Source organism: Haliotis rubra, unplaced genomic scaffold, assembly GCF_003918875.1.
Source record: "Haliotis rubra isolate DU_JTF1 unplaced genomic scaffold, ASM391887v1 Scf8, whole genome shotgun sequence".
Taxonomy (NCBI): Eukaryota; Metazoa; Mollusca; class Gastropoda; order Lepetellida; family Haliotidae; genus Haliotis; species Haliotis rubra.
In genome coordinates this window covers 200975-332280 of record NW_025767523.1, presented here as the reverse complement: position 1 = coordinate 332280, position 131306 = coordinate 200975, and the positions used below count along the sequence as shown (strand labels likewise).

Sequence of the window (131306 nt, the reverse complement as noted above, 5' to 3'; positions counted from 1 at the left end):
TTCATTGCTGTCAGCATTATCCTGTTTGCCAATATTGTATTAAATTATTCTCATGGAAAACATTTGACCTCAAGTTTTGAAAATATTTGCAACTCTTCTGCTTAAAAGTACATGGTTAAATGGTATCGGCACCTGGTAGCTGTTGTTGCAGACCACTAGAAAAAAAACACACGAGCAATATGCATTCTGGAAGAAAGGGGAGATAGGACAAGTGCACCTGCCTCCTCTCCAGGCATACTTAGTATGTCTCAGGTCTCAACTGAAAATTTCTTTGTGTCATAATAGTGTAATCAATTCCAAGAAACCGTTAGACAGGGATTTTCACAATGAACATGACCATGTATGTTTTTATTGATTTATCACTCTTTGAAAAAAAAAAGCCTGTTGACACCTTGATATGTTCACTTAAGGGATGCTGTACAACTCATGTTGTGTCCATGGTTGGGAGGAGTTGTTTTTTGGTTGAAGCTGTATGTATTATATATTCAAATCTGTCTTGTGGATTAGTCTGCATGAGTCATCAGCTGAGCAATATGATTCTGTATTGTTATTTTATTATCTTATTGACAGACTTTGTCCTGCTGTTGCAGTGAATGTTATGTAAAGAATGTTGAAACTACCTTGTGATACAACAGCCAAAATTTTGTGTGAAGAGTTGACCTTGCTGTTTCTAGTCTCTTCAAGTACTGAAGATGGAAAACAGTTCATTTGTGTAACTCTTGAGAGTTGGATTTATATACTACACAAAGAAGTTAAGGAACAACTAATTCATTCACATTACCCTAGTACTAATCCTGGTTTGTAAATTTTTTATTCTACTCAAAGAAATTAAGGAACATCTAATTAATTCACATTACATTAGTACTAACTCTAGATTGTTAGAATGATATACTATTTAAAGGAGGTTAAGAAACACCTAATTCTTCCATGTAACTTGTGAAATGAAGGGATTTGATGTTCTGTAACTTCTGTTGAGTAGTATATATACTCAAACAAGAAGGATAACTGTGATCATATTCTTATGTAATGTTGAGAAGCACAGGAGGCATTATATTTTCCATTTCTTGGTTTGCTCACAAACTGAAAAGCAAGGAATGTGGAGTTCCTGTTTTAAGGTGTTGTTTTAATGAATGCTGTTTATCATGTTAATGTTGAGTCACACACAAAAAACCATGATATCATTAATATGCTTTTGACCTCCAGTGACAATTCAAATTTAACATGTTCAGTACACACATGTATTTTTCTGGTACACTTCTGAATAGAAAATCACTTTAGTACTGTCGGAAATAGAAAAAAACTGTTTTTAGGCTGTTACTCTGTATCCCTAAAATTGACACAATTGCAAATAGCATATGTCGAAATAACCCACTTCGGCCTAACTGGGCGTTCAGTGGGATGCGTAATACGATATCCAGAAAAGCATGTTTACTCGTAAAATTGGGCAAAACTTAGAAAAAATACGAATAGCTGCTGAAAACAATAGATCAGACTATAGATGACAATTAGGTCGCTCAGCCAGGTATGATGACGGACCGTCGACTCACCTGGCATGAAATGAACGTGCTGCCTACAGGCACAAGGGGTCATCTCAAAGATATTTTGTGCTTTTTCATGTGTGTTGACTATGTCTCATCTATTGATTAACATCTTACGTGTCTTTCTTTCATAAAGTTTATGTTGAGATATGTAAGAGAGCATGATACCAGAAAACCATAGAAATACATCGTAGTATATAGGTGGCATGACCACCCGAAGATTGACAGGACTGGATATTATTTGTAAATTGTTATGACGTGCCGTGTACCTCCCCAGTATAATTGCCCTAAAGGATTATCTTATCTTAGCTGATATCTCTATCCCCAAGCCCGACCCCAGGTGTTGCTTTTGAGGCGACCCCTCCTATCTGTTTCTTTTTATAGTGACAGTGAGACTGCATGGTAGCTACATCCTTAATAGTTTTGGCATAAAAGTTATTATTTTTTACGACAGCCATCGTTTATAATGAATCTACATCTAATTTCAAATTGGGCATTTAAAAAGTGTCCTTTGTAATACAATATCGTCGCACACTAATTTGCATTAAGCCATGGTCTGTTCCAAATAAGTCTTTTTGGACTTGGCAAAAAACAGCATTGCTCATTTCTGCACGAATTTCCCCTCAGTAAAGTCCTTTTTCTCCGTTTCCTATCTCTCTACAACTGAGACTGTAGTTAGGCCAAACTTAGTTTAACAGATATTTCACACTTTCACATATCAACTATATAAATTGTAGAGATAAATGAGAAAATACATTTTTTTTCTATTTCCGACAGTACTATAATTGTTTCAATCCCAGAATGAGATCATGCTCATTTAAGGATAATATTTGTTCAAATACTATTCCAGAGCTCCAGATAAGATTTAGCTCATGTGGGTACTGTACCCACTGTATTTTTTTTGGAGTGGGTATTATGAATGTTGAGTGGGTATTTCATTTTCCGTTACCCACTGCTTTCAAATATGTGCGTATTTCAGTCACTTTATTCACCTAAGTATTATGTCATTGAGCAAGTTTACTAAGCAGGTATGTTCTGCCTTATGTCATACCTAATCAAAACCAACTTAAATATTATGTAAATGATTTCATAAAAAATCACTCATCCTATACTGACATTACAACACTTGTCCTATAGCAAGGGAATTTTATAAATATATTCCGTACACATTTGTTTTAAACTTTTTGCGTATCTACCTTTTTAAATGCGTAATTGGTACGCAACAATTATTTTTTCAATGCGTAATTCTATGCGTATTTTACCCGGATACGCAGCTTATATGGGCCTCTGCTATTCAGACTCGCCAGTATTGTTTTTAGAACTCCCTATTCCTTTTGTCTTGAGTTTAGAATAATTGCATCTGTTTCTATTCTATAGGTATATAACAGTATTAGTGAAACAATAGTAGCAGGGAACCTTTATTCAGGAGTTGTCTTTGTCGAAGTTCCTTTTGAATATATCTTAAAATAGTTTGTTTTTTCTTCCTGTGCCAAAGTTGATCTTGGTCCTTAACATCTACTTGTTATAGTCTTTATTGTGTGGGTGTTCATTTCTGTTAAATAAACAGCTTACACTTGATAATTATTTGTTGTTTATAGGGATTTATTTCACCATGTAGATAGATCAAATATTTTGACCATGGCTGTAGTGTGTGACTGAGTGAAAAGAGTTTGGTGATAACAGATTTCAATTGAGTGTTGTTGGTTTAGAGCACTTTTGACTTCTATAGAAACCCAGGAACCTGGTTTTGTGCAGGCTAATTATCCCCGGCAAAGCGTTTTGCGGGGGGTATTAAAATGGACTCTGTGCGTGCGTCCGTCCGTGCACATTTGTCTTTTCTGGAGCATAACTCTAGAACCCTTCAATGTTTCTTCACCAAACTCGGCACATAGATAGATCTGGTGGTGTACTGGTGCCTTTTTGGTAGTTTTGGATTTCTGAATAAAATATTTTTGGCGTTTCCATGGCAACAAGTTCGACTAAGCCTGAAATTGGTGGTTGTGCTCTTTTCCAGAGCTGAACTCTAAAACTGTTCACTATTTCTTCACCAAACTTGGCACATAGATAGATCTGGTAGTGTACTTGTGCCTTTTGGTAGTTTTGGAATTCTGAATAAAATATTTTTGGCGTTTCCATGGCAACAAGTTTGACTTAGCCTGAAATTGGTGATAGTGCTCCTTTCTGGAGCAGAACTTTAAAAACCTTTCAATACTCTCCTTCCACTTTTCTATATACACACCTAAATATTTGACATAATCATAACTCGTAGACATAATCATGAAGAGTATTTTGCCATTGCGGGGGATATTGATGACTTTGTCTTCTTGTTTATAAACTAAATCAAATGTGATCAGTTTTCTAGCAACTGTGTTTGGTGAACAGTTGTACCTTAGATGATGTGTTCATTCTTGCCCCCTGTATTTCAATTGATCACAGTGAGCTGGATGTGGGTTGGTTTGTGTGCTGTGTTAATGCCACAGTGGACTCTCAGGAAGATACCAGACAATACTGACATTAGCATTGTGAGCGATGATACAAATCATCTTGGTACGATGTCATGCAGTCAAGCAAGTCGCTGTGTCTGGCCACCTGATCCATGAAGTTATAAGAATAGTTCGCTTAGGAACACTATTTGAGTCCTGTCACTTTGGGTCAGTTCATAGCGATGCAGTTATTAAGCTTTCTGGTGAAACTCATAAGCATGGGAATGATGTTGACAAGAATCATAATCAAGGCAAATATAAAAATATAATCGATCACCAGCTCCTGGTATGCCAAAAGGATACAACTCTGCACAGCGACTTGTAGCACATTAAAAAACTGGGTCCCATGTATACAAAACCATCGAATATCTCTGACCTGTCAACCCGTCCTGTATCAAAAACACTATAAACAATGTCAACAAGTGAAAGTGAGTACGGGTTTATTTGTTAAACACGTTTAATGCATGAACAATGGACATGTTTAGCTTTTCACACAAGCTGATATGCAATCTGCCGACACATAGCTGAGCAATTTATCCTAGATTAGAACATACTTAAATATATGCAAGTTGTCATAGCCAAGCTTATAATACAACATCGTCAATACATCACAAGTTTGTATAAACTCAGTTCCTCCATCGCTTGTGAATACATACGTCTGACAGGCTAATGTGATGAAGATGTTCGTGTGCTGGGAATTGCAGCAGTGTGAAGATGGGTCTGGCATGCTGCCCTAACTAAATATTACCGCTTCTGTGATGCAATCTCTAAAGTCATTTGAGTCAGACCCTGCTGGAAGAAGGCCTCAGCTTGATGTCCGGCACGTAGCAAGCTAATTCTTTCGTGTAAGCCCAATAGGTTGCAAAGCTTTATACATCTGTATTTAGGTAGTATTGAGGGCCTGTCCAACCTTTACAGCAACAATCATGTGTAAGCCCTGGCATATTGAATAGTGGTAGCTACGCCCCTGGATTTGTTTGTTAAATATAGTAGACATTGCAAATCAGTAATCTGTTCATGGTAGCGATGTAACAACACACTGATACAGTACTGTATTGCAACGCAAAACCCCTGATACATGAATTTACAGTTTCTGTATTGTAAAACATGATTTACAAGTATAGTTAATAATAAGAAACTGTACAATAATCAGCTTCTGCACATTCTCTTGTGTTCTGGCTTGGCTATGAAAAGCATGTAATTTTCTGAGCTATTCGGAGAGAGTGAAGCGTGGGAAGACAGGTGGCGCTGTTTTCCCGCCAAAACCAGAGGGACATAACTCATGGTGAGTGGTGATTTTATGTCTGCTTTTTGGAAAGGGAGCTTCAAAAAGGAGATACAAGTGTTCCACTAACGTTCGGGAAGGGAAGGAGACAAGCAATAATACATGAGTCAGGATAAGGAAAAATATAACTTTTACAGTGTCCTATGTTTTTGCCCTACAATAATTAATCCTCAATCTGAGAAATTTCAAAAACAAATAAATCCGGGTTGTGATTCACTTGTAAAGAATAATAATATTTTCTTATGAAACAGAAGTATTGCATCACTACACCATTGTGATGTTACATCTCTAGTTCACAGAGGGAGAAAAGTGTATTCAAACCTGTGATGTTCTGACGATGATCAAGAACAGATATTAATGACATTCACTAACAGATGGGCCTATTCTGTACGCAGTTGTCATGCTACCACCATGGTTACTGCCATACTTTAACTTAGGCTACCTTCTCTCTGTGGACATCCTCAAACACCCTTCTTTTACTAGGAGCCAATCAGAACAGACCAGTACCCTTTATGTCTGCCCAAGTCACTATGGTAACATATGCCTAATTATTCTAAACATCTGTTATGCATTACACATTTGAACACAAATATCCATATGTTTTTGTGATAAATTCTGTAGACATCTCTTATTTTTCAAATTGTTTTAATATCCCATCAGCACCTAGCTAAAACTGATCAATAAAGTTCAACTGGTCCAATCCATTTAACTGAAATGCTTAAATTCATTTAAATTAGAATTTACATATATGATCCTCTGTTTTAACATAAACAAAACTGTCTTGTCAAACTTGAAGCTGATCCATTCCCAGTAAAATCTCTTACATCATAGTACCAACAGTGTGCGAAATAGCCACTGGTCGATTAGCTTGTGGCTAGCAAATATCCAGTCTGGCCAGTAAAACTCCACAGTCACTGGCCTGACTGGATAGTGAATTTTCATGGGGTCACTTTGTAAATATATCTCTCTCTCCGACTTGTTAAGTTATAATACACTTTTAAATCACGCAAGATTATGACCTGAATGATGAAATCTGTGTCATGCCGACAATATCTTATTCTCATCTATTTTTGTACTCTTTTGCTTAGTTTCTACATTCAAATTTGGGGCTAGTGAATTATTTTGTGGGCTAGTAACTTTAAGGCATAGCTAGCCTGACTAGCTAGCAAAAGTTAGAAACTATTTCGCACACTGACCAAGGTATAGGAAGAAGCCATGTGACAGAGAAGTAACGAGGGTCTTGAAAATATACTTTTGCCTCTTATTTTTTTTCTAACTCTTGTAACACATGCACGACAAAACTTCACAGCAAAACTTCTAATTTGCATATTGTTACGTAATGAAAATGACTGTATGAATGTAAATGATCTCCAAATTATCAGATAAAGTTTTCACACATTTAAAACCTAAAAAAATGTTTAAAGATTGTCTAAGTAGGGGTGAGATTTACAAAATGCACACAGATTACAAGCAGACTAGTTGCCAGTGATGGAGATGCCAGTACATGCTAAACAGATCAGTAAAACTTTGTTGAAATCTATACATTGAATTGTTTTGAATTGTTTACTTCATTGGGAGGAGTACACATTTTTAATTTTAATTTAACATGTTTAAGTTTCAGTACACAAGTTTTAAAAATCCAGAAAAATACATGTGTGCACTGAAACTTAAACATGTTACATTTATATTGTCACTGGAGGTCAAAAACATAATAATGATATCATGTTTTTTTTAACTTCAGTGAGGTAGGGAACACATTTTCAAGTGTACTTTTTTCAGTACATAAGTACTTTTCTGGATTTTAAAAAACATTTTATTGTAAAAGGAGTCCAAAATTATAAAATAAAATGATGTTTGTTTGTAAAGGGCAGGTGCTGAGTGTGAATTGGCCTTTGACAATGATCGTTATTCACATAAGTTGCTCAACAGACATTTACCGGTATATTGAATTTCATATACCAAGTACAAATAAAGACTGAAAAATGTTTCACAGGATCCATCATTCAGTAAGAAAATAAAGTCAGAACATGTGAAATATGTTGTAAACCACAGCGATTTATTGTTATACTCAACAATCCAGAACCACTTAGATGTCCCAGAATCACTAACAGTAATTTTGCAATATTCCTGTTAATTAATAATTGTGTATCTGTTACTTCAATCAAACACAGGCTGGTCATCTGACCAGAAAATCTTGATGTCACTGTGTTTCAACTGACTCAACATTAACATGATTCAAGTTTGTAATCTATAAAACTACAAAACAAATTTCATCACCCTTGAGTTTCCCACCTAACTGTACTAAACAAATTAACATAATAAATGTCCATATCTTATTGAAAAGTGCAATGTGGAATTTGATCCCTAATGCTCATCCCATTCTATTTAGACTGACTGACTGACTGAGTTTGGTTTCATGCCGTTTTTAGCAATATTCCAGCAACATCACGGCGGGGAACACCAGAAATGGGAGTCACACATTGTGCCCATGTGGGGATTCGAACCCGGGTCTTCGGCGTGACGAGCCAACAGTTTAACCACTAGGCTACCCCACCGCCCCCCATTCTATTTAGAGAGAGTGAACTGTGGTTTTCTGCAGCAAAAACAGTATTACAGTTAAACCAGTGTCATTTTCAGTGAGAGACATGCCTGATAACATACAGTCTGTAGGTGTTTACCATTTTGGAGAATCCAAAGCATTGCTATGGCAATAAGAAAAACAAATATCAGAATCAGTGTGAATCTGGAATACCAACCCTGGATTATAGGATCATGGAAACAAGCAGCCAAGGGGAGGTCAGTCCACCATTTTGTCAAGGTTATACGAGAGCTATCACACACCATACCCACCTAGCTTGCTGGAGAGACCATTTAAGGCAGGTGTGTTTCATATTTTTGTTAGTAGATATCCAAAAAGTTTCACAAAACTGGATTCAAAATCTGCATGTATATCTTTCCACTGATTTGTGAGCTAATATCTGTAATGCCAAACTTACTTCAAAGTAGAATCTGGGAAACCCCTTTACTTTTGCTGATAACAATCCAACATTTTCTTACTCCTTACAAATTGTTTAAATAAGACCCAGTGTTCCAAAAAATTTAATTCAACCACTGACTCTGTAATCTGGAGAAGAAAATATATGCAATCAACAGTTATAACAAATTCAAAGGGACCATTAATTTGAGTTTTTCATAACAATAGTTTGTTAATGCATTTTGACTAAACTATACCACAGGTGGTTGGGACCATTGTACAGTGAGCCCCAGGATATCCAGACACTTTCATTTTTGCGTAAATCGTCTGGATAACTGAATATCCGGATATCTGGATTTCTGTCATCCAGGTTTTGGTGTTGAAACGGTAGCGAGCATACACTTCTGGTTTAAAATCACATTTAAAACAGCGTGGTCGTTTTGATTTGCCAATTACACTCTGTGTCACTCTGTGTCTACGAATCACCACCAATACCCTGCTGATTGGTCATTAATCTGGATTAGCAGAACTTGTCTCGTGTCAAGACACGTGGGACATTCGCGCTTCACTTCACACGGTCAGCGGAAGATCAAAGCTTCGAGCGGATAAGTGAGTCCAGGTTTGTGTTGATTTAGGTGGTTGGTTTGTAAAATTTACCGTCCGCAAACGGAAACCGCATATCCGTTATAGACGGTCACTTTTATAACGTCGGAGATTTTTTGTTTTTATGAAAATCGACCTGAAGGCGAGGTTTCCGGATACTTGGGGTCTGGGTATCCAGGGTCTCACTGTATATGTCATTTTGTAATAAAGGCAAGGGTTACTTCCTACTTATCATCTGGTCTTCTTTAATGATGAAGGGGTACAGGCATCCTATTCTGCTGGCAATACCACTATAACAATTAAGCAAGGGAGGTGAACAGAAGACATATTAGTGAAGTGTAAAGAAACTAAAGACTTGTAAAGGAAACAAACAGGACAAATATAGATAAAACAGATTATAATTATTAGTATTGCTGCCACACAGGGACGCTGTTTTGCCCTAACACGTCTTGTTTTGTTTTTCTTATTAGTTACCATAAACAATTAAAAAACAGGAATTTCAAGGATATTCCACACAATGTATAAATACTTCTCATCTGTACACGTAGATTCTATAGTTTAATTCATTAATGTGATCAGCAGATGCACAACTGATGTCATAACAGCTCAATGTGTTTCAAATTATAAAATACAACCATCACCGATTGTGTCAACTGTTCATGGTGCTTTGGATGTGCTTGCTGCCGAGGTGGCGTTCCCTACACTAGCGTTCACACTTGGACTCCCATGTTCTGCGTTCTCCTTCCCTTCGTCATGGTGATCGTCATGCCGATGTCTTGATCTTCGGTTCCGTTTGCTAGGTTTCTGAGGCTCGTTCTGAGGATTAATCTGGTGCTTGTTCTCTTGCGCCTTTTTGGTTGCTCTCTGCTGCCGCGTGTTCTGTGCGACGGCGCTGGCGTGGCCCTAGTATTTCCAATCACTCCCTGTTTCCCTGTAAACTACCTGTGTAGTAATGGCCCATCCAAGGGAGGCTTACCCATAGCTTGATAAGCCCTCATTTCCAATACTCCCTGTTTCCCTGTAAACTACCTGTGTAGTAATAAACATGAGCTTACCCATAGCTTGATAAGCCCTCATTTCCAATACTCCCTGTTTCCCCCTGTAAACTACCTGTGTAGTAATGCAGAGCTTACCCATAGCTTGATAAGCCCTCATTTCCAATACTCCCTGTTTCCCTGTACCTGTGTAACTTACCTGTAAAGCCCTGTAGTAAGTAAACTACCTGTGTAGTAATGCAGAGCTTACCCATAGCTTGGCGATAAGCCCTCATTTCCAATACTCCCCTGTTTCCCTTACCCTGTGTAGTTGAGTTTACCCATAGCTTGATAAGCCCTCATTTCCAATACTCCCTGTTTACCCCTGTAAACTACCTGTGTAGTAATGCAGAGCTTACCCATAGCTTGATAAGCCCTCATTTCCAATACTCCCTGTTTCCCTGTAAACTACCTGTGTAGTAATATGGAGCTTACCCATAGCTTGATAAGCCCTCATTTCCAATACTCCCTGTTTCCCTGTAAACTACCTGTGTAGTAATGGAGCTTACCCATAGCTTGATAAGCCCTCATTTCCAATACTCCCTGTTTCCCTGTAAACTACCTGTGTGTAGTAATAAGCCCTCATTTCCAATACTCCCTGTTTCCCTGAAACTTACCCATAGCTTGATAAGCCCTCATTTCCAATACTCCCTGTTTCCCTGTAAACTACCTGTGTAGTAATGCGGAGCTTACCCATAGCTTGATAAGCCCTCATTTCCAATACTCCCTGTTTCCCTGTAAACTACCTGTGTAGTAATGCGGAGCTTACCCATAGCTTGATAAGCCCTCATTTCCAATACTCCCTGTTTCCCTGTAAACTACCTGTGTAGTAATGCGGAGCTTACCCATAGCTTGATAAGCCCTCATTTCCAATACTCCCTGTTTCCCTGTAAACTACCTGTGTAGTAAATGAGCTTACCCATAGCTTGATAAGCCCTCATTTCCAATACTCCCTGTTTCCCTGTAAACTACCTGTGTAGTAATCACAATAGGAGCTTACCCATAGCTTGATAAGCCCTCATTTCCAATACTCCCTGTTTCCCTGTAAACTACCTGTGTAGTAATGGAGTCTTACCCATAGCTTGATAAGCCCTCATTTGAGAATACTCCTGTTTCCCTGTAAACTACCTGTGTAGTAATGTTGAGATTTTACCCATAGCTTGATAAGCCCTCATTTCCAATACTCCCTGTTTCCCTGTAAACTACCTGTGTAGTAATCCAGAGTTTACCCATAGCTTGATACCAGAACACTTAAAAAACGCTATTTACACTCACAATGTGAATTGACAGTGCATTAGTTCAATTCAAACAATGATTAACTGAATTTCTAAACTGAGTCCCTATAACCAATCCCCTGCAATTTATTCTGGTCTCAAAAGGCGATTGAAAGATGGCTAGACACAGTCACTTGGTTGATTCCCATATAACATAGATTGTTGTTCATAGTATCAATCACTGGATCATAGGTTGCTATCACTTATCAAACATTGTTGAGTATGACTATAAAGAAATTGAAACAAAAAATGAAACATGCTCATAACATCGATCACTGGTTTGTTTTGTTTTGACTTGGATTACGGATGCTGTTGCCAGAGGTTGCTGTCAGACATATATGTACAATGATTGATGTGGCTTTAAAGAAATAAATCCAATGAAACCAAACACGGAACGTTTCCTCACCTTTTTGAGTGCAAATGATGCAGTTTGCCCTCCCCTGACCTCCTTCACCGGCATCCTCTTCCTGTGTATACTCTTGACAACAATAGGCATGAACTGCCCCAGGGCATCAGGCCCCAGGAGTAACGTGTCGTTCAGTCTGATGTAGCCTTGGAGTAACGTCCCTGAAACCACTGTCCCTACACCCTGCAACCAAATTCATAGAGTGATTGATTGATTGATTGATTGATTGAGTAAGTGAGTAAGTGAGTTTAGTTTTACGCCGCACTCAGCAATATTCCAGCTATATGGCGGCGGTCTGTAAATAATTGAGTCTGGACCAGACAATCCAGTGATCAACAGCATGAGCATCAATCTGCACAATTGGGAACCGATGACATGCGTCAACCAAGTCAGCCCCTGCTTCATGGAACCTGATGTTGTTTTGCTGTCAGTATCCAGCATAATTTTCATCCTTTAATAAACAAGCTATTTCCCCATGAGCTACTTACAGGAACTGAGAATGTGTCGTCTATCTGGAACTCAGCTGGCTTCTGCATGTCGCATTTCACTCGTGTTGATAACAAGTTGAGGAACATTTTTAACAAATCTAGATTTTCCCCTGTGACATTGGATACTTGGAAGATTGGGCACATCCTGAAGGAAAGATAAAGCAAAATATAATATGGATCATGAACACAATGAATAGTGGAATCATCAGTTAATCATAGGTCTATACATGTTAAAAATGATAGATAACACAATGCTCGTAGCTAAAATTCTTCTTCTTTATTTCCCATTCTCGCACGTGGTAACACTTCCACGGCGCACTGACCCGAAACATCCAAAATGGCCTCTTCTCGTATATTCTCGTGATCAACAAGATCACGCATACTCTCGTGATCGACGAGACGAGACTATTTACAATCTCAACTATTTTTTTTTTATATAAAAATTTGAAATATATTAAAACTGCTCAAAACACATTTTTGTCATTTTGTTTTGTTTTAAAATACACATTATAAAAGTCCTCATCTTGGTATAGACATCCACAGTCACAGTTCTCATTACATCTGTCTTTTACCATGACAAGATTCTCTTCAGTGATATATATTGTTATTTTACAGTCACTATATCACAACACTGTAGTCTCTTCACTTTCAGTTTCTTCACAGCCTTATGCACTATATTAATATAGCTTTCTTGTAGAGCTTGCAAAAGCCGCACTGGTGAAGCTCCTTTCTTTGTCATGCAGTCAGCCAACTGTTCAGATTGGTTCACCCATTTAATCTGAACCATCCCCTCATCTTGAAGTTCCTTGATGCCAGCTATCTCCACTCTTAACCTCTTCTCGGTCACAGATGTATTGGAATGAACAGCTTCCCATACTGACATACAGTCTGTCAAACACAGAATCGACAACATTTCTGATTGCTCACCTTTTCCGGAAACAATTTCAGCGTACAATGTTGACATATATATTGCTGTATCAATTGCATCTGCCATTGCTAATGTCTCTGCTGCAAGAGTACTGCGCACAACTCGCTTCAGTTTCTTTGAACTCCAGCATACTGGCTTACACCTTTCCTTGTTCATTCATCAAGAAGATCACATATGATCCCTGACTCCCTCCATTTTGTAGATTTCCTAAGGAGGCATCAGAGTATGTCAGCAGTTTCAGTTTTCCATCTAGCTTCCTATATCTCAGAACAACATTCTCACTCTTAATCTGTTTTATGACCTTGTTCACTTCAAGGAGATTGGCCACAACTGCAGATTTTATACAACTTGATAACCGACTTGTTTCGAACAAAATATCTGGACGAAAGTATGATGAGCCAACCAGAGTATTTGCCCTAACCGAGACCTCATTACCTTTCTTTTCTTCTTCTGAGACTGGTTGTTGCTTGTCAGTTGCTCTAGCCTTGTCAATATTGATAAAGGCAAGTTTGTCACTGTATCCACTCTGTTGTAGCAAGACTTGATCCTCATCTGACTCAAGATGCATTCCTAGATATCTGAAAGCTTTTATCTCCTCCTTCCCAACATCAAGAATTGCTCTCATTTGCTGTATAACTTCAACGAATCTGTTGTTTCCACCCCATATGAAGTCATCAACATGTGATGCAAGCACACCTTCAATTCCATCACTGCACCATATGAACACTGCTGGGTCAACCTTTGACACGACTGCACCAAGTTCCTTCATCACTCTCTCTCACACGGAAATACCACTGCAGTGAAGCATCATTTAAACCATATACACACTTGTTGAGTTTCCAGACCTTTCCTCTCATGTTTACTTCTTTCGGAGGTCTAACAAACACATCCCTGTCTATGATTGCCCCATGTAGGAAGGCAGTCTTGATATCCATAGCATGAGGTGTCCACTGCTTGTTGACCATCACAGCAAGTATCATTTTCAAGGCTTCTCCAGCACATGTTGGTGAATCTGACTGCACTACCTTTGAAGCTCCATCTTCAAAACCCCTTGCTACCAGTCTAGCTTTCAGTTTGATTCCATTCTCACTTTCTTTAACTGTCAATACCCATCTCTGTGGTGACACACATTTCTGTCCAGTATCTTCAACTGTTTCATATACTTGATTTCTTTTCCAACTGTCTAACTCTGCCTCTTTTTGCTTCCATCCAAGAAACATCTTCTAACATCATGACAGAATCATCAATTTCATCTTCTGAATTCTGTTCTTGTATTTCATCATTCACCTTCAAGTCTGTGACTCTACTAAGATCTAGAGATTGCTGAACACCTAAATATTGTTTTGGATCAGTATACTCAACATTAAACCAAAATCTATTCTTTCCTGTGGCTTTCCCAGCCTTGTTGATAATTTTAGCTGTCATGACTTCCCTTGTTTCATCATTCTTGTAGCTGATGGACGCTCCCACACTAAAGTTCAGTTTGGTCTTTACTTACACCCTGTTTTGTTTCTCTCTGATCTTTCATTGTCTCGAGATCACCAAGGTCAATTTCTTCCCAACTTGACTGTTCCTTATCATCACAACAAACTTCTTTTCATCACATCTTTCTGGCACATTTTCTTTCATTTTCTCTTCCTCCCCTTTTTAATGTCAAGAGTCTCAACTTCATTGATTTTTTCTCATTCTATTCCTGTGAACTCTGATCACCATCCCACCTTGTCGGAGAAAAACCACAACTCGCCTCTTGACCAATAACTCTGGCTGGTCCCCTCCATTCTTCTTTACCTGGGAACTTGTAGTATACTTTCTCTCCCATGCTGTATATTCCCTCCATGGGCCTCACTTTTGCTTTCAGGGCTCTCCTTATCCTATCGCCACACTCTGCTTCAGTGAAAGCTTTCTTAGCAGAATGCAATACTGGATATGATTCCCAACAATTGTACTGGATGTTATTCCTTCCAATGCTGGGGGATTATTGGTCAAGTTTGATGGAAGGTTTGGATTCCTACCATAGACAAGTTGATATGCACTGAAGCCATGAATGTTGCATAGAGCATTCTTTGCTGATAATGCCCAGCTCAATGCTATTTCCCAGTTACAATTTTCTTGCTTTTTTATCTTGTTCAGTGTAAGTGTCAATGTTTGATTGTGTCTCTCAACTATTCCATTTGACCATGGACTGTAAGCAGGTGTTGTAAGCACTTCCACATTGAAGTTCTGACATAAATCATGCATCTGTTGATTGTTGAACTCTCGCCCATTATCTGTAAGTATCTTCATAGGTGCTCCATGAATGGCAATCCAGTGTTGTAGAAATTTATCCACAATCGCTTGCAGTCTTATTCTTGATTATTGCTGCTGCACTGAATCTTGTAAACATGTCTATCATGTGAATATACCACATGTTTTGGTCAAGTTGATGAAGGTCCATTGCAACCACTTCATTAAAGTCTGATGCCATGGGAAGTCCAGCAACTGGCTTTGCCGGTGTCTTTTATGTTTGTTACATACATCACAACTGGCCACTATCTTCTCAATAATTTCAGTTTTCACTTCAGTACTGTTTCCTGACCGCTGTATTAGCTTCTGTAGATTTTGACCTAAGCATGACCAAATTGTTTATGCAACTTTTGTACAATTGTAAAAATCTCCTTTTCAGAAGCACCATCCTTCAACCACATCACCTCTTCAGACTCATGCTCTATATTCCCTGTCAAGGCAACACAGTAATGTCCCACTGATGTCATTTCTAAATTGACTGCTTCTCCAAACATTATAGCTTTATCATTGTCCATGTCAATAATGGCCTTAGCTTTCTTAAGGGCTGGCTTTCCAAGCAATAATGGAATGTTGGCATCCACAATCTCTGTTTCAATCTGACACTCAGTTGTCCCAATCACTGCTGGTATTACAGCTGTGCATGATGATATATGCCTCTGTCCATCTCCAAACTTGAAGCTTTTAGTAGATTCTTTCTCTTGAACCACAGTTTTCTTTATCCTCATTCAAGGAGTTAACATAATGCTCATACCAGTTCTTACCACAAACTGATCTTGTACATGCAGTGTCAATAAACGCGACAACCCTGTGCTTCAACCATCAAGACACTATCATCTCTTGTGATCAGTGCTATGTTTTCCTCTGATTCAGTGTAGTTCACATTCTCTTTATCCTTATCTGGACAATCTCTAACCCAGTGGAATGTAGAGAAACAGTGTGAACATCTGGTCCTCCTTCCAAATTTGTCAAATGGGTTTGTTCCTCTTTGGCTATAGAACTTTTGCTCAGACCCTGGTTTCTGTTGCTTATTGAAAAATCTGGGACGCTTCTTTATAATTTCTGTCATGATTTGTCCAAAATATACTTTCTTGTTTTATTTCTGTGGATTCCATAATTTCGCTCCAAAAATTCGCTCTCAAGGATGATTTCATTGTTTGAAATCTTTTATCTACTGTGGCCGCCAAAACTAGCTGTTTATCCTTTTGATTCAGATTGACACTATCCAAAAGTTTGAATGCTAGAACTGCATCTGGTAACTGCATGTCAGATTTGACACACTTTTGGTACTTTCTTTCATAGATATTGATGAAATCACTCATAGACTCAGTTTTCCTTGTGAGACTAAAAATTTGAGAAAGCTATATACTGCGCGATCTACACTGTCTATTAGGTACAACTTATCCAACTCTCTCAGACATTTGTCCAATCCATCCTTCTCATTTAATTCATCAACTGGGATTTGTAAGATAGTCTCTTTGCCGTACCTTTCAGCACTTGAACTAGCGCCAGTCCCTTCTTTTCATCCGTAGCTCCGTGAATGGAATCGCCGCCAAACCTCTATTTCATTTTTCCATGTATCATAGATACTATCCTGGTCCAGCGAGGGCGGTAACAACAATTTCTGTGCCATATTTCTCCACACGCCTGCTACCATTGATAGATAACACAATGCTCGTAGCTAAAATTCTTCTTCTTTATTTCCCATTCTCGCACGTGGTAACACTTCCACGGCGCACTGACCCGAAACATCCAAAATGGCCTCTTCTCGTATATTCTCGTGATCAACGAGATCACGCATACTCTCGTGATCGACGAGACGAGACTATTTACAAAAAACACTTTGTTGTTTAGCCTCCTATAAACACAATGCCAATATGCAGGGTAATAGTGAAGCATATGATACATTTGTAGTACAGATTTAGTACTTTACTTCATTGACTTTGGGCCATAAATATCACATATCCTACATTTGACCACTTTCTGAAAGGCATTGTGCTTTCCTAGTCAGGGGCGGATACAGGAGGGGTGCACAGTTCAGAAAGGATGGGGCGTGTGTTTTCATTACAGTTTTAATGGTCATTTAATAACATTTCAGGAGGGGGGGGGGGAAGAGGTGCGCACCCCTTGTCTGGATCCGCCTATGATTTTGCAACAGTGACTCATTTTTTATATTGCCAGGCTTACTTGTTTTTCATGGCTCTCTCAGCAATATTCCCGGTACATTACATACAACTGTAAATAGTTGAGTCTGAATCAATCAATTAGGTGATTGACATAAGGACTGATCTTTGCAATTTGGATCAACTGAGTCAGCAAACCTAACTACCTGATCCGGAAGTATGACTCATTCTGCATGAGAAATAGAACAGTTTGTCCAAAGTAATCTGAAACCCTTGTGATTGAGTTTGTCTCAATGACATTTTAAATAGTATCCCAATTATGCCACAGCATGTCAGCCTCAGACATATACCACTATGGTGAAACGCATAAGCTTTATCATGGAGCTAACAAACTAAGAAACATTATTAGGTTGATCAGGGACTCCCACCCACAAGCATGTTGGAGGAATTCAACTCTGCATAATGAATGGCTGTGCTCTAGATGACTGGGCCATCTTTGCCTCCATCAGTCAGGGCTCTTCATGGCTTTTCAATAATTTCTTTGCTTGTTTAATGCTGCATGTAGCAATATTTCAGGCCTCTGGTGGGTGAATGAAGGCGGGCCTTAGACCAAACTGATTGTTGTAACAATAGTACACTTGACTTAGTAAGGCTTAGTACACAAGTGACGTACCTTTCTGATGTGAAGTTGGTTGCTGAACAAACTACATCATCTTTGTTTTGAACAAGTACAGGTATTTTCCGACAGCCTGGTGATTTCAGTATCCTCTGTAACAACTTGAGTGTGTCTTGTAACACGTTGGGAGGACACATGTCGATCTTAGTGACCACAACAAACACAGGGACGTTAAGAGCAAGAGCCAGACCTAAGTGCTCCTTTGTCATGCCGATCACTCCGGCATTGGAGCCGACCTGTAAATATGATAGACATGTGGTTAACGTAAATATATGGTTCAAATGGTTCATCTAGTTTAAATGATTGTTTCTTGTTTAATGCTGCACTGAGCAATATTCCTGTAATATAAGTCGAGTGGGTGAGTTTGTGTGAGTATTGCAGTCAGCAATATTCCAGCTATATGGTGGTGGTCTGTAAATAATCGAGTCTGGACCAAACAATCCAGTGATCAACAGCATGAGTATCAATCTATGCAATTGGGATATGATGACATGTGTCAACCAAGTCAGCAAGCCTGACCACCCGATCCTGTAAGTAACCTTCAGTCACCTTTTACGACAAGCATGGGTTGCTGAAGATCAGTTCTAACCCTAAATGAGTGAGTCAGAATCTGCATGGATTGGGATCAGCAGCAACCAGCTTCTGACACAACAGTGGAATATAAACACACATTTGTTACTTCTGTAAAATGAACTGCCAGTGCCTACCATCAACATGGCAAAGTCTGGGGCATGTCCAGTCATCCCGAACACTGTTGTCTTCAGGTACTTCTCGTGTCCAGCAAGATCTATGAAGGTGATAACCTGAAAAGAAATTTGGGTGAAATATCAACCAATCAGCAGAAGTGATTGTTTCTTTGTAGTTTAATGCCTATCACAGCAATATTCAAGACATATGATGGCAGCCTGTAAACAATTAAGTCTGAACCAGAACCAATGGTCGATATTGTGAAGTTTACTTAAGAGAAACAGGGACTTTGATTTTCAGTCTGACACATATTGAAACGATTTCTACTCATTTTAATTAGTATTGAAGCAGTTATTTTCAAAAAGATACATACTTTGAAGGTGTACTGACAGCTGTTCTTTTTCATCTTTATATACCACTGTAAATTTTCATTTATTTTTAGACAAACACCCTTTGGTGTACTTGAACAGAGATCCCATTACAATATCACATCTATCATTTATACAGTGTACATACTTTAGCTGCTTCTTCACATATTTTGATCCAGTCAGATGCCCATGGTCGGGTTTGTTGACAACATTTCCTGTTGTGTCGAAGCCCAGAATGTCGTTGCCAACGCTGCTGGTTCTGCCGGACTCCATCTCATGCTTGTGTCGGAATAGCTTCTGTCTGGCCACGCCCCTACCATTGTCCAGCTCCCCGTGAGTCAACACACCCAGAAGGGTACTCTTCCCGGCGTCTACATTCCCCACAACCGCCACTCTGAAAGTGAGTGAGTGTGAGCATGAATTTAGGTCACTTTTAGCAACATTCCCACAATGTCATGGTGGGGACACCAGAAATGGGCTCCACATATTGTAGTCATTGGGAATTGAACATCCTAATCTTCATCTGAAACATCAATTATAAACTCACCTGACTTCCATAAAATCCTCAGAGTCTAATCTTCGTCTGAGAAGGAATTCAGCTGTTTTCCCCTCTGCAGCAGTTCTCTCCCTTAGTGGTACAATTTCCATCTGTAGTGACTCAGCAATGCTCTTCAGTGTGGCTACAGATGCCAGGAAATCAGGGTCATTCAACCCAGGCTTTTCTCCCTCTGTAAATAAAGCTTAGATATTACAGTTCCATAGCTTCAGGTGATGTTTCACATGACTTAAACTGCTGGTTCTACCACAAAATTTTGAGGCCCCCGACGTGTCTTTTATAATACGAGGATGAGAGACTGTTTTTACGCTACCACCTGATGCACCATCAAATATATATTAAAATTTGAGATTACCCTTGGATGATTGCTTGAAATGCTTCACAGTATAATACATTATGACAAGGCCGGACACTTGTGTGGCTTGCTTCAAAGCGGGGTGTGGTCGAAGCAAGCACCTCCGCTTTGCTGCTAAATCTGCGGATATATGAATTCTCAGCCATTTGTGTCAAGATCGATTTTTTAGTTGAGGGTCAAAATCGGGTTTCAATCGACTTGCAGAAATAACAATAAAGAATTGGTAGGTGCCATGAGTGGTGCTCGATAGGCCAATCATCCATGATTATGTTTACATTAAGTTTTAATCGATTGCATGCGATGGTAGCGTAGCAATAGGCAAAGCAGTCGGGTGGGGTACACAGAAGTGTCCAGCCTTGTCATAATGTATTATACTGTGAAGCATTTCGAATCGGGGGTCATCTCAAATTTTTGTATATATTTTATAAAATCTCTAATCCTCACAAAGACACGAGGGCCTGTGGGTTCTACATGATTGTGTTTTACTTCTCAGCATGCTCAGACATATAATGAAACATTTCAGAAGATATGCATTCTGGGAGGTAAAATTAGCATGAAATTAGCATGACTACATGTTTTACATACCTCCAGTTCCAATCTCAAATATCGTCTCTCCCTGTCCATCCTCTGCACGAGATTTGATCTCTTCCAGAAGGGACTCGTACTCTTCATTGGTAGGACTCACAAGGGCATTCTAGACAACAAAAAGTTTTATTTAGAGTGGGAGTAAGTTGGGTTTAACATACTTAATGCAAGTAAATTTGAATGGCATTTTGCTTATATCTTAGTGTGTCAGTTTGATGTTTGAGGAAAGCCTGTCTCCCCAAAAAATATTAATTAAAAAAGTGTCCAACTGAGATATTTTAGATCTAGATTGATTTGACAAGTATTGGGTATTTGAAGTTTATTTTCTAATTTTGTGGATATCTATTTTAAAATGAAATAATGTAACTAAACGTTAGTCTAGTGGGTGGAAAGCTTGAACTTGATGCCAAGCTAAGACCTGAACCACTTTGATCAAATCTACACGGGTATGGAGCTGACAAGCCTAGAAACAATCTGAATGAACCATGAATGAAAGTCATGAATATCGAATTCTACCAAGCCATAAACTTCAAATAAAAAACTAATAAAATGGGGTCCTCCACTTTCTGATTTCTCTGTTAAACAAACTTACAGTTCTGACCAGTTTGCCTGGTATGTGCTATTAAAGCTGTTTCACAAGTCATAAGGCTTTCAGGTCATAAATGCATTAAGTATACAGAGGAAATTATTTATGTCTGCCAATATCTTCCAAGGTGTACTAATCAAAACAGACCAACTTAACAAGACCATGAACATGAAGTCTCATTATCTCATCCCTAAGGCATTAACCCTGAGGACCTAACTGACCATTTGACACATCCATTAAAGTAGGTGAGTGAATGTTGGGTCAAAAGCCGGCCTAATAAAAACACAGGTTCACACTTCAGTGATTGACAAATCAAATGAAATATGGCAGGGATGTGTTTAGACCAGCTTGCACCGAAACCTGTTACAGAGGCCCAGATAAGCTGCGTATCCGTATAAAATACGCATAGAATTACGCACTGAAACATAATTGTTGTGTACCAATTACGCATTTAAAATGTTAGATACGCAGAAAGTTTAAAACAAATGCATACGGAATATATTTATAAAAAATCGCTTGCGTAATGAAAAAGACATCGATTGCTATCAAGTTGTACTGTTAGTATAGGACACGTGTTGTACTCTCAGTATAGGATGAGTGATTATTTATGAAATCATTTCCATTATATTTAAGTTGGTTTTGATTAGGTATGACATAAGGCAGAACATACCTGCTTAGTAAACTTACTCAATAACATAATACTTAGGTGAGTAAAATGACTGAAATACGCACATATTTGAAAGCAGTGGGTAACAGAAAAAGAAATACCCACTCAACATTCATAATACCCACTCCAAAAAAATACAGTGGGTACAGTACCCACATGAGCTAAATCTTATCTGGAGCTCTGCTGTTAGTTCACACCATGAACATGATAACCAGACTCTCTCACATCCGTAACACAGAAAATACTGGCATCTTTTCAGGACACTGGCAGTATTCATGAGCAGCAAATCGTTATTAAAGGAAATAAAATATGAACGTGTATGTTTTACATTTAGAGTATCAAGTTTTTTTCTTCTGACCACCTAATATAATTGCTGATGCTGAGAACAAACAGGGCCCGGAGCTCATTTATACCAGCTAGCATCAGATTTTCTGGGTTTTACATGACGCGTGATTCCTGTGTATTTGACGCAAAAAAATTGTGAACGACTCTCAAAATATTATCATACGAGTCAAGCTTGGCCCTCATAATTCAGTTCAATAAAATCGATTTGATAAGCCAAAAAAGATATTGTTCGATTATAGTTTGACTTTTACAGAGCTGTCAGATTGTTCCAGAGTACTCAGAGGAGACAGTAATCCTGGCTGTTTGAATTGAACAATGCTGTAGTTTCATTTGGTGGTGTGACATACACAGTTACATACTGAGAATCATTAATATAAAGAAATATTAAAATGTTCATGACTCCCAAATATTGAAAATGACACCCCAAAATAAACAGTGTGAGTCGCCATGACTCCATTCTTAAAAGTCTGTGTAAAACCCTGGGTTTTGTTAATAATAATTGTTGAGTTTTTATTTGTTCAAGCCACATTTAACATGTTTAATGTCAATTACATTTGTGTTCATTTATATTTGTACATGTGTTTATCAATACCTTGTGTTGATGTTACCCATATTGATGAAATTTTACTCAGAAAAATAAAATCTTGTCATTTCTCATCTAATCCAGAGGCAGATATCTGGTCACAAGTTTTAAGTACATGTCAAACAATCTTGAATCAGAATTAAAAATGTTTCCAATTCAAGATAATTTAGAAATAACAATTGTTATGACTTTGCAGTGACTGACAAACTTGACAGAGACCACACAATGACCCCAATTCTTTCATGAGCCATAACTAGGAATGCCAGGACTTTTGAAACATTTATGCAAAGTATTGGTCTGGGTGGACCTTGCATACTGCAAAATGACAACAAAATTAGTTTCTGCATAACTGCATTTACCAGTGTTCACGAATAGTGTCTGACCCTCTGACAAATCGGGCAAATTCAGATACGGTCCGATAGAAGTCTACAACCCGCCAGGCCCCAGTGTCTGACTGTATGTTTCACAATGACTTTGACTGAAGTTGTTATATGTCACATGTCACATGTCACATGTGACACTTGTTTGCTGTTTATGAATCTTATGTTTGTTAGTAATTTAAATCTGAAATGTGTGTTTAATTTTATTCTATGGGTCCTGTGAATTTTCAATGGGTCAGACAGACATCTGAAACTTACAGGACCCAATGTCCTGTTACTTTGAAACACCATTCGTGAACACTGATTTACTAATTAGTATTCTTAGTACAGCTCAGTGCCAAAGCGTGTTGACACTGTGGACTGTATTTATGATGTAAGCTATTGTTTAACTAACGTTAAGTTAATGCCTTATCATGCTGATACCACGTATACATTAATCATGCTTAGTGTTTATATCAGCACAATCTATAGTGCTGGAGTGATGACACTGTGGACTGTATTTATGATGTAAGCTATTGTTTAACTAACGTTAAGTTAATGCCTTATCATGCTGATACCATGTATACATTAATCATGCATAGTGTTTATATCAGCACAATCTATAGTGCTGGAGTGATTGATTGAAAAATAGGTCAATCGTTTCATCTCGCTTACATCATTCAATGAGCTCAGGAGACTTATTGTTATTCATACAAAATAATCAAATATAATTTTTGAAAGTATGTTTCTTATAGTTACATTTGTTTAATCAAGTCAACAGTTTCTTGACTCATAAAACTGCAAATTGCAATGTAAACAATATACTTGCATACGTGTCTCAACAGGAAGTATTCTCGATTGACTTCATCATAGTATTAATCTGTGCCTGTTTCGTTTGCACAATGTTATGATAATGTCCCATTACGGCCTGCGATTACAATGGTTCATTGATCAATTACTGACCTCCAGCTATCAATCTGCATACTGTGAGCGACAACCAGCACTAATGATCTGTGTTATAATTGTAATAATAATTACATCAAAATGATAAACATAATAGATAATTCAAAGCTAATTTTGCGAGAGTTAGTGAGTGAGTATGGGCTTATGTCACTTATAGCAATATTCTAGCAATATCATGGTAGAGGACACCAAAAATGGCCTCCACACATTGTACCCATTTGGGGAATCGAACCTAGGACTTCGTCGTGACAAGCAAACCCCTTAGCCGCTAGGCTACCCCCTTGCCCTGGTATAGCTACAGCACTTGTGACTTGAAAGCCCTTGTCTTACTATATTGGAGCACATACTGAAATACTACTGCAATGTTGTTCTTGGCTATCACAAAGCAAGTGTTAATTTCAAACACAATTAATAATTAATACATGGAATTATTATGCTTTGCTTGTTTGTTTACGGTAAACTATGATTGAATTGAACTGATAGGGACCATTACTTTTAGTTCATTACAACTGTAATTCATTCTACGCATTTTGATTAAAAAATATATATAGCAAGTGCTTGTGACTACAAAAATGGTTTGTCATATCATTTTCATAAGCAGCGATTTTGGAAGAGACAAAGGAAAACAGGTAATTTATTTAATCATAACTAAGAAATTTTGATAAGACATTGTTCGACATCAACACCAAAATTGATAAATATCTTTGGGGCATTTTAGGTGACAGTGAGTCTGTATCTTAGAAAATGAACTGATTCAAAACTCTAAGACATTGACAGCAAATAAAACACATTTCATAACCATGGTAAGATTTCAGTAACTTACACTATAAGCTAAACTTCAATATCTAGAGTGGCTGAAAAGTATTAACAATGATTAACTGATGGTAAGATAGGGTGAATTAGGGTTTAACGTCGTGCTTGAGAATATTCCGCTCATATGATGACGTGCATGCGTGTGTATGTGCGGCTGCTTGTACTAGCCCAGGCAGGGACCAACAAGTACCATATTTTAACGTCTTTTGGTATGACGTGATCGGGGATCGCACCCGCAACCTTCCCTCTCCGGGGCAGACACTCTAACCACTACACCACGGAGGCGGTCATTTAGAATAAGTGCTAAACAAACTGAACAAGAAAACAGCATTATCACTATCACCTGCTATGGGTCAGAGACCCAGCTCAATTACCTACTGTCTGCCTACCGGTGTTGGATCAATTGAACGACCATAGGATTTATCATCACCACAATAACTTTAATCATGAATCAGTATTACATCCTGGTGACATAGCAACTACATCATGGTCATACTTCTAAACAATCTAACCAATTAGGGTGACCTCTTACTTATGGGGCTTTACAATTTCCATACGTTTTAGCAGGAATTCAAATTTTATCTTTTCTGCACGTTATCCTTTTTTCAAATCAAAGTGTAAAATCACATAAAGAAAGACATAAATAGTACATTCCTTATGCCCCAAATATCATGTAATTTCATCTACTAACATTGAGTGGACACATACCTTTGATACCAATGGTGCAACCTCCATATCAATATCAACTTCCTCTTCTGGTCCAAACAGATTCTCTCCATTCTCCAAAGATGGAGAGTCACGACCATTGCAATCAACTGCAAACGCCATGATGCTTGTGGCAAACACTAGTGCTTCTCTTTCCACAGAAATGAAAAATCCAGTTGCTTGATCAAAATGTCCTTTTCTTTTTGAGGGCTAAGGTGTGCACTTAATCAGGAAGTGGACTGTACGATTGATGTATTATATAATAGACAAAAATGTTTTTTCATTAACGTAAGTTCAGTTCATATCCTTAAAATCATGTTTATTGGTGATAGGTGTTGAAAAAACACCTGTTAGCAGTCAGACCTGAAGAAAAAATGAAAACACTATTAAGAATTTTCAAAAAGTATGTCAATCAAGAAAACAGGCTAAAATACAGAAACTAAAAATTTCACACAGACACATTATTATGACGTTAGGATAAGCAATTTCATTACATAAGACGACATGGTAGAGTGATTGACAGCATGATTAGTAACACAATTTACAAAACTGAATACTTAATATACATAATAGCTGGAACTAAACAGACTTTGTGAACACGAAAGAACCTACATTTTACATTTGTCATTAGACTCCAAATGCTGCATATATTTCACTTCCAACAGTTCTGAAGTAAGCACAAAAAGCAGGTGATAACGATTTAGAATGATTTAAATTAATCACTCTCTTCTTAACGGTGCATGTACATTGTCACGACAGCTGTTGAACACATGTGGCTCGACTACAACAATTGGTCCACTCACCAGATCCTCACTGACCATCTGTGAACCTGATTATTGGCAGTCAGGTGCAGATCTTTGACTTGAAAGACCGTTCTTCACATTTTAATAACTACACAGCTACATTACACTTTAAGAATTTCACGTCACATGCCCAACAACGTTTGATGCATAAATGTTTTCTGTCCACATCGAATCGAGCAACAAAGTTTCTCTTAACTTATTGCTACGTAAAGCTTCGTACATTAATCTGTCGCCTACAATAAGACGGCCAGACTATATCTGTGAATAGTCTGACGAACTTTGAAGCTGGTGCAATACCCATGAAACCTACCTTGCGTATGGTTGCAACAGAAACATTCAATAACTTAGATCGCTGTCTGCTTTCACCACCATGTCATCACTATTTTACTACCGGAAGTAACAAAAATCGTTCGGCAGCTTTGAATTGTAGGCATTATCGATGTAGCAAAAATATTTCAGATATCCAGAATTGCTCATATGATGTAGTATAATTATAATGTATGTTATAAGAACACTCCCGTCATAACTATTATGGAACGAAAATTCATTTCTATATTCTTTGCGATCCTACAATTGTTACCGCTTCCGGTTTTGTGATTGGATTGGATTTGTTGTGCTCTCATTTTGTGACATTTGAACTGTCAATACGATTATGTACGACCGATTTACGACACATTACATCATACTTGGTAATTATGAAAGCCCCCAACTACCCATTGTTTGTGAACAGCATGATAATGCTGTTTACAAAACAAAAGTTGAAGCATGTGTGATACTGGGGCTATCTCGATAATGAAGTTTGATTTGTGATGAATATTTTAAAAAATCAGGGTTTATCAGATGTATCCTGAATGACTTTACGTTGTGCACATATTATTTAACCCTAACTAATATTATGTTAGGGACTGAAGTACGATTCAAGTGTTCTATCATTCTTTACACGTACAGATGAAAGTTAAGAGAAATACAGAAAGTATGCATTAGTGTCCATAGTGAAGATGTATGTACAGAACTTAAAACCTTCCAAAAAGTGCAGATTCATTTGTTCTTATATATATCAGGATATTTTGTTTATTATAAAATATGAACTTATTCTCCCTTAAGAGGACCATTGCAGATGCTGAAGACAGAAAGATAGTCCATATTACACAATTCATGTTTTAGCAGATTTTGTCTGTTCAAACTCTGGTATGATCTTCAAAATACATCAGTTCATCAACATTATCAGCAAAGTTTTGGGCCTCATTTTTAATTTCATCATGATTATTCATCAATCAGTTTGTTACAATTCATCATTTATCGAATTCAAAGAATTTCAGTATTATGCACTTTAGAATTCCTGCCTTTGTGCTGATTTGGATTTTCTATGTGTTAATTTGTTAACAATGATGCTTTAATTAAAACAGCTAAATCTTTGTATATTGCTTTTATCAGCATGATTACTTATGAATGTCTTTATATGCATTCCTTGACAAAGTTAATGAATGACCAAACATTATAATTCCCTTATAAAGTTATATCAACTGTCCATAACTTGCAAGTATGTTTGAAGTTTAAGAAAGATAGTGGACGAGGTATCATGTATAAATTGTCATACCAACATTTCAAAACATTTTATGCTACTTAAACATTTGACATTTCCAATTGGTATCATGCTTCTTCGAGCTTTAATACTTCTTTGTAATGAAACTTGCCCTTTAATACTTCGGAGGAATGAACAGATCACTTCAGTTTTGACAGATCCTTCTCAGTGAGACTTGAGCATATATTTGAAAATAGGTAATAGAAAAAATAAGTTGAAGCTGAAATTAATATTTATCATTATTTGGGGAATGTAAATGTTTTCTGGTATTGACAGATATCCAGATTATTCAGTGCTCTATTTTGACAGATTCCACAGTCTATTCATTTTCTTACCATGTACATACTTTGTTCTTCCTCTTTTTGGATTTTATTTGTGACAAACTTGGTAATTAGTTAAAAGTTTTCCTGATTGTGTACATGATGTGTGAAGTATATTTATGCAAACATGTTTCTCTATGTTCCAGTGCCATTGTCTTGGAGGTGGTAGATTGAATGTGGGGTACTTGGTATGGGCCTGCATATTGCAAGGTGCGGCACAATGGGGGAGCCAGAGGAAGCTGACACAGGGGTTTACCATGAACGCCAAATAAAGGAACTGTGCGCAATGCATGCCTTGAACAACCTCTTCCAGCAGAAAAATGCTTTCACTAAGAAAGACCTGGATGAAATTTGTACAAGGTAAATATTTACTACCATGTTGATTGTGTTGATGGAAACTGAGGATTTCATAAGATCATGAGTATATCTCTTGATGATAACAAAACTTAAACACCATAAACGTTGAAACTACTGTTAGTACAGACTGTAATCTGTATTGCTTTATGAACATAATGTTGCTCTACCTTAATAATGTCAAAAAAGCAAGTGACAGTATAAAAGATGTAGACTGTCTTATAAACCTCCAGTGACGTCACTCTATTGTCTCGCCAGGTTCTCCTTTTACTGAGACCGCCTCCGTGGTGTAGTGGTTAGAATGTCCGCCCGGAGAGTGGAAGGTCGTGGGTTCGATCCCCGACCGCGTCATACCAAAAGACGTTAAAATATGATACTTGTCGTTCCCTGCCTGGCGCTCGGCATTAATGGGTACAAGAAGGACTGGTCGGCTCGGAGTCAGTATAATGTGTCTGAGTGGGGTATTCATGCTTCACTGCGGGATGGTATCTCAGTGGGCTAGCACTATAAAACCAGCTTCATTCTGGGCTAGTACAAGCAGCCGCACATACACATACACACACATGCACGTCGTCATATGAGCGAAATATTCTCAAGTACGACGTTAAACCCAATTTCACCTCACCTCCTTTTACTGAGTAAACCTCTGCAGGCAGTTTCGCGGGCATTCTCCAAGAAATCCCAGATTTCTACACAATTGCCTGTATCTCAGGGATTTTCTGAGGAATAGCTCTTGACTTTGAATTATTTTGCTTGTTTTGAATATTGCTATAACTTTGTCTTGCTATTGCTGAATACGATCATAAAATATCTCAGTATTGAAAACGTCTAATATAGTGTGCCAATGTCTGGTTTCGAACCTGTAACCCTTCGCTTACTAGCTTGGCGGTTTTATCTACTAGGCTACAAAGGATCTCTGTGAAGAATGAGATTGTTTGTCAGTATGAACCATGTGTTTTTCGCAAGACAGGTAGTGCGGGCAGCGCACTGCATTGCATGTGCAAGGCAAGGTATTAGCTGCCAGTCGCATCCCAGTTGATTTCAACAGTAAATACCAAATATTAAAATTATATGTAAAGTATATCTTCGGTCGGTTCATAAGTTGGATCAAAGCTTCTCCTCGGTTTTGTTTGAACAAGTAAGCCCTTGGCCTCGGGAAATCGGGGCGGGCCTATTGGCCCTCTGCCGCAGGCTTACTTTTTCAAGCAAAACCTCGGAGTCGGTTTTGATCCTTTACATATTGTATAAGGTGACCTGAGAAGATCCTGATTAGAATTGGTTTTCAGCAACCCATGCTTGTTGTAGAAGGCGACTAACAGAATGTCCAGCTTGCAGACTTGGTCCATGCATGCCATTGTATCCTAAATGCGTAGACTGATCCTCTCCATGTCAGTCACTGGATTGTCTGGTCAAGACTTGATTATTTACAGACCGACATATACCTGGAATGTTGCTGAGAGCAGGTTTGAACAAATACAAAAACAAAAGATAATAGCAGTACTGGTACGCTAAACTTACACTGAGGCTGTTTCCATAATTTTACAATCATGTATTTAATTTCAGCTTCCACCCAAGAATCAGTCATGCAAGCTTTGTTTTCATCAGATTAAATATGTCCATCCTGCTCATTCAGGGTTTCCACAGATTTTAAAAGAGCTTGAATTTAACCATGTCAGATGAAAACTGCCATTTTACCATCAAAGAGCTGGAACAGTGCTGTGATATATCGCTGACAGCGGCGTAAAACTTACTCACTTGATAAGTGCTGAAATGTATATATAATATCAGACTAGATGAAACAAAATTGCTTCAGAAAATTATTATTGAAATTATTTCAGTACTTTGTTTACTTCCTCTCACAAAAAAGAAAGAAAGCCTGTCTGCAGTCTATTATGGATTACTTTAGTTCAAATTCCTTGCACATTTTATAAGTTAACATATAACTGAATATAATTTATCATTACGTTAAAATGAATTGTCATTATTTTGTGTTGTTGTTACGATTGTGTTTCTAAAACTCAGTTTCAGATGCTAAAAATAACCTATTTGTGTGCTTTTGTGCATTCAGGTTGTTCCTTGGTATACTTGAATTTAGAATGCTGAGGTCATGAGGTTGGCATGTATTATTCAGTAGTGTGGCCATGAATTTCACATGCATTATTCAGTAGTATGTGGTATGCAGTATAACATTGAATTTTTTAATATTTTTTTTAATTTTTTTTTTTTTTTACAGTGCTTTTATCTACTGGTTCTGCTTATCCTTTAACATTCCATAGCCTAGTTGATCATATGTTGACTTGAGCGTTTATGAAGTTGATAGGAATTTTTGATGCAACCAAAATCCTACTCAAACAAATCTTGTTCTGTTTTAGACAATATGACACCATATAATTAATCAGAATTTATGTGATGTTTGCCAATTGCTGAGCTATTTCTGCCTGTTTTATGTCTTATCATTAGCTGGTACGTGGTGTGAGTTAATCTTTTGTGTGTTTGAAATTTGACAGACCTTCAGTTTAAGATGAAGATACAAGTTCACCCTTACAGCATCAACAACAACCATTATGAGCTGCTGATATTTGGTCATAGTGGTGGAAATAATTTTTTTGTATTTTTTAAATTTGACATCTTTAATCGAGGCTGAAGATTTAGCATGTGACATCCATAGATTATGGATTCTAAAAACAGAACAAAGTTACAAGCATGCAGCTAAAGTTCAACGTCAATTACAGTGAATTCAATCTCCATTCCATTGTGGTAATTGATGTTGATCCTTTTTGTATTGTAGCTTGATAGTTAATACTAAGCTATAATACCTGAATCAAATAGCATGCTGCTAAAAATAGTTGTCCATTCAAAGAGAAAGTGACAACTCCATCATTGTAACTATGGTCTGCTCTGCTTCTGATAGCTAGTTTAAACTGCATGATAAGTAGTGGGTAGCTGAATTAGAGTAGAACTTCAGTGATCGACTGTATTCCCCCCTCTGTTTTAAGTTTGATTTTTCACAGGCTTTCACCGTCAAGTTTCATCAATCCTCATCGAAGTTTGCTCGGACTTGGTAACTATGACGTAAATGTTATCATGGCGGCACTTCAGAGGAAAGGTTATGACACTATCTGGTTTGATAAGAGAAAGTAAGTACTTGCCTTCATTGTATTCCCAACATTTGTCCTAGGGGTGTGCGACCGCCTCTGTGGTGTAGTGGTTAGAGCGTCTGCCCGGAGAGCGTAAGGTCGCAGGGCTCAATCCCCGACCACGTCATACCAAAAGACGTTAAAATATGGTACTTGTTGGTGCCTGCCTGGCGTTCGGCATTAATGGGTACAACAAGGACTGGTCGGCTCGGAGTCAGTATAATGTGTCTGAGTGGGGTATTCATGCTTCATGCATGGTATCTCAATGGGCTAGCACTATAAAACCAGCTTAAGTCTGGGCTAGTACAAGCAGCCGCACATACACACGCATGCACGTCATCATATGAGCAAAATATTCTCAAGCATGACGTTAAACTCAATTTCACTTCACTTCACCTGGTGTTGTGCAGGTTTTACCAGACGCAAATATTGCTTCCTTCATGCATACAACATGAGATTGGATGCAGTCATCTTACAACCCATGAAGATCTATGTGAGAATTGTTCTTCAGTAACCCATGCTTGTCGTAAGAGGCGACTAAAGGGATCGGGTTGCCAGGCTCACTGACTTGGTTGACCTATGAAGATCTGGGTTAGAATTGATCTTCAGTAACCCATACTTGTCTTGAGAGGATTGGGTGGAAAGGTTTGCTGACTTAGTTGACACATGTCATTGTAGCCCAATTGCATAGAACAATGCTCATGATGTTGATCACTGGATTGTCTGGTCCAGACTCGATTATTTATATACTGCTTCCATATAGCTGTAATACTGCTGAGTGCGGCATTAAACAACAAACCAACCACCCAACTCAAGTGAGAGACAAGTCCAGTCTAAGAAAAGTATACTAAACTCACTCTCCCTCACTCACCATCAGCTGAGTACTATAGCTAAAAGCCTATAATGTCTTCATTGCAGGACCATCGACTGCTTGAAAGTAGAGAACATCATGGGCTTCATCCTGAATATTCCTACAGACTATAAGTGGGGCTTTGTGCGGTTGCCCATTCACAGGAAACACTGGATTTCTGTTCGGAAAGTGCAAGATCAATACCTCAACCTGGACTCAAAGCTGGACTGTCCAGAGCTGATTGGCGATGAGTCAGCAGTGAAGGAGTTCCTTCAGGATCAGCTGGAGGATGGAGACAAGGAACTCCTGCTGGTGGTGACAGAGGATGTTGGAGACTCAGGGTCGTGGAAGACGCCCTTATATGACCCTGTTAACAATGTGACAGACAAGTCATATGGTCTGCCAGCGCACACCGTGGTTCGCACAAACGGACCTCTGAACTCTGTCTGCCTGGAGAAGGACAACAGGCGTCAATAGTGTTGTGATCTGATCAGTGTCTGTCTTTCCCATTGCACAAACTAAGAAGCATGTCATTTTGATGAGGGGCTGTCGCAAAATTTCTCAAGCTATTAATTCAAATTGTCTTTTGCAATAAGAGATACAAGATACATGGATCTTGTTACCTTTTTTGTTTTTCAAATATGTTGGTTAATGAGAGTGTTTTAGAATATTGATCCAGTGTTTTTGGATAATGGGACAGTTTGAGATGGTCCCTGATTGTGTTTCATGCTCGACAAGAGTCTTCTATGGGAAGAACGTATTCACAAGCCTCAAGGAGTTCACTGATGCATTCACGTCATGCAGATTTTATTGGAACTGTCAAATATTGTCATGGCTGTACTGTCATGCTGCTGATGTATATCACATCATCTTGACATAGATTTTTATTTTATTTGAAATTTGTAAAGTTTCTCTTTCAAATGTTGTAGGGTATTTATGAATTATTGCATTTTCATTTATGACAGTGGATCAAGTTTCGTTTGGCTTTAGATTGATTTTGAAACTGGAACATGTTCAAGGGTACTGTATGCTGGTATGTGTACTATTGTCATTTTAGCTGAAATAAATGAGAATGTAATAAATCCAGTCTCATTAAAATAACCTTAAACTGTGATAGGGTACCTCTCTGCAGGTCATGGCCACTTCCATTGGAAACAGGGGTGGTAGGGTAGCCTAATGGTTAAAGCGTCCACTCGTCACGCTGAAGACCTGGTGTCGATTCCTTACATGGGTACAATGTGTGAAGCCCATTTCTGGTGTCCCCAGCTGTGATATTGAGGGAATATTGCTAAAAGCGGCACAAAACCATACTCGCTCACTCCATAGGAAACAGTATCAGGTCGGCTTTCTACTCAGCCAATCAGTGTCAAGTCTTCTGAAGTCTTGGTTACAAGGTAACGAAGTATTCAGATGAGCATATCTGATTTCGGTATCTTGATTACTAGTATATTGGATGAAATCTGAATGTGAAAAAGTAATGCCAAGCTGTAATATTGTGGACAGTTAACACATTCTGATGTTAAGTGCCAGGCCATCTATGACCAAAAAGGTTATCATAGAGGATGTATTCTGGGTTTGTTGCAGTTTCCTTTGGCAGCAATCATTTTGGAATTGAAGCAATGAAGAAATGAGACAAGACTTGAAAACTAATGTCTGATTGGCTCAAAAACCCATGTGTTTTAACTGGCTGGTCAAAGTTTGCTCTGGGTTGACCAAATGCAACCTTCTGTGGGATTGCCCTCTGATCTTTTGCAGAATGGTATTGTATCGTTAGAAAAGACCTGATTTTAATGAGATTGTTATATAACTTATAATTCATGATGGGCTCGACACATATATATGTGCACAGTATAACCACTAAATATTCTTGATATTTTTATATTTCATGTTTATGTTTATTTCTTTGTTTATTCTTCTTCTGAGGTTTTCTTTTGTACGACTTCAACATCTTTCAAAGTGTTTTTATCAAAGAAGAAATATAATATGAATATATATACTCTAGGGTTTCAAGCAACGTATACACACAGCCTTAGTCTGTGTTGCCAAGTAATCATACTGATTGTAGAACTTATGTCATTTACACGTGGTAACCATGGTAACTGTAGTACCATACAGTAGAGAACATCACCAAAAAATCATTAATTTCAGGAATTTGAATAAATACCTCAAATTTGCCAGGCTAAGGTAAGAGTGGTGTGTTTGTATTGTGTGGGTTGGTACAGTAATATACACTGTTGTACATAGTGGACATGTATTTATGGATGGGTATATGCAATCATCTACAGGGGTCATGACAGTTGTCATGTTGGCTTGTCATGCTGGCTTGTCTGAGGTAGAAGTATTGTTCTAGTCACACTTGTTGGGATTGTTAGTGAACTCTATGTATGTGGGTATTGTTTCAAGAATACAGTTAGAAATCATTGCATGAGTGAACACGGTCAGTAATGTATCAGTGTTCAATATTAAAGGGATCCTTTGATTTTTAAAGTTTGGCCTATAGTATTTCATTCTCATATCCCCAAATCTTCCTTTAGGCTTGTTGAACATGGATCTTTACGTAAATTAATTTGCTTCATTAGCTTTCAGAATATGGATTTTTGTCCTCATTCCACAACACAAAAATCCACAACTTAAAGAAGGAAATAATTATCATTAATAATATTCTTTTTTACTATTAAGGAAGGATCAAATTGTTGACGGGGACAACACTGGTCAATAGTTTATTGAGAAAGAATACATTACGTCATTGTTTAGAACTTAAAGGATTTCTTCTGAAATTTGAAGCTCATTTATGGTGTTCCCCTTCGTGATATTGCTGGAATATTGCTAAAAGTGGCATAAAACCCTTCTCACTCACTCACTCTAAGTTCAGTTTGAAATGTTTGAAATCAAACACACAATTCATGAAAATATAGTTTTATAATTACATTGTTATTAACCAAATTAATGACTTCATTACAGAATAGGCTTGTATGTAAGTATATACATGTAAACGAATATGTTCGTTACTCCTGGGGCCTGGTTTAGGTCCTCATTATCGTGTGGAAAATCGGATGGAATGATGGAAACCTCAAACAACTGTCTTGTCACCTGTACAAAGTGTATTTTGGCTGTCAATCTTGATGCATGTTAGACCTTAGACAAGTACATTATATGTTAATATCTGTATATTTCTACAAAACACTATTTTGATTAACCATGGTGAAATTATGAAATTTGTTAAAACTGTTATGCTTATATTATTGTCAAAACCAAATGTACAATGCTGTGCTTCAGTACAACAACCAGATGTGTAGATGTGGTAGACAGCTTGTCTGATTACTTTGTTGTCTGTTATGCTTGTGGAGAGTTGTGATGATGGTATTTGGAGGTAACCATGGCAACATTTTTTTTTAAAACCATTACGTTTACTGTTCATCAATTAAATGTCTGTTACTATAAAACTGTTTTATCATATCACAATCTTTGGAGTTATAGTTATTGAATACGGTTTAATTAAATAGCATAATGCCATATTAGTAGCTGTTTTTACATCCAAGATGGCCCTCTCATTTTAATAATATCAGTTTTAGAATGAGCTTATGGTCTGTGCTGGAATGTGTAAGGGAGTTGATATGCATTTTGTAAATATCAATGAACTTGTTGTTATGCAATTCCATACCAACACTTTTGTAAAAATTGTTCAAGTTTTATATGTACTTGTTTTGATTCATTTAATGGAATGATGCAATTAAATACTCATGTTGGAATATGTGATGTGTATTTTCGTTGTTTTGCTTCATTTGTTTTATTTCAATATAGTATTGATTGGTTTGTTGATCGTTTTTATTCATATTTTCATACTGGTGCATAGCTTTGTGTCTGTTCAGTAGGGTGAGACGATACACTGGTGCATGGTGAGTTTTCATGTGATGTTGTAATAATAATAATAATAATAGTGAATTTCTATTGCACTATTTCTAAACATAAGAATGCTCAAAGCGCACAGTCAGGGAAAGCTATTATTACCCCGGGATAACCAAAACTGCCTATGAGGCACTGGAAGGTTAATAGTCATGTGATTTATCCCACCGGGTACCCATTTTCTGCTGGGTGAACAGAGGCAATTTTGAACAAACTCACTTGCCTAAGGTGAGACCACACCTAAGGTGTGCTTTGTTGTAGGGTAGGACAGAAGTCCTAGAATGGGATATGTTTTTTTCTCTGTATCGATACAAGCGATATGCTTGTTAACATACCATGACTTGGTTAATAACACTCTTAACCCTGGCATTTTTTTCAGTCAAATATCACAAAACGAATTGCGATTAGTGTTTTATGTTCACTACTAAAAATAGCATCAACAAGCATGAATCAAGAGTTAATGTTACCTTTGGAATCGGCTCTGAAATGTTTGTGGTTAAGTTTCAACACGATTTGATCTGAACATGTGTATCATAATGTGTATCGTGACATATCATGAGTTGTATTGTTTCGACCTTGCTGTATAGTTTCACCCCTACTATTCAGATATTGATTTGTAGATGATCAACATTCTGTTTAATCCCAAATATGAGTTTTTCTAAAATTCGTGTGAATTGCAACTTTGATATGCTGGTTGAAATATTCATAAAATCCTGCATCCTGAAAATGGGCATACAAAAATGGAGAGTCCATGAGGGTGCAGATAATTTGTATGCATGATTAGTAATGAGTACTTCTATTTCACAGTAGAAAAGTTACTTTGATATGTCATTATTTAAGAAATACTATACAAAGTTGATTGCTTCAAAGTCTAGTGCAAACATTTGCAGATAAGTCAGTGGTAGAGTAGAGTATTCAAGTTAAGAGTATTATCTTAGTACCTTGCACCAATACAGTTAAAGGTTTAGTCCCAGAATAAATTACGAAGTAAATCCCTGCATATGATATAAAAAACGGATAGATAATTTGATATGTTTCAGTGTGGTATTAATAGGAGGCACAAGTAACACAGGCAATGAGGCTTCACTATAACCAGCTCTCCATTGTTATCGCAGGTGACAAATTGATCCAAACAGCTATAGGCATGAAAACAGTAGAAACATTTCCTGATGTATATTGGTGATAGTTACTTGATGATAAGGGTTGTTATTTGGATCAAGTTAAGGAAAATACACCCTCCATTGCTGAGGATGATACCAAGGGCAAACTGAAAGATGGCTTAAGTAGTATACACAATGGGGGTACAAGACCAGGTCCTCCCAAGGGCTGAAGCAAAATTCTAGCAAAAAAACGATGTTCGAAATTCTGAAAAAATTGAGCCCTTGGGAGGACCTGGTCCCGTACCCCCATTGTGTATATTACTGCTTATGATACCTCAAAGGTGTATTCAAAGATATTCAGTATCTAATTATATTGTATTACCATGCCAACTTATTATGTATAGCTGAAAAATATTGTAATCAATGTAATTAGCACCAAGGTCTCCATAATCAATACACGAAAGTATGCACTTACCTCCTTTATCATTTGTCAAAACAACAGTTATCCAGTGTTATTAATACTCATTTTAATACAAGGATTGAAATAGCAAGGACACATGCTCTAAAGTGTCGCATTTTGCTATGCAGAGTTACATCCCGTGCAACGTCTACACAGTATTGTGATGTGTTGTCACTTGACTTTGTTTGAAACCCGTGAAGATCTGGGTTAGAATTGATCTTCAGGAACCCATGCTTGTAAGAGGCGACTAACAGGATCGAGTGGTCAGGCTTCCTGACTTGTATCCCAGTTCCGTAGATTGATGCTCATGCTGGTGATCACTGGATTGTCTGACCAGTGAAGGTCCGGGTTAGAATGAGCCTTCAGTAACCCATGCTTGTCGTAAGAGGCGACTAACGGGATCGGGTGTTCAGGCTCGCTGACTTGGTTGACACATGTCATCGGTTCCCAGTTGCGCAGATCGATGCTCATGCTATTGATCACTGGATTGTCTGGTCCAGACTCGATTATTTTCAGACCGCCGCCATTTAGCTGGAATATTGCTGAGTGCGGCATAAAACTAAACTCACTCACTGGATTGTCTGGTCCAGACTTCGATAATTTACAGACCGCTGCCACATAGTTAGCATACTGCTGAGTGCGGCGTTAAACAACCAAACCAAAACCACCAAATGACTTTATTTTTATACAATTCTGCTGCATTGTGTCATGGGACAGTTCAGTAAAGTTGTCCACATCATAGGTGGCAGGAGTGAAAGTATGTGAGTAATTGCTACGCATGTGCTGGCTGGTACACCTCTGGGCTTTGACTGACTTCCATATACAGGAGGGCACATGTAGCCTACTCATCTGTGGCAAGGGAATTTGATGAGTGGAAACCTTTAGGCATACCAGATATCTGGGCCCCTATTCTTGAAAGGATCCTAGCTGAAAGGATCCTAGCCCTAGGATATCCTAACTTTGATCCTAGGGTCTAGGATAGGTGTCCTACCTTATTCTCGAAAAGTATCCTAGCGCTAGGATATCCTAACTTAGGACAAATACTAGGATAGGTTCTGGCTTGTCCTAAGTATATCTTTGTGGAAGTCAACATAGTGTGGGTCTTGAATGTTCACCAATTGTGACGTTGTCAAACAAAATACCTCGCCTAAATTACATTTGAATTTACAACAGCACACAGTTTTGATGTGTTACAAAGAGTTTTTGAGTTTATGTTATCAATTTATCGGTAATGAATAGACACACTTGTTGCAATGCACATATTCTTTAGAACAACAAAAGAGATTTGTTCAATTCTTACCTATTCTCGGCCTTTTTAATCACAACATGGCTCTTTTCAGTCACATTGCCATGAAATGTCAATGTCAAGGCCAACTTGATAGGGGAAGTAACTCCTGTTTATTTCCTAGGTGAATTTTTCAGTTTGTGAGATGACGCATAATGAGAGTTCAAGTCCTGATTTTCATTAAAAAAAATAATACAATGATATATTTTTTGCACGTTTTTTGGCAGACGTTCAAATTCTGAAGTAAAATTGTCATTGCCTTGTCAAAACATGAATTTTCAAAAACTTCAAAACTACCATAATGTGATGAATATATCAAATAATTTCTTCTAGATCTAATAAGTCCATCAAAAGCTGAATTTCCTTATATTATGTGTTTTTTATGGAATGAATCATGGGTAATATGTAGGGGAATCCCCAACTTAATGAATGTATTTCTATCTCACCTACTGAAGAGCTCTCTATCCTAGCTAGGATCGGTAGCTCAAGTTAGGACAAGGATAGGATCATTTCGAGAATGGGTCTTATCCTAACGGTAGGATGTCCTAACTTCTGTCTTAACTACTTAGGATCTGTCTTAGCTGGGACACTTTCGAGAATAGGGGCCCTGAATCCTGATCCAAACTGATTATGTTTCAAGCTTTGTCAGCATCTTGCCTGTGGTCAAGGGTTTCACCAAAGTTGTAGACATTTTAGACCTACATCACTTTGGATTTGCCTCACACCTAAGGCTGACTTGCCATGATAACACTGATTAAAAAAAAATGTTCAGAGTTTTAGACTCAACTCACCCCCACCGTTGCGGGGTGGTGGGATAGCCTTGTGGCTAAAGTGATGGCTTGGGTTTGATTTGCCACATGGGTACAATGTGTGAAGCCCATTTCTGGTGTCCCCCGCTGTGATATTGCTGGAATATTGCTAAAAGCGTTGCAAAACCACTCACTCACTCTCCATTGCTCACTACATGACAGCATTATGCAGAAATGTACCTGGCTGTCTGAGAACATGGTTTATCTCTTAAATGTGGACGATTCATGTCAGTTTAGCAGGTGTAGTGAACTGGATCGTGAAACAAGTTTCCTCAGATGACAACGACCCCTTTGGCCTTACTTCCACAAACCAAGGTGCCGATTACATTGATTACAGTTGACCCTATTCTCTCCTTCCTCAACCAAGACGCTGGAGAGCCATGGTGTGTATGGGTACTACAATGTATATTTGATAAAAATATTCATATTTCTCTATCCAAGATTTTAGTATTATGTTCTCTATATAATGTCTATATAATATAAGTGAACTTGATGGGTTTTCTTGGAAGAATCATGCACATATGCATGATCTTGATTATATGCATGCTCGTCCTGTTCTTGTAGTACTGTACAAGTGAAAGGTGTGCCTGTGCAATGGTATTTCCAACTTGCTCAAAGTAGAAATTTGAGGGCAGATCTCCAATATTTGGTGCACTTACTAACATAATGTGATGTCCCTTTCTGTTGATCTTGAATGGAAGGTGAAGAGAGTTCATTGATTTTTCTGGGTACAGATCCATTCACCTCCACCTCCTTTGTTTCTTTGAGGGGGTGGTGGGGTAGCCTAATGGTTAAAGCGTTCGCTTGTCACACTGAAGACTTGGGTTTGATTCCCCACATGGGTACAATGTATGAAACCCATTACTGTTGTCCCTTGCTGTGATATTGCAGGAATATTGCTAAAAGTGGCATAAAACCATACTCACTTGTTTCTCTGTTGATGCCAGCAGCTTCAGCTCTCATACCGCTATGTTAGCACAGACATTGCTAGCCTTGACATCCACAACCAATCAAAACGCCTCTTCTCAGTGTCACTTTGGCATTCGAAATTGCTGCTTCTTTGTGAGCTCTCAGTATATTTAATCGAATAAGAAGTCTAAGAAATTCACTTTTAGTTGGATATCAAGCTTTACTTAAATAAGAGAGAAGTCTTCACACAGCAGAATAATATGTTTGTACTTCAGATAGCAAGTAAAATGACTTAAGAGCGAACAAGAAAAATGTAAAGTTTATACACCTATTCTTAAGCAATATCACAATGAGGGACACTAGAAATGAGCTTCACACACAATACCAGCATGGGGAGTCAAACCTGGATCGTTGGCATGACAAGCGACCACATTAACCACTTGGCTCCCCACCATCCCTTGTGTCATTTAAACCAGAATCCATATGAAGATAGGATACTGAACAGATCCATTATATAGACACTTGATAATCAAATATGACACTTTCCAATGTGCATCTATATGTAGTGCATAATATCTCCCGAAGAGAAGGTGCTCATCCGTGTTGCATTGATATGTGTGATTCTGAAAATAGAAAAGGGTTTCATGATCAAAGATGTTGACCTTATTCTATTCATCAGTTCTTTTATGTTTTTAGTTGAGTTTGGGCCATTTTTCTACCTATAGGGCTCGAGTAAATTAATTATTTTATCATCAGTGTATGAAATAAGCCAAAAATCCAGCCAGACATCAGGGCAGGTAACTTCAAAATGTTACCAGCCAAAAATGAATTTAACCAGACTAAATATGGTGAATTTACTCAGATGTATGGAACATCTGAAATTTTTACCAGACCATCGGGCTGGCTAGGTGTAAATTTAGACTTTACGTCAGAAATCTAGACCGTCTCGGGCGGTCGGACGGGCCTTATTTCATACACTGTTATCATCCATATTCTCGATGAAGGGTATAAGTGTTTTTAATATTTTCAATAAAAGCACATCAGGACAAACCTCATCATACTGACTCAGATTACATTGAACTCACATGAATAACAAACAAAATGAAATGGGTTATTTTGGGGAGACATTGGCTGGGTCAGTGATATGATTGTTGTATCAAACTGACAGTGTTTATGCTGAACTTACCAGAATCTGTATTAATTGGGTATAATTCCAATAAGGAAGGCAGCTATTGGTTCAGCCAGTTCTTGCGTAGGTACCGAGTGCCATTGTACAAAACAACCTTATCGCTAAGACTGTTGTAAGTCCAAGTTCAGGTATGGGAGATACGGTTGCCTTGGCGCTAAGATGCCTTTGAACAGTGGCGCCATGATGTCTGTACTTGATGTAGCAGTTAGTGATTGATTTAAACCCATGAAGACTTGATGAAGATATTAAATAAAATTTGCTTAGTAAGATTTGTAAAACTTCTCAAACATTATTTAAATATTGATTTTTCTCCTTATTGGACATTAAAAGTTGTACACACAGCAAAAGCACATATGAAACACCATTTTTTGTAGCAGCTTTTTAATGACAATTGTAATCATAAAAGTCTTTAAATGGCATTTAGAAGTGAGGCACATAAATGGTGAAATTTATGGATGTCAACTTCAGTAAAACGTCCTGTCCTACTACATCTTAAGCATCCATTATTTCACCATTTATGTAATCATAAATATTTGTGTGTATTCACAAACACAGTTCAGTTGGTTCTATATCATGGTTTTAATGTTAGTTGATGTAAAACAGTTCAGCTGGTTTATTCTTCAGATCAGTTTGTCTTGCACAAAACAATTGTCATAAACAGAGCGTTAATGTAAGCGAAGTTTCCGACAGTCATCATTCTATATAAGCCACACAATACTCCCATTGTAGTATTACTTCATTCCCATTAAAATAATTCCTCTTATATGATCTGACAAATTCCATTAGAAGTCACAATCACCATAAAGGGCAATTCTGAAAGGAAAAGGTAGAACAAACATTGTGGAAAATTTATGCACCTGTCATTTCTCAAAGCTGTGGCATCTTTACCTTAGATTCTATTTGTACTCTGTGTTTTCTATTTTGAACAATCACAATATTTGAAACAGGTGGTAAAGCAAGAAGCCATATTTTGGAAATCTGACACAAGAATGATTAGAAGCAACCAGTGCTTCATTTATATAACACAGTCAAAGTTCATAAAGGATCATTTCATATTTTGACACTGATATGATTGGTTAACTGGAGTAAAAGACTTAACAATGTTACTATTATAACTTTTAGGTGTTGATAGAATTCAAACATTTAATTCAGGGTAAGCTGAATGTAATAACGGACTAAAATCATCAGTTTATGTCTTGTACCACTTATTGTCATGGTTCATAAGCAGGTAAATACTAAAAATTAAGTCGGTATATTTTTAGATAAATCTCTTAAAACAGGCCTCTGACAAACTCAATACACATCAAATATAACATACAATTAAAATATAGTTATATAACTAAAAAAATGAGAAAAAGCAGGTAATAAATATAGTTTCTGCTCACGTAACATTTCTTAGTGTGCCTTGTATTATTATTGATTTGTCCAGACAGATTTGGTTGCTTGTGTGGATTTCCTGGTTTATGTCTCAGGTGCAGGAAAGATAAAAAGCCAACAAAAATAGGTTACTTTTCATACAAAATCCCTTTGAACTATACTTCCCATCAAAAGTTTGGACTCACTAGTGTAAATACAGCCACCTACTTCAGGCAACTGTTCTAAACTACATTTTGCAAAATATTCCATTCTGTTAAAAGGTACTGTTGACACATGAACTGATGTATTGTAAAACAAATTCGTAACGTTGCAAAGATTATTGTCATGAGTTCAGTAAATGATAAAGAAATTAGTGAAAATTGGCAGATTCTTAACACAACTTTACACCAAAACAGAGTTGTTCACATGCATGATATTTGCACAGGCTTTTCAGCAATTTGATGCATGATCCTCGTGCAATTCATCTGCATAAAGTTTGCAGTTGGTTCCCCCAAGTTAGTGGAGAAATCAGTCTTCGATGTAACCACATATATATATATACATAACATATAGTGAGTGTTTTAAGTGAGTCTAAACTTTTGATGGGAAGTATATATATTTAAGAAATATACCTCTAAACAGTTACAGAAATATAGATATCAGAGATAAAGATATCAGCGCCTTGAGCATGTACTAGTTGTGTGGATACGTGCACTATATAAATATCCTATAATAATAATAAAAACAATAATAGTATTTACTCTTTTAGTTAATTAAATTCCTTTTTTTCAAAAGTTCAAACTGTCTTCAAAACTGAAAATCAATTTAGCCTTGCTTCAAGATGCAGGTGAAGTTATTTCAATTTTGAACATGCACATTTAAGCTTAGGTGAGGCCATCTATATTATTGTACAAGTTGCCATCTCCATTAGATAGCTTGGTTTAAAGAAAAAATTGTCTCATATTTAAGATATATTTCACAGCTTTAAGTTGTTGGTGATATTAATTTTGCATTTCAGGACACTGACTGTCTTTGGTACAGATTTCATAATGTAAAAGGTAGCAGAATTGGTGTTGAAAGTTATTATGATCGTAAATGTGGAGGGTGCAAAGAAACATACTTCCCTAAATCCTCTTTTCTGTTTCCTTTTTAAATATCCTTACAATATAATACAGAGGGGAGGTTTTATTTTATGAAACAGGAAACCCAGAAATGTTTCCAGAGACAATTTTTCCAAATGGGTGAATGGATGGATGTAAAAGCATATATTTGATGATAAAAAATATAGAGAGCCTTACTGTCCGAAAGTTTCAGAAACTTATTAAACTGTTCCAAAGGTTGTGATTTCTGTGCTTAGTGGAATCGTCATAGTGGTAATAGTAAGATAGTTGTGTGGTAGAGTGTACAAGGAGGTATGATACTATTTTCCAATCACTACTGTTTATACCAATATTGGCATGACCTGCAAGGACAATGTTGAATGTGAGCAAATTTTATGTTTTAAGTAATGTCAAGGAGGAGAGTATGTACTTCTTCAAAGGGACAATTCTTTAATCTAATGTGGAAAAATGATTCTAATAATATATCAAGTGCATATTGAAACATACAACTGATCATGCCTGTCAAAACTTGAGTTGAAAGTTTATTAAAGGATATGGAAAATGATTAAAATGATGTTTTGAAATTCAAGATATGTGGAATGGACCCCATAATTTAAAACAAAAATTGTTTAAGAATTGAGAAATAATCTTTCAATGAGTCATATGACTCCACATGTTCCAAGTATTTCAAAATAACTTGTGCGTGGTTACTAATAGTTCCTGAGTGTAGACTGTAGACAAATGAGAGTAAAAGCACATGAATGTAACATAACATTATTGACAACTTCTTTGTCCTTCTACCGACGTGCGTGTAATATGTCTGTAATTAATTATCTTTGTTGACATCCGTGATGATCTTTGCCTGTGATGTCAAACAAACTGGTTGTGAAACACCCATTGTTGTCTTCACGATCTGCTTCCAGTAATGGTCATAGTCATGGCGGCCAAAATTTCTTTTAAAAATCCCATCAGTCACTTTGTGAAAGGTGGGATTTTCTTACCAATGTCAAATTTTGGGCCGCTACGCCTGTGGCAATAGTTACTTTACAGCTGTGGTTGTATTGCTGTTAGATAGTTTTAGCTAAAGGGGTACTGTCAAACACAGATTGTTAAATGGATTTTTAAGATAATCTTTTTCACAAACACTAATATGTAATGTTTTTGAAAAGTAGATCTGTTTATGGCAGTATCAAACACATAGCATGCTTTAAGTGCTTCTTAATTACTCAACAGAAGTAAAGGGCCACTATTCCTTCACTATTACAATTATTAATCTGTCATGCCATCACAGATAACTATATAGTAATGTGAAAGTATCAATTTGTCCTTAACTTCTTTTGTGTAGAGGGGTGGTGGGGTAGCTTAGTGGTTAAAGCGTTCGCATGTCACACCAAAGACCCGGGTTCGATTCCCCACATGGGTACAATGTGTGAAGCCCATTTCTGGTGTGTCCCCTGCTGTGATATTGCTGGAATATTGCTAAAATCTGCGTAAAACTAAACTCACTCACTTTTGTGTGGAATGTTTCAAATTATTTCTCTGACTGCTCTTGGTTCAGAGATATATGAAGGATAGTGTAATGGATGACTTGTGTGTCTTTTAATCATTCCTGGCCCATTGGCAGTCCCAGGGATCAATATTGATCAATGTACCAGTTATTTAATATTATAAATTACGCTTTTTTTTTCAAAGTAGTCTGAAGGGGAATATTGTCATGTGAGTATTGGTTTTCTAAATGCAATTGTTTTTTGATCTGTTAACAAAGAAATATACTACATATATGTAGTCAGTTTGGTGTATATACAGACATGAGAACGACAAAGCACAAAAAACACTGAAAATTTAGCTGGAGGTCCTTTATTGCAGATTTACATTGATCTCAAAAACATTCAAAATGAAACCAAAATCCCAGAAATCTTCAGATCCAGATGGAAAATTCTCATGTCTATATATTTAACAATACACATATCCCTGTCAGAAATCTAGGAGCATATATCTGTTTTGAGCTATGACTTACTATTAGCATCTTATAAACATCTCAAGGTATTGGTTGAATAGTTTATGTTGACAGTATCCCTTTATTAGCAATGTTGCATCTATGCAGACTATGTATTCTGGCCTCGATTTCTCGAAACAAACCTAAGTCTGAGTTTTTACTTAAGTTAGAGTTTTTACTCAAATTTGAGAAACGCTGGAAAATGCATTGCCCAGAATATACTGAAATAGATATTACAATCAAACATAGTAGACAATTTGAGTTTGGTGGATAGATTACTTAAGTTGTTTGGGCTTTTTTATTTTAAAAATGCAATTGAGTTAAAAATTCAGCTGTTTCAAATTGTCAAACTCAGTTTGAGATTTGAGTAAAAACTTAAGTTTGTTTCGAGAAACCGGGCCTTGGTCTCAAGGGTGTGAGGTTCGTCGGACTTCTTGTAGACATGTTGTATGCTACAAATGCACCTGAACATTGTAGCAAATTAGCATATGTACATGTACAGAATTATTCCAGATCTCTCAGATTGCTGTTATCGTTAGTGTTCTGTTACATATCTCATGAAATTTGTGAAAAATTAAGAATGAACATGATAATTATATTGATTTTTTAGATTATGTCATAGCAACATACATAAAATATATCCTAACATTTTGTCTGTGAATTATTGAAGGTTGTATCGAAATCTAGCAAACATACCTATCTAAATATCAGGTCATACTTAAATAGGGCAGTGAGGCCACAAGAAATTAATTATTTGATTTTCATTTATAGTGTTTAAATGGGTGGGAGAGCAGTTTAGTTGGGTCCTGTATGACAAAGTGATCGTTGCACTAATACAGTCGTAAGTCTGTGTTTAAATATGGGAGTTACGATCTCCTTTGCTACGATTGCTTTGTGATAAAGGCCCTGGTAAAGGTATCTGTGTACATCAAACTGTTGACAGATGCAATTCACCTGAACTGTGACTGTTTGTTATGAGATTATACATTACGGAAAAAAAGATGACACTAGTGGAGATTTCCTTCCCTGTAGGTGCTATGAGGAAAATAAGATATAATCGACGATTGTCAAGTGTTTGGGAAATCCATTCTTTTATCAATACCAAGGACTTCTATACTGGAGCTTAAATGTGGAGAAAATAAGATAGACGATGAAATCCATTCTTTTATCAATACCAAAGGACTTCTATCACCATCACCATAAACCCTTCTCCATCAGACACACGACAAAACCATGGTGATGAAGGGGTCCAGGGTATTGATTATAATAGAATGGAGATATCATACTCTAGGTAAAATTAAGACGGCCAGGATAAAAATCTTACAATTTATATTGGCCAAACAGAAGTGTGTATAGTAGATATACTACTACAAACAAATATATGGCAATGTGACACACAGTACCCTGTGATATATTATATATACCACAGTACGTAATGTAGCATGTGTGTCCAGATGTAATAGGAACTAGGGCAAAATCCTACATATTCCATCCAGAGCGGTATTTTGATGTGGTGTTACTCAGAGCTGGAGGGAGGGACTGTCCATCTACCATTGTACATGTGTTGTTATATGTCCTGTTTGTTTGCCTGCCTGCTAAATGCTGTATGACAGAAACAAATAAAATATGTGTTCCATCTAGCCCTTGGTCTGTTGTGTCAGCCGACCCTCTTGCAACCTGCTTGCTGCATACGCCATGAAGGTATGTTCAAAGCGCATCACACATTATTGCCATGGATAACCCACGCTGCCTGTTAGGCGCTAGAAGGTTATAGTAATGTGACTTATCCCACCAGGTACCCATTTTCTGCTGGGTGAACAGAGGCAATTTTGAACACTTGCCTAAGGTGAGACCACATCTATCACATGTGCTTTGTTGTGGGGCAGGACTGAAGTCCTAGAAACGCTCAGGAGTCAAGCTGACAAACATGGTCACCCATCCAAGCACTCTGCGACCAACGTTGCTAAACTTCAATTGATTTGTGACCTGAGCTCTATGCACAGGACCACACACCACCCCAATTGGTCTTCAGCAACCCATGCTTGTCGTAAAAGGCAACTACCAGGATCGGGTGGTCAGACTCACTGACTTGGTTGACACATGTCATTGTATCCCAATTGCATAGATCGATGTCCATGCTGTTGATCACTGGATTGTCTGCTCCAGACTTGATTATTAACAAGCTGCCGCCATATAGCTGGAATATTGCTGATTACGGCTTTAAACAACACACCAACCAACCAATCATCAACCGTAACATCATTAACAGCAGCTGTTTTACTCTGGTAAAATGCCTGTCTGCATCAAGATCTAACAAACCATCAGGTGATCTTATCTGATAAGTTATTAGCCAAGTAGTATCGAGGGTAACGGAGTACTTGGGGTGAGAGAGTGCTGCATGTCATTTCTGCAAGTAGGATATAAAGGTAGTTCCGAATGGAAATCTTATATAGGTCATGCTCTTATATTGTTTTTGAATATTCCTTACGCCCTGACCTAGTTAACATCAAGCATCGAGGAGAGTTCTATGGATATACAGCTTCTTTAATAGTAAAATGTGTGACGTTTCGGTGTAGCTACTAAGACCGTTATCAAGCAAGTGGTGTTAGTAGCTACACTGAAATGTCTCTCATATTAATAATAAAGAAGTTGTATATCCATAGAACTCTCCTTGTATAAAACACCATCTTCTAAATGCCACTCAAAGGAGAACATGGGACATTTGAACCTGAAATCCTCAGTTTCAGTGTTCCTCCAGTGTAAGAACAAAACTAACGGGATCGGGTGGTCAGGCTCGCTGACTTGGTTGACACATGTCATCGGTTCCCAATTGCGCAGATCGATGCTCATGCTGTTGATCACTGGATTGCCCAGACTCGATTATTTACAGACCGCCGCCATATAACTGGAATATTGCTATTGTAAAACTAAACTCACTCACTCACTGTAAGAACAAGTGAGTGAGTATGGTTTTATGCTGCTTTTATCAATATTCCTCCAATGGCACGACGGGACACCAGAAATGGGCTTCAGACATTGTACCCATGTAGAGAATCAAACTCGGGTCTTTGGCGTGAGGAGCAAACACTTCAACCACCAAGCCACCCCGACCTGTCATGTAATACTTCACAATTACTTTCAAAACAAGAACAACACAGGTATATTTGTGGAAATTTTAATGAAAATTTCTACAAATGCCAAGCAAACCTTAATCTTGAGCATGCACAAGTTTGCTCTGTGGCACTGATATAAAATATACATTTAGGAGATACACAGTAAGTGATTTCATGTTAATAACTGCTGAGTATTTGATGCCCGGAAAATTTCATTTGAAACTCTCATTGCACTGAAAAACACAACCTTGTATCTTTTATATGTCGATCAAAATACATCACCAAACACTGTCTCAAGCCATACGCTTAGAAATCTCTCTTGTTTTCAAGCTCTTTTGTTTTCGTAGAAAGAGACTGCATTGAATGTTTTGCAGATGAGGAAATATCCCACTGGGATGAGACAGTAATCATGCTATGAATTGTTCAGAATATTTCCGGGTTTCAAATCCCATGTAATGTTTTTGTCCAATCGAATTGAGGCACACCATTATCACGTTAACTGTACCAACCCAGACAACACAAATCTGTCTAATGCCCTTCTCCACTTCTCAAAGACAACAGGTACACCACTACTATCATACACACAAGCTATACACATGAATCCGTGATCACATTCCTGACAAAACTTTTGAAGCTGTAACACGTTTTATCCATCTTGGGAAATTTTAACCCATTTTACTTAATGTATTGTTTAAAATGAAATAGGTGATGATATAGATTAATATTCCTTGAATTTTCACTGGCATATTACTAGTTTGCTCCAAGACTCCTCTCATTTGATATACACATCTGCAAGTTAAGCACCACTAACAATATTTTTTAAATTGAAAAAAGCATTTTTTAAAAATTATGACATGAATTAATTTTCTGATTGAAATTATTTTTTTTCCATGAGGAAAATATGCATTAAAAAAATTGATGATCTAATGACATCTTTTCTAGCTATTATTCAACAGTTTTCTGACAATTATGTTAATTCTATTTATGATGTGACTGACAAAGGAAATATACATCAATGTGTGAGGGTGCCTAAAATTGAAACAGCTGAGAAATGGTTATTCAATGGAGTTCTAATTGATATGGTACCTAGTATTGGACTGAAAGTCTCCAGAGTTTCTGCATCGATCTTTAGCCTAGTAATGTCTTGATAACATTTTAATCTATTTTGGTTAACTCTAATTTTCAAGGATATAGTTCATTTTGTCTGGCAGTTTGTTTTGTCATATACTGAGACACTAAAGAGACAGAATTTACTTCCCTTGGATATTATTCTCATATCAATTTTATGAAAATAAATACTTATTTGCAAAATATTTTTGCCAGGTACAAGTCTTTCTTTCAACTCTGACTTGAATCTTCAAAGACATCCCAATGCAAGCACTATATAAAATGGGTCATAACATGCTTAGTGATACAAAATATACAATACAAGATTCATTACAAATCCTAATTATTTTTTGACATTTGGTTAGATCTAGTCATAATCCAAGTGACAATTTTCAACTGGCTGTAATATAGTAAAATCTATCATTCATCTCTTTACACTTACTGAAGCTAGTGTGTGATAGTTTCGTTGTACACTAGGGTGGTCCGATTAATTGAAATAATCGAAGATTGGTCGCAATGACTAAACGACCAAGCAATCGATCATGTTTTCTCATAATTGAACACAAACAATTTTGGAACACTTGTTTGCATTAACAATATTTATTTTTTCACAAGGTTGGTTTTGTCTGTTACATTTTATACACACTACTAGCTCGTTCCAAGTCATGATTGAATTTATCTTAAAGAGTCCAGGACATAAGTTCCTAACATAAGTCATCCTGTAAAGATGTGAAATTTGCAAATGCATTGTGTGCGATTTGCAAAACCCCCGAAAGAACGACATCTTTTTTCTTTATTTTTTATGTGCATTAAGAAACATAACCAGGAAAATTTGATAAATGACGCTAACCAATTATTTTCGATGATTCATCGGTTGTAATGAACCAATCATCAATTATGAGATTTTAACCATTTCCCAACACCATTGTACACGTCTTAGAACCAGTCTTACGGAGTGGGATACCATGAAAGTGCTTCACACATTTCATAGTGGGAACTGAACCCAGTCTTCTGTGTGAGGAGCAAACACATTAACTACTAGGCTACCCCAACAACACATCTATAAATAGCTTTGTCCAAAGATGGTCATGCTCAGAGGACCTATTTCATAGACAGATGCAAGTATTATTTAGCCGAATAAAGACTTTATACAAAGAAAACTGATATAGCTTTCAATAAAAGAATACTTTGTTCTGGAAGTTTGTTTTATATGAAAGACAAGTAAATATCATACATTTTCAAACCAAAACAGAAATAAGCTGAAGGCAGATCTCACATATTGTGTAACTTCCATCCAGTGGACAATCAATGAAACTCAAAAACACAAACATTTAATCGCAAATTTTAACATTGTATTGAATGCTGATCGGCTACTGTACAGTCTTATCAAAAGCCTTGCACAGTATTTACATGCTAAGACAACAGCTGAATAATGTTTAAAATAGGATTAGAAGATAGGATTACAGTTGGGATTGTGCTCAACAGACCAGTCACATGCACTAGTAACTGTCTGTCCCACATTAATTTTCACTATGGCCCACTTTGAACAAATCTACAAAATGCATAGGTAGTTCAAATTTGGCTTAGTTTCATAACTCAAGTGTTTCTCAGTTTAGCATATGATTATTAGATTGGAAAGGTTAGCAAAGTTCACAGCTTACAATTACATCAATAAATCAAGAAAAAGGTAAGATGTTTGTGCAGATTAACTATACATCCATTTGTACACATGATTGCAGCCCAAAACCAGATTTTCAATATGGCTGCAATTATTTGCCATAAGTCAACTTAAAGACGGACACCATGCTAATTCAAAATATCAGCTAGTCTTTTTACCAGTAGTGGAATAACCATCCTTATCATGACTAATATGCTTGCTACCATTGCTTCATCTGCTTGCTTGACAATGACATTAAAGTTTAAGTCGAAACGTCGCCTATACAGAATAAAGAAGCTGTATATCCATTAAATTGTCCTCATTCTTCATTGGAACCTGATTGTAATGACACGATACCAAAAATAGACATCCAATTATCTGCTTGAGAAATGCTGTGTAGCATTGGTGATAGAAGTGGCTGAAATGGTGACATCGCTTCTGAAACGAGTCCTTGTGGGAAATGGAATCAAGAACCACATCATAATAAACACTCCTGGATCCCCGTACACAAAGCGTTCTTAATATTGTCGTAGTGATAGAAGTGGCTGAAATGGTGACATCGCTTCTGAAACGAGTCCTTGTGGGAAATGGAATCAAGAACCACATCATAATAAACACTCCTGGATCCCCGTACACAAAGCGTTCTTAATATTGTCGTAGTGATAGAAGTGGCTGAAATGGTGACATCGCTTCTGAAACGAGTCCTTGTGGGAAAGGGATTCAAGGACCACATCATAATAAACACTCCTGGGTCCCTATACACAAAGCGTTCGTAACTTTGTCGTAACTCTATAGTTTATCATAGGCTTACGAATGTCGTAGAGCTACGAACGCTTTGTGGATCGGGACGCTGGATCAACAGAATGGGCAATGACAGATATATCCCATTCATATTCTGATTCACCAAATGATAAAGGGTCTCCAGCTAAGCCAATGTGAAACTGAAGTTTGTCTCAGAAGTATAAAAACAACAGCTACATTGTCGCCAATGGTAGTGACACTCTACATTATGAAAGAAATGTTGTATTTATATAGTAAGAGGCATCTATCTTCATCCAACATCATCCATCTCAGCAGGTGCGTAGCTAGCCATTTTTTTCGTGTAAGCCCATTTTGTAACAAAGCTTTAGATAGTTTTAGGACTTGCGCAACTTCATAGCACAAATCATGTGTAAAAGTCAGGCTTTTTTTATAATGGTAGCTACGCCCCAGATCTGATATTTAAAATGACTTTACCCCAGTTTAAATACTACACCAAGCTGCGACATAATGAAAGGACGACTGGCAAACACGTGATCATGGACTTGCATCCATTATTACACTTTTAGAATTACTGTAGTGGAATGACATGTAGTGGAATAAAACCTGGGTCATGGCAATATTCTTTCTCTGGTGGTTTATACATCTACATACCATTTATACTGATCAACCATTTTGCCAAACAGATTGCTATCATAATTCGTGTTTGACAATGTAAAAGTACTAGGGACAAAGCATGCCTCAGAAACCAATAGCAAGTTTAGGATCCTTATTTTCTCCCTTGTTGCAGTGCATTGACAAGTTTATTAGTAGTCTAACAATACAAAGTTGATGATACAATACATTGATTTACAACTCCTGAGTCACAACAGATTATATTTTCATGTAAGGTCTGAACAATTTTATATCTTGTTTTACAGATCTTTGTCCTCAGAAAACCTAAAGGCAGGAGGGGGAAAAAATATTTAAAAAGTCACCAGTCAAAGCAATATTCCTTTTAAATACCAAAAGTATTTTACTTTTGGCAATTTATGAAGTGTATATGGGGCTAAAACAATCTAAAAAAACTTTTCTTGTAAGTTTACATTTATGGCCAGTAAAAACATTAGGATTTTATTGTTTTGAGCGGGGAAAATTAATTTTTTATTTTTTATTTTTCTTGAAAAATTACGACCAGCGGATCCATAAAACAAGAAATATAATTGGTCTGGCCTAAAAACACTTTAAAAACCAGAATTTCCTGGTTTGTTATATACAGCAGAATCCGCTCAGTGTCCCAAACTTTTTGTTTCTCCCTTACAATATCCCATCTATGCTATCAGATGTTTGAAAACTAATGATACAGGGTTGTGATTCATCTGCAAAAAGGGAGAGAATATAAACTTAACAAAACACAGTACTGTATCAGGATAAGAATTGTATCTACATGTATATTATCAGGACATGTATGATGGCCTCATTGTAACATGACACCTCTAAAGTGTATACAAAGTCCAGATGAATACATCTGTCAGAGACGGTATGACAGCTACCAATACAGACAGAACTATCTACATATTGCACCTATGCTATCTGTACAGATAACGTTTAGAAAGAAGACATTGTTGCCATTGTATCAAATGTGTGAAAATATTGTCATACCATACACATGTTAAAAGGTATGCGGCTTCAAAATAGTAATTTCTATGTACATTCCATGAATCTAATGACATTCAATAAAAGTGAATGAGTTGGGTTTTACACATCCTTTAGCAATATTCCAGCAATGTCTTGGCGGGGAAACTTGAAATGTGCTTCACACAATCTACCCATGTCAGGAATCGAACCGAAGTCTTTGGCGTGGCGAGTATGTGCTTTAACCACCAGGCTACCCCACCGCCGTTCAATAAAAGAAAAATCAACTATGTGATCAAATAATGTTCACCATTCCCTTCCTTGAAACAATTTCAAACTTAAAGCTTGGCTTTAATAAAACACTGGTGAGTGGTTTACAGAAATGTAAAAATCTTTTGTCAAATCAAAAACAGTAATATTGAAAACCTGTTTCTAAGTGATTTTTGAAACTAATTGTTTATTAAGTTAACAAAAAGAAGACAAACATAAAATAACTTTTCAGGGGAGTGTTAGTCGAGGGTTATTCACTTCCTATACTGACCTTTAGAGTTTTCACTACTGAGATTAGCCGGCAGTCTACTTGAAAACACAGGTGCATTTAACCTTTGTCAGAGTTAAACAAGCGAATGAGATGACTGAAGAATGCAGAGCTGGTTGGACATGGCATGATCAAACACAACATGTGACAGTCCTGATCTGAGCATCTTACATACAATGACTCTACAAGATACACACAGGGTTAATCCTTGGAACACAATGGACTATACCACTCATGCATATTCATCAGCTTTTAGAGGTCAGGGTTTTTCCTTTTCCCCTTTCTATTTTCACAAGTAAAGGGTTTTGAAAAAAAGTACCAATCTACATTTGTTAATTGTTGGCTTGGTGGATTCGAATACAAGCAAAACATCTACCTAACATTTAACTCTAAGGATATAAGTTATAACTTTCCAATAGACATGTTCTTGTTCAAGGAATCACCTACTACATATTCATAACTTTCATTTTATTATCTGATAATATCTATATTTAATCTTACATTTTTACCTTATTGTAAATAAACAAATTAGATTAACAATAGTTCATTTGTCTGATTAGTTGCATGGTAAATATAATTGTGATGACAATGATTCCCTGACAAGGAGTATTGACATTTGAGCATATCTCAGTGTTGGAATGCTTTTACTTGAATCGAGATGTTTAGACAAGGATAATGCTGGTCCTACTGTAGGCCTATATTATTATTGTATATCAATTTTGCCAAAATAAAGGCTATCATTTTAATTATTTTATTCATTATCATTGTTTAAATTCAAATATCATTATTAACTCTTTTACTTTTTTAGAATAGGTAGTTCTTCCTTTGTTTCCAGCAGATTAAAAAAATATGCCTGATGAAGAAATGATGCAGTTCTATTTTCCCAAATAGAAAAAATGTCAACTGATGCTATATATAATTGGGGGCAGGAAAATATGATACAGAATAAAAACCAAATCCTCCAACCCAATCAATGACTTGTCCGTTATCATTTCAAAGGGATGAAATTAACAAATATTTTCTTTTATTCAGTATGGATGTAAAGGTATCAGTTTAAGTCAGTTAAATAAAAAAGAAAATGAACCTCTAAATATTGTCTTGATGAGAAAGATGTGTCATAGAATGAAAACACAAAATAAGCTACTAATGCACAAACAATTTCATCACCAAGAACTGGAAACAACAGTAAGGGAAGGTTACGTTCATGCAGAAACAGTATCTGTCAAATCCTTGACTAAAGTTTTCATATATATACACTGATTAATTAACACAGCCACTAAGCATGCAGGAATTGGTCCCAATATTATCACAATCATTTAGCATTACATTACATATGTTATCAAAATGGCACAATCATCACTTTGAATGAAATATTTGAAAAAAATGTCTCTCATCATGAAACGGGCAAATTGTAAAATGAAGCTTTAATGATTTTTTTCACAGTAATCAATAATGTTTGGTTTGGCCTGGTACACAAATCCAGGTTAATATCAACTTAATGAATACAGGTTGTCCGGATTTTAACAAAGAGTTATCTTTTCCTACCTAAACTGTGCCACCATAGTTGCACGTGAGTGTTCACCCCAAACATTAAACCTGGTGAAAATTTCTGATGAGAGAATACATGTATTTATTTATTTGGGGCTAAAGGTGTCGTTGCTATGGATAAAACAGATATATATCCAATATATATCCAATCTATATATCCTTGGTTCTTTCTGATATACAGAAATGTATTCTGTATACCTAAATGTGCCTTAGGTACATATCTGTGGTAAAAGAGTTGACAACAACCCCTTCAGCCACACTGTGCAATTAAATGGATGCCCTAGTAATAAGTTGATACAATATGCAGCAATATCCGACATGTCATAACAATTATACAAACACTAATGTACATTTGCAACAATACAAAAATATAACAGCAAAAATAAAACCAGGCTCCCGAGCTGATGTAGCTGGCTTAAGACATAAGAGCACTGTTGTTTGGAACCCTGACGGTGATTTGATTGTAAACACACATATCACTGATTGACACTAATCAGCAATGAAAAAAACCTTTTTATGATATTACTACAGTACAGCTGAAGGGGTCGTTGTAAGCAGAGGTACTACAGATACGTACCCCAGGTACGTTTCTGTATACAGATATGTACCCTAAACAAAGTCAAAATACAGAAACGTACCCGGTACCCTAAAAGGCGGACGAGTCCGTATTCCGTGATCCAAAACTAAAACCGTACATAGTTGTTCCCGAGTGGTTTTCATGTGCATCGCGAAATATCCGTTACTGTGTATTCTCATTACTTACATAACGCACTCAAATGTATCTAATACAACAGTATGACAGTTCCGGTCAAGAATACGACACAATGGGAATGGAATCGTCCTAGGGTACGTTTCTGTATTCTCATTATGGCCAGGGTACATATCTGTAGTACCCGTGCCGACAACGACCCCTTCAGCTACAGTACATGTACACATATCAACAAACTTGACAACTAACCACTGTCTGTGAAACAATCAATTCCACAGGTATAATTAACACAATTCAACCTCACCGAAATACTGTCCTTAAACCTAAACCTACATCAGGATTTCATTCACAATAGCCCACATTCATCGTGGTATCTGGTTAAGTGTGGTTGAACCTGGAGCCAGCAAACCATCAGTCGATGGTGTGAACACAGGCGGAGGACGTTGCTGCATCACTATAACCTCTTGACACAGCTGATTCGTGCCATACGAGTCAGCCATTGTGGACACCCATTCAACATTCAGTAACTCTTGGGACAGTACTTTAATATACAGGTTGCTCTTTGATGTCTTCTGCTGGAATAGATAGTTTCCTTGCTCTGGAAGAGGTGTGTCAATTTGGATGATCCATCACCGCTGTCTACTCTTCTCAACAGGTTGCCATACTTCAACTGTTGTCTTTATGTCTATAACACACTATTTTCACTGCTCAGAGGCCAAGTTTGCAATAATTTCTCTCCACAAAGCATTTGTATGGCTATAACCCACCATAACTCTAAACTTTATCAGAGGCTTACAAATGGCACATTGCTACAAATGGTTTTAGGATAGGGTCTCAGATTATGGACAGTCTTGTAGGGAGCTTCAATATATGCAACTGGAATAAGTTAAGCACCATCTCTTGCTTGTTGTCCCCCACTAGCATGTATATTTGGACCTTGATAAATATATCACGCACAAGCTGAACAGATTGTACATAACATATGTTTTTCCAGATGGTCGCAGGAACCAGGTCATATGTTAGTGTGCAGAGAAACAGAGCAAGCAAATGTAAGATTAGCCAAAAAACCATTGCTATGGAACAGTTACAAAATATGTCATTTTATACTCGATTTCAGACTTTGTATGTCATTCAGAAAACATGTTTTGTCAGGAAATTACTACAAGATGCTTCACTTCTTCCAGGTATATATTAACATAGGCTATTACTCCAATCCTACAATTCTTGAAAGTATATAATTCACAGTTTGTTAATGAAGACGATTCCATGAAAATGGTTCCATCTTGATTAATATTTCTTTACAGTATATTTGTAGTTATTTGTGATAAAACATCTTCAAGTTACTTAACTGAGTGTTTGTGAGAAGTAATGTAGCACCTTTCAGTGAAATTATTTTAATAATTCACAATATAATCCAATGACTGAAATCACAACAAAAGTGCCATCTAGCCGGCTGTTGTACTGTTACACTGACTAGTAACTAGCAGAGAATAAATTAACATACATCTACTAATCAACACATTTCTGTATTGAAGGTATAAAATATTCTGTGGCACATACAAAATTAACTGAATCACAATATTTACAACATTATAGCAAGAATAGCTCCGTGATATGAGGTGATTGACATGTGGGCATCAGACATATATTTAACATCAGCGATATAGCATATATATACCAGTCATATAGAAGTTGGTGGAATAGTATGTGAATACACTGTACATGAAAGATACATAGATTATTGTACATGACAGATTATACAGTAATATGACAGGAAAAAGTATATGATATTATCAATAATAACACGAAATATGACTGACTGACTGACTGAGTTTGGTTTTACGCCGCTTTTAGCAATATTCCAGCAACATCACGGTGGGGACACCAGAACTGGGCTTCACACATTGTACCCATGTTGGGATTCGAACCCGGGTCTTCGGCGTGACGAGCCTAACGCTTTAACCGTTAGGCTACCCAACCGCCTCACGAAACATGAACAAAAGAATACATACTAAGAAATAGATTTACTTTAGACAAGCAAGAACGAAGTAACTGTCTTTCTGACTGTTTATAAGCACATAGCTCTTTTCTTTATAGGTGTAGTGTGTAGTTGTGTTTAATTTGCATGAGGGTCAACCCATAGGCATTCTACAGAATTTGAATTTTTCAAAATTGAAATTTACACAAATTAAAAATTTAACATGATTAAAAATGATTGTTGTTAAAACTGGTATCCTTAAGTAGGCTTGGTGGTCTTTTTGTGCCACAGTCATATTGACATGGACTGTAAGGAACTAAGTAGACAAACCAGAGATCGATAGTATGAGCAAGAACCCACAGTGGAAGGTATGATAACACCCAATCAGCAAGGTCACACACTATGAAGATCCAATCCGAGGAAGTCGGCCATTATGACACACATGGGGTATCTATTCTATTTGTAGTCCCCACAAGGGTTATGGCTATGGCTCGCCAAAGAAATATCAATATTCTGAAATATTAATGATATGTAAAATTGCCAAATATTATTAACATTTGTGTTGAATCATGCCTGACAGCATTGAGTATTAACTTCCTGAAAATACTACAAATTAATCCTGTAATGGCTTGAAATGGTAACCCTTAATGGGCCTCATGTAACATACCCAAAATGGGCCTCCTGTTACAAGCAGAATCCAGGGAACTATGAACGATCTGAACTAAACTATTGCACAAAACTATCATGATACACGTCTGGTAAAGCCTGTCCAACAAAACAGACCCTGAAATACAGCAAGCTTAAAGCAGAACAGACAGCTCATGTTTCACAACCAAGTTTGCAAAGACAAATGTATTTTGTAAGTTGATCCAATCTCAATAACTTTGATCTATATTTACCTTTCTGTGTCACTTCTCTGAAATTTGTGTATGAAATATCCAGAAAAACATAATGGCATATTCCATTATTCCATGTTTGTTTTGGGGATACAGAAATCAGATACATGCTGCACGGAATCATATACCTTGATGTAGACTGGCATAATAGACACTCCACCTCAACAGCTTCCTAAAAGAGGATTGTCAGATATTCATGGAGAGAATGTTGTATTGGCGTACAAGCTTGGAATTTGTTTTTCATAAATTTTCCAAGGCATAAAGAGATGCTTATTACAAATTCATAATAAATTACATGCTATGCCCTTTTAGAAATATAATTCAGAAAGACTCACAATGCCTACATTTCAAACTGTCAGAATCCAAGCCTATTAAAATATTTGGTTAAAGGCAATCAGATTGCAGGTAACCTGCTTTAATTATTTCACTTAAACTGTTTGCTCTACAATGTATGTAAATAATTATTGAATAAAAAATGATTAATAATTAGGATCCACTTGTACAAAGCGATTTTAGCACTATGATGATCGTAAGCCTATTAAAAAGTATGGGACTTACGATCACCTTAGCGTTAAGATAGCTTTGTACAAGTGGCCCCAGGTCCTATAACTGACAAATTCACAGGGTTTCCCCATGGAGACAAGGATGCAGATTTATCACAAGGGTTATACGCTCTGATGTACCCTGTGTGTTGCCGTAAACCCTCAACCGCCATGCTGGGATGTTTATATATACACTGTAATCAGATTACAGTGTTTTACATGTAGGATTCTGATTCCTGTCAGAACTGTGTGTAACCTGGGTTAAATGCTACTTAAACATTATTTCAGTCATATCACAAAGAGTTGACATGAGCCTGCTGGTATCACATAACATATATGCACACAGTGAATATTCAGGCACAAGCAGTATGGAATAAGTTTCAGGTAAAGCAGTATGTGTACATAAAACAACATATCATAACACATAATTCACAAAACATTATTCCTTATGAGCTAGGCATAGTGTGTAATTCTATTTTCTACATTAACTGAAGTAAATATAAGGAATATAATACAAATTTCAAAAACATGATATCTTATGCTGCTACCTACAGTAGAAAGAAAAATGTACTTTTTACTATGACCTGAGAATGACAGATTGCATGACATAGCAAAATCTTTAGCTGGCTTTTGACACTGATTTTGTCCCAGGAATTAAATACTACGGGTCAGCAGAGCGTCATTGGGTTGCCCCTTGTGATGATGATGTTGTGCCTTGCTGCAGCTGTTGCTGTGATGGAGCAGGAGGCTGGGCACTCCGTTTCGGGATTACAGGTTTACCTTTCCGGCCTTTCTTACTCCCTTCATCTTGGTCACTGGAAAAATAAACAATTTGAGGAATGTCAGCATGTTTAGAATAAGTGAGGTGAGGTGAAATTGGTTTTTACGTCGTGCTTGAGAATATTTCGCTCATATGACGAGGTGCATGCGTGTGTATGTGTATGTGCGGCTGCTTGTACTAGCCCAGACTTAAGCTGGTTTTATAGTGCTAGCCCACTGAGATACCATGACGCAGTGAAGTATGAATACCCCACTCAGACACATTATACTGACTTTGCGCCGACCAGTCCTTGTTGAACCCATTAATGCCGAGCGCCAGGCAGGGACCAACAAGTACCATATTTCAACGTCTTTTGGTATTACGCGGTCGGGGTTCGAACCCGCAACCTTCCTCTCTCCGGGCGGACGCTCTAACCACTACACCACGGAGGCGGTCGTTTAAAATAAGTGCTAAACAAACTAGGAACAAGAAGACAGCATTATCACTATCACCTGCTATGGGTCAGAGACCCAGCTCAATTACCTACTGTCTGCCTACCGGTGTTGGACCAATTGAACGACCATAGGATTTATTCAACTGATACAATGACTTACCAACATGAAATACTTACATTTTGATATTTTTCAAAATAAATTGAACTTCAAAATACTTTAACAAACCACATGAATAAAATTTTAATTTTTTTGGTGTTTTCCATGATCATTATTCATTTTCCAGTCAATACCTAAAAATTCCATCATTTTTCCATGATTATGACAATTATTTCAATTTTCCATGACTTTTCCAGAAACCCCAAAATTCAATGAGTTTTCCAGGCCTGTGCGAACCCTGGTCACATTAAAATGTTATTTGTTCATATACATTATAAAGCAGCAAATAAGATATAAGACAATATAAACCGTAAAACATGTATCTCTAATAAGCATGCAACCTATCATGTAGCTTCTCAGGAGTGAGTGAGTGAGTTTGGTTTTACACCGCTTTTAGCAATATTCAAGTAATATCACAGCGGGGACACCAGAAGTGGGCTTCACATATTATACGCTTGTGGGGAATTCAAACCGGGTCTTCGGTGTGACAAGCAAGTGCTTAACCACTAGGCTACCCCAGCACCCTTCTCAGGAGGACTAGACACAGAATCTCAAAATGAGTTACAGTGGATTTAACTCTTGAAAATATAATTTATGGCACTAATTTAAACTGTCTTGATAACTATCTCTAATGAAAGCTCACAAATCTGTTCCAATTGCACACACTGAACAGTAAGTAAAATATCATAGATCAAGGTGTAAATAAATTATTGCACAAATTTTCAAAATCAGTCTAAATAAGTCTCTTAGACAAGCATGCAAGCTGTAATTCATATAACTTTATAAGTTGTTTCTGAGAAAACGTGTCCCCATTTCATGCAGTAAGTGGCTCTATGTAAAAAGGCAAGGAGCAAGGGCCTTAACTCTCTAAAAAATGAATTCACTACAATTTTGGAATACTTCGGTTTCAGAAAATACAACTGTTAGTAACTATTTTGGTATAAAATCCAAGACACTCCTTACTTGAAGAATGGTAGGATGGTCATTAAACTTTCTTTTGTGACGTTTGCAACAAATTGTTCATTCTTCTCCATGAGTAGGTTGATTACTTGACGAAGGTACTTCTGGAGTGACAGACGACGAACCTCCACCACCTTGGCATCCTGAAAATATATTGGACACGCCTGGGTCAACACAAGTAGGACATGTCTGGGTCAACACAAGTAGGACACACCTGAGTCAACACAAGTAGGACATACCTGGGTCAACACAAGTAGGACATACCTGGGTCAACACAAGTAGGACATACCTGGGTCAACACAAGTAGGACATACCTGGGTCAACACAAGTAGGACATACCTGGGTCAACACAAGTAGGACCTGGGTCAACACAAGTAGGACACCTGGGTCAACACAAGTAGGACATACCTGGGTCAACACAAGTAGGACATGGGTCAACACAAGTAGGACATACCTGGGTCAACACAAGTAGGACATACCTGGGTCAACACAAGTAGGACATACCTGGGTCAACACAAGTAGGACATACCTGGGTCAACACAAGTAGGACATACCTGGGTCAACACAAGTAGGACATACCTGGGTCAACACAAGTAGGACATACCTGGGTCAACACAAGTAGGACATACCTGGGTCAACACAAGTAGGACATACCTGGGTCAACACAAGTAGGACATACCTGGGTCAACACAAGTAGGACATACCTGAGTCAACACACAAGTAGGACATACCTGTAGGACATACCCAACACAAGTAGGACATACCTGGGTCAACACAAGTAGGACATACCTGGGTCAACACAAGTAGGACATACCTGGGTCAACACAAGTAGGACATACCTGGGTCAACACAAGTAGGACATACCTGAGTCAACACAAGTAGGACATACCTGGGTCAACACAAGTAGGACATACCACAAGTAGGACATAACACAAGTAGTAGGACATACCTGGGTCAACACAAGTAGGACATACCTGGGTCAACACAAGTAGGACATACCTGGGTCAACACAAGTAGGACATGGGTCAACCTGGGACATACCTGGGTCAACACAAGTAGGACATACCTGGGTCAACACAAGTAGGACATACCTGGGTCAACACAAGTAGGACATGCCTGGTCAACACAAGTAGGACATACCTGGGTCAACACAAGTAGGACATATCTGGGTCAACACAAGTAGGACATGCCTGAGTCAACACAAGTAGGACATACCTGGGTCAACACAAGTAGGACATACCTGGGTCAACACAAGTAGGACATGCCTGGGTCAACACAAGTAGGACATGCCTGGGTCAACACAAGTAGGACATACCTGGGTCAACACAAGTAGGACATACCTGGGTCAGTAGGACACACAAGTAGGACATGCCTGGGTCAACACAAGTAGGACACACCTGAGTCAACACAAGTAGGACATACCTGGGTCAACACAAGTAGGACATACCTGGGTCAACACAAGTAGGACATACCTGGGTCAACACAAGTAGGACATGCCTGGGTCAACACAAGTAGGACATACCTGGGTCAACACAAGTAGGACACCTGAGTCAACACAAGTAGGACATACCTGGGTCAACACAAGTAGGACATGCCTGGAGTCAACACAAGTAGGACATGCCTGGGTCAACACAAGTAGGTCAACACAAGTAGGACATGCCTGGGTCAACACAAGTAGGACATGCCTGGGTCAACACAAGTAGGACATGCCTGGGTCAACACAAGTAGGACATACCTGGGTCAACACAAGTAGGACATACCTGGGTCAACACAAGTAGGACATACCTGGGTCAACACAAGTAGGACATACCTGGGTCAACACAAGTAGGACATGCCTGGGTCAACACAAGTAGGACATGCCTGGGTCAACACAAGTAGGACATGCCTGGGTCAACACAAGTAGCAGGACATACCTGGGTCAACACAAGTAGGACACACCTGGGTCAACACAAGTAGGACATGCCTGGGTCAACACAAGTAGGACATGCCTGGGTCAACACAAATAGGACATGCCTGGGTCAACACAAGTAGGACATAAGTACGATATGGTGTAGGGTGTAGGGATAGAGTGCAGTGTCTTGAACATTTGAACAAGCATACTTTTCGTTAAATGGGACAGGTAGTTTGCTTCAGCATACAACTGAGAACCATCCTTTGAGATGAAAATGACACACATAATGTTGTGGAAAAAAGACTCCTCACCTTGCTGCCAATTGTTTTCTTGGGTGGGAATTCATATTTGCTGACCATCGGGTAAAGTTTTTTTAACTTGACATGTAGATCATGAAACTGGCTATATCGGCGGTAGACATTCCATTCTTCATCTCGTATCCGGACAAAAACCTGAGCAACAAATCATAAACACACTAAATGTTTGATAAAATCTGTATATTAACTGCTGCATATTAATCATTTTCAAATTTCATATATATGATGCCACAGTTAATTAAGTGTTCATGTGAGAAGTCTGTATCTTCTGTCTGTGTCTGTAGTTACGTCTGAAATCTGTGTCTTGGGTCTGTCTGGAGTGTGTCTCTGTGTTTTCAGTCTGTATCTTGAACTTCTGTCTGGAATCTGTGGTATATGTTTTGGAGCCTAAGTATGAAACCCATCCTAAGTCTGGGGTTTGTGTCTGAAGTCTTATGTCTGGGTCTGGAGAGTATGTGAAGAGCCTGTGTCTTATGTCTGGGTCTGGAGTGTATGTGAAGAGCCTGTGTCTTATGTCTGGGTCTGGAGTGTATGTGAAGAGCGTGTGTCTTATGTCTGGGTCTGGAGTGTATGTGAAGAGCCTGTGTCTTGTGTCTGTGTCTGGATTGTATGTGAAGAGCCTGTGTCTTGTGTCTGTGTCTGAAATCTGTTTGGAGTCTGTGCCCATTGTCTGTCTGAAGTCAGTTCCATGTCTTTCCATCTGGAGTCTGTCTGACATTTTCTGGAGTGCATGTGAGTGTGTCTAATGTTCATGTCTAGGTGTCTGTGTCTGAAGTCTGTGTCTGAGGTCTGTGGTTGACACTAACCTGGTACACATGGTGTGAGTCGGTGGCAGTTCCTCTGATAAAGGCTGAAGGGATCCAAATGTTCACCAGGGTCCGAGGCAAAGCAAGGCTGGAAATGAGAAAAACACACCAAACAGTCAGACAAGGAAGAGTATACAGATAACTAGTACTTCAAATTAGTGGTGGTCCGATTAGTTGAAATAATCGAAGATTGGTCACAATGACTAAACGACCAAGCAATCGATCATGTTTTCTCATAATCGAACACAAACAATTTTGGAACACATGTTTGCATTAACAACATTTTTCACAAGGTTGGTTTTCGTTACATTTCATAAGCACTACAAGCTCGTTCCTTGTCATGATTGAATTTATCTTAAACACTCCAGGAAATTTATGTTCCTAACATACTAGTCATCCTTTAAAGATGTGACATTTGGAAGTGCATTTTGTGCAATTTGCAAAGAAAAAACCCTGAAAGAACTACATATTTTTTCTATATTTTTGGTGCATTAACAAACATAACCAACAAAATTTGATAAATGACGCTAACCAATTATTTTCGATGATTGATCGGTTGTAATGAACCAATCATCAATTGTGAGATTATAACCAATTCCCAACACTACTTCAAAATATATAAACACTTCTTTATCATCATTTCAATATGACTGTTCCTTGCTATAATACAAAGACCAACATGACAAAACATACACATCTGCTTCCCCTGGTATGGAGTCTTCGATGGAAGCCTGGGCATCATATGGCAGCTGAAACAAGAGAGAGAGTGTATCAGCTACAAGTACGGCTGACACTGTAATCACCGGACTCTCATTGGTAAGGGTACCCAGTTGTCTTTGACACCATGTTTAGTTCTGCAGTGTTGTGCCCTGTGTATTGCAGGAACATCTGAACATGGTTTTGATTCGTCGATTTGCCCCGATTGTGTTTCTAGGTCTGTCAGTATGATAGCCATGCTTGCTGGTCTCACCAAAGTCATAAAAGTTGAAGACCCGGATCAAGTCCGGCTTTCCTGGTACACCTACAGAAGACCGGGTACCTACCAGCCATATTGTTTAGTGTCACGTCACCCTAACCCTAACCCTTACGCTAACCCTAAACCTAACCCTAAGTAAACTCACGTGCTTTCAAAGATGGCGGGAGGTATCCAGTATTCTGCAGTCTTATTGCTTTCCTTTCACATCAAGATGAGATGCAAGATACAACTAAAATACTGTTCAGTACTCATCTCACACATCTGATGAGTGCTGAATCTCTTGGGTGACCCGCTCTTCATAGTAATATCCCCAAGAAGAGGAGCAATATGGCTGTAGACTGGAACTAACTTTCATACTCCACATAGACTGACCAGTGGTCAAAGGAACTGCATCATGCTATACTAAGTTGGGTCCCTTGGCTGCACCAGGATCTGCTACTCCAGATCCCAGATTTCCATCATCAAGATCTTTATACAAATCAAAACTTCTGTCCATGAGTTTCACTAATATCATCAAGATGATAAATGCCATTCAGACTGTCTTCCCGTATTAAGATGACATGATACAACAGAAAAACTGGTCACAGTGGGGTTAGACTTATCTAACTTATATAGGCACTTTTGTGTTGTACAAAAACATGATTCCCATATAACAAATAGTTAAAACATGACGATATAACATTTATAACAGTTTTATATAACATGTATAACAGTTATAGCACTGTAATCCAGATATAAGTGCAGCAAGTGCAGCACCAGTTATATATTAAGGTTACAACATGGTTGTAACACATGGCTAAAACCATGGCCATAGATGCCCATAAACACATTTATACATTACATTTAAAACACTGAGTTAAGTCATAGTCATAATCCAGTTATATATTCTATATAGACATATTAATAACAGTTACACCCTACATTTATAAGAAAGTTATAACATGGCTTCAACCTAGTTATATGTACAGTTTGGAAAATAATAACAATCATGTCCTACATATTTAAACTGCAGTCATATTCACAAGTAACCAAGGTAACTCACTGGACCACGGAGGTCCACCAGCTCCTGGCGGAGTTGCTTCAGCAGCGTCTCCTTACAGTTGAGTTGTCGATGCAGCAGCTCATTAAACTCCATCAGCTCACCATGCATTTCAGCTACCTGTGACATTGCAATTAACTTTTAACACTACCTCCATTAGGATATCAAAGTATGGCATTACGTCTCTAAAGTACTGTCGGAAATAGAAAAAAACTGTTTTTAGACTGTTACTCTGTATCACTAAAATTTACACAATTGCAAATAGCATATGTCGAAATAACCCACATCGGCCTAACTGGGCGTTCAGGGGGATGCGTAATAGGATATCCAGAAAAGCATGTTTACTCGTAAAATCGGGCAAAACTTAGAACAAATACGAATAGCTGCTGAAAACAATAGATCAGACTATAGATGACAATTAGGTCGCTCAGCCAGGTATGACGACGGACCGTCGACTCACATGGCATGAAATGCATGTGCTGCCCACAGGCACAAGGGTCATCTCAAAGATATTTTATGTTTTTTCATATGTATTGAATATGTTTCTATTGATTATCTTATCTTAGCTAATATCTCAGTTCCCCAGCCCGACCCCAACCACCGTCTGCGACACCCGTCCTGGTTTTGCTTTTGAGACGACCCCTCCTACCTGTTTCTTTTTATTGTGATAGTGAGACGCCATGGTAGCTACATCCTTAATAGTTTCAGTATTAAAGTTATTATTTTTTACATCTGCTATCGTTTATAATGAAGCTAAGTCTAATTTTAATAATGATCATTTAAAAAGTGTCGTTTGTAATACAATATCATCGCACACTAATTTGCATAAAGCTATGGTCTGTTCTGAAATACCTGCATTGCTCATTTCTGCACTAATCTCTTCTCAGTAAAATCCTTCTTTTACATTTCCTTTCTCCCTCCCTCAGCGACTGTAGTTAGGCCGAACTTAGTTTAACAGATATTTCACACTTTCACATATTAACTACCTAAATTGTAGATATAAATGTGAAAAAACATTTTTTTTCTATTTCCGACAGTACTTTAGCATGAAGTTCTTAATTATTTTAAGCTCTTGCAGGGTCTCCTTTTCATTTCAGAATTCAAACAACAGTTGTCATTGTGTAAAATTTTAAGAATTGCAATGGCATCCAGTTATCTTTGCAAGTAAATGTGGATTGTCCTCCTCCATGGTGGCCTAGTGGTAAAGGTGTTGCTTCATCTCACTGACGGCACAGGTTTGATTCCCTGTACATGGACACATTGGGTGAAGCAAATTCTTGGTGTCACTTTTCTGTCTACATTTAGTATATCATGCAGTATGTTTCCATGTATTTGTACAGGAGCAGCATTAGGATACCCATTCTCTTGTCTGACAATCCATTTCATTATGAAATAAATACATTTATAAACATTCTTGTTGTCATCTGTGATGAGAAAGTTGGAATAATGGTGAAAATAGTATAGAACTCAGCACATTCTCTCACTCTGGTCGTACCTGGATGAGTTTCTTCTCGTACTCTGACGCCTCGTAGCTGTAGTCAATCATGGGTTTCTCAGGGGGGATGGTTGGCTGGGGCTCCTCCAGGCTCACTCCAAGGTTAGCTGACAAACACAAAGCAAGCAATAATATTTCACACATTCGTTTACAAGCCATTTAAAACTTCAACATGTTCTTGTATTAGACCTGACCAAGGCTAGCCTGTCTAAAAGTTTGTTTCCAATATTGCTGAAATTCAGAGCTATTAATATGAATCTCATCTTAAATCTGACCAACAAGAGTTTTGAAATATGACCACTTGGTCTTGTTCCTGAAAATATGGTCTTCAATCCCTAGTTGTCTTCCAGAACACCTTTTATGACCAGTCTTCTATAGGTTTACTGGTTATAATGAACTTGACATGAACTTCATGAGAATGTGGATATTGAGAGAATATGAGTTCGCAGCGTACCATCTTTGTTTACAGCCTCAGTCCTCAGAAGTTGAACAGCGTTCACGTACTTCCGTAGCTGGTGCTTCAACAGCTCATTCTCCCTGCACAGCGAACACAACAGCAGGACACAGGTGAGACACAGGTGAGAAAGACTGACTACCTTACTACTAGTCAGACACTGTGTGAAATATTCCAAATACATTTTAGCCAATATATTTAAGAGTGAGTGATTGAGTGACTAGTTTTATGCCGCTTTTAGCAATATTCCAGCAATATCACAGCAGAGGACACCAGAAATGGGCTTCACACATTGTACCCATGTGGGGAATCGAACCTGGGCCTTCGGCGTGACGAGCGAATGCTTTACCCCTTGGCTACCCACTGCCCCAATAATATATTTAAGAAAAGGATGTACTTGTGAAGGACAAACGGGAATGAAAATCACTAGATACTTCTTGAATGCCTGTAGTCTGGCAAGGTCTGATCAGAAATATGTATAAAGTGGAAAGAGTGCATGTCACCATGGCAACTTCTGTGATGCCTGTTGTATAATTAGGTCCAATTAGTACCATTTATGTAGCTTGTAACTATAGTTATGGCGCTGTATCTATTGAAATATACTGTTGCGATGCTTATGGCTGATAAAGGTCCAACCATTAACATTGTGGAAGGCAATAACTATGGTAACTATGCTTGTTCCCATGACAACATTCTTCTCTGATGCCAGAGTCTTGACAAGATCCAGCCAGTAACAATCATGACTGCATCTAACATGGTAACAGTGCTGGTTCCCATGGCAACTTACTTCTGCAATGCTTGTATCTTAGCAAGGTCCATCTCCTGCCGAGACTGCTGCTGCAACTTCAGCTCCTCAATCTCAGCACGCAACATCGATGAGGTCTCCATCTCATGCTCCAACATCGCCTTCACTGACCTGGGACATACAATGTATCACATGGTCCCAACAATCGGCAAAGAGATGGAAATTACAATTACAGACTACTGTTGTTTTTCAGTTTGATTGTAACCATGGTAACAGACGAACCACCAGCCTTAATCTATTGTACATAGATAAAGGTTGATGAACTTGATGTTATTAATGCTTATTATAACTCACTTGTTTTGTTCTTCAACTTCATCCTTCCGCAACATCATGGCAACTACAGCTTGCTTCAAGTCACCTACAGTGAAAAACAATAAATCTCTTCCCATGTGTTCCTTGACTAACAAAGTAAGGGACCATTGATAATTTATGGCTAGGAGGTGTTGATGATTCTTATGGAGAAGTATGTACAATGTGAATGACCCCAATAAATTTATGCACAAAGTAAGTGACACTCTCCTGCAAGTCACTTACAAAATCAATGAATCTCCCTGGTATATGTGAACAAAACTGATGACACGCATCCACGCATGCACTCACGCGGGCACGCATGCACGACGTCATCATCATCCCCCTAACCATAAATTATGAAAGGTCCATCTATGTAGCACCAAAATTATATTGGTAATACTCACCATCAGTTTTAAACTTGCTTTAAGGAAGACACAGATAAATCTTTAAACAAGAGTAGCATGTTGACGGATACAAATTATTTACATACAACAAAAATAATAAATTACTTCAAATATGTCACTTTAAAAAATCTATCCATATATATAATACTTCTGATAAAAAATATCAGCTGTGTTTTTTATTTCAATAAATAGAATTAGTCATGTGGGAAATATTACAGCAAATAAATTAACATGACAAAGCTCATGTAAAAGAAGTGAGGGAGAGGACAGTATAGTAAGCCGACAATTGTTAGTAGCGAAAGTGTTAATGGTAAAAAAAACTGTGTGTTAGAAATAGGAATAAACATATGCTAAAAACTTGTTATAGAGAAATAGTATACAGGATGTGTGGAGAGTGAAGCAACGGAATGAACCCGAACTGAACGTCCCAGTGAGGAGGATTGTTAGTAAGAAGGCTATGCTAGCTACTGCATGCCTATCAAGTAATCTTATCTCACTCTTCTCAGCTGCCGTCTTAGGGCTGGAGGGCAGGGCAATGAGACTAGTTGTGTGACACATACTCTGCCCACTGATTCCCTGCTGTTCCAACACTTCGTCAATGCTGCCACCATCTCCTTGGGTACGGGGGCTGGAATGACGGGATGAGGAAACAGTGAGACACTTCATGTTAGTGGGTGAGTATGGTTCAATGCCACTTTTAACAGTGTTACATTTATTTTAGTGTTCATTAATGTATTTTGTTAAGATTAATTCACAGTGAGTGGATAAGCGGAAAATCATAATTATCTCCCCTGAACTGTTACAGTGTATATAATCAGTGACGAATAAGAGCATGCTGACATTGTTCAAAATAAGCACTTGTACGAAGACCAGTAACACGTTTGTTTGTTTAACATTGCATTCAGCAATATTCCAGCTATATGGCAGTCATCAGACAGTTCTTTGATCAACAGCATGAGCATTGATCTACACATTGGAACATAATGACATGTGTCAGGCAAGTCTGTAAGCCTGACCACCTGATCCTGTTAGCTGCGTTTTACGATAAGCATGCCGATGCATGCCGATTAACATACAGTACAACCAGAAATTATTGAAAATTTAAAAATTGTAATTTTTTAACTCATTACTCCAAATAAATGTGAATATTAGCAGAACATAACTCCAGATTCAAAGACAGGCGAACACTTAGTATTTTGTCAAGTCACCATTGGCAGCAATGCAGGCTTCAATGCGGCGGGGCATACTACTATCGGATCAAAGAAGTTAGAAAGTCGTGGTCCATGCTGTCCCAATATCGGACCACCTCTTCTTTCATTTTAGCAATATTTGTCAGATTTTTCTTATTGACACTTTCCTTCATAAGTCCTCAAACATTTTCTATTGGATTTAGGTCAGGGCTATAGCTTGGCCAATCCAATAATGTCATATTTTGGGTCCGAAACCAGGCCTGTGAATGCTTTGAACGATGTTTTGGGTCGTTGTCCTGCTGGAAAATCCAAACATTTCCATAGAACACATGAACAGATGGAAGTAAATGTCCCTCGAGAATATCTGTGTATCGCTCACTGTTCATATTCCCTTCAAATACACAGAGGGACGTGGCCCCTAACACAGATATGCCAACCCACACTTTAAATTTCGGACTGTACTTTTGGTGCTGATACAAAGGTTTTTCAGTTTGTTTGGTCCAGAATTTCAGTGTATTAGGAAACAGCCACACAGAACTTTCATCTGAGAAAATCACATTGTCCCAGTTAAAAGTTTTATGCTGTAAGCACCAGTTCAACCTTTGCTCCTTTTGTTCAGGTTTCATGATCGGTGATGGAATTCCTCGACTTTTCTGCCAACCCATTGCATGCAGCTCAGTTCTAATTGTCTCCTTACAGACAGCCACAGTTCCTCTATCAATCATATCCAGCCTTAAGTTTTCTAAACTCCTTTGTTTGTTTTTAGAAACAAGAATACAAAGCCGCCTCCTATCACCGACAGTCAATTTTCTGGGCCTACCTGGTGCTCAATGCCATATTCATTTGCAATATTTTTCAAAACACGATAAACAGTGGACAAAGGGATGCCTGTTCTACTTGAAATCACTTTAGCTGATCTGATGTCATTGTTATAATACTCTAAAATCAACTTCCTCTTCTCTAAATCATCCATACTGAGGATCACTGAAAATGTAGTCTGCTAGCAAGTAAACAAAGGGGGATAACTCTTCACATACTAATGACAAAGGATTAACTGAGTTGTCTCTCTTGAATGAAACCAAGCACTTGATAGCTAGTCAAGGTTGTTTATACTAGAAATCCAATTAAACATATTCCTAAAATTCTCAATAATTTCTGGTCATACTATATAATTTGGTGATTACAATCAGAAACTTATGAAGGTAATTACGATGTGATGCATGTGATACTGACCTTTGATTGAGCCCCTTCTGTACCATAGCCAGAGCCAGGGCAGCAGACTCAACATCCTCTCCTGCGTACCCCAGTACCTCAGAATCCACTGTATATAGCATTGTATACACTAGGTATGAATAACGTCAATAGCATAATCATATCTCACAGTAACATTGATCCTTGACCTCTAATTTAAAGCTTCATTCATTATATGGTTTGGAGATTTTTTCTCAAAATAACAAAATTCAGTATTCCAATAGTGCCAAAGCCCTGTAGCTCACCTGGATATCTAGTAGGCGTCAGTTTAAAATTTCAATAGAAACAGCAACTTCACAAATGTTGACGTGAACTTTGACATTTGAGTCCTCCTTGGGGTACTTATAAACATTTTATGTCCACTAAAAATTCATACGACAGTTGTAACTATATTTTGAATAAAATATTTACAAAACAAAAAACTTGTTTTTGTCTTGTTTGACCACCCCTTCAGGGCCCCCCAGGCACGCAGCCAAGAGAAGGTAACCTCGCTAATCACTTTCCATGCTGTCCCACATTCATTTTCATCTATACTCCCACTAAATGATGCTATATTTTGTATTTATCAGTTACTTTAAAAGTTGCAACTCGTAACAATACATCAGTTGCTCCTGTAAATAATGATGCAGGAAACATACTACAGGTACGGGAGCTGACACCACGTACAGTCGAGCACCGATGTGTTGAACTCTGATAACTCGATATCTTGGTTGTCTGGATGTAACATCTCGGTCCTGGCAAAATTCTTCATAATTTATCATTATTCAAGCTCTTTTAACTTGATTCGGATGTCTCGATATTTCGGATATCTCGATATAATTTCATTGTCCCAACAAGCAAAATTACCCTTTTAACTCGATATTTGCAAAGAAACTTGATAATCACCTACCTTTCATGGGCAAGTATCCCTCTGAACTGAGGTTGTTTCCACACGTTTACACACGGTGCGGCATGAATCAAAGGGATGCGGTAGTGTAAACTAATTAGGGCTAATTGAGTTGAAGGTGTCACTTGTTTGTTTTTTAATTAGGGTTAATTAAGAAGGAATTAATTAGGAAGTACTCACTGTTACGACTAAACACTACTGATAACGGATTATAGTTTCGAATCAAAACATACTGAGAAGCATTTTGTTTTCTTAAACATAGTGATATGTGATGATATGCCCTGGTCGGATGTCTCGAAGTTCGGATAACTCGATATTTTTTCTTGGTCCCATGAATATCGAGACAACGGTGCTCGACTGTATTTCAGTCCTGTAAGTAGGATTTTCATAAGCATCCCCTGAATGTCACTGTTTTAAGTTTAATGTTTAATCAGGCAGGACAGTAAGTAGGTCAGTATGAATTAACTTTGGACATCTTTCTGCTAGGTTTTTGTTTCACAGCTCATTGCATCTGCAGAATAAGCAACTAAAAGTGTGGCCATAAAATGCTGGAACCACCCTCTTCCATTATGATGACATGCAGCAACCATATGTATTGCTAATAAGAGTTATCTATCCTTGCAATGAGATGCATCTGGAGTTATCTACCTTGGAATGCCCACTTACATCCTGTATCCTACCCATCTTTGGGTACTGTTTGCTCGAGTACCTATCACAACCTCTGTCTAAGCACAAAGGTCAAATATAGGTTAAAATCACGATACTGCATACTGTTGCTTATATGTTGTGAGTCTCAATACTAAAAAAAATAAAAAATACTAGCGCCTTGAGCATGTACTAGTTGTGTGGATATGTGCGCTATATAAATATCCTGTAGTGATAATGACAAAGACCTAACACAATACCAATTCTCATCACATTTTAAATGAAACTGGTAATGGCCATAAACCGATTCTTCACAGCTGCCATGGTAAAATCTTGAAAATTGATCACACCACTTGTCAAGTGATATTTGAAAAGATGGTATTAATGACATGACACAAGCTCACATGACTCTCCATCAGGTGTGCTAATAAAGTAAGTACCCATCATCAAGACGGATATGGGTGGATGTTAAAATAATACAATTTCAATTTTTGTTAGTGTTCATTGTGGATCTATCTCACACTTTGAACCTGATGATGTTCTGTATCTCTTGGACACAGACAATGTGTCACTTACGATATGTCTGTTATATAACACATTGTCTGCAGTGCTATTTCAGTTATCTCTAGGACACAGACAATGTGTCACTTACGATATGTCTGTTATATAACACATTGTCTGCAGTGCTATTTCAGTTATCTCTAGGACACAGACAATGTGTCGGTTACAATATGTCTGTTACATAACACAATGTCTGCAGTGCTATTTCAGTTATCTCTAGGACACAGACAATGTGTCGGTTACAATACGTCTGTTACATAACACAATGTCTGCAGTGCTATTTCAGTTATCTCTAGGACACAGACAATGTGTCGGTTACAATAACACGTCTGTTACATAACACAATGTCTGCAGTGCTATTTCAGTTATCTCTAGGACACAGACAATGTGTCGGTTACAATATGTCTGTTACATAACACATTGTCTGCAGTGCTATTTCAGTTATCTCTAGGACACAGACAATGTGTCGGTTACAATATGTCTGTTACATAACACAATGTCTGCAGTGCTATTTCAGTTATCTCTAGGACACAGACAATGTGTCGGTTACAATATGTCTGTTACATAACACAATGTCTGCAGTGCTATTTCAGTTATCTCTAGGACACAGACAATGTGTCGGTTACAATATGTCTGTTACATAACACATTGTCTACAGTGCTATTTCAGTTATCTCTAAGACACAGACAATGTGTCGGTTACAATATGTCTGTTACATAACACATTGTCTGCAGTGCTATTTCAGTTATCTCTAGGACACAGACAATGTGTTGTCTACAATACATCTGTTACATAACACATTGTCTGCAGTGCTATTTCAGTTATCTCTAGGACACAGACAATGTGTCGGTTACAATATGTCTGTTACATAACACATTGTCTGCAGTGCTATTTCAGTTATCTCTAGGACACAGACATGTCTGTTACATAACACATTGTCTGCAGTGCTATTTTAGTTATCTCTAGGACACAGACAATGTCTGCTTACATACGCCTGTTACATAACACATTGTCTGCAGTGCTATTTCAGTTATCTCTAGGACACAGACAATGTGTCGGTTACAATATGTCTGTTACATAACACATTGTCTGCAGTGCTATTTAAGTTATCTCTAGGACACAGACAGTGTGTCGGTTAAATATGTCTGTTACATAACACAATGTCTGCAGTGCTATTTCAGTTATCTCTAGGACACAGACAATGTGTCGGTTACAATATGTCTGTTACATAACACATTGTCTACAGTGCTATTTCAGTTATCTCTAGGACACAGACAATGTCTAGGACATAACACAATAACACATTGTCTGCAGTGCTATTTCAGTTATCTCTAGGACACAGACAATGTGTCGGTTACAATATGTCTGTTACATAACACAATGTCTGCAGTGCTATTTCAGTTATCTCTAGGACACAGACAATGTGTCGGTTACAATATGTCTGTTACATAACACATTGTCTACAGTGCTATTTCAGTTATCTCTAGGACACAGACAATGTGTCGGTTACAATATGTCTGTTACATAACACATTGTCTGCAGTGCTATTTCAGTTATCTCTAGGACACAGACAATGTGTCGGTTACAATATGTCTGTTACATAACACATTGTCAACAGTGCTATTTCAGTTAGTACCTTTCAATCAAGCAGAAGGGTAAATGGGACGCTGGTGTTAGTATCAAATATCAGAGTTCAGGCTTGGACACATTAATAGGAGATGCAATCATTTCTATATGATTACAAAGTGTTAGTTAAAAATTATACTAAGAATATTAGTTTAGATAACTTTTCTTGGGACAAGGGGTCTACAGCTGCAAGGAGGAGGAACAGATATGTAGCACAAGGAATGGGTGTATTGCATAGGAACTCACCTGTGTGGCTCTGAGAGGAATTCCTGCCACTAGGTGGCGTCAAGTCAATAGGCTGACCAGCCGGTGAGAGCGGCGTCAGAGTTGCTGTTCCCTCCCTGAAAAGAAATGAATATTAGTTCACTAACATGCATACACACATGCATTATTGTCGTATTGTTTCCTGTCTCTATGAACATGCAAAACAGACTTTTAGATATTGTTAAAAGAGAGGGATTTCTGTTGGAGACTTAATACTTTTTTGGTCACTACTTTAATATATCCTACATTACAAGGGATCTATATATATTTCTATTATCTATATTTCACATTTTTATCATACCTCAATGGTTTTGGTCAGCAAAATAATTGCTTTACTACTTTCTGGAACAAATTAACTTTTTAATTTAAAAGTCCTATTGTTGGACACACAGTGAACTCCACCAAGTGTCAGTCCCTTATGTCATGTGGATGTCTGGCCCCGGGATCATGAAAACATCTTAAGTCTAAAATTTGCTTAGCACAAAAAAAACTTAAGTCTAAAAAAAGTTGCTTAGCTAAGATTTTAGATGAGACTGGATCATGAAACTGTCTCAGCAAAAGCTTAGCTAAGACTAAGCCTAAGACAGTTACCATGGCTATTTTAGAATGATGTAATCATGTCCGGTCACTCTTAATTAATTGAGGAGAACAGTTTAGTAGCAGGCACCTGCTGAAATGTTCCAAACAAGTCAACTGACGCTTTTATCCCTGCCGCGGTGAATTTTAGTGTCTTTACGGTTGGGATGTTGTTGAAAATACACCGACACGAATGCCTAAGTGCGTTTTCTGCCATATTGCATTGGATAGTGTTTACAAAATCACGTTTCGCGAAGGCCGGTATTGAGACGCCTATTACATCACATATTTTCATATTCATCAGTGACAAATGCATCACTGAATTCCTCATACATTTTAGCATCAAAAAAGCATTGTCAATAAGGTGACATAATCCCCCGCTGCAAATTATCAAATCAAACTTATAAAGTAATGAAAGTTTAAGATGGAGTTAAATGTCAACAAAAACATGACCAGTCAACCTCTCGTGATATCTGGCTCTTTAGTTGTTCAAACACACACATATTTTCAAGACTGACTTTGACCTTGACATGAATGTCATAGTGTATGAAATATGCAAAACTAGTACTAAAGAAATTGCTTATTGAAAAACATTCAAGGGAAGTCTTAAAAGTCTGTGAAGAAAATCCAGTGAACCGTTCTTAAAATATCTTGCTGACAATTCAGGTTAACATGCTGAAATCTTCAAAGTGTCGTCATGACCCTAAAAATTATGTGAAGGTCACCAAAACTGACTGGGCCTCTGTGTCTTCCCAAGGTAAAGCTTGGGGTTGAATATGAAGAAAATTCAAGGAACGGTTCTTGAGATAGCTTAACATGCAAGTTAACATGCTGAAATCTTCAAAGTGTCGCCATGACCTTGAAAATTATGTGAAGGTCACCAAAATAGACTTGGCCCTGCGCTTTCCCTAGATAAAGCTTGGTATTGAACATGAAGAAAATCCAGTGAACAGTTCTTGAGATAGCTAAACATGCAGGTAAAAGGTTAAAAGTCCCCTTGTGACCTTGAAATGAAGGTCAAGGTCACCAAACTTGACTTGGACCTTTCTTATACTGTGATGAACCTAGGTACCAAATATGCAAAGAATCTAGAGAACAGTTCTTAAGATATTAAAATTCGTACGTACGGACAGACAGACGGAGCCTAATACTATATCCCCCGCTTCGTGCTAAACGTGCGGCGGGGGATAATAAGAAATGGTCTTTTTCACTAAAACCAAGTGTCTAGGTGATATGAAACAAAAGATATTGGGCATGAAAAAGAACGCTGTGCGCGAAAGACAGCACTTCACAGTGTACTGCATTTTCTCAAATTTCAGACACCCATTCGTAGCATGCATAGGATCCATACTTTTAGAACATACATTGAAATAGTATCGTAGCAAGAAATAGCAAATTAAAAATAGATACAATACAGTAATGTGATAAGTTTATACGAAATTGTCAAAGTTTCTGTGCAGTGTGGCGCCATGACTGACGATAAAATCTTGCAGAACATATTAAAACAAAATCTAAAAAAAGTTCTTTTAAGTTTACATATTTGGCCAATAAAAAACATTTGATTTTTTGAGTGGGGGAAATCAATTTTTATTTTCTTTCTTATTCTTGACAAAATACGACCAGCGGATCTGTAAAACAAGAAATAAAATTGGTCTGGTTTAAAAGGATATGTCCAACTCTCAATGCAGTAAGGTACTGTCATAAATCCTCCATCAAGAAAACCTACCCTAATTCCACATCTTCTGAACTGAATGACCCCAGACTTGACCTTGACAGTCCATCTGAAGACGCTTGACTCACAATTGGAGTGGTCTTATTTGATTGGGTAGAGTTGCCTCCCTTTGAGGTGACTCCATCACCTGGATCCCCATTTCTCATCTGAACACCAGCTTTGTCCTCAACATTGTCAGACATGTCTTTAATGGAATCCTCCCTGGATATGGGGTCGGAACTGACAGAGCTGTGGGGAGACTTCCTGGACTTGGCAGTCACTGACCCTGACTCACTGAACACATCTGCATCATCTTCATCAAAGCTGACAATGTTTGCTATCTTCTTCTTTTTCCTTTTTTCCTTCTTTTTGACACTCTCTGCAATTTCTACAAACATAAAAAGAATGTCAGCTTTAGAGACTGCCCAGACAGTCTAAATAGTATTTTTCATATGATTTTTTTGGCATTCTAATCTTAGTTATCATTTACATCCACTTCAAAATAAAGGATGCAGCAACAGACCTACCAGTGCCCATGGCTATGGAACAAGGACCTACTACTATAACCAGCTATGAAACAAAGGACCTATCATTGTCCCCAGGGACAAAACAAAGGACCTACCAGTGCCCATAGCTATGGAACAAGGACCTACGACTATCCCCAGCTATGAAACAAAGGACCTATCATTGTCCCCAGGGACAAAACAAAGGACCTACAATTGTCCCCAGCTATGAAACAAAGGACCTGCCACAATCCCCAGCTATGAAACAAAGTACCTACCATTGTCCCCAGCTATGAAACAATGACCTATCACTGTCCTCAGCTATGAAACAATGACCTATCACTGTCCTCAGCTATAAAACAAGGACTTACTATTGTCCCTGGCTCTTAAACAAAGGGCCTACATTGTCCCCAGCAATGAAACAAGGTCCTACCATTGTCCCTAGCTATAAAACAAGGACCTACCACTGTCCCAAGCTATGAAACAAAGGACCTGCCATTGTCCCCAATTATGAAACAAAGGACCTAACACTGTCTCACACTATGAAACTAAGGACCTACCATTGTCCCCAGCTATAACTGCATGTGGCTCCTCCTGAACGTCAGCAGCCGTCCCCTGATCAGTTGTGTTGTTGACATGCACATTGTTAGAAACATGGTGTGCTCTGTTTAGCTCTGGCCGGTCAATGGTGATAGCAAACAAAATAGAACCAAGACCTGCAGAATAATGTAATATATTGGTTAAAGAATATTATTTTATGACACTTACTCAGAAATTACAATTCAACCACTTGCTAAATGGAAATTTTTCTTTTCCTGAAATAGGTCTTTTTTGAGGAGTTAAAATCATTACATATTATATATTTGACTGGGAGAGTAAGACCAAACAGATCTAAGGTAATAACTTTTAAATAAAGGTTAATTAATTGTTATTTAATATTTGGCTAGTGGTGAATTGAGTATTTGAAGCATAGGAATTCATTTGGAACTGACAGCGTTAGCCGGAGGTTTCCAATGAAATATTCCTGTGCTTCAAATACTCAATACACCCGGATATTGGACAACACACGATGTTTATCGACATTGTAAACACAAAAATAAACCAAAAGGCCCACATGGGTTTTACTGTCTGCACTCATTGACATCAAGTACGGGTACAGCAGTAAAGTGTCATCAGCTGGCCGTTTCAGCTGGTTACCATGGTAGCATCTGGAACTGCTCATTTGTCATGTCATTCCGACTTTACGTCACAATATGATTTGAATGACACCACCACTGCTGACGACCCTAAAATACAATTTAGCTGGGCCCCGTCTCGCACCTAGAATTGGCGCAAGTTAGCGCACGCAAAGGGAGCTGAGAACCACCTTGCAATACAATTGTGTGCGATATTTGAATGTGTCACTATGCAGTGAATAGTCTTGGAATTTCCGGGAATCGAATACCATTCGATCATGTTTTTCAACCAATCAGATTAAAGAACATGGTGATTTCTGGTTTACAATCCTGCTTGACAACGGTACAAGAATCTGTGTCAAAATGTCGCACTCAGGAACAAAAGAAGTTGTTATCAATAAAGTTTGTTCTATATTGTACTTCCCTCAAAGTAAACTAAACTGTCACTCACAGAAGTGGATCAGAAGTGTTGGGAAAATGGCATTAAGGTTTCTACAACACATGGGTCTCAAATGGGACTTCACAGAGTACAGTGAGATGGTAAAATCCAACGAGCAGGCAAATTTGTGTAAACAATTACGGGATGTTGAGTACAGTCAGACTACTGATTGGGTATTAGCACAGCGATCATGGATGACTGAAACCTACCGGCCGACATCATGGGCAGCATACTGCTTCTCTCCTGATCACGTAGGAATGCCCACTCTTCATAAAACTGACTGAAAGTAAAAAAACAAAGATTCAAGAATGAAATGTTTGCCATACTTATGCCTTATTGCTTAAACACTTGCACATACATCCCTGATTCTCTCCTTCAGATGAGATCAGAACACATGCAGCCTTAAATGCTAATTCTATCCTGTGAAGATTTGGGTAAGAAATGATTCTCAGCCACATTCTTGCTAGCCTGTCTCCCTCCATTATCTCACCAGAGCATGCCCTCACTACTGATGACCCTGCCTTGTTCCACTATCTCACCTGAGTAATTAGTTGCCATCAATGACCCTGCCTCCTCTCACTGTCTCACCTGATCAAGTAAATGCTATCGATGAGCCTCTCTCTCCTACTTCACCTGAGCAAATCCTTGCTATCGATGAGCCCCCTGCCTCTACTATCTCGTCCGAGCAAGTAATTGCAATCAATGAGTCTCTCTCATTCTACTGTATCACCTAAACAGGAAATTGCTATTGATCAGCCTATCTCTCTCTACTATCTCACCTGAGCAAGTAATTGCAATCAATGAGCCTCTCTCATTCTACTGTATCAGCTAAACAGGAAATCCTAGCTATCGATGAGCCCCTCTCCCTCTACTGGCTCACCTGAGCAAGTAATTGCAATCAATGAGCCTCTCTCATTCTACTATTTCACTCAAACAGGTAATTGCTATTGATCAGACTATCTCCCTCTACTATCTCACCTGAGCAAGTAATTGCAATCAATGAGCCTCTCTCATTCTACTGTATCACCTAAACAGGAAATTGCTATTGATCAGTCTATCTCTCTCTACTATCTCACCTGAGCAAGTCATCGCTATCGATGAGCATGTGCATGTATCTCTCCAGGGAATGTTCATTGAATGAAGCACGGAGCCACGCTCGTCCTCGGCCAGCATCGCTGTTGATGGTCTTGAGGTTGGCGAGGCGTTGTAGCTCATGTTTAGTCAGGACGTCCTTAGCATACTGCCAGAAGGCTGGTCAACACAAACACACTCATATCTGAACCCACGGAATATATAGGTAGCCCCTACCTATACTTACTGTGCCTGACATAAGGCAGAATGTTTATACTTTCAAACACATTCATGTTGCATATAATAATATATTTTACATGCAGTGGTATTCTCACATAATAGATAGTATCTCCTATGTAAAGATCAGTTAGAATATGCCGGTCATCTATTTATAATTATCAGGATGATTTCAAATGTTAAACAACTGTACAAGGTATTGAAAGGTTTGAAAATGTACTAATGTATTAATCCCTATCATCCCATGATGCATCAACCAGATGAACTTTCTCATCAGCCAATCAATGTCAAGACATACAGAATCTCTGTAGAGTGAGTAAGTGAGTGAGTTTAGTTTTACGCCACACTCAGCAATATTTCATTTTTATGGCGGCAGTCTGTAAATAATCGAGTCTGGACCAGACAATCCAGTGATCAACAACATAGGCATCGATCTGCGCACTTGGGAACCGATGACATGTGTCAACCAAGCCAGCGAGTCTGACCACCCGATCCCGTTAGTTGCCTCTTACGACAAGCATGGGTTATTGAAGGCCAAATTCTAACCCGGACCTTCACGGGTGAATCTCTGTAGAAGAGACCAAAACATTCACAGGAACATATCTCATAAACACACCTAGTTAGGCAGTTCAGATAGAAAACAATCATACTATAATAGTTTGCGTATATTTTACACACTCTGTCTCATATGATCTGCCCCATGGCATCTGCCCCCAAATGAGGGAAAAGATGTCTTCAGTCTGGATTTGAATTGGCTAAAATCAAAATGTTTGAAATGGGGTAGTTAGAACAGAAACGAGTGAGTGAGTTCAGTTTTAGGGTGTTTTTTTAGAAATATTCCAGCAATATCATGGCAAGCGACACCAGAAATGGACTTCCACATTGAATCCACGTGGGAATCGAACACGGCTCTTGCAAATATCAGCAAATGCTGTAACCACTAGGCTACCTGAATGCCCCAGAAAAGAAATGAAATTGTTTTAGAAAACTGACTGGCTGAAGAACCCATGCATCATTAATGTAGGTTTGGCAGATCACAGATCACTTTGGCTTCACCTGACACAGCCGTCATCAGATCTTGACACAGAGTATTGTGAAAGCAGTGATATTTACAAAAACGCCTAAAGAAAAATACCTCATTCCTGTCAACATTACTATCACTCAGAAAGCTGTTGAAATGACAATCTTAGGACCAGGTTCTGTCATAAAACAGGCAAATGATATTTCCCATCAACAGATGGAGGGTGTTCAATAGTTACCTGGCTCAGGATCAATATTCTTGATGTCATTGAGGAAATCTGTTACTTTTGACAGCCCTGCTCTCTCCGTCACCTGCCTTACAAACATGTACAGACCATCTATACACAGACTAAGATCTGGTAATAAACATAGAACATGTGTAAACATGACACTGTGTGGATCAACATGGTGTGTCAGCTGGACGTGGAAAATTGTCAATATTTCTGCATCCTTGTAAGTGGTATAATCCTGCTATCTGATACTTATATATGGCATATCATGGCAGTGATCATGGCAGTGATCATGAGTGAGTGAGTGAGTGAGTGAGTGAGAGGGAGAGTGAGAGTGAGTGAGTTTAGTTTTACGCCGCAGTCAGCAATTTTCCAGCTATATGGCAGTGGTCTGTAAATAATCAAGTCTGGACCAGACAATCCAGTGATCAACAGCATGAGCATCGATCTGTGCAATTGGGAACCGATGACATGTGTCAACCAAGTCAGCAAGCCTGACCACCCGATCCCATTAGTTGCCTCTTTCGACAAGCATTGGTTACTGAAGATCAGTATTCTAACTTGGACCTTCACGGGTAGGCAGTAATCATGATGCAGGCAAACTAGTGGGTAATGATGTGAATATTTTATTATATTACATGGTATATCATGGTGTAATATGGCTTAGTAAAGATAAACTAGTGGTTGGTGATGTGAATATCTTTTTAGTCAGGGAGTGTATACTGATTATCACACATTTCAACAATTACGGGAAATTGAAAATTTTAATATAAATTGTATATATAGATACCTATCCTATATCACGGTATGCACTTATCTCTCTTGATTCGACACTGAGTGCAACGATGTAAACTTTTTTCCCTAAGCCTCTCGTGTCCATCCACCCAAGCACTCCATGCTACCCTCACTATAAGACAGCTTCCTAACTCTCATGCAAAGCATGCAGCATGCACCACTAGCTGCCCACGTGACTATCTCCGAATCATCATTCTCATTCTTGGAGCCACTGGATAATATCCATCTTGGAGAATCTGCATAGCGGGGGAGGATGGGCGGGAATCCATGTGAGATAGGCTAAGTATATAAATATACAATTTATATTAAAATTTTCAAATTTTTATTCTTATCCTATCTCACGGTATGCACTTATCCCATGGTCGGACGGCTGGACGCAGATACCCTGTGTCTTGACAGTGCGAACAGCAGGAACTGTGTAGACTGCAAACGACCGTAGATAGCGAATGCACAAGGGCGGCCTGTTACGCATGCACACAACTCCTATGCTTGTGCTGAGTTCTCTTGAACTCCTTGGCTTACTAAGCACAACGTCTCCCAGGGAGATGGGTGCTCCTGAGCGATGTGGTGTTCGGCCGCAACCTCTGAAGAAGGACACAGCTCAATGAGAAAGTATGTCACTTCACCATTTCCAAGGTACCCCCGTAAATTAAAGTCGGTTGACAATAATCGGGCCAGCCCCTGCTTCGAGAAGACCCCCACAGACACCGACCAGAGGCGGGTGAAAGTGAAGCACAACTTGGGAACTCCAAGTTTTAACGTTCAGTTCCAGAACAGCATCAAATTGACATAAGCTTAGTCAAAGGATGTGCCCGGCAACTTTTCGGTGTCGGAATGCAACGAAATCCACTGAAATTCGGGAGTGACACACTTCAGGTAAACTTTTAGAAGCAAAACACATCAAGAAGATAGGATCTGCCCTCAACAGAGATGAAAGATACTACATTCCTAATGCCTACCATCACTTGATAAAGTAATCAATTAATTTCTCGTGTACATTACCTGTTTCATTCCAACTATGTACATCAACCCCATCCATTGTATAAACATCCACCTGGCTTCCTATCAGTTGTATAAGCTCTAATTCAGTCCTTGTATGTCACCCTACCGGCTTCCTATCAATTTACTCAATCTCTCATACAAACGTTGTACATCAACCTCATATATTGTATAAGCAACTCATTCCTATCTACTGTAACAACTCCTGTATATATTCTCTCAATTTGTTACTCATGTACCACTTGCTTGACGACATTAGAACCTATGTCGAAACGTTGCCTCCACAGAATAAAAGAAGTTGTATATCCATAATAATTGTCATTATTCTTCAAGAAAGAGAATGATGATTCGGAGATAGTCACGTGGGCAGCTAGTGGTGCATGCCGCATGCTTTGCATGAGAGTTAGGAAGCTGTCTTATAGTGAGGGTAGCATGGAGTGCTTGGGCGGATGGACAAGAGAGGCCTAGGGAAAAAAGTTTGCACTCAGTGTCGAATCAAGAGAGAGAAGTTAACATTTTCCTGTACTTCATGGTATATCATGGTGTAATGTGTCTTAGTAAAAACAAACTAGTGGTTAATGGTATGAGCATCTTCCATTATTACATGGCATATCATGTCTTAGTAGAGACAAACTAGTGGTTGATGGTAGGAACATCATCCTGTATTTCATGGTATATCATGGTGTAATGTGTCTTAGTAGAGACAAACTAGTGGTTGATGGTATGAACATCATCCTGTATTACATGGTATATCATGGTGTAATGTGTCTTAGTAGAGACAAACTAGTGGTTGATGGTATGAACATCATCCTGTATTTCATGGTATATCATGGTGTAACGTGTCTTAGTAGAGACAAACTAGTGGTTGATGGCATGAACATCTTCCTGTATTACTTGGCATATCATGGTGTAACGTGTCTTAGTAGAGACAAACTAGTGGTTGATGGTATGAACATCATCCTGTATTTCATGGCACATCATGGTGTAACGTGTCTTAGTAAAGACAAACTAGTGGTTGATGGTATGAACATCTTCCTGTATTACATGGCATATCATGGTGTAATGTGTCTTAGTAGAGACAAACTAGTGGTTGATGGTATGAACATCTTATCATATTACATGGTATATCATGGTGTAATATGGCTATATAAAGAAGAACTACTGGTTGATGGTATGAACATCATCCTGTATTTCATGGCATATCATGGTGTCACGTGTCTTAGTAAAGAAAAACTAGTGGTTGATGGTATGAACATCTTCCTGTATTACATGGCATATCATGGTGTAATGTGTCTTAGTAGAGACAAACTAGTGGTTGATGGTATGAACATCTTATCATATTACATGGTATATCATGGTGTAATATGGCTATATTAAGAAGAACTACTGGTTGATGGTATGAACATCTTACTATATTACATGACATATCATGGTGTAATGTGTCTCAGTAAAGACAAACTAGTGGTTGATGGTATGAACATCTTCCTGTATTACATGGCATATCATGGTGTAATGTGTCTTAGTAGAGACAAACTCGTGGTTGATGGCATGAACATATTATCATTAATGGTATATCATGGTGTAATATGGCTATATAAAGAAGAACTAGTGGTTGATGGTATGAACATATTATCATATAAAATGGCATGGTGTAATATGGTTAGGTAACGACAAACTACGGGTTGATGGTATGAACATCTTACTACTCTGGTTGGTATTATACAACATCTTTAGTTACGTCAATAAACTCTCTGATCTATCTGTTCAAAAACTTGAATCTATACTATCCTCACCAAGAAAATGGAATTAAGAAAAGTCTACCCAAAATAGACATTAAGGATGATGCAAAACTGAATATTCTCAAAAAAAATTATACTTTATCAAGCCCTGTTGTACGCTAAGGTCGTTTTGTACAACACCACCCAGATCCACCTACTCCCATGAGGAGTTGTACCAGTACCCATTACACTTACTTGATGGCAGTGAGAGCCTTGTTGTTCTTGCGCATACCATGTTGTAGTGCCGCCTCCCACGCTGCACACAGACAGGACACCCTGCACACATGGGAGATATTTACAACAATATATACAGCAGACATCAGGCAACTTGTATCTGGATTGCAAAACTTCAAAGGTCAAGGAGAATGACAGTAAATTTAAACATAGTGGTCCGAGCAGTACCAGCTACAGACACTTGAAGACAAGTGAAATATGGTGTACTAAATCGTACAGACTTTTTGTCTACACCATTATGAGTGAGTTTAGTGTTATGTCACTTTTAGCAATATTCCAGCAATATCACAGTGGGGGACACCAGAAATGGGCTTCACACATTGTGCCCATGTGGGGAATTGAACGCGGGTCTTTGGCATGATGAGTCAATGCTTTAACCACTTGGCTGCACCACTGCCCCTTATACATAAGAGATTCAGGATGTCTACTAGGATGATTTTGTTATAACTGCTCAACTCAAATGTTGGGTTTGTTTGTTGTTTGACACCACACTAAGCAATATTCCAGCTATATGAAAGTGGTCAGTAAATATTTGAGTCTGGACAAGACAATCCAGTGATTGACATCATGCATATCAATGATGTTTTCTACGACTTCAGGATCAACCAAGTCCATAAAATCTGACCACCCAGGGGTGGAAATAACTTTAAAATTGCTAGTGTACTCGGTACAGTGGCACATGTAAAATCACTTGCCCTGATAATATTTCCACTATACCGGCCGTTTTCTTGTTGATTTTTAAATAAACAACATAATTAATATTGGAAAGTCAACTGGACACCGGTACAGTGTGATATACAAATTTGCTTGCCCCGACTGGACTCCACCCGGACGCCAGGCAATGGGTTATTCCACCTGCCACCCAATGTGCTTGAAGTTTTGTAAATACTCAATAAATGTGATCTTACAGACGACAACCATGAGTTGCTGGCGAAGATCAATTCTACATGAACTTGACATCTTGCTCTTTCACAGATATCTTTAAATGTTGTGTATGGGAGTGTTCCAGGGAACAACACACACAATATGTTCATCTGTATTTTCATCTATCAACTATAAAATGGTGAAGCTGAAAGTCGTTAAGTCAAATAGCTAATCATGTCCACCAAATCAGACTGAATTCCAAATAATCAACATATCACATATTGGTTCAAAGTCGGGAGAGATGCTGCAGTACTTGTTAAACTATGACATTTGTAATGCATTGCAATCAGATTGCGAGATATTAGCAGATTATTATTCCACACAAAATATTCACAAGTTTTCATCAACTGCTAAAAATAACACACTACCATCATGATATTATGATGTTTTTTCTGCAGATGAATGTTTTCTTAATATTCTGAAAATATTCATTATGTAAAACACTATTAATTATATGCAAAATTGTAAATCAGAGAATGATTTCCCAATATGCCTCAGCAGTGAAGCATGCATTTGGAACAGAGATTATAAAGAGCACCCACAGCAATAAAATGTATACTGACCCCCTTTCTATTGTTAAACTTTGAATGGTCACAACTGGAAGAAAATCAAAGACAAAGGCATCTCTGTTTGCATTCTTAACATTGTTTTTGTAAAAGATGTTGCAGAATTTGTTTGTTTCTTATTCTAGAATATTTGGCACATTTCTTAAGCACACTATATGTTTCTACCAAAAGGTCATAAACTTTGTCTTCATAAGTCAGGCAAGCTACCGAGTGAGTGACTGAATGAGTTTAGTTTTACGCAGCACTCAGTAATATTCCAGTTATATGGCAGTGGTCTGTAAATAATTGAGTCTGGACCAGACAATCCAGTGATCAACAACATGAGTATCGATCTACAAAAATGGGATACGATCACGTGTCAACCAAGTCAGTGAGCCTGACCATCTGAGTCCGTTAGTCGCCCCTTACGACAAGCATGGGTTGCTGAAGATCAAAGTTAACCTGGATCTAAGTATCATGTGTCCAGGTGAGCTATTCAACCCTGCTGCTCTATATTTTTGACAGTCAGTACATATGTTGTTAGTTCTGGGATTCAACATTATATTTTCTGTTCCTTAAACATTATATATTTTGATCTCGATTTGACCAGACTGAAAGTTTAAACCTCTGACAGCTATTACTCAGCCATTTTTGTTAAAAAGGAAATGTGATGAGCATATGAGTAGTTTGTGGTGAGGCACGTGTGTTCCATTTTTTCGTGGTATATAATTCATCCACTTTCACCAAGTTCCTAATTTCTCCCAGGATGATGTCAGCACCATAAAAACTGAAAACCTCAGGAACGGTTAAGCTGAAATTTCACATTTGTTTTCCCCCAAAACTGTATCAGTGTTTCCTCGAGGATCTGCATAAGATGTTGCAATCTGGTTTTAGAGACATAATGATAAAGCCATTTAAGGCCAGTAATCAGTTATTTTTAATTAAAATTATGGAAATTTGATATATGAGTAGTTAGCTGGCAACTCATTGTGTATATTCCCTTTATTGAGATATTTTTGAAAAGTTTAACTTGATTTGGCCGTTTTAATGACCCATGGAACATCAGATCAACGCTACTACTTCGGGTTAACGGTCCTCTATGGCTACTGGTCAAGGAAGACCACCATGATTTGTTTTACTTGTCCACAGCAACATTCAGTAGTCGATTGGACAGAACTACACTTAACAGCATTATACATGGTAAAAGCAGTGTATAAAATTCCCAAAATTCCAAGCCAGACAGCCAGACTGGTAATGTCTAAAAATTACCAGTCCAGATACAAACTTGCCTGTCCGGTTTTCAACAATAAACTGAAAGTACACGTGTTGTCCTTGGTTATCGTACCATGAACTGTCCAATCGTAAGTAGTTTAACATAATTCTTAATTTTTCATAATACCTTAAACACATCAAACTGACGACAAGAGAACCTGTCTGATATTATGAAATATTTACTGTTAGGGGTAAAAATATCTACCAGACCACCAGACAGGCTACTTTTGAAATTTGACCGTCCGAGATGAAAATAAACCATTCCGGACGGTCGGGCAGGTGGGAATTTTAAACGCTGGTAAAAGGCAGATGAATCGATATACGGACTGCATTTCATAACTACGGTGTGCAAAAAGTCTTTTACGAAAAACCTCCTTAATTGGCCTAGGAAAAAAGTCCTCCGAAAAAAGGTCTATTTTGTCAAAAGAATAAAAAGTATTTTTTAGTTTTTTAGCATTAATTGACTTTCAATCACTCTTTCATGAGTACTTCATGTTTTTATAAGTGTCATTAAAAAGATAAAAGATCAATTGAGTGTTATCAATGTTTTTCTAAAATATTTGACATCAAAGCTGATGAATAAATAATTTTTTTATTACAATAGGGTTTTTTTCCAGTACTTTTTTACCAAGGATTTCCTACACTCTAATTACCTGCTGTCTGCATCCGTGGCTAGCTCTGACCGTCCGCCAAATCTCACCTGACACTGTAATTACAGGTAACATCAAACAGTTAAAGGTCACATGCAACCCAAAAATCAAACATAATTAAAACACAATTATCACTTATTCACGACATATAATATACATTGCTGGTTATGAAAAAACATATAAACAAAATTATAAGCGTACAATGCATAAATCAAAGTGCAATATTGTTTACTTGGTATAACATTTTGCAATCAACAGACATCATAACATGTCATGTGTTCATGCTCATTTTTTGTGTATATCAATCAACAGACATCATAACATGTCATGTGTTCAAGTATCACACCTGCCTGTCTGTGTAATTACATAATGTGACAGAGACCAAACTCGGGCCATAAATCAATGCGTTTTGTTTATGGTGTATAGCCTGATTGGTGTTAAGTTCAAATTGCATGTGGTCAGTGATCGCAGTTGTGTATTGAATATTGTCATTAGCAGACAGGCAGGCAGACACACAGGTGTCAATAAAACAAGACATTGAGTTTTGTCTGTCAATGCTAAATAATGACATTGCTTTTAAGTATCGAACTGAGAAAGTGACTCGGTAAGAAGAACGTGTGGTGAAATAGACAAATGAAATTATATAAACAGTTTATTTACTGTCATAACATATAAAAAGCTCGTGCCTGTGAGATATCAACAAAACATTAGGAAAATAGCTCACACCAAATCCTTCACAGAGTATTCACCGGACAGCCCGCTTCCAAGTTGCGCGAACCTATTTCAATGCGCACGTGCTATGAGCGCAGCCCAGCTGTTGAAACCAGTTTTCCCCCGAAAAGTCGGGGGAAAATTAGTGAATCGTTTGAACTCCAATTTTGCGCATTTTTTTCATCGCGTTATTTTTCAACTTTATAAGTTGAATTTGCATTTTTGATGATTTGTTTCGGTAAGTCCATACCGAAAGGTATCAGAATCTGCAAAGTTGTGTTTTACGTTGCATGTGACCTTTAAGGTAAGTCTTAAAAAGTACTGAAGTAATCTTGAAATAACAGTCTACTGACACCTGGATAGTGAACATGGTGAGTGCATATTCTGTTACGCCATAGACAGCACTATTGCAGTCAGACCTGACACCACTCAACAAACTGTGCATGTACCATATCAATATTTAATGAAAGAGAAAAACATATGATATGTTTATATTGATTTCTCATCTCAACAGAATGCTATTCCGTGTTTGTTGTTCAATTTCACACACAGCAATATGTCAGCTTGCAGATGTTGGCATGTAAATGATAGATGTTGACCATAGGAACAAGTGAGCTTTGCTTCATGCTTTTAGAGTACAATGACACAAAGAACCAAGTTAGAGCTTGACAATCTGATCCATCAAGTAGCCTCATACAGCAATTATAAGATGATGGGTCTTATTCTAACCTGGAAGGGGGCGGTGGGGTAGCCCAGTTGTCGCTCATCATGCTGAAGACCCGGGTTCGATTCCCACATTGGTACAATGTGTGAAGCCCATTTCTGGCATCCCCCGCCATGATATTGCTGGAATATTGCTAAAAGCAGCATAAAACCATACTCACTCAAACCTGGAAGCCCAGTGGGGTCCAAATAGAATGCAAAATGACACAAAAGGAAAGAGTGAGTGAATTTAGTTTTGACACCACTTTAGCAATATTCCAGCAATATCTGGGGACACACACAAGAAATATGCTTCGCACATTGTACCCATGTGAGGAATCAAACCTGGGTCTTCAGCATGATGAGCAAACACTTTAACCACTAGGCTACCCCACCACCCCCAAAAAGAAGAGAAAATGTTCACCTGTTTAACAGCATCAAGGAGTCGAGTAAGGAGATTCTGTCTTTCAGTGAAATGACAATCATCACCTGCAACATTGAAATATATTCCTACTGAAGTCAATATAACTATAAGTTAAGGGCTATATAACATGGTAAATCACACCCTTTCAGCCACAGCAACTCCGAAATACATGCATAACACCTTGGATACCAAAAACAAGCACCACACTGTCACCTTGTCTGCAAGTCCATGTAACACGAAAACAAAATAAACTGCACAAAAATAGTTAGGGATATACGTAAATTTTGAAATTATGAATATTATTATGAAATTTATTCATTGACACACTGATACAATATCAATAATACAAATAACCAATATCCCTAACTTATTTTGTCCCATATATATCAGTGCTATCTGTTCCTGGATTCCCAATTCTCGGGTTTATTTTTACTGAACTACAGTAATGTTTTCCACAACCATAATATTTTCCGCACTGAGGATACTGCAGAGCATGGGATCTGATATTGTAATTGTACATGCTCCAGCATGACTCAGTGATTCTTGCAACAAGCTCTAGAATGTGTTAGGGTAAACAAAATCAATATCATTAACAGGGAAAATGAGATTTGTCACATTACATAACCTGGCACAGCTGTGAAGTAATCATCCTTGTTAGCAGGCATTATGAAACTCATGATGATCCGTTAGTGATTCCTTGATTAACATAATAACAAGTTGGCTGTAACACCTGAACTCTGATCCATGATCATGATGATTCCAACCTATCCAAAAAGTGCATATTTTATGATTTATTTTAGTAATGACTAAGTTTCTGTGTTACCATGGTTTACCCTAACTTCACTGACAAGTTTGATCCAAAACATCAAAATTTCCACTTAACTTTGACTAGCAGCAGCCTTATGTAGCTCTATACCTAATCAATTACTAGGTGTTTGAATACAAATGAAAGTTAAAATGTAAAAAAATCTAGTGGTGTAACCACACTCCTCTTAAGTTAAATATATGTACATATATTTAGAGATCATAGTTTACTGCTTGTATGCAGGCATCACACACGTACATGAACTCTACTGCAGTGAATAATGCATAAAAACACTACCTCCTCCCTTCAGGCCGCCGCTACAAAGTTCCAATTGTGAAAACTAAGAGAGCCCGTACATCTTTTATTCCAAGTACAATATCTCTCTTAAACAAATGTAAAGATACCTAAATCAATGAATTTATGTAAATATGTTTTGTATCTCTCTGATGTGTCAGTAGCTCTGCTGATGTAACACAAATTCCTGAAAACGCATTAAAGTATTATTCTATTCTATTCTATTCTAGCGTATTGATGGACATGTATCTCACAGTTGTCAGTTTATGCAACACATTGTTCATATTGGGCAGCATGCAAACAGAAACAAATTAAAAGTAACCTCTACAGCATTTCAAGCAGGATTATTTACAATAAACCCATCTATTTGTTGATGTATAATACCCAATACACTGGATTCAATGGAGTATTGTTATATTGATTACCCTACAGAAAAGCTATCAAACAACCAAGGTGAATGATAACATGTGAGTAAATATTCAACACCTAAAGTAATAATTGGGAGAGTTGATGAAACAGTCATGTTATCAGAATAACCATTAACACCTTAAACAGGAATTTATCATTTTCAGCTATTACCAAACCCAATAGGATCAGTTGTCTGTTGCTGACATCAATTTAATACTGCACATAATGTAGTTTTTTAAACTCTTCTGTGTCAAATAAAATTAGCTGATGATTTATCAAGCAATATCTGTAATTTTTGTTGTTGTGTACATTGCACAAAGTAAACTAATCAATATGCAAATAGCTCTTTATACTAAGAATAAGGAAACTACATGAGCACTAAACATAGACAATGGATCAAATAGCTTGTCTCTGGGTTAGTGTTACTGACCCAGACTGATACCATGATAACTGTAACATTCAACACTGATATTGTGATAACCTATAAATCATGTGATTGGCAATTCTTTACCACTAAGAGGATTTACATGTTTGATCAGAGTACAATATAATCCAGGCAACGGTTTAGATGTATGCCACCATAATCAAATTTTATATTACGTCTAAGAAATGTGAATATTATATTTTCTCTTTTGCACTCAATTTTATGACTGTTTGGAAAATGCATATAAACTCACATGAACAGGAACAAATGGCCTACATAGGTAGACAAGTAATTTCCTGTTAAGTAACAAGTGTCCAAAGTTAAATGTTTGTAATTGTTTATAAAGATGAAAACAGAATATCTGATATGCATGATTTATGATCCGTCAGGTACTAGCAGACAGCTATTCACCGGCAAATATCGTACACAGAATGATCTCAAATCATTACTCTCTCTTTAATTGCTCAGGCAAACTGCAGTGATTATCTGTAGATCGCATCAGTTTCGAGCATGAACTTACGCCTAAATACATTATACGATTAACGTTTTACATACCGCTCATGATCTTTCAAACCAAACAGCTGTCCGAGTGACAGTTCGTGTCATATTTATCTTTCAGTCGCTGTGTTTACACCCTCATTTCTACTCCTCAAAAACAACTCGGGAACCTCCGACTTTGGCAGGTGCTCGGAGATCACATGACTCGAACTTCCGGTAGAATAGAGTTCTTTCCCTTCGAAGGTAGGCCGACATGTTAGTTCTGGCTGAAATTGTTGTGATTTTAAATCAATCAACATCTGAGTAATTGTAAACATTTGATTAACGACGTGAGAGAATTGTAAAGTTTAAACACCATAATTTGATATATACTCTTTATTATGCCTATATATATTAGTGTTTTCTTACATTTGCAGATTAAAGATGGGGCGACGACCAGCCCGTTGGTATGTATATAGATAACATGCTGGGAACTCTGAACCGAGATATTGCATTACTTTCTGCGTTTGTTGTTTGTCAGTCAAATGTAACGTTAGAGAAAATCGAAGAAGCGAGGCTTTAATAGTTATAGGTGTCAAAACATTTTCATTTTGATTCATCGGTTATAATTTTCTCAGAAAGTTCTGAAGTATTCTACCAAAATTAGCCATCATGATGATTTGGCACAATTCAGCACGTATAATATGAAAACATGAAACTTTATGGATAACACCCTCTGGGTTACTGGATCTAGCGACGTTTTGATTAAAATTTAAATCGTAATCTTCGGTTAAACAATTCATAGGAACTTTAAAAATTATTTTTATTTTCCCCATGTTGATATCTTCGGCTAGGTTAAAGGGCCACTGATCCAGAGCGATAATGGTTTCCAGCCAACAGTCTAATTACGAAACCTAGCTGCAAACTGGTCAGCCTCTGATCCCTCGACCGTGACGGACACGGGGACTGGGCTTCTGTCCACCCTGTCAGAATTTCTTCAACCTAATCAGTGGGACATTAGGAAGGGTGGATGCCCATCAGATGCCGTTGTTTGAAAATATCCCTGGTAGTTCTTGTCTGGTTGTATTAAAGTATCCCAGCAGTGTAGGCTTTTTCAGATTTTCAAATGTTTGGATGGTATAGTGACTGATCCAATTTGATCCTATTTCTGTGATTTTTACCTCAATATTTAATCATGTAAAAAAATATGATGTCTATTACGTATGCTGTGGTATCAAAAACACACATTTGATATATTGGAATCCATAAACTAAACAACCCCACTTTGCCATTGCAAAATAAATCTGAAATTTTACTTAGGTACATAGGTATATACAGTTTTTAACTAAGTACACAGTAAATGCTTATATATATTTCTTATGTAACAATGAAGTTCGTATCCTCAAAACAGTGTCTGCCCAGGATTTTTTTTTTCAGGCAATCAAACTTGCATGCAATACAGCGATTACTACTCTTGCTGTAACCCTTGTTTGGTGGTAAATCTACACGTTATTTGTCATCATTCAGATGATGGTCAGTTAATGAATTTATAACAGGTATAATTAGTGATAACACCAGTCAGATTACCGGACAAAGGTTCCCATTTGGCATTTCTTGTGTCTGGAGTAAATACTCATCATTATAAATTGAGGTCTGATGTGGCCAATGTATTACATCTTATGTAATATGCGCATGGAAGTGCAGTAAGAGGAATTATCAGCTGAGTTACAAAACAAACATCGATCAAAGGATTAACCGATAACATGCTGATTGATTAATTACTTTTATCCTGCACAGCGGATTTGTCAAAAGGTAGTGTTTATGTATGCAGATTTACTTATCTATACTGAATACACCCTGTCGTAAATTTTTTTTGTAAAAACGTCCTTCCTTCAAAGGATTAACCGCCAATACATTGATTGATTGCTCATTATTGGCTAACTAATTTACTTTTTTTATAGAATGGCGAACAATTAGTTGCCAGGTGTGCTATGTTGGGTGACCAATGGGACTATAGAACAATGTGAAAAACCTGAAACGATAGATCACTTTTTCGCATATTAGACTGTTAAAAGACACATGACATGGAACAGGATACTTTGTCAGCTGCAGATGAATGGCACCTCATTCCTTTATGTGGATATTGATAGATACATTCCCCGAACAAGGCGATAGCCTGATAATGTTGCTATAACTTTAGTCTGTTTTAATTTTAATATTTGCATTTTGTTTTTATTTATTTGTTATGGCATTCAACAGAATAATTTTTTTTGTCGGGAAGTGTAATGAGACAGACAACATATACTACGTCACACTCAGGGCGTGTGTGTGAAATATGATACACGTTGGCAATCTATAAAATGTCTAGATATGACAATCATGTTATAAATTCATTTTTATCAAAGTGAATATTTTTTTTATAAGAAAACAAATTATTCGTCAAAGTCTACATAATTTTACAACAAAATCAACATAAGATTATCAAGTAAAACAGATTTCATCTTTGTTGATCAGTCTAAACTTATACTATCATTTGCGCATGAGGGTGGCACAGCAGAGGTAACGAACCAGTCATGAATTCTGGGAGATCATCTGGGTACTCACTGGAGAAAAACAATAACAAAAGCAACAACCAGTCCACGGAAATTGCTCTGGATCAGTGGCCCTTTAAGATCAAGCTGTGTCTTTGTGTCTCCATGAAAAGTGTCAAGATGTTAACACAAGAATCTGTGCAAGTGATTAGTGGCTAAATAATAAGGAACAGGTTTTGTTTTTATTATTATGCCAGTTATAATACCCTGAATAAGTAGATCACAGACCTTTTGCAGGCTTGCCTTTCCTGGATGTGGTGACATGCAGTATTACTGCTTGACCACAATTCTGATTTATGTGACTGTCCATATGTATTAATTGTCATTGACATCAGCTGAAACTATCTCCATAGCCACCCCACATTTGCATTACATGATGTATATTCATAGGCCTACTGCAAGATGTTATTTGTTTGTGTAAAATTCAATTTTCTTTTTCTGTAATTAATTTTAGCATGCAGACAGGTATTTTGCTTTCAACAAGTGAATTCTTGTTTCAGCTACCGCTACTGTAAAAACAAGCCCTATCCTAAGTCACGGTTTTGCCGTGGTGTCCCAGGTAAGGAAAACATCTTTGACTGAAATTTATTGAAGGAATCATTCATGTTTGATAATTTGTTTTTATACCCACTGTTCTATTGTATTTAATGACACTACCAGATGATGGTGCGACGAGGTATTAGGGTATCTCCTTATGATACATTTCCAATAAAAAATATACTCGTATACAAGTAACCATCTGTTTCCTCAGGATAGAATTTTAAGCAGTTATGTACTTGTACAAGGGGTTCACCATAGGCGGTTGGGTAGCCTAGTGTTACTCGGTTTCGATTCACCATATAGGTAAAATGTATGAAGCCCATTTGCTGGAGTATTGGTTAAAGTAGCGTAAAATACTGTGTTAAACAGCATATTATTTGTGTAGCACAGTGGATGCATTGATGATGAACATCAACTGACAACCCAAAGATTGTTTATAGATCAGAATACTACTACCGTTGCTAAACCTACCAATAAAAAATTATCAACTTTTTTCAGATCCAAAGATCCGAATCTTTGATTTGGGCAGGAAGAAGGCTCGCGTTGATGAGTTCCCTCTCTGCATCCACTTGATCTCCGATGAGTATGAACAGCTGTCATCGGAAGCTCTGGAGGCTGGACGTATCTGCGCCAACAAGTACCTTGTAAAGGTCTGCGGCAAGGATTCTTTCCACTTACGAGTGCGCTTACATCCCTTCCACGTCATCCGAATCAACAAGATGTTGTCATGTGCCGGTGCTGATCGGTGAGTAATAGCTGTGGACATTGCAGTAGCCCGAGGTTTAAACATTTACTTGTCACTTAAATTCTATTAGTCTGGGTTTGCTTTATCACATGGTACAAGTGTGAAGTCATTCTTGTGTGTCCCATACTGTGATGTTGCCAGAAGATATGAAAACCAATTCATTTGCTACTTTTGCATTGTTTTGGTGTTTCCAGATTAGAATTGGTCTTCAGGAACCCATACTTGTTGTAAGAGGCGACTAATGTGGTCAGGCACCCAATTATTGCTTAGGTCGATGCTCATGCTGTTGATCACTGGATTGTCTGGTCCAGACTCAGTTATTTACGGATGACCATGTAGCTGGTATATTGCTGGGTGCAGCGTTCAACAAAAACTAACCAAGTATACCTGACTACCATTCCGTGGGCAAGTCAGCCTTTATAGTTACATTAATATTTTGCCAATATTGGTGGTCGATTACATTTAACTGATTTATTGTTGAAATATTCTGCATACCACCATTTCAAAAGTAGGAAATGTGAATTATGCAGTTGTAATAAGGCAATTACATGGAAGTAAACCTTCCATGTAATTGCCTTATTACAACTGCATAATTCACATGCACACTGCACATAAACATTGAAATTAAATATTTGAAGATTAGATTACCCCCAAATGGGTAAATAATATCCATGGAAGTAAGATCTTAGAGTGACCCTTGGTTGGATGGTGTAAAATATTAAAATTTCAGCAGTCTGGGATTGTCCCCCTAATATTCATTGTCAGTTTTCTATTTTGAGGTGAATGTTTTGAATTTGTTCTGCTTACTGTGAAGATTTTCTGTGATGAGGACCATAAAACTCCTAAATTTAGTCTCTTAAAAGCAATATGTACAGTGTTTGTTTTGATTTGGAAATTCCACCTCTTGCATTTATTATCCCCGCAACGAGTTTAGCGGGGGGTATTAAAATGGACTCCGTCCGTGCGGCGTGCGTCCGTCCGTCTGTCCGTGCACATTTGTCTTTTCCGGAGCAGTACTCTAAAACCGTTCAATATTTCTTCACCAAACTTGGCACATAGATAGATCTGGTGGTGTACTGGTGCCTTTTGGTAGTTTTGGAATTCTGAATAAAACATTGACTACTGAACTCTAAAACCGTTCACTATTTCTTCACCAAACTTGGCACATAGATAGATCTGGTGGTGTACTGGTGCCTTTTGGTAGTTTTGGATTTCTGAATAAAATATGTTTGGCATTTCCATAGCAACAAGTTTGACTTAGCCTGAAATTGGTGGTTGTGCTCTTTTCCGGAGTAGAACTCTAAAACCGTTCAATATTTCTTCACCAAACTTGGCACATACATAGATCTGGTGGTGTACTGGTGCCTCTTGGTAGTTTTTGATTTCTGAATAAAATAATTTTGGCATTTCCATGGCAACAAGTTTGACATAGACTGAAATTGGTGATAGTGCTCCTTTCTGGAGCACAACTTTAAAAACCTTTCAATACTCTCCTTCCACTTTTCTATATACACACCTAAATATTTGACATAATCATAACTCGTAGACATAATCATGAAGAGTATTTTGCCATTGCGGGGGATATTGATGACTTTGTCTTCTTGTTTAAAACAAAATGGCAGTACCCCGTCAAGCCTATTTTATCAATAGTCAAGGTATTGCATTGCAGAGATCATGTGAGCGCCTTGATTAAGAAGGTTTTGGCTTGTATGGGTCATTTGGCCCCACTTTCAAATATCTTAAATGAACACCGGACTTGCATTACTGATATTATTGAAAAAACATGTTTTGTAATTCACAAAAAAAGGCTTCAAATGTGACTGATCAGCTGTAATTTTATTACAGTTATTTTTAATGATATGATTGCAATTATTCTATTTCAGACTTCAGACCGGTATGCGTGGAGCTTGGGGTAAACCACAAGGAACTGTGGCCCGTGTCAACATTGGACAGCCAATCATGTCAGTCCGCTCCAGAGAGCAGAACGAGGCTGCTGTGATTGAGGCCCTCAGGAGAGCTAAGTTCAAGTACCCAGGCAGACAGAAGGTGAGTCTTGCAACACTCACAGCCATCGTTTCTCTTTTGGTAGTGTTGGGAAAACATCTGGAATTTCAGTAATCATTAGGAAGGAAAATAGATTGATCTTCAAGGAATTATCAGTGAATTTGTCATACACTTTGCAATAAGGACCCTTGAAATACAGGGGGCCTCCAGACCTGAAGTTTTGTAGGAGGAGGTAACGCTATGGTAGTGGTAACTTGTGAACCATTGACAGCATTTTTCTATTAAACAGATCAGATGTGACAGTGACATTTTCATTAAACTAATGGTGTAATTTCTGTGTTACAGATCGTGATGTCCAAGAAGTGGGGATTCACCAAGTGGCCCAGAGACTGCTACGAGGATATGTGCTCTGATGGAGGCCTGATTGCTGATGGCGTTGTTGTGCAGTACAGACCCAACAAGGGACCTCTGAACAAGTGGAGGAAGGACCAGACTAACATCAGGGCCTAGACACTGTAGGAACAGACATGGTCATGTGAATAAAGAGCTGGAGAAATATCACCTGTTGGTCTTTTGTTAATGAGCCATGGCTTTATCTTGACCTCAGAGGCAGTGATTCACTCAAGTCATGTGGGTAAAAGTTCCCTGGTTGTAATTTGAAAAAAAACATTTACCAAATATTTTTTCATACACATGAAAAAAAACATGCTCTTTTTGGCTTTAAGATCACATGTACTTTACTTGTAATAGCACCTACCAATAACGAGGATACGTAAGGTGATTGCATTCAATATCTAACCTGACAGGTCGTGTGTCACCTACCTTGACAGTGTGGATCATGTCTATGAACCACTAGAACATTTTACCAGAGGTGGTGATTCTAGGTTAGAATTAGTTACACAGCATCTTGTGCTGTTAGCAAAAGCTGACTTCACTGTGTGGTTGGTCAGGGTCGATGACTTGGTTAATGTACCGAAACTCTGGATTATGGCTTTAAATATCAGTCACTGGAGTATCTGCTCCAGATTACAAGTTCGTGTAGTATACCAGTGAGTTTCGTTTTACTCTGCACTCGCAATATTCCAGCTATATGGCGGTGGGCTGTAAATAACCAAGTCTGGACCAGACAATCCAGTGATCAACAGCATGAGCATTGATCTGCGCAATTGGGAACCCATGACGTGTGTCAACCAAGTCAGCAAGTCTGACCACTCATCCCGTTAGTCGCCTCTTACCACAAGCATGGGTTACTGAAGATCAATATTCTAACCCGGACCTTCACGGGTTCTAGGTAACTGTGATATAACCACAGGGGTCGCCTCTTGGGATGTAATATACCAAGAGCAGTACCTACTGGGGTGTTCAAGGATTCAAGTTGTGATTGATGGGGCTTTGAAATTGTACTGAACAAAACTGTTAAGCATTGTGAATATTGTAAAGGAGGAAAGGAGATGTATTTTGTAGTTAAGACAAACCTATTTCTAATCGGGTGAAAATGTTTCTTGAACCAGTCAGTTCATTTACCTGTCCAGGACATCCCTGGGGATAGTTTTGATCTCAAGCTGTCTGAAGTAATCTCAGCAGATGCAAGAGTGAAGGACAGCTGGCAAAATCAACTCGACCATTCTGAATGGTCACATAGTAGAAAACCATCTGTTCATTTTTCTGCTTTCCATCTGTTCATTTACCTTTGCTTGCACAAACCTGTTAATTATGGGCTGTCTGCCAATGGATACGCGTGTGGTCGGATTCTTCGAAGCTTTCATAAAATCTCTACAATTTAGCGATAACTGTAAGCGTTTTATAGGTTGGAAGAACCTGAAGATATGAGCTCTGAATGTCTACCGTGTTTGTCGCGATGTTGTACTTCTAGCCTCTTTAGCTGGTCGATAGCTGGATACCAATGCTGGATATATATTACACGTGCATCGGACTCGACAGCTAGCCTCACGTGTTGAGAAAACCGTCTGAATAATACAGCAGTCAAATCCGAGGTTCCAGCCACAGGTTCCAGGCAGTTTTTAGCGTTACAAGCCCCTGTGGTTCCAGCCAGGATCCCATAACAAAACTCGATCATAGCACCACTAGATCACATTCATACTTCTATTCCATAGGATTTAACCTCACGTCTGTTATATGGCAATTTCATGGAAAACGCAAACGTAACCAGCTGAAAACATCTTGGCATCATGTTCATGATGCCATTAAACATAGACAAAGATTGAACATTCATCACTATAAAAAAAATAGTCCGTTTGGCTCAAAAGCGGACCGATGAATTGCAATCTAACTCGAAAACTAATAAACATAAAATACTCAATGAAACGCTGATCATAATCAAAACATCATACCAACTCTGAGTTTTTTGCAGAATTGTTGTCCTAAAATAATAAAGTTGTTTAACAAACTATCATTAAAATATTGACACAGTTCACTGTTTGTTACGGGGGAGGAGTGCAGAGAAAGGGACAGCCTGGTGTTCGAGAAGCACGTTCACAGGCAAAGTTATTTATTCATTAACCTGTGCTGTGCCGTCTCCATCTTTTCTCGAACACCTGGCTGTCCCTTTCTCTGCACTCCTCCCTTCTAACAAATAGTGAACTGTGTCAATATTTTAATGATAGATTTCACAGAGTTGGTATGATGTTTTGATTATGATCAGCGTTTCATTGAGTATATGTTATGTTTATTAGTTTTCGAGTTAGTTTGCAATTCATCGGTCCGCTTTTGAGCCAAAGGGACTAGTTTTATAAAATGTTTACGAGCAAGTAGCTCATTCCTCGTACCCGAACACACCTCCATCAAGTACACTGTATTATATACCTTCTATTGCTATCTTGATTGTTTTATTTTTCATTTGTGTTTTGTGTACTGCAGGAGCAGTATTAGACTAACAACTAGTCTCTGAAATGAACATATTTTACTGAAAAAAGTTCATAGTAAAAGAAAATATATATAATGAAAAGGAGCCCTGAGACTTTCTTCATTTTCAGAAGCTGAGGAAATCTAGACTTGCCACATTTTCTAGACTTGTGTGGGCTTTCTTGGATATATTTGCTTCAGGGTCTGTACGAGAGACTAGAGCATTATATATATAGTCGTAAGGCTTGTTTACTAGTTCAGTCCGTGTATAAGTACGGAAATAAATATGTTTGAACCAACACGGCTCAATAAGCATGATACGCCATTAGGAACCATATTCCTTATCAAAATAGGCATCTTTGGTACGTCTTTGGTGAATTTCTGAAGATCATTTTACACGCTATTTTGATCATCCCGCCCTGCATGGGTGTAAATATGGCGTGAGGAAGTAGTCACATCCATGTCATCATATACCGGTCAGAGTGAGTGAGTGAGTTTAGTCTTACGCCACATTCAGCAATATTTCATCTATATGGCGGCGGTCTGTAAATAATCGAGTCTGGATCAGGCAATGCAGTGATCAACAGCATGAGCATCGATCTGCGCAGTTGGGAACCGATGACATGTGTCAACCAAGTCAGCGAGCCTGACCACCCGATCCCGTTAGTCGCCTCTTACGACAAGCATGGGTTACTGAAGATCAATATTCTAACCCGACCCTTCACGTGTCATACCGGACAGACGTTCCGATCCAAACTAAATTAAAGAATCAAAACCGCCTTCTAGAAACCAGAGATACAAGCAACCGTTTGGGCAACACGATGTGTCGATAACCTCAAAATCATCTAAACAAATACTAAAGGAAACCAGTCTAAGGATCAAGGCATCTTGTCAAGCCAAGTATATACCAAACGGCGCTATGAACTTAACGAATACAACAGTGCATTGTCGTACTAATCTGCCCTTTGTCATTTCGCCAAGCTTCAAATACTGTTTTTACAATGTCACCACTGGCTTCCCCGTCTTGGTAATGGTGTCTCAATGTTGCCTTTCTACATCAATCCCGTCGAGAGTTGATATTACACTACATGTACTTAGCAAATATAAACTAACAACACTCATCATCATCATCATCATCTCAAGCTTAACGTCGGCTTCAGGCATTAGCTATTGAAAAAATGTAATATCTACGTAAGTAGAGAATACTAAACGATGGCACGTGTAATACCATATTTATGAACCAAGTGGATGGTTTAGTATCGAGCGAGCGAAAGCGAGTTAGAAACCAATACCACCGAGTTACGAGTTTCATAAATATTGTATTACACGAGGCATCGTTCAGTATTTTATTTATTACTCACTCACCATTAGCAAAATAATATCTCAGAATTCAACTTACAGAACCAGTGCATTACGCCGTCACAACACGGGTTACGCAATGAAGAGAGTGAATAAAACATGATATAATATAATCCGAGAATAAGAAATGAGAGTAAAAATGAAATGATTTAGGAGAATTAACATCAAAGTATGTGGCTTTGTATTAAAATCAGAGACTCTTGTTCACACGATGGACCTGGGGCTTTCTGTTTCAGGAGATACTGATTGGTTGATTTGTGTCACGTTATGTGACGAGTGATCTCTCTTCACTGACAGGACACGCTGATTGGTTGATTTATGCCAAGTTAGAATGGACACTCAAAGGCCGGGGACACTGATTGGTTGATTTTGATGACAAGCTGAAAACAAACACCGATTGGATGATGTCTTTGACCGTTGAATCGGGTACTCACTGGTCGATTTCGATGACGAGCAGAAGGCCAACATAAAACGTAGTACAGAAATTCGCAACAATTTTCATTACTGAAATAATGAAGGATCAATGCATTATTATAAAAAGGCTATCTGTGCATATATCTGTCTTTATCAAACATTTTCGTAGTGTGTTCATATATTTTATATTTTTGTATACAATTCTAATGTCTTAGTGTCATGAAAAAAAAACTGCAAATTCAGCATGAACATTGTTGAAGCAGAATGAACGTAGCCCATAGATGGCGATAACATTTTGAATTTTGATTCAATGCATTCACGCATTGTTCAGACAATGCACTTGACGCATGTTATTTGGATAAATATTCAGGAAGATGAACTTTATATTGTCACTACCACTTCAGTATAAATGCAAGCAGATTAAACAAAATTTTCAAAATATTTTGATATAGATATAGGGAAAGTTTAACTGGTTTCAACAATATCTCTTCAAAAACGGATGAGTTTCAATAACTGTCCATCTTCTCCATACAAATACACCTATCTCATACCAACACACAGTGGATTATAAAATGTTTCACATCAGTGAGTGAATTTAGTTTAACGCCGCCAGAAATGGGCTTCACACAATGTGGGGAATCGAACCCGGGGCTTCGGCGTAACGAGCCAACGCTTTAATCACTAGGCTACCCCATCGCTCCTTCACATGATATACATATAAAAATACAAACCTAAAAATAGTGACTTTATATATTCCGCTTGTGCAACTGTATATTACGTTTAGCACCATCTTGTAAAACGTATACATGTACTAACCAGTTGTGTTAACTTTTTACCTGGAGAGGTATTTAAACAAGCAAGCTTTGCGTTTTACCAATTAGATTTCTTCAAAATATAAATATGTTTCAACCACATGTAAATACAACAACTGCCCAAAGCACTTCAATAGCTTCCTAGGCATGTTGTTGAAAATAAGCACCCACAGATTCTGTTGTCTAATATTGCCATTACATGATGAAGATAATATGCATAGAAAATGGTGCATAAGTTAAAAAACAACATTTCAGTGTTATTGAGATATAAATTACACTTGCGAGAGGTAAACATATGAACCATGATTCCATGAAACTGTTCGAAATCTGCCTTTCATCCATGCGATCTGCCGCGTAGATGTGATAATGCCAGTGAACAGGCTTCATCGGTAAACTGTCACAAGCTTTTACTGTCTTCCCCAAGCCCTGAGATAAACTCATACACCAGAGGTATAATTCCCGGGTTCTTGATTAGTGAGATGTACTATTAAAGGTTACAGCGGATGACTCGCAATCAGTGTCAACCAATCAAAACACGGATCTCATCTTTCCAGCCAATGAAAACTGACGGGAATGCACGCAGCTAGTAGATGAAGCCGTTTTCCATTAAAACTTTCTTGATTGGGATTAAAAATAGTGCTTTATAAGCTTGCTTGAAACAGTGTTCGACACTTCAGTTGGCATCCAACCTCAAGACAGTACCAACAGAAAAGACGATCGTGTTGAAAACAATAATAGACTTTATTAGTACGCCATATCCAGTACATATTTGAAGATGGCAACCAAATATGAAAATGGTAAGCTATAAAGAGCAAATATCTTTTAAGAAATCGATAACTTTTGACATGTTGACTTAAGCTGAACTGATTCACAAATACTTGTCATCAAGGTTGTGTCATCCATGTGAATTCGAATTACTTTAAAAAAACCCCAGTATTTCCACCACAATCAAATTACATTATATCATTAGGGGGGAAAGCCAGTGCATTACAGTTGTAATATGTAGCAATTGTCATTATCTGTACTTTGTATTTCCAGACAGCAGCAACAACCGCTACCGATCGAAGTGTCCAGCCCCTCTGGCCTTACAGTCAGCTCAGCGATTCCAGCCCTACCAGAGACCTTCGCACTCACTGAGGTAAGTTGTACTGTCCGTCAAGATTATATTCTCGTTTACTATACAAGTATAATGCATGATTCTTCTGTGTCCTAAATTTCTCATTTCGGGAACACGCATCTATCCAATCCAACAATTATTCATTGTTTCATTATCATTCCAGATTTGCTCCAAAGACTGACTGTGTTTCTCCACTAGTCCAGTCCAGAGGCTACGTCCCGACTCCTCCCTGCCCCGCTCCAGGAACATGGGCCAACACCTTCAGCTACGACGACTTCAGCACCAAAATATGGGCAAACGACGTCTACCACCATCATCGTCTCCAGATGCAGACAGCGTTGATTCAGAGGGAGATCCTGATGTCGACACCCGGTATCAGCCCTTACCAAGCCAGTGTCCCACGAACCTCCACTCCATTTACCCCATACGGAGTCTACGACAACCTCGCCTGCAGCATCATGAAAGAAGAGTGCGACACCGGCTACTTCAGCTCGTCCGACATCTCCAGAGTGACTCCAGATGGCGACATCGCCGACGACGTCCTTGACAGTAGACCGGATTCACCCAGCAGCGACATGCCAAGCAAAGGAACAGATGAATCGCCTGCCATGTTGACCCCACCCGTCACACCCAATTACACCCCAGAATTCACCATACCACAGATCGTCCCACAGATCTTCATGGTGAAGTCAGAGATCAATCACACGACTCCATCAAGTCTCAGAACCTCAGTTCCTACTTCCAACACGCGCGAGCCTCTACCCAAGAAGAAGAAGCCACACCAAGAACCAGGCCAGTACGAGTGTCAGACCTGCGGGAAGGTATTCGGATGGAAGACTGGCCTTGTGATCCACCAGCGAGTACATACCGGTGAACGCCCATACAAGTGTCCAGACTGCCCTAAAGCCTTCAGCGACTACTCCACCTACAGCAAGCACTGCCGCATCCACTCCGGACAGAAGCCCTACAGCTGCGACGTCTGTGGCAAGGCCTTCACTCAGTCAGGAAACCGACTCAGACATATGAGGACTGTCCACAAGGTTTCTTTGTGAACTGTTGATATGAAGATTATCAAGTGTTATCTGATTCTACTGTGTACTATGAGTGCTAAAGACAATGTGATAAAGCGCTAGTCATGTGATAATGTACATGTGTGATATGTCAATAGTGCTATGTCTTGTAAACGTTCTATGGAACAATGTGATGTATATTTGTGGTTCAATGAATATATTGAATTAAACATCGAACTACAATCCATTTTCCTTATGTATATTGTAAGTGTACCAGTGTACGTGCGTAACAACTCCACCTCCCGAAAATGTAAACACGTAGACATCGACATCGTCTACTCGAAATTCCATATCACAAGTAGAACACAAACTCAGTTTATACAGACACTGATTGGTTGATTTTGATGACAAACTGAACACAAACTCAAATTGAGCGTACAAGGATTGAATTTTAATACCAAAATATGCATCCGTTCCGTCGATGTGAGGAAGAAATTATTTTTTATTAATAGTCGTCCCTTAATACATCTTCATGTATACACAAAGAACTTGGTACCCCCTGACATCTCACGATTGTACCTCATGTGCAACAAAGGGATCCTCCTGTACAGAACCTGGCCTAGTTGGAACCTGCTTTACACGAGGAATTGCTTAGGCTGTTCAGGAGGCTGTTCTCCAGGGTATACGTTACGATCACTCTCCATAGTGGAGAGTGAACGTAACGTATACCCTGGGGATTATCGAGGATGTTTAGGAGGCTGACAGTATGAGTAGAGTGCTGGCTGTCATACAGTCACGTGGGGGATACACTAGGTATTGACCTTGACCTGAATGTTCACATTCACCAATAAATGAAACATTAAACATTCCAGGGCCATACTTGTGCAGACATGGTTTTGTATGAAATCAGTGGGTTATTTTAAAAAATGATCAATTATTTTCATAAAATCAACGTGGTTTTGAGTCAGAAAAACTCTTTTTATGTATGTGCTGAAAACCTTGCAAAACTACAGGGGGTGCTTAATTAAGACGATGGTTACTAGGGATATTATCTATAAATCTTGTTAGAAAACATGTTGTTAGCATTAGGATAATTATATCACATTCTCGTAATGCTACTAGACAATGTGTTGATTCTTTGTTTTTTGCTAATGTTTAACAGCCGCGTGTTATTAACAAAGATTTTGTATTATTATTTCCATTTTTGGTGCATTTCCAGTCATTTCAAAATATATTAATACATATATGTGCATGTAGATGTTCATAAACATAGAATTGTCATTTAGATGTCATATTTAAAACATTTATACATGATTTCTGAAAAGCATTTGGAGAGAAGACCAGAAGGCACGAAAGCTTGCAGTTTGAGAATGCAGTAAATTTTGTTGTTTGATAGTATCTACATATTTCTTGTTTTAGAGGTTTAAAATTTGGTTTGGCTTTCTTAATATAACATCTGCAATTTTTTTGTATAGAATAATTGCATTCAAAGGGTTCTTATTTATACCCTTAAACCCAAACAATAGATTCTCTTCATTGAATTCAATGTTTCCTTCAGTGTGTTTCGTAAGCCCTTCTGAAAGTTGTCTCCATATGAGTTTTGCATATTCACAGGCATATAAAACATGTAAAATGGTTTCACGTGGATCATTACACAAAGAACATGCTGGAGATTCTATATATTCCATCTTAAATAATAAATTATTAGTACTCAATATATTATGAATGATTTTGAATTGAAACGATCTTAGTTCATTACTTTGTGTAATCCTTTCTTCATTTCTGTGTCAGTATACTCTTTATGTAAATGATCTCCTCATTTCAAAAGAGTTTTCAATTTTGTAAATTTTTGGATCTAATAGATTCATAGAAAACGCTGAACAACAGTCTTGTTGACTGTTTATTTTTGATGTGTTGTAAGGCAGAATGGGCCTAAAATCTGGCTCAGCACAAGAGTTGATGTTGCATAGAATAGATGACACTAATTTCTTGACTCCTTCATCAGTCAGAAAATCTTTTTACAAAATCATCATATATTTTTCCATCATCATTGATCATGTCTTATTCCAATGCTGTATATAAATAGTTTCACTCCCAATTCTAATAGCGTTGTTGTACCAAATAGATTTTGGCATAATCTCTTTATCACTTATGTTTTCACCATTACCACAACAATACAAATATGTTGACAATAAGGAAAGTACCGCCTTCAAAACCTATTGTGAATGCTGGAAGTAATCTTCTCCATATCATAGTTGTAATCTGCCAAATAAAAGACATTTCAGTCTATAATATACTCTCGAACCAGTTTCGTCCAGATGACATTGCTGCAGATTAACCTCTTAATCTAACTCAGTTTTTGTGCTGCAATAACTGTTTTACATCAGGAACACCGATACCCCCATATTTAGGTGGTATCACTTCTTTTGAAAATCTTCCACAGTTTTTCTTTGAGGGTCTAGGAATACTACTCAACAAATGGTTAAATTTTGTAAGTCGCAGTGACTTCAATACAACATTTCTACCCAAGGATGTTAGGGTTCTTTTTGTCCATAATGCCATTTCTTTTTCAATTTTCTCCAACGTTTTTGGTGTAAATTCAATTCGGTCATATTATCTAAATCAACATCAAATTCTATACCAAGTTTTTTAAATTGAGTCTGTGGCCAGTCCATTTTCCACTCCTAACAAAGCTTATATTGTTGTGAGAGAGTGTTTTTTGTAATTTGTATTATCATTGATTAGGTGATAGTTATTATGGGTCACAATGTTCAAAGTTTTGAGTGTGGGTTGTGGCTAACATCTCGCATCATATATGTTCAATGGCAATAGTATTTTTAGCGACACGCCTTTTTGATAGCATTTAAGATTTGCCTCCCTTCGCAATCTTGTTTATTTACGGCTTTCATCATGCCGTGTGTTCCACATGATTCGATAACATTCTGAGAGAATAATGATACAACCTAGCTTTGCTAGAATGCTCGAGAACTGTGTAAGAGCTATATAAAGGCTGGTTGTTGAGTTGTGACACACATGGATTTGTCACATGGCTGGAGTTATCAGGGGCGGATACAGCTTTTTGAGAAAGGGGGGGTGCACACTATTGAGAAAAGGAGGGGTGCACACTTCATTTTTACCCGAGTTTCAATAGTCATTTAACAAACTTTCAGCACAAAGGGGTGCACCCTGCGCACACACACACCCCTCTGAATCCGCCTATGGTTATACACATCTGTCTGCCGTCATCAAGCTGATACACAGCTGACCTACATCGTAGAGTCTGACAACATTTCAAGACTGTGCTTGTCTATTCAACTGCTGTCATTGTAAACAACCTTCAATCAGTATATCTGTTCTCACTGTGAATGTCAAGACTCTGGTGAGTTAATATTTTATATTTGTGACCCAATATTTTAGATTTGTGATTCAATTGCACTGTACTAGAAATCTGTATTGTCATTCATTGTAGTTTGCTCATTGTTTGCTCAGTATATGATTGAATATTTTAGACTTGTCTGTGTTCTATTTTGCTGGTTCAAAGGGGACTCTTAAACCTGTTGTCACGGCAAATTATTAACCGTAACAATATCTTGTTCTCCTTTTAGACCCAATCCAAAATTTTTTTTTCAGCATTAATCTTTAATTCAGAAAATCTAGCAGAAAAGGTAAAGTGTTCATTATTGCGTAGAGGCTTTTTCTGATCCATCTAGAGTTAGTGTAGTATCGTCAGCAAATTGGGCGAGAAGAGATCTAATTTTTACCATCTGTTTACTATTTATATTTTCATTATTTCTGACCATATTTGCTAGCATCTCTGCACACTGTATAAATATATATGATGATATTGCATCACCCTGGAGACAACCCCTTGAAACTTTGAAAAAGGAACTTGCATATCCATTTACTAAAACACATGATTCAATATCTTCAAAAAGTACCTTTACCCATTTTTTAAACTCAGGTCCAAAATGTGCATGAATTTTCTTTCTACCGAGTCAGCAGCCGCACGGTTGATGTTATGAACATACTTTATTAACGCTGCCGAGGACATTGAAACAATCACGTCACCGAGCCCGAACCTCTAGTCATCGCTTACAACTGACACAGATTAAAAGCCATTGTAAAAGTGTAATATCTACGTAAATGGAGAATAGCAAACCATTCACTCGTATTACGTATTACACGGGTCATCGTAAATGGAGAAAACTAAACGATGTGCCGTGTAATACCATATTTATGAAACGAGTGAATGGTTTGATAGGTAACGTTTTATATTCTATTTATATCACCTAACATTAGCAAAAAATATCTCAGAATTCAACTAATAGAATGAGTACATTACATTGTCATAACAGGGGTTACGTTGTCATAACAGGGATTACGTTGTCTTAACAGAGGTTACGTCGTCATGACAGGGGTTACGCGTATGAATACGTTTCATTTATGATTGTCAACATTAGTCTATTTAATTAGATTTTTTTAAAACTTACCTTAATTTGGAATGGAAGAAAAGTTAATAAAACATGATATAAAAATATATAAAAGCCGAGATTAAGAAATGAGAATAAAACTGAAATGATTTAGTGTTTGGTGATTCAACTACAAATCAACTAACGTATCTGTACGATTTCATCGCCAGAGAAATGGATAAGGGAAAGGAAGTCATGACCGTTTTCTGTGCCATTAGTAAGGTTTTCGACAAGGTGTGACATAAAGGTATACTAAACAAACTTGAATCATATGGTTCAAACGGCAACTTGTTACTATGGTTTAAAGGTTACTTAGAAAATCGATGTCAGCCCGTTGTTATAAATGGTTATAAATCCGGCCTTAGACCAGTTCTAGCAGGTGTCCCTCAAGGACCAGTTCTCGGACCGCTGTTATTCAAACTTTACATAGATGATTTTGTTGATGAGTGAGTGAGTGAGTTCAGCTTAACGCCGCTTTTAGCAATATTCCAGCAATATCACGGCGGGGGACACCAGAAATGGGTTTCACACATTGTACCCATGTGGGGACTCTAACCCGGGCCTTCGGCGTAACCAGCGAACGCTTAACCATTAGGCTACCCACAGCCCCTATTGTTGATGACCTCAACTTCCATAGTATTAATTGTAGAAATAGTAACTATGCCAAATCTTGTGACACCGCCAATATTTGGAACACTCTCCCCTCAGACAGTACAAGCGCTCCCTCCCATGGCGAATTAAAAAAGAGATCACTTTTATCAGGTAGACTTCCTGCTTTTGTTAAATGCTAAGCTATGAAACTCCACAATTTTGCAAGATGCAAAGATATGAAACGTATGACTCCATAATTTTGCAAGATCCAAAGATATGAAACATAATTCCATACTTTTGCCATATACTTTTAATATATAGCTAAAAGTTTGATTGATATACTATATTGATTACACTTGCCTACAACACTCAAATGGTTATTTTATGATGTCACCACAGTTGTGTTTTCTTTTCTCTGTGTTGTACGGGAGATGTGTTTGCATAAGCCCCTGGCTTGTTCACCGATCCCCACTTTTTGTATTTTGGAAATATGTTTAAACTAAATGATTTAGGAGAATTAAAGGCACAATGTTACACATTTTCGACAATAATTTGTCCTATATTACATATATTGGGGCATATGCACTCACTTTAGCTTCCTATTGATGCAATAAAAGACTTATTATCCCTTACGACTTGCCTGAAATCGATAACTGAAACTTTGAGGCGAACAATGAACACTTGCCATATATGGAATGTAAACAATTGCTCCGTACATCGAAAACTGTCGCACACAGTGTTGTCGGTGTTTGCCGAACTGGTTTCAATCACAAGTTGTGAGTAAAATATTTGTAAAGAGCGCTCCAAGAATTATTTATATGGTAGGCATCTTTAGAAGTTGTATAGGTGAAGAAAAACAAGTTCTATGGATAGTCAACTTCTTTATTGCACATGTTCACAATGCCAAAACAAGTGGGAGATTGTTTCATCCTCACATTGACAAACGGTACATAAGTTGCTTTCAGCTAATGTGATCTAAAATAAAAATAAAATAGTTCATAGAATACAATGTATAAAAATATTGTTTCCCATTGAAGTTCAGCAAGCATACAATCCTCCCATTCATTCTTGAATTTTAGGTTAACATAAGATGCAATTAAAACATAATGATAACACTTGGCTCCCCTCTCAACAGAGGTCAGTTTTCGATGAACCGTATTATCACCTAACTGCTCAAAAGAAGTAGGTTTCATTATCTTTGATTTAGTTCAGAAGTGTTCTGAAATTCCCCGAGAGTACGATATGTTCCGTCTAAATTGATAAATCACGAATCTGACTAACACCTCTCTCAAGCCAAGCAGAACAGAAAATTACCTCTTCAGAAAATGTATCATCTGTAAGTGGATATAATTTGAGAAATAATTCTGACCTACAAAATATTAAATGCAAAACTAGTTTGTACTCCAGGTCATTTATCCCTAACACGGTAAACATCTGGAACTCTCTCCCTCCTGATATCGTAAATGCCAATGCTCTTGGGGAATTCAAAAACAAACTAAAAGAACACAACACCAGTGAAATTTACTTTAATATTTCCCATGGTTCAAGATCATGCCAGATAATCCACTCCCGACGTCGGCTTGGGTGTAGCGATTTAAATGGAGATAAGTTTTCCAGATATATATCTGATAGTCCTGAATGTAACTGCGGGCATCACACCGAAGATGCGCTTCATTTCTTCCTCATCTGTCCCATATTTAACGACATAAGATCAAATGCATACTTCTTTAGTAGAGGATTTAATTTGTCATCAATCTTATTCGGTCATTCGGGCTCATCAGAACAGGTAAACCTGGAACTACTAAAATCGGTACATAACTACATCATATCTTCCCGGAGATTCTCGCAATTTATCTAACTTAGTTTTATTGTACATGCCGTGCCTTGCTGTTATACTGAGATCACAACAGCTTCTAGTTTATTTGCCTTCAACGAAAGTTTGCAAATTGTAACACATTATATCGTCAATATTGTTCCTTGAAGATTCACATTATGTTTTGCACCCAGCTCATGTGTACGTCACTATCATTATTGTTATTACTATTGTATCATTGTTAGGGAGCGGCATTGATATAAGCATGTTTTATTGCTTGTTTGCCAATCCCATCAAGAGTAAATGAATAAATATGTTTAAACCAAATGCATTATTTATTTTTAAAGAAGGGTGGTGTGATATTGTGCATTTAACATCAGAGTATGTGGCTTTGTATTAAAATCAGGGACGCTGGTTCACATGATGGACCTGGAGGCTTTCTGTTTCCGGAGACACTGATTGGTTGATTTGTGTCACGTCATGTGTCTTCACTGACAGGACACGCTGATTGGTTGATTTATGCCAAGTTAGAACGGATGCTCAGGGGCCGGGGGTACTGATTGGTTGATTTCGATGACAAGCTGAACACAAACTCAGTTTATACAGATCTTGATTGGTTGATGTCTTTGAGAGTTGGAACGAGTACTCACCGGAGACACTGATTGCTGCATTTCGATGATGAGCAGAAGGCCAATATGAAAACGTTATACAGAAATTTGCAACAATTCCAAGATATAAATTGGAAAAAATATGTACATATGGTTTAAAGATATTATATTTCAAATTTTCATTACTGAAATATGGAAGGATCAATAGATTACTATAAAAACCTATATGTGCATAGATGTGTCTTCATCAAACATTTTCGTGTTTCCGCAAGCATATTTTTGTATACAATTCTATTCTACACGTGTCATGAAAAACTACAAATTCTCCATGAATGTGATATAAACATATCATATTCATGAAATATTTACATGACATGAATATGGATTGGCACAACAAGCCAACGGCTTATGCGAGTGCCGCTCCATAAAATATAATAATGCACTACCATCAATACTAAATTTCAAACAGAGTTCATAAGCAATTATTTCCACAAAGGCATGAAATGCATAATAACAGGAAAAAGTCTACAAAATTACATTAAATGATTCGCTAGTTACAGTTTAGAATAATTTGAATCTATTTGAAAGTAGTATGTATTTGTGAACAGAGTTAAGAATAAGCTGATTTATGCTGTTGCTTGAAGTTTGATTACCATGGAGAATTGAATTGAAGTCAAAACCATTAATGTAGAAATATTTATCTGATCTTATTAAGTGATCTGATCTTAACAAGGGCAAGAAAAGAAGTAATGGAGAGAATCTTCCCACGGATACCCACATGCACAATTCGGATTATTTGAAATATGTCTATCAAAACAATGAGCGTTCAAGTCACTACAACCCAACCTGAGGCGAGCATGGATTATTTGACAATATCTAGATCCAAAGTTTTTATCAAAGAGAATATTTCCTTGTTTGGTCTGTCATCGTGTTTTGAACGAATTTACTGATTCTGAGTTAATTATTTTGGTTGGTAAATTGTTCCATAAACGTATGGTGTCTGGTAAAAAAGAGCGTGCATACGAGTCTGTATGACAACGAATTGTGCGAATACTATCAGTATTTCTCAAATTGGAAGAACTTAAGACTGAAACAGTTCTAGAATTAAATCAGATAAGTAGTTTGGGGTGAGGTTATTATTCATTTTGTAGAATAAAGTAAGTTTTTTCCTTTCTCTACGCTTAAATGGTATGAAATTGTTCTCCTTGTAGATTATTTCCTGACTAGTTCCTCTCACGGCTCCACAAATCGTTCTTAGAGCGTCTAATTGTAAATTTTCAAGAATCATTGACTGTTCTTTCGTACAGTTGTCCAATAAGTGACAACAATAATCGAAATGTGGAAGTATATAATATGCATGCATACATTCTAATGTATGTCTAGTTAATCTATATTTAAAGCTTCTTAAACAGTTTACCATAGGACTTACAACCTTTACTATTTCGTCAATTTCTTTTTTTTCAATAACAATCTTTTTGAAGATAAACACCTAATTGTTTATGGAAATGTACTTCATTTACTTGAGTTCCTTTCATTTCTATGGGTGAACATACAGAGGGGTTTACTTTGAGGGAGAATAAAATCGTGTCAGTTTTTGTTGGATTAAAATGTACTTGCCATATATCGGCCCAATCAGAAATACGATTTAAGTCATTATTCAACATTCTTGCAGCTTTGTCTGGGTCTTCGACAACTATATACACTGATGTGTCATCAGCAAAAAGACGAATATTGCTGTTGATGCCATCGACAATATCATTGATGTATACTAAGAACTCGAATGTCTTTTTAAGCACAATGAACGTAGCCCTTAAGATGGCCCTATCGTTTTGTATTTGAGTTCAGAGCATTTACCCTGCCGAGCATCGTTCAAACAATGCCGTTTACTCATGCTTTCTTAAACCAAAACATAATTTATTTTGAAAAATATTAAACACTGCATATAAGAAATAAGTAGAGCATAGGTGCCAATCCTTTTCGTTTCCGAATAAAATATGTTTAAACCACATATGAACCATGATTCCATGAAACTGTTCGAAATCTGCCTTTCATCCATGCGATCTGCTGCGTAGTTGTGACAATGCCAGTGAACAGGCTTCATCGGTAAACTGTCACTGTCACAAACGTTTACTGTCTTCCCAAGCCCTGAGATAAACTCATACACCCGAGGAATAATTACCGGGTGCTTGATTAGTGAGATGTACTATTAAAGGTTACCGCGGATCAGTGTCAACCAATCAAAACGCAGATCTCATCTTTCCAGCCAATGAAAACTGACGGGAATGCACACAGCTAGTAGATGAAGCCGTGTTCTATTAAAACTTTCTTGATTGGGATTAAAAAATAGGGCTTTATAAGCTTGCTTGAAACAATGTTCGACACTTCAGTTGGCATCCAACCTCGAGAAAAGACGTTCGTGTTGCAAACAAGAGTCGACCTTATAAGTACAACATAGTCAGTATATGTTTGAAGATGGCAACCAAATTTGAAAATGGTAAGAAATAATATTTTTACAATATCGATATCTTTTGACATATGACTTAAGTTGAACTGTATGTTCAGTTCTCAATTACAAATTATGAAGTTTGTTTCATCACTGTGAATTCGAATTACTTCGAAAAATCTCCCTCGCACTACAATAAATTCAATTTATATTATGTCATTAGTAGTGCGTTACAGTTGTAATATTTTGCAATTGTCCTTATTTATAGCGCCTTGAGCATGCTTACGAGCGTGGATTTGTGCGCACTATAAATAGGCACTATTATTATTTGTACTTTGTATTTCCAGCAGACAGCAGCAACAACCGCTACCGTTCAAAGTGTCCAGCCCCTCTGGCCTTACAGTCAGCTCAGCGATTCCAGCCCTACCAGAGACCTTCGCACTCATTGAGGTAAGTTGTACTGTCCGTAAAGATTATATTCTCGTTTACTATACAAGTATAACGCATGATTCTTGTTCTGCATCCTAACCTTCTCATTTCGGAGACACGCATCTACCCTATCCAACAACTATTCATTGTTTCATTATCATTCCAGATTTGCTCCAAAGCCTGACTGTGTTTCTCCACTAGTCCAGACCAGAGGCTACGTCCCGACTCCTCCTTGCCCCGCTCCAGGAACATGGGCCAACACCTTCAGCTACGACGACTACAGCACCAAAATATGGGCAAGCGACGTCTACCACCGAAATCGTCTCCAGATGCAGACAGCGCTGATCCAGAGGGAGATCCTGATGTCGACGCCCGGTATCAGCCCTTACCAAGCCACTGTCCCACGAACCTCCACTCCATTTACCCCATACGGAGTCTACGACAACCTCGCCTGCAGCATCATGAAAGAAGAGTGCGACACCGGCTACTTCAGTTCTTCCGACATCTCCAGAGTGACTCCAGATGGCGACATCGCCGACGACGTCCTTGACAGTAGGCCGGATTCACCCAGCAGCGACATGCCAAGCAAAGGAACAGACGAATCTCCTACCATGTTGGTCACGTCACCCGATTACACCCCAGAATTCACCATACCACAGATCGTCCCACAGATCTTCATGGTCAAGCCAGAGATCAACACCCGGTCGAATCACACGACTCCATCAAGTCTCAGAACCTCAGTTCCTCCTAACACGCGCGAGTCTCAACCCAAGAAGGAGAAGCGCGAGTCTCAACCCAAGAAGGAGAAGGCTCACCAAGAACCAGGCCAATACGAGTGTCCGACCTGCGGGAAGGTGTTCGGATGGAAGACTGGCCTTGTGACCCACCAACGAGTACATACCGGTGAACGCCCATACAAGTGTCCAGACTGCCCTAAAGCCTTCAGCGACTACTCCACCTACAGCAAGCACTGCCGCATCCACTCTGGACAGAAGCCCTACAGCTGCGACGTCTGTGGCAAGGCCTTCACTCAGTCAGGGAACCGACTCAGACATATGAGGACTGTCCACAAGGTTACCTTGTGAACTGTTGATCTGTAAAACACAAATCTATAGAAGTGCTATGTGATTCTACTGTGTACTATGAGTGCTAGAAACAATGTGATGAAGTGCTAGTCATGTGATAATGTATATAATGATATGCTCAATAAGTCAATAGTGTTATGTCCTGTAAACATGCTATGGAACAATGTGGTGTATATTGTATGTGTTGGATGTGTGGAAATAAACATCGAATGTTAATTACAATTCGTTATTTTCCTTGTGTATAATGTAAGTCAACCTATGTACGTACTGATCAACTCCACCTCACGAAACACGCGGGCATCACTGAGACATGGGTGAGTTTAGTTTTACCCCACACTCAGCAATATCCCAGCTATATGGTGGCGGTCTGTAAATAATCGAGTCTGGACCAGACAATCCAGCCATCAACATCATTAACGATCTACGCAATTGACATGTGTCAACCAAGTCATCAAGTCTGATCACACCTGGCCCCGATATCTCGAAACAAACTGAGTTTTGACTTAAGTCTGAGTTTTTACTCACGCAGGAAAATGCATTTCCCAGAATAAACTGAAATCAATATTAAACTCAATCTTAGGAGACAATTTGAGTTTGGTGGATAGATTACTTAAGTTGATTGGGCTTTTTTTTATTTAAAAAATGCAGTTGAGTTAAAAATTCAGCTGTTTCAAATTGTCAAACTCAGTTTGAAATTTGAGTAAAAACTTGTTTCGAGAAATCGGGGCCCGATCTCGTCTGAGACATGAAATGTTGACTGGGAACACTTGCACTTGAAACACCTGTACCAAAAGCCAGTGCTCAGAATTACAAATGCAATCTCGATATATACAGGGGACGGTGGGTTAACCAAGTGATTAAAGCGTCCGCTCGTCACGCCGAGGACCTAGGTTCGATACCAGTCCATTTCTGGTGTCCCCTGCCGTGATATTGCTGGAATATTGCTTAAAGTGGCGCAAAAGCATACTCACACACTCTGTGATCCGAGTTGGAATAATGCCAGCTAAGAGGCTTCATCGGTAAACCGTTACTGATTAAAGCGTTTACTGTCTTCTCCAAGCGGCAAGATGTACACCCGCCAGGAATAATTCACGGGTATTAGTGAGATAAAAAAAGCGGATGTCATCTTTCCAGCCAATGAAAACTGACGCGAATGCACGCAGCTAGTAGATGAAGCCGGGTTTAATTATAACTTTCTTGATTGGGATAAAAAAAATTGTGCTTATAAGCTTGCTTGAAACAGTGTTCGACACTTCAGTTGGCATCCAACCTCGAGATAGTACCAACAGAAAAGACGTTCGTATTGAAAACAAGAATCGACCTTATTAGTACAACATGCTCAGTACGTTTGAAAAAGGTAAGAAATGAAGAACATTTTTTTAAGAAATAGATATGTTGTGAAATGTTGACTAAAGTTGAACTGATTGTCAGTACGATACACACAGTACATACTTGAAGAAACATGAAAATTGTAAGAAATAATATTGTCTTCACGAAATCGATATCTTTTGACATGCTGACTGTTCAGTTCAGAAGTACGTATTATCAAGTTTGTTTCATCACTTAATTACTTATGAAACTGCTCCCTGTATTTCCCACACACTGCAATAAATTCAAGTTACATTATATCATTAGTGCGTTACGGTATAATATTTCTTTGGATTTTGTCAGGTTTACCCTTCCAAAATGAATTGATAACATTTCTTTGAAAAATCTTCAACAGTTTTGTTTTGAGGGCTCGGAGTACTAATAAACAAATGGCTATGTTTTGGAAGTAGTAGTGACTTCAATACAACATTTCTACCCAAGAATGTTAAAGTTCTTTTTGTTCATAATGCCATTTCATTTCCAATTTTCTCAAACTTTTTGGTATAATTCAATTCAGGCATATTATCTAAATCAACATCAAATTCTATACCAAGTTATTTAAATTGAGTCTGTGACTAGTCCCTTTTCCACTCCTTATACATTTTATAAGTTGTTCTTTTTTTGACCAAATCAGTTTGGTCTTTTCAGCATTAATCTTTAATCTTTAATATCTACCAGAAAAGATAAAGTGTTCATTATTGCGTAGAGGTTTTATTCTGACGCATCCAGAGTTATAGTAGTATCGTCTGTAAATTGGGCGAGAATAAATCGAATTTTTCCTACTGTATACCATGATGTAAACTTTTATTACTTCTGATCATATTTGCTAGTATCTCTGCACATAAGATAAATATATATGGTGATATTGGATCACCCTGGCGACAACCCCTTGAAACTCTGAAAAACGAAACTTGCATATCCATTTACTAAAACTCATGATTCAATATCTTCAAAAAGTAGCTGTGCATGGTTGATGTTACGAACGAACATATTTTTATCACGCTGTCGAGGACATTGAAACAACCAAGTCACAGAGTCCAAACTTCTTGTCACCGCTTACAAATGACACAGGTTAAATTGGGCCAATTCGACACAAGAAGTGCAACTGGATTGAAAGGTGAAGCAATGTTGGAACAGGTTGTAGACGTTTATTGCCTGAGCGGAACCCACCAACACGACTATGATGCCAATGATCTTCGTGGACCTCGAAACCCACGACCAGAGTGTCATTGGGAGTGCGTCTCACTGGACTACCACCTCTGACGCGTCGTGTGGGAAAACGCATGTACCCGGATAAGCGAAGTTCGACTGTGCATATACTTTGTTTGACCGATCTATTAGTTGATAGATCGGACATAAAAAACCGCTTTCCAGAAACCCCAGTTACAACCAACCATTCATCTGAAAATCAGATGAAAATCACCTAAACAAACACTGGGAGAAAAGAATTCTGAAAGAAACCATTCTTTCTAAGGATCAAGGCATCTTACAAAGTTTAACGTCGGCTTCTATGTCGCCTATGTCGCCGACGGGATACGTGTGAGCTATTTCATATCCCGTGTAGCTCGTTAGATACCAAACCATTCACTCGTTTTATAAAAATGGTATTACACTGGACATCGTATTACACGGGACAAATTACACAAAGATAGAGAATACTTAACGACGAGCATAACAGGCGTTACGCGTATGAATACATTTCAGCGCTAGAGAAATGGATAAGGGAAAGGAAGTCATGGCCATTTTCTGTGACATTAGCAAGGTTTTCGACAAGGTGTGGCATAAAGGTATACTTCAAAAACGTAAATCATATGGTTTAAACGGCAACTTGTTACTACGGTTTAAAAGTTACTGAGAAATTCGAAGGCAACGCGTTGTTATGAATGGTTATAAATTCGGCCTTAGACCAGTTCTGGCAGATGTCCTTCAAGGATGAGTTCTCGGACCGCTATTATTTACAGTTTACATAAATGATATTGTTGATGACATCAATAGTAATATAAGACCTTTCGCGGACGACACGTCGCTGTATGTTATAGTCCACGATCCATAAACATCTGCGCCGTGTTTAAATGAGGATTTATATCAATAATATCTAACTGGGCAGATGAATGACGCTAATGTTACTAAAACAAATTACTTCGATCTTACCTACAGTTCCCGATTCTGTCAAATCATTCAGAATCATTCCGACTTGGTTGCAGCGATCTCAACGCCCACAAATTTAATAGATATATAGATGAGAGTCCAATGTGTAACTGTGGCTACCGCACTGAAGACAATCTAGATTATTTCTTTGTCTGTCCGATTATGATTTCATCAGACAAGATTTGTATTACTTTGTTAAAGGTTTTAATTGTACGGTCATTCGAGCTCAAACTTAAAAACGAATATGGAAATCTTGAAATCAGTGCATAGCTTTATGGCTTTTTCAGGTAGATTTCCTGCTTTTATAAAATGCTGAGATATGAAACATATAGCTCAATAATTTTTCGCAAGATGCAATGATATGAAACATAATTTTCATAATGTTTCCACATACTTTTAATATATTGCTATTAATTTGATTGATATACGATATTGTTACTGCTATATTGATCGCCCTCTCTAACAACTTGATTATTTTATGATGTCACCACAGTTGTGTTTTATTTTCACTGTGTTGCACGGGAGATTTGTTTGCATAAGCCCCTGGCTTGTTCACCGATCCCCATTTCTTGAATTTATTAGATAAAAATATGTAGTGACAATGTCAGTCATTTTCGACAATATTTTAGCCTATATATATCAGTATATATATATACTCATTTGGCTTCCTATTGATGCAATAAAAGGCTTATTATCTCTTACGACTTTCCTGAAATCGATATTGAAACGTCGAGGCGAACAGCTTCTACACTGAGAACATTTGGCATATATAGAATGAATACATCTTCAAGTCTAAACGATTTAATAAACTATTCTAGACAAATATATGTAAACAATTAATGAAGTGTAACTGCAAGCTCAAGGTTTATAAGCACCTACAACGCACATATATGATTTAATTTGTCGTTTTGTGTATCCAGTTCTTGTGTATTTTGTTTAAATGGTATATCTCCTGGTGAGGTATTGATATAAGCAAAGTTCTGCTTGTTTACCAAACCAGATTATTTAGGAATATAAATATGTTTAAACCATATATCGAATTTAAACAATTGCTCCGTACATCGAAAACTGTCGCACGCAGTGTTGTCGGTGTTTGGCCGGTAGAGGAACGAGAGTCGATTTAATGCAACGTTGCATTAATTCATTTGAACTTTTTAATTTGATATTGTAATCTACAATGTTTTGGGGAAGAGTTATATGGTAGCTTCCCGAGAGGTTGATAGTTAGTATTATTGAGAGAAATGCATTATTTATTTTTAGAGAAGTGTGGTGTTTGTATAAAAATCAGGGACGCTGGTTCACATGACCCGGAGGCTCGCTGTTTGAGGAGACACTGATTGGTTGATTTGTGTCACGTCATGTGGCGCGTGAACTGTCTTCACTGACAGGACACGCTGATTGGTTGATTTATGCCAAGTTAGATTGGATACTCAGAAGCCGGGGACACTGATTGGTTGATTGTGATGACAAGCTGAACACATACTCATGGTCAGTTATTACGGACACTGATTGGTTGATGTCTTTGACAGTTGGAACGGGTACTCCCGGAGACACTGATTGGTCCATTGAGATGGCGAGCAGAACATGAAAACGTTAAACAGAAATTCGCAATAATTCCAAGATATCAATTGGAAAATATATGAACATATGGTTTAACGATATTTTATTTCATTATTTTCATTACTGAAATATGGAAGGATCAATACATTACTATAAAAAGCCATATGTAAACACATGTGTCTCTATAAAACATTTTCGTTGTATGCGTAAGCATATGTTTGTATACAATTCTAATCTATAAGTGTCATGAAAAACTACAAATTCTACTACAATGAATATGTCTTTTTAAGCACAATGAACGAAGCCCTTAAGATGGCGATGTCGTTTTGTATTTGAGTTCAATGCATTTACTTTGCCAGGCATCGTTCAAACAATGCAGTTTAGGCATGCTTTCTTAAACTAAAACATAAAAATACATTTTATATTGAAATTACCACTTCAGTATGAACTTAAAGCAGATTAAGTGTTATTGAGCTGTTAAATTACAGCTGCACAAAGTAAACATATGAACCATGATTCCATGAAACTGTTCGAAACCCGAGGTATAACTACCGGGTACTTAATTAGTGAGATGTACTATAAAAGGTTACCGCGGATGACTCGCAATCAGTGTCAACCAATCAAAATGTGGATCTCATCTTTCAGGCCAATGAAAACCCACGGGAAAGCATACAGCTAGTAGATGAAGCCGTGTGCAATTAAAACTGTAATGATTGGGATTAAAAAATTGGGCTTTATAAGCTTGCTTGAAACAGTGTTGGACACTTCAGTTGAAATCCAACCTCGAGACAGTACCAACAGAAAAGACGTTCGTATTGAAAACAAGAATCGACCTTATTAGTACAACATTCCCAGTACATATTTGAAGATGGCAACCAAATTTGAAAACGGTATGAAATAATATTTTTTACGAAATCGATATCTTGAATTTGAATTACTTCCTGTATTTCCCCCACACTACAATAAATTCAGTTTACATTATACCACTAGTGCGTTACAGTTGTCATATTTAGCAATTGTCATTATTTGTACTTTGTATTTCCAGACAGCAGCAACAACCGCTACCGCTCAAAGTGTCCAGCCCCTCTGTCCTTACAGTCAGCCCAGCGTTTCCAGCCCTACCAGAGACCTTCGCACTCATTGAGGTAAGTTGTACTGTTTACTATACAAATATAACGCACGATTCTTGTCTGCATCCCAAACTTCTCATTTTGGGAACACGCATCTATCCTATCCAACAACTATTCATTGTCTCGTTATCATTCCAGATTTGCTCCAAAGCCTGACTGTGTCCAGACCAGAGGCTACGCCCCGACTCCTCCCTGCCCCGCTCCAGGAACATGGGCCAACACCTTCAGCTACGACGACTACAGCACCAAAATATGGGCAAGCGACGTCTACCACCAGCATCGTCTCCAGATGCAGACAGCGTTGATCCAGAGGGAGATCCTGATGTCGACGCCCGGTATCAGCCCCTACCCAGCTCGTGTCCCACGAACCTCCACTCCATTTACCCCATACGGAGTCTACGACAACCTCGCCTGCAGCATTATGAAAGAAGAGTGCGACACCGGCTACTTCAGCTCGTCCGACATCTCCAGAGTGACTCCAGATGGCGACATCGCCGACGACGTCCTTGACAGTAGGCCGGATTCACCCAGCAGCGACATGCCAAGTAAAGGAACAGATGAATCTCCTACCATGTTGACCCCACCCGTCACACCCAATTACACCCCAGAATTCACCATACCACAGATCGTCCCACAGATCTTCATGGTCAAGTCAGAGATCAATCACACGACTCCATCAAGTCTCCAAACCCCAGTTCCTACTTCCAACACGCGCGAGCCTCTACCCAAAAAAGAAGGCTCACCAAGAACCAGGCCAGTACGAGTGTCCGACCTGCGGGAAGGTGTTCGGATGGAAGACTGGCCTTGTGACCCACCAACGAGTACATACCGGTGAACGCCCATACAAGTGTCCAGACTGTCCTAAAGCCTTCAGCGACTACTCCACCTACAGCAAGCACCGCCGCATCCACTCCGGACAGAAGCCCTACAGCTGCGACGTCTGTGGCAAGGCCTTCACTCAGTCAGGGAACCGACTCAGACATATGAGGACTGTCCACAAGGTTACCTTGTGAACTGTTGATCTGTAAAACACAACTCTATGGAAGTGCTGTAATGAATGAATGAATGAATGAATGAATGTGTTATGTTCTTTATGCTTTCCACCAATGGTTTGATGAGTTATACATCCAGTTATGTATATTATTTTAGAGCATGTACACACATTTGTGACAAAATAGAAAAGTTCAATAATATTTGAAAAAATTCAACAGAACATAATAAAAATCATAGCTCTTGGCAACAGATGATCACTGGGCAATATGTACAAAGCATTGCATGCTATTCTTATAAATACAGAATGCTGGCTAGGTTCCATGCACTGATGCGTTTTGCAATAATGCTCATGAACCTAGCCCAGCTATCGAGAGTCATGTCCTGCACAACCCGGAGTAATGGAACCAAGGTATGTGAGGATTTTAACCTCGTCTTCAGCATCTTCCGAGTCTCATATACGTGTCAAGAGATAGTGACGTTATCAAATGAATGCTCGCTCAGTGCGTTCCTGTTTTTCTACCAGCTTGTCAGACTATGTACAGTATAGGAGTTGATGTTTTACAATGTCCTCACTTTCAGTCTCGCATATAAGACACAGTCCAAGTGTGACGGGCAGTATACCCAACTTTATCAGAGCATAGACAGGAGGGGTGGCCATGTTATACCACAAACACAGGTTCCAGACGATGAGGAGAGAGGCGCGTATGAATGGCACCAAATCTCTGCATATTTGGACGCTCTTGGAGTTTATTTCTCCATTCATAAGCTTTTGTGTTCGTTGTGGTGGCATATAGCCTTCTGTACCATGGGAATTCCATACATTTTTGCATGGAAATTCTCCTGTTGTCATGAAAGGTGTCAATGATATCTGAAAATCCATATTTGTGAGCTGCATTCAAGAGGTCATGGGCAATCGATCTTGTACCTTTTACCACAGTAGACATATATTCCGCGAATCCTCAAATACATGATAGGCTTCACAATACTGGTACTGGCTGAGCGACAGAGTCGGCCCCAAAACAGGAGCTTTGATTTATCTACTCTGCCTTGAGTACATTGACCATAGCCCTAGTACCCTGAGCTGTAGCAACTGTAGAAGATCTCTTGTGGAGGTTCTGGACTCTTCTAGCAAAGTAGCGCTGGACAATTTCCATTTCATTCATCTCAGTGCTGCTGATATTGCTCCATGGGAAGCTCACATGCGTAGAATGCAGAAGGAAAGATAACTCTTTGCCAGATATTGGACGATGACACAGGGTTTAATCCACCAGCTCGTAATCCATTCTCTTGCTTTCTCTGTATGCCATCCACCCGTCACACCCAATTACACCCCAGACTTCACCATACCACAGATCGTCCCACAGATCTTCATGGCCAAGTCAGAGATCAATCACACGACTCCGTCAAGTCTCCAAACCTCAGTTCCTACTTCCAACACGCGCGACCCTCTACCCAAAAAGAAGGCTCACCAAGAACCAGGCCAGTACGAGTGTCCGACCTGCGGGAAGGTGTTCGGATGGAAGACTGGCCTTGTGACCCACCAACGAGTACATACCGGTGAACGCCCATACAAGTGTCCAGACTGCCCTAAAGCCTTCAGCGACTACTCCACCTACAGCAAGCACCGCCGCATCCACTCTGGACAGAAGCCCTACAGCTGCGACGTCTGTGGCAAGGCCTTCACCCAGTCAGGGAACCGACTCAGACATATGAGGACTGTCCACAAGGTTACCTTGTGAACTGTTGATCTGTAAATCACAAATCTGTAGAAGTGCTATCTGATTCTACTGTGTACTATGAGTGCTAGAAACAATGTGATGCAGTGCTAGTCATGTGATAATGTATATAATGATATGCTCAATGAGTCAATAGTGTTATGTCCTGTAAACATGCTATGGAACTATGTGGTGTATATTTGTATGTGTTGAATATATTGAACTAAACATCGAATGTTCAATACAATTCGTTATTATTCTTGTGTATAATGTAAGTCAACCTATGTACGTACTGAACAACTCCACCTCACGAAACGTTAAACACGCTGACATCTCTGCAATAACTGTCCGTCTTCTCCATACAAATACACCTATCTATCTATATCACAGTGGATAATAAAATACTACATATAATATATGATATACGTATAAAAATGCAACAATTGCCGAATGCAAAACGTTCAAAGCATGCTGTTGAACTAAGCACGAACAGATTCTGTTGTCAATTCTGTCGGTATAACGTTTATATTGAATAATGAGATAATGTGTGTAAAATAATGGTCTATAACTTAAATAATAACATTGT

The 131306-nt window shown here is 38.1% G+C and overlaps 4 protein-coding genes across 7 annotated transcripts; 2 read left to right on the top strand and 2 right to left on the bottom strand.

The window, feature by feature from the left end:
- Positions 1–7341: 7341 nt before the first annotated feature.
- On the bottom strand, positions 7342–26734 carry LOC124261480 (GTP-binding protein 1-like). The gene is given in 11 exon segments (XM_046695801.1): positions 7342–9786; positions 11583–11780; positions 12086–12230; positions 18090–18328; positions 18800–18895; positions 19296–19330; positions 19333–19541; positions 19695–19875; positions 20644–20752; positions 25668–26027; positions 26468–26734. Coding segments are annotated over 10 exon segments (1578 nt in total). The 5' UTR covers positions 25788–26027; positions 26468–26734; the 3' UTR covers positions 7342–9540.
- Positions 26735–27053: 319 nt separating this feature from the next.
- Positions 27054–36466, top strand: LOC124261444 (josephin-2-like). 2 transcript variants are annotated; one of them, XM_046695760.1, is made up of 4 exons: positions 27054–27156; positions 28516–28729; positions 31735–31860; positions 32779–36466. In XM_046695760.1, exons 2-4 carry the CDS (start codon positions 28560–28562, stop codon positions 33185–33187), a joined length of 705 nt encoding a protein of 234 aa, XP_046551716.1. In that variant the 5' UTR covers positions 27054–27156; positions 28516–28559; the 3' UTR covers positions 33188–36466. The 2 variants fall into 2 exon arrangements, with proteins under 2 accessions (XP_046551716.1, XP_046551715.1); XM_046695759.1 differs by having other exon boundaries at positions 31720–31860.
- A 23490-nt stretch (positions 36467–59956) lies between these two features.
- LOC124261381 (sorting nexin-29-like) lies at positions 59957–97137 on the bottom strand. 3 transcript variants are annotated; one of them, XM_046695692.1, is made up of 22 exons: positions 96993–97137; positions 94507–94571; positions 92673–92725; positions 89240–89320; positions 85482–85558; positions 83991–84165; positions 83124–83194; positions 81861–82016; positions 80813–81185; positions 78493–78587; positions 74511–74598; positions 72585–72715; positions 71687–71750; positions 71375–71503; positions 70588–70670; positions 70134–70240; positions 68642–68758; positions 67317–67372; positions 66624–66711; positions 65812–65952; positions 63613–63752; positions 59957–62093 (listed from the first exon to the last, which is right to left on the bottom strand). In XM_046695692.1, the coding sequence occupies exons 1-22, from the start codon at positions 96997–96999 to the stop codon at positions 61958–61960; spliced, it is 2433 nt and encodes an 810-aa protein (XP_046551648.1). In that variant the 5' UTR covers positions 97000–97137; the 3' UTR covers positions 59957–61957. The 3 variants fall into 3 exon arrangements, with proteins under 3 accessions (XP_046551648.1, XP_046551649.1, XP_046551650.1); XM_046695693.1 differs by having other exon boundaries at positions 72648–72715; XM_046695694.1 differs by lacking the exons at positions 72585–72715; positions 74511–74598.
- Positions 97138–97170: 33 nt separating this feature from the next.
- On the top strand, positions 97171–103352 carry LOC124261382 (60S ribosomal protein L10-like). The gene is made up of 6 exons (XM_046695695.1): positions 97171–97190; positions 97352–97381; positions 100006–100064; positions 100544–100790; positions 102674–102836; positions 103140–103352. Exons 2-6 carry the CDS (start codon positions 97359–97361, stop codon positions 103302–103304), a joined length of 657 nt encoding a protein of 218 aa, XP_046551651.1. The 5' UTR covers positions 97171–97190; positions 97352–97358; the 3' UTR covers positions 103305–103352.
- The last annotated feature ends 27954 nt before the right edge of the window (positions 103353–131306 follow it).

What these genes read in the sequence shown, in the direction of transcription:
- LOC124261444 (XM_046695759.1), top strand. Translation starts at nt 28,560, where the DNA reads ATGGGCCTGCATATTGCAAGGTGCGGCACAATGGGGGAGCCAGAGGAA. An exon ending in CTGGATGAAATTTGTACAAG is followed by an intron (nt 28,730 to 31,719) that starts GTAAATATTTAC and finishes CTCTGTTTTAAG; the next exon opens with TTTGATTTTTCACAGGCTTT. An exon ending in ATCTGGTTTGATAAGAGAAA is followed by an intron (nt 31,861 to 32,778) that starts GTAAGTACTTGC and finishes TCTTCATTGCAG; the next exon opens with GACCATCGACTGCTTGAAAG.
- LOC124261381 (XM_046695692.1), bottom strand. An exon ending in AAGGCTCTCACTGCCATCAA is followed by an intron (nt 85,559 to 89,239) that starts GTAAGTGTAATG and finishes CATGTTTGTAAG; the next exon opens with GCAGGTGACGGAGAGAGCAG. An exon ending in ACTCACACCATGTGTACCAG is followed by an intron (nt 65,953 to 66,623) that starts GTTAGTGTCAAC and finishes TTTGTTGCTCAG; the next exon opens with GTTTTTGTCCGGATACGAGA.
- LOC124261382 (XM_046695695.1), top strand. Translation starts at nt 97,359, where the DNA reads ATGGGGCGACGACCAGCCCGTTG. An exon ending in GTTTTGCCGTGGTGTCCCAG is followed by an intron (nt 100,065 to 100,543) that starts GTAAGGAAAACA and finishes AACTTTTTTCAG; the next exon opens with ATCCAAAGATCCGAATCTTT. An exon ending in AGTACCCAGGCAGACAGAAG is followed by an intron (nt 102,837 to 103,139) that starts GTGAGTCTTGCA and finishes TCTGTGTTACAG; the next exon opens with ATCGTGATGTCCAAGAAGTG.